This window comes from Oncorhynchus mykiss, chromosome 19 (assembly GCF_057628025.1).
Source record: "Oncorhynchus mykiss isolate SJ-2025 chromosome 19, ASM5762802v1, whole genome shotgun sequence".
NCBI classification, from domain to species: domain Eukaryota; kingdom Metazoa; phylum Chordata; class Actinopteri; order Salmoniformes; family Salmonidae; genus Oncorhynchus; species Oncorhynchus mykiss.
The window spans coordinates 37,621,665-37,765,843 of NC_143040.1; the positions used below are offsets into that span (position 1 = coordinate 37,621,665).

Consider the following 144,179-nt stretch of genomic DNA (forward strand, 5'->3'; position numbering starts at 1 on the left):
GCCTTTTTTCCCACCTATGTTGTGGGATCTTGTTGTTATTTGTTGCGGTTGAGCCCTACAAGGCTGTACGTGTCATTGGTTTTCTCTTTCTTGGTTTTCCTGGTTAGCATTAAAGAATATGATTAACCTACCTCACGCTGCATCTTGGTCCACTTCTTCAGATGAGCTTTACATACTCATTCAAGGGTTTTTCTTTATTTTACTATTTTCTACATTCTAGATTAATAGTGAAGACATCAAAACTATGAAATAACATATATGGAATCATGTAGTAACCAAAAAAGTGTTAAACAAATCAAAATATATATTTTAGATTCTTCAAAGTAGCCACCTTTTGCCTTGATGACAGCTTTGCACACTCTTGGCATTCTCTCATCAGCTTCATGAGGTAGTCTCCTGGAATGCTTTTCCAACAGTCTTGAAGGAGTTCCCACATATGCGAGCACTTGTTTGCTGCTTTTCCAACACTCTGCAGTCCAACTCATCCCAAACCATGTCAATTGGGTTGAGGTTGGGTGATTGTGGAGGATAGGTCATCTGATGCAGCACTCATCACTCTGCTTCTTGGTCAAATAGCCCTTGCACAGCCTGGAGGTATGTTTTGGGTCATTGTCCTGTGACAGTCCCACTAAGAGCAAACCAGATGGTATGGCGTGTTCCTGTAGAATGCTGTGCTAGCCATGCTGGTTAAGTGACAGTGTCACCAGCAAAGCACCATAACACCTCCTCCTCCATGCTTGACGGTGGAAACCACACATTCGGAGATCATCCGTTCACCTACTCTGTGTCTCACAAAGGCACAGCCGTTAGAACCAAAAATCTCACATTTTGACTCTTTTTATTGGTGTCCTTTGGTAGTGGTTCCTTTGCAGAAATTCGAAGGCCTGATTTACGCAGTCTCCTCTGAACAGTTGATGTTTATGTGTCTGTTTATTGAACTGTGTGAAGCATTTATTTGGTCTGCAATCTGAGGTGCAGTTAATTGCCGATTTCTGAGACTGGTAACTCTAATGAACTTATCCTCTGCAGCAGAAGTAACTCTGGATCTTCCTTTCCTGTGGCAGTCCTCATGAGAACCCGTTTCATCATAGCTCTTGATGCTTTTGCAACTGCACTTGAAGAAACTTTCAAAGTTCTTGAAATGTTCCAGATTGACTGACCTTCATGTCTTAAAGTAATGATGGACTGTCATTTCTCTTTACTTTTTGAGCTGTTCTTGCCATAATATGGACTTGGTCTTTTACCAAATAGGGCTATCTTCTGTATACCACCCCTACCTTGTCACAACATAACCGATTGGGTCAAACGCATTATTAAGAAGGAAAGAAATTCCACAAATTAACTTTTAACAAGGCACACCTGTTAATTGAAATGCATTTCAGGTGACTACCTCATGAAGCTGGTTGAGAGAATGCCAAGAGTGTGCAAAGCTGTCGTCAAGGCTCAGGGTGGCTACTTTGAAGAATCTCAAATATAAAATATATTTTGATTTGTTTAACACTTTTTGGTCACTACATGATTCCATGTATGTTATTTCATAGTTTTAATGTCTTCACTATTATTCTACAATGTAGAAAATAGTACAAAATAAAGAAAAACCCTTGAATGAATAGGTGTGTCCAAACTTTTGACTGGTATTGTATATATTTTTTATGCTCTCTACTTGTCAGTGTTCCAAATGGGACATTATTTGTCTTTTTACCTAAACATGCAGGCACCATCAGATAGAATTCATAGCAATCAGTGCACTGGAATGACATTCACTCTCATGGGATGGGTGGCCAAAAATAACTAACTGAAAGCCACACCCCCAATAAGCCACAGATATGACCGCATTGAGGCATATGTCACTGTGATTCTATGGCTATATGCACCATGCCTCTGCTTCATTTATTCATTTAGCAAACAAGGCATCTCATAAATTATAATCCAGTGCCTTTATCGCAGTCAACACACCTATGTTTTAGCTTGAATTAGAGTTTAAAAATGTATCATATTCCCTCAGCCTCCTGGCAAAATATGTAGAATAGCACGAGATTAGCTGTAAAACTTCACATTTTAAGCTTTGTCCCATGGCTAAATGTGTATAATTGCAGGAAGTTAACTGTTTTCTTTGGCCCATACACGTTTCTACAGGCCCACCCACCAAATAATTTATGACTACACTACTGGTATCCTATTGCACAAATTGGATTTGTAACATATGAAATAGATCACATAGTACACAATTGGATGAAGTAGTACACTGGCTCAAGAGCCCATTTTCAAAACTAGTGGCTAAAATTTTACAAATGTTCGAGTGCATCTTTAATTAAAGGCTTCCCACATACAAACTAGGGGTGGATGAAATGTGTCAGTCAGCTGAGCTTAAGTCTAGGCACTAGTTTGGGGCTCTAACACAAGTCTTTAGGTCCACCGATACATAAGCATGATAATAGCTTCCCACATGCAAACTGGGTGGGGGGGGGGGGGGGGGGTGGACAGAAGGACATGATGATGAATGAGCTGTCTGATAGGTTGGCAGTGGTGAGGGAGCCCTCTGCTGAAGGGTGCCGTGTAAAAGAGCACATCACATAAAAGAAGGGCACACACAGCAGAATAACGACTGACAATTTCCCTGGCTCAGCCAAAAAAACATTGCGACGATGGATCACTGATCAATTACCAATCAGTCACACAAAAGGCAGCAACAGCACTGAACACAGCTTAGTCTTTCGTTCCTTTCATTAATAAAAACATCAGCCGTTTTTTAATTGCTGATTAAACACACAAAGACACAGTATGCCTACGACATGCTTTCTCCTGCGTGCATTTACAGTGTAACGCCTTCATACTGTGTAATCCTCAAATGCTGAACCTCTGAGCTGGCCATTCCAGTAAGGGTAATAGTATGTTATTATGTAATAGCATAATAATATTATGTAATAGTATATACTGTGGGAGATGAAGGAGGGTAGGGATCACACAGAACTATATGGTGGAAATAGAAATGTCAAACCTCAAAAGCTTCTATTCCTACTGCTGTTTCAACCCGCTATTCCTTCCTTCCCTCCACTATGTGAATTTTCATGTGTGCCACTCCCCTGGAGACACAACACTGGAAACAAACATCCATCCAAACAACCCAAAGCAATATGCTTCCCCCCTTCGTAAACAAACACAGAGCTGGAAATGAAATAACAGATTTGAATAAATACTTTGTCTGTAAATGCATGTTTTAGATCAGAGAGGGGTTGCGGTTGGAGGGTTAGAACACTGGGGATTGGGAGCTGGGGGGAACTCCCTAGAGAGAGACATAAGGATGTGCATCGCTGAGTGAAACAATATCCCCTTTAACAGTGAAAATGACATTCAGTGGAATCTGAGACAGGGCACATAGGCAGCCCCAGCCAGAGGGCATGTAGTCTGAGCCTGGGTAGCGGGGAGGGTAGTCTGGGGCTGAGGCAAGGGTATGAGTTTGGGGCAGAGGCTGAGACTGGGGTTGGAGCCTGGGCTTTGGCTAACTGGTTTTTTTTTAACGACTTGGAAGAGTCCTTCAGATGACGAGATACAGAGAGAAGAGGTTAGATAAAGCTCACTCCCCCTCCCCTTGTTCTTATCCATTAAAACAGATACATGCCCACTCACTCTCACTCAGAACGTTCAATCCTTGATAAGACTTTAGTGTTCGAGAATAGTGGTCATAGACTATATGTCTGTCTGTCTGTTGTCAGTCTCCCTGTCTGCTTAGGCCTACTGACTGACTCCTCTCCAACAGAGAATTTTCCAGCAATGTTCCAACAGAGAATTCACTCTGTTAGAGTTAAATTAACACCCAGTAGTGTAAAAACAACCCCAGTGTTGGTGTTAATAACCAGAGTTATTGTTTTACACTGTGGAGAGTAACACAGTCCCATCAAAACTACACCCATCATTACCATATTTCCCAGAATGCTATGCATGTACATTGATTGATTATCTTATGCTACACAAAGATAATAAATAACATTTTTCAAGATTAATAACATACATTTTTCTAAACAAATACAATCAGTTAGTTACATTTATTGCACGCGTCACTGAAATGGTTGTTCCGGTTTAAATGGTTGAGGTAGTCTCCTTTATCTGAGTTCCTAACCTTGGTAGTCATTCTGAATACAAGTTGTGGTTGAATAAAAACTCTGTCTGAATTCTAAAAGGAATTAGACATCACATTGCCAGCCAGCATAATGTGACTTGCAGGCCTGATGATGCCTGTAATTTGTAAACCAGGATTTTCCTAACACCATTCTGTTAGGGGGAAAACTAGGCCATCAAAGCAAGGCCTTATGATATATGTGATGTATTGTCATCAAGTAAAATTTGTAATGATAATATTCACCTAGGTAGTAATTTGGTGAAAGCCACAGGCTTTTAAAAGGCAAGAATTCAATAACTATCTCTCTGTCACTAACAAATACAGTCATGGGTGGTAACTCTGCAATTTACTCGAAAAGAAAAGGCACCATATGCAAATTAGTTCTAAAATAACACCCAAAATCACTTACTGTAACAGTGTTTTTGCATACCACTAGTAGGAGTTGACTCTAGATTAACACTAGCTTTGAATAGAAATTACACTGTGAGTATTACTTACCCAATAGTGTTAAATTTAAGTTGATTTCCTACACCACGAAGTGTTACAAAAACCCTCAAAATGGAACACTATAATCAGAGCACTCTGTAGAGTGGTACCATATGTTGTCTGAGATAGTGGCAGTGGTTTAGTAGCCTGGTCCTAGATATGTTTGTGCCGTATAGCCAACTACTAGGTCATTGGTTATAACTTACAGATCTGATCTTACAAACAGATCTGCGACAAGGCTCGTGCCGAGGTCTAAACTCTGAAGCAAGTAGCAGATCAGAGTGATTTTCTGATGCCTGTTGACCTGGATCTGTTTAGCCACTTCAGTCCCCTCCAGACCAAGCCCAGGCCAGGCACATTCTAGGCCCATAGACTGTATATAAATAGGCCTCACCGTAGCATTCCCTTCATCGATCCCATTTACACTGTCATTTTCCCCCTTTATTCCAGCCTCCATCCATCCCCTCATCCATTCCCTCCATCCCTTCATCCATTCCCTTCATCCACCTCATCCATTTCCTTCATCCCCTCGTCCCCTCATTCATTCCATCCTCTCATCAATTCCCTTCATCCCCTCATCCATTCCCTTCATCCCCTCATCCATTCCCTTCATCCCCTCATCCATTTCCTTCATCCCCTCATCCATTCCCTTCATCCCCTCATCCATTCTATCCTCTCATCCATTCCCTCCATCCCGTTATCCATTCCCTTCATCCCCTCATCCATTCTCTTCATCCCTTCATCCCGTCTTTCATTCCCTTCATCCCCTCATCCATTCTCTTCACCCCCTCATCCATTCCCTTCATCCCCTCATCCATTCCCTCCATCCCCTCATTCATTCTCTTCACCCGCTCATCCATTCCCTTCATCCCATCATCCATTCCCTTCATCACTTCATCCATTCCCTTCATCCCCTCATACATTCCCTTCACCCCCTCATACATTCCCTTCACCCCCTCATACATTCGCCCCCTCATACATTCCCTTCACCCCCTCATCCATTCCCTTCATCCCCTCATCCATTCCCTCCATCCCCTCATCCATTCTCTTCACCCGCTCATCCATTCCCTTCATCCCATCATCCATTCCCTTCATCACTTCATCCATTCCCTTCATCCCCTCATACATTCCCTTCACCCCCTCATACATTCCCTTCATCCCCTCATCCATTCTCTTCACACGCTCATCCATTCCCTTCATCACGTCATCCATTATTCCCTTCATCACTTCATCAATTCCCTTCACCCCCTCATACATTCCCTTCACCCCCTCATACATTCCCTTCACCCCCTCATCCATTCCCTTCACCCCCTCATCCATTCCCTTCACCCCCTCATCCATTCCCTTCACCCCCTCATCCATTCCCTTCATCCCCTCATCCATTCCCTCCATCCCCTCATCCATTCTCTTTACACTATACTTTCCCCCCTTTTTCTCTTGATCTCTCTTGCTATCTTTCACCATTTTCCTGCCTAACTCTCATGCTCAGTCGGTTCTCTTTCCCTATCACAGGCTGGGAGGCATCTCTTTCAGATCTCAAGTTATTACACTTTTTCTCAATCGCTTTAGCTCAATTCTCTAATGAGAATTAAAAAAATTCAAAACTATAGGTTCAAATCTCTGAACAATTAGTTTGTTGTTCACACCAGATTTGAATTTCTTATTAATTTAAACAACTTGCACGTGTTTTGGCACATGTCCAAAATAGTAAGTACAATTGTCTACAATTTGCACAATAACTACATGCACATGGCTGATCCAACTGATGAGTTGATTCTCAGTGTAATTATCATACTCTTCACAACTTCTAAACATTCTTTCATCGTGTGGGCCATCACATGCAAAATGATCCATTCAATGATCAGAATCAGTCAGACATACATACATACATACATGTATATTCCATCAATATCTATGACATGGAATGTTTGTGATGTCTGCTAAATTGGCAAATTACCTGCCAGGTGACATAGTTTAAAAATATATATATATTTGACCTTTATTTAACTAGGCAAGTCAGTTAAGAAAAAAATTCTTATTTTCAATGACGGCCTAGGAACAGTGGGTTAACTGCCTGTTCAGGGGCAGAACGACAGATTTGTACCTTGTCAGCTCGAGGATATGAACTTGCAATCTTTCGGTTACTAGGCCAACGCTCTAACCACTAGGAATCACAATCTTACCAATCACCAATCAAGTTTGGAAGCATATATATGGAGCTTGCCCACAGCACAATCACTGTCATTTTGAACATGGAGGGGCATCACAGCCCTGAACAGCAGCTACATGCTCGTGGAATAGAAGATCAGAAGATGTGTAAGAATGCGTGGTGGTGGTGGTGTTAGGGGAAGACATAATAGAGGAAGAGGTAGAAGACATGAAGGATGTAATCAGAGCCACAAATGTGGACCATATCATAAACCATGGTCTGACAATGGAAGAGGCTGGTCGGAGAGTACAGCCTAATGTAAAACAGGTCCACAGTGTCATCAATTGTGCAAACATTCGGTAGGGAAAACAGGTTAACATGTACTCGTTCTTTACTTTTGGTACAGCATTTCATTCACAACAATACAGCAACTATTGTAAAGGTAAATGCAAGTCTGAAAATCACATACTGTGAGCATGTACTGTAAGATATGTATGAGGAATATACAGTAATACAGCACATTTTGAATGCAATATATTATCTGTAACATGATCTATTTGTGAATTCTGCATGTCATATATAGGACTGCACAACGACCACATGCTGGTGGCAGAACAGCAGTATTCAGCCATCAGCAAGAACAAGACATTTGCAACATGGTCATAGCCAACAATTCCATCAGGCTAAGAGAGATTTTTATTTTTTTTATTTTTTATTTCACCTTTATTTATCTTGGCAAGTCAGTTAAGAAAAAAAATCTTATTTACAATGACGGCCTACCAAAAGGCAAAAGGCCTCCTGCGGGGACGGGGAACTGGGATTAAAATAAATAAATACAATATAAATATAGGACAAAACACACATCACAACAAAAGAGACAACGGAACACTACATAAAGAGAGACCTAAGACAACAACATAACATGGTAGCAACACAACATAACAACAACATGTTAGCAACACAACATGGTAGCAACACAACATGGTAGCAGCACAAAACATGGTACAAACATGATTGGGCACAGACAACAGCACAAAGACGGTAGAGACAACAATACATCACGCAAAGCAGCCACAACTGTCAGTAAGAGTGTCCATGATTGAGTCTTTGAATTAAGAGATTGAGATAGAACTGTCCAGTTTGAGTGTTTGTTGCAGCTCGTTCCAGTCGCCAGCTGCAGCGAACTGAGAAGAGGAGCCACCCAGGGATGTGTGTGCTTTGGGGACCTTTAACAGAATGTGACAGAGATTACATTTTTTTTAAATGACTATGAAACAATTCTACAAGGTGCCATTTGAGAGGAATAGTGACAGATTGAAGGAGCTGTGGTACCAGTATGTCTAGGTAAAACATTGGTGTGAACATGGTATATTGTAATGGGAGTTCTACTGTACTTCAATGATGCCTGTATATACTTCTTGAAGTTGTAGATACCCATAAGAGAAGAAAACATTTATTCTTTACTAAACTGTCTGATTCTAGAATAGACTATACAAAACTAACTTTATATTTTATTTCTGTGTTACTATATAGAGAATAATGGAGCTGGAAGGACATGAAATTACTCGCATTCTTGTTTTTGTGGAGAGGCTGGGTTCAATCTGTCCAAAGGCAGGAGATGTGGCCGCAATCTCATTGGACACCAAGCCACAATTGCCACACCAGGCCAACGTGGGGACAATATTACAATGTGTGCTGCCGTTTCTGAGAATGGTGTGAGCACACATATTCCACACATTGGGCCCTATAACACCCAACTTCTCCTGGCCTTCCTAAATACACTTTACAGAGACCTAATAACAGAACACGAAAGAGGTTTAGGACAGGTGCCGGAATCGCCCTTTACTCCGGAGCTGCCGGAGTCTCCCACTTGTCCGGTGCTGCCAGAATCTCCCGTCCATTCGAGACCCGTTGCTAGGGGCCCCAGTCCGAGGTGGTGGAAGAAGGTGAGGACCAATGCGCAGCCTGGTAAGTGTCCATCTTTTTAATAAAGTAAATGAACACTGAACAAAAACAATAAAGTGAACGACTGAAACAGTTCTGTCTGGTGCAGATACAAACACTCAACAGAAAACAATTACCCACAACTCAAGGGTGAAAACAGGCTACCTAAGTATGGTTCTCAATCAGGGACAACGATTGACAGCTGCCTCTGATCGAGAACCATACCAGGCCAAACACAGAAATCCCAAATCATAGAAAAAAGAACATAGACTGCCCACCCCAACTCACGCCCTGACCATACTAAAACAAAGATAAAACAAAGGAACTAAGGTCAGAACGTGATAGTGAGGAGGTACAATTTATTGTTTTTTACAGAACTACAGCACTTTTTTTTCCACTGTTGTGTTTTTTTGGGGGGCATGGATGTCTTTTTGTGGCAAATTCTCTGTTCACTATATATGACTTTACATGTAAGAAACATGTAAAGATGGACATGCAAATGTTAATTTTCTGTTTACATGTAACACATTGCTACAAACAATACATGTACTGTATGTACTGTACAAATGTGCATATGATTTTTCTGTGTGCTACAGTATTGTACAGTATTGACTTTTCCCAGTAAACTTTTCCCTACTATTGAAATAGGTACCTTAAATGCTCTGTGTTTACACAATAGCTTTCTGCTAGACAAAACTGACATTCTGGTATAGTACAGTAAGCAGTCAGTGTCAACAAAAGAGTAGAACAAAACTGAAATTTGGTCAAAAAATATCTAAACATTTTGGATCAGTAAGGCTCACACGATGATAAAAAAAAAGTGTAATTTTGGTGGCATTGGCCAATTTACTGACTCAATAACTAGGTTTTGAAGCATGAATTAAATGTTTCGGGTGAGTTACTACATTTTGCAGACATGCAATAGAGTTGTGATGTCCCATAAAACAGTTGTGACAATTGCACTTACAGTTTAGAGAATGTTAAGACTGTTTCAAAAAATGAACCAAAGTGATTGAGAAAAACTGTAAATCCCCTTCCCCTCAATTTCCCTTCTCTCTTTCTCCAACCCTCTTTTCTCCTTTCTGCTGATCGTCTTGTGCCGAGCCAGATTCTGTACTGCAGCTGAATGAGCCGAACATACACCTGGATGCAACCACAGCAAAGTGAGGGAATGACTAGTAATGAAGTCATGTCTTCTGTGGCACACACACAGTCACCTGCGCCAGTGAGACAGACACTCAGCAGCGAGACAGCCTGATGGTTGGAACAAGGAGGCTTTTAAAAATAGTGAGCTCAGAGATCAGATTAACTAGTGGTACTAATATTCTGGGAAACTCAGAGCTCTGAGAAATAGCTTCTGGAGAATGTGTGTTTGTGTGTGTGAGTGTCAGTTCTTGGGCTGGGACCTGCAGAATGTGACCCATGTGTACAATGTGTGTGTGTGTTTCCCTCTTCTCCCTATAACATGTTTTTCAGTGTGGAGTTTACATTGAACCGTCAAATGTCAAGGCACCGTCATGAAATAAATGATTATACTATATTAGCCCCCATCTCTCTCCATGGCCATTCAATCAGCCAGATAACTGATTTCAAATGTCAACGTCTGCCATTATCACGCACGCCCGTAGAAATTCCTACTCCTCTTCAGTGAAAGAGCGCATTGTGAATCAAACAAACACTGCCTACTCGCCGAGTTGGAAAAAAAAGGGGGGGGGAGGATAGGAGAAAGTGGGTGATTGAGTCAGTGGCTGAGCGCTCCCGTCCCACTCCGTAGACATCACCGTGCTCTACCGACTCCCGCCGGATCAGTGACTGACCGCGCGCTGGACCAAAGAAGTGAGGCGCGAGAGGCGGGGTTTATGCAAATGAGGCGCAGTGAGGAGACGCTCGAGCTTCAGTGAGGCACTTTGTGAACACCACTTCATATGATCTTTCGTCGATATAAAATCATCGCAACATGGCTTCAAAGTGCCCCAAGTGTGACAAGACTGTGTATTTTGGTAAGTTACTTGGATTTCCTGACTCTACTCTAGTTTGTGCACATGGTTCGTTGAGATTTATTCGCGAAATGACACCCGTGGGAAAGGATGCAAAGACCGTAACCTGCCACAGCTATGCTAGCCACGTTATTATGTAGGACATGTCCTTACCCAAAATCACGACATTTGTGTTTAGGCCTACAAGTTGGCACAGTTTGGCATTGTTTACAATAGCTAGCTAACGTTACTGTCATCATTACTAATTATCAAGGAGGACCAGCTTATCTAAGTAGTAGTAAGTCTCTGCTTTGTTGTCAAAAAATAACTAACGCTAGATAATATATCAAGTAAGTTAAATGACTGGATTTGTAAATGTACTATACTCAATAGATGATTTTCTAAATCCTACATGGTCCTTTAGTGTTCAGCCTGGCACGTTCCTGACAACAGTTTAGTGGACAAATCCTATGCAGTGTAAATACTGGAATGATAGTAGAGGATTGGACGTTAGTGTCAGAACATCCATTCAATCTCACAATAACATCCTTGCCAAAATATGGGACATTTGTATGTATGCATTAAAATGTTTTTTTATTTTGTTATCCTAAAATATTAGATGAATCGCTCAGTTGACACAGAACTAGGACATAGCAGTAGTACATTAGTTGTGCTTGGGATATATACGCCTATGGCAGCTTTGGAGGTTGCCGCTCAATCAGTGTCCTTGCTCACTCACTCAGTGCCAAGTGTGTGATAATGCCATATGCTGAAAATACTCAATATGAAGGGAGGCAGTGTAGCCTAATTTGGTGGTCAAGCTGTTTCAGATGTACCAAACCTGCTGTTCTGTCAACCATATGCCCAGTCTGGACCACAAAGATATCAAACAACTACTTTGGCAGTGTAGAACTGTGATTTAAACACACACACACACACACACACACACACACACAAGTTTGTCATGATTAAATCAATCACCTGATCGCCGTGTGTGTGCTTGTGTTTTGCTGTCATCATGGAAAAAACAGTTATTCCTGGCTAGTTCACATCCTATCTCTAACTACATCACACACACGCGCCATCTAGCACAGTGCTTGAAGTGGTCATGGGTTCCAAATCAATTAAGTGGACACGCCTGTTATATAATAACGTCAGTGCACATGGCAGCTGCTCCTCATCCTATGGGCCAATAGGGCTGTGACGGGCATGGCATTTTGGATGACAGTTATTGGTCTACCAAATAACCGTGGTTATCGCAATTACCATTCGGATAACTAAACCAAAACAATTTTAAAGAAAAAAATATATATTTTATAGACATTTTCTCTTCTCTTCCGCGCCTGACTGTATGTGCTGCTGCTGCAGGGAGGCATTTCCTAGGAAAGCAAAGACTGGTTTGCTAAAACACCTTTCTTGTTTCAGCAAGGTGCAACAAAGTTTCATCACGTTGTAGAGTCCATGTTACCTCAGAAATGGACTCAACAGCACAAACGCCCGGGCGTCCCGTCGTCAGTCAGTTGTGCGTTCCTCACAACAACAACAACAAAAAACGTTTTTTTTAAACGGTTATGACTGTTATTTTATTTTCATGACGGTCTTCATCCAAAACCGTCGGTTATACGGTAATTGTGCCAGCCACACTCCCTCAAGTCAGACAACTAGAAGCATACAGGTGTAGGATCTTCATTTGAGCCAGTTTGCTGGAAATGTTCATTATTATGTGAATTGTAATTAACGGTCATTTTTGTAGGGCTGATACATTTTTTGGGAAGCCTTTTTTAAACCTCAAATGCACTGGAACAGTGGTCACCAACTGGTCGTTCCCGATTGACTGGTCAATTTCCAAGGCATTCTTAGTCAATCGCCAAACATTTCTGTAAAAAAAAACAATGATAAAGCCTTGCTTTCCTTTTTGTTTTGTTTTTGTCTCGTGCTGTTGCCTGTAGGTGCATCCGATTCAGCTGTCCTGCGCGCCAGATTGGCAAAGTCTTCCCATTTTTATTCATTTCATGTGTCTGAGGGTACAAACTCTGCCTTCCCAGCAGGCCCGGAGAGCAAATCAAGTGCACTATAGGCCTACCGCTGGCCTATAGTGCCAGGCTTAAAAGAAAGCTACAGCAAAGTTTATACTGTGATATTTCAAACCTTTTAAAACCCATGACTAGAGAGACTGTCAACGAACACAGCAAAGTGCTGCTGTTTTTATGACTGAGTTCATGTTTAAGTTCTTACTCAACACTGTCAACATTTTTTATTCAACACTTTTCTAGGCTATTAAAATGTGCGTTCTTCCAACACTGCAGCAGTAATGAATGAGTAGGAAAGTGTAGCTATAGGCTTGCATTGTTATCATTAGAGGCTTGGGTCTTTATTAATATCGGGGAATATAGTTCGTAGGAGTAACAACATGAATTTGTGCATGAGACAGGAATAATGCGGTGCGACTTGAGTTTCGCCATCAGCTGGAAGACGGTGACCCTTTTTGGTCAGCGGAGGAAAGGGAGAACCGAGGGACGTTGAGAGGCGGACCCTCAGTCTGCTGCTCTCTCCCTCCCTCCTCTGAGACTGAACATCAGATGAATGCACCATCAGCCCAGTAAAGTATTTAAATGTATGCTCACTCAGCTGTGCCTCACAAGTAATACAACAGCGGATATATTACCGGTGTGATCACCTAGCTCAAATGTTTACATATAAAAAAATAAAAAATGCTCTGAACAACAATGCATTGGCAGCGCAATTCAAGCAAAGCCAATATGAGGTGCTAATATATTGGCCTTACTGCACAAACCTCATTGATACAGTACTGTTTTTAGTAGGTTAATGTTGCGTAGGCTTACATTTGTCTAAGTCATGTTAAAAAAATCTGAGCAGTACATCTCAGCTTGCATTTTGACTCAGAAAGTGATTTTGTCTTAGAAAAGGTTGGTGACCACTGCACTACAAACTTTAAATGTCCTGCATTGCAGGAAGGTCTTCTGTGAAAGTGTGATCAAATTAACATCTTACATCTGTACAGAAGGCAAATAAGATTTGAGATAAGCACCAAGTAATACATTAATACTGGCAATTTTCTAAACTTAGCAGTAATTGATTGCTCCGCATTTATTTATAATTTTTTTATGTAACACACACAAACAGGGAAACAGACAGACACACACAATGCGAGCACACAGGGGAAGGGAAACAGCCTATTGAAGTTATTTTTACTGGGACTGCGTGTGGTGGGGTGAAGTGTTCACATCACAGTTGGGTGGAGTGCTGCCTCCTACCTGGAGCATGCAAGTTTATCTGAAGTGCAGAATGGGGTTGGTGCTGGGTTTATGTGAACAGCTGATGCTGCGGTTATGTGAACAGCTGATGCTGGGGTTATGTGAACAGCTGATGCTGGGGTTATGTGAACAGCTGGGGCTATGTGAACAGTTTATGTTTTTTATTTATTTAAACTTTATTTAACTAGGCAAGTCAGTTAAGAACAAATTCTTATTTACAATGACGGCCTAGGAACAATGGGTTAACTGCCTTGTTCAGGGGGAAAACAATAGATTTCTACCTTGTCAGCTCGGGGATTCGATCTAGCAACCTTTCAGTTACTGACCCAACACTCTAGGCTACCTGCCACCCCATGTAGGGGATATGTGAACACAACAGTTGATTCTGGGGATACAGTAGCTGTAACTGACAGCAGTCAGTCAGTGACTAGCCTTGCTTCAGAAGTCAGAATGGGAGAGTGGGTGAGTGAGTGAGTAACTAACTATAGCAGGGATGGGCAATGGGGGTGGGGGCCACAACAAATCTGAACTCACCATGAGGGTCTGCAGTGGCTTGCGGGTCTGTGTACCCATATCCATACTCACACATGCAGTCAGCCGGCCCCCCACCTTGCGAGCAGAACATTTTAGTGGCCCCCTTTTTGACAGCGGAAAGAAGAGATCTTTTCATGCAATTATACTCATTTTGAGAACATGTTGCAGTTGCAGTTTCAAATCAAGTTTGCTGCAATTCCACACATTTTGCCATGGGGCAGAGATTTAAAAAATATATATATATCTAATTCCCTGCAATTCTGCTAATTTTGCCAAAGGGTGGAGAGAAATGTTGGCCCATGATTATTACAAGTTTAGATAGTCTAGCCAGCTAACTTACCTATTTAAAAAAAAAATGTTTGCTGACATGGGCTAATTGAGTGACTGTCAATTAACTGCTGATGCAAAACAACATTTATAAATTGAATAGTTGACGCTGTGGCTAGTCAGAACAGTCAGTGATGAGACTTGTGTGGTTTTGTCTGCATCATAAGTGATTATTGGAGATTATACAACGGGTGGGTCTAATCCTGAATGCTGATTGGTTAAAACTGCATTCCAGCCTGTGTCTATTCCACAAGGTACCACCGGATAAATCTATGACATTAAAATGCCTCTTTACTCTGTTCCATCTAACTGTGCAATCCACTGTCTCATCAGCCCAGCCAGGCAAGTTATAAACTTGATCTCCACTTTAAAAATCATCTAGACATGATCTCAATTTTCTTTTAGACTAACATTTAGTTTTCAACAGCAGAGATTTTTATAAACCTTGCAGTCTGTCTCTGACATTTGCAACATTGTTTCAATATTCAAATTCGATCTCCAGCTGTCCCATAGTAATGAACACACAATAACCCATAAAGACAAAGCGAACACAGGTTTTTAGAAAATTTATAAAAACAGAAATACCTTATTTACATAAGTATTCAGACCCTTTGCTATGAGACTTGAGCTCAGGTGCATCCTGTTTCCTTTGATCCATCCTTGAGATGTTTCTACAACTTGATTGGAGACCAGCTGTGGTAAATTCAATTAATTGGACATGACACCTGTCTGTATAAGGTCCCACAGTTGACAGTGCATGTCAGAGCAAAAACCAAGCCATGAGGTAGAAGGAATTGTCCATAGAGCTCCGAGAGGCACAGATTGTGTTGATGTACAGATCTGGGGAAGGGTACCAAAACATTTCTGTAACATTGAAGGTCCCCAAGAACACAGTGGAACCACCAAGACTCTTCCTAGGGCAGAAGGGCCTTGGTCAGGGAGGTGACCAACAACCCGATGGTCACTCTGACAGAGCTCTAGAGTTCCTCTGTGGAGATGGGAGAACCTTCCAGAAGGATAACCATCTCTGCAGCACTCCACCAATCAGGCGTTTATGGTAGAGTGGCCAGACGGAAGCCACTCCTCAATAAAAGGCACATGACAACCCGCTTGGAGTTTGCTTAAAGGCACCTAAATAGTCTCGGGACCATGAGAAACAAGATTCTCTGGTCTGATGAAACCAAGATTGAAGTCTTTGGCCTGAATGCCAAGTGTCAAGTCTTGAGGAAACCTAGCACCATCTCCATGGTGAAGCAAGGTGGTGGCAGCATTATGCTGTGGGGATGTTTTTCAGTGGCAGGGACTGGGAGACTAGTCAGGATCGAGGCAAAGATGAACAGAGCAAAGGACAGAGATCCTTGATTAGAACTTGCTCCAGAGCACTCGGGACCTCAGACTGGGGGCGACGGTTCACCTTCCAACAGGACAACAACCCTAAGCACACTGCCAAGACAACGCAGGAGTGGCTTCGGAATGTCCTTGAGTTGCCCAGCCAGAGGCCGAACTTGAACCCGATCGAACATCCCTGGAGATACCTGAAAATAGTTGTGCAGAAACACTCCCTAGCCAACCTGACAGAGCTTGGGAGGATCTGCTGTCATGTACTGTCATGTTGTGTCTTGTCTCTGTCCTTTCCCTTCATCCTGTCTCCCTCTGCTGGTCGTTGTTAGGTTACCTTTTCTCCTCCTCTTTCCCCCAGCTGTGCCTTGTCTCCTCCTAACCACCTCGTCACCCCTTTTCCCACCTGTTCCCTTTTTCCCTCTGATTAGGTCCCTATATCTCTCTCTGTTCCTGCTCCTGTCCTTGTCGGATTCTTGTTTGTTGTGTTTCATGCCTGAGCCAGACTATCGTCATGTTTGCTGTAACCTTGTCCTGTCCTGTCGGAATCTGCCGGTCCATCTGAGCCTACCTATGTTTGGTTATTAAAGAAGCTCTGTTTAAGTTAGTTCGCTTTTGGGTCCTCATTCACTCACCGTAACAGAAGAATCCGACCAAGAATGGACCCAGCGACTTCGGATCCTCTCCACTCAGCCGTCGGGATCCAGGGAGCGATGCTAGGCAGACACGAGCAGGAAGTGTCTGCTGCTCGACATGCCGTTGAGACCCTGGCCACCCAAGTCTCCAACCTCACAGAACAGGTTCACCATCTCCGCCTCGATCCACCGGCCACTTTCAGGGCTTTCGAATCTCCGGAGCCCAGAATCAATAACCCGCCGTGTTACTCTGGGGAGCCCACTGAATGCCGCTCGTTCCTCACCCCGTGTGATATTGTGTTTTCTCTCCAGCCCAACACTTACTCCAGGAGCACTGCTCGTGTCGCCTACGTCATATCTCTCCTTATTGGACGGGCTCGTGAGTGGGGCACGGCAATCTGGGAGGCAAGGGCTGAGTGTACTAACCAGTATCAGGACTTTAAGGAGGAGATGATACGGGTTTTTGATCGATCTGTTTTTGGGGAGGAGGCTTCCAGGGCCCTGTCTTCCCTATGTCAAGGCAATCGATCCATAACAGACTACTCTATTGAGTTTCGCACTCTTGCTGTCTCCAGTGGCTGGAACGAGCCGGCCTTGCTCGCTCGTCTTCTGGAGGGTCTCCGCGCAGAGGTAAAGGATGAGATTCTCTCCCGGGAGGTTCCTTCCAGCGTCGATTCCTTGTTTGAACTCGCTTTTCGCATTGAGCGACGGGTTGATCTTCGTCACCGAGCTCGTGGAAAGGAGCTCGCGCTCTCCGTCGCCCCCCTCTCCGCATCACTACCATCTTCCTCTGCCGGCTCGGGTGCTGAGCCCATGCAGCTGGGAGGTATCCGCATCTCGACTAAGGAGAGGGAACGGAGAATCACCAACCGCCTCTGTCTCTATTGCGGTTCCGCTGGTCATTTTGTCACTTCATGTCTAGTAAAGGGCCAGAGCTCGTCAGTAAGCGGAGGGCTACTGGTGAGCGCTACTACTCCTGTCTCTCCTTCAAGATCCTGCACTACCTTGTCGGTCCATCTACGCTGGACCGGTTCGTCAGCTTCCTGCAGTGCCTTAATAGACTCTGGGGCGGAGGGCTGTTTTATGGACGAGACCTGGGCTCGGGAACATGACATTCCTCTCAGACAGTTAAAGGAGCCCACGGCCTTGTTCGCCCTGGATGGTAGTCCTCTCCCCAGGATTCAGCGTGAGACGCTACCTTTAACCCTCACTGTTTCTGGTAATCATAGTGAAACCATTTCTTTTTTAATTTTTCGTTCACCTTTTACACCTGTTGTTTTGGGCCATCCCTGGCTAGTTTGTCATAATCCTTCCATTAATTGGTCTAGTAATTCTATCCTCTCCTGGAACGTCTCTTGTCATGTGAAATGTTTAATGTCTGCTATCCCTCCTGTTTCCTCTGTCTCTTCTTCACAGGAGGAGCCTGGTGATTTGACAGGGGTGCCGGAGGAATATCACGATCTGCGCACGGTGTTCAGTCGGTCCAGGGCCACCTCTCTTCCTCCACACCGGTCGTATGATTGTAGTATTGATCTCCTTCCGGGAACCACCCCCCCCCCGGGGTAGACTATACTCTCTGTCGGCTCCCGAACGTAAGGCTCTCGAAGATTATTTGTCTGTAGCTCTTGACGCCGGTACCATAGTCCCCTCCTCCTCTCCCGCCGGAGCGGGGTTTTTTTTTGTCAAGAAGAAGGACGGGTCTCTGCGCCCCTGCATAGATTATCGAGGGCTGAATGACATAACAGTGAAGAATCGTTATCCGCTTCCTCTTATGTCTTCAGCCTTCGAGATCCTGCAGGGAGCCAGGTTTTTCACTAAGTTGGACCTTCGTAACGCTTACCATCTCGTGCGCATCAGGGAGGGGGACGAGTGGAAGACGGCGTTTAACACTCCGTTAGGGCACTTTGAATACCGGGTTCTTCCTTTCGGCCTCGCTAACGCTCCAGCTGTCTTTCAGGCATTAGTCAATGATGTCCTGAGAGACATGCTGAACATCTTTGTTTTCGTTTACCTTGACGATATCCTGATTTTTTCACCGTCACTCCAGATTCATGTTCAGCACGTTCGACGTGTCCTCCAGCGCCTTTTAGAGAATTGTCTTTTTGTGAAGGCTGAGAAGTGCACTTTTCATGCCTCCTCCGTCACATTTCTCGGTTCTGTTATTTCCGCTGAAGGCATTAAGATGGATCCCGCTAAGGTCCAAGCTGTCATTGATTGGCCCGTCCCTAAGTCACGCGTCGAGCTGCAGCGCTTTCTCGGCTTCGCGAACTTCTATCGTCGTTTCATCCGTAATTTCGGTCAGGTGGCAGCTCCTCTCACAGCCCTTACTTCTGTCAAGACGTGCTTTAAGTGGTCCGTTTCCGCCCAGGGAGCTTTTGATCTCCTCAAGAATCGTTTTACATCCGCTCCTATCCTTGTTACACCTGACGTCTCTAGACAGTTCGTTGTCGAGGTTGACGCGTCAGAGGTGGGCGTGGGAGCCATTCTTTCTCAGCGCTCCCTCTCTGACGACAAGGTCCACCCATGCGCGTATTTTTCTCATCGCCTGTCGCCGTCGGAACGTAACTATGATGTGGGTAACCGCGAACTGCTCGCCATCCGGTTAGCCCTAGGCGAATGGCGACAGTGGTTGGAGGGGGCGACCGTTCCTTTTGTCGTTTGGACTGACCATAGGAACCTTGAGTACATCCGTTCTGCCAAACGACTTAATGCGCGTCAGGCGCGTTGGGCGCTGTTTTTCGCTCGTTTCGAGTTCGTGATTTCTTATCGTCCGGGCTCTAAGAACACCAAGCCTGATGCTTTGTCTCGTCTCTTCAGTTCTTCAGTAGCCTCCACTGACCCCGAGGGGATTCTCCCTGAGGGGCGTGTTGTCGGGTTGACTGTCTGGGGAATTGAGAGGCAGGTAAAACAAGCGCTCACTCACACTCCGTCGCCGCGCGCTTGTCCTAGGAACCTTCTTTTCGTTCCCGTTCCTACTCGTCTGGCCGTTCTTCAGTGGGCTCACTCTGCCAAGTTAGCCGGCCACCCTGGCGTTCGGGGTACGCTTGCTTCCATTCGCCAGCGTTTTTGGTGGCCCACCCGGGAGCATGACACGCGTCGTTTCGTGGCTGCTTGTTCGGTCTGCGCGCAGACTAAGTCCGGTAACTCTCCTCCTGCCGGCCGTCTCAGGCCGCTTCCTATTCCCTCTCGACCGTGGTCTCACATCGCCTTAGATTTTGTCACCGGACTGCCTTCGTCAGCGGGGAAGACTGTTATTCTTACGGTTGTCGATAGGTTCTCTAAGGCGGCTCATTTCATTCCCCTTGCTAAGCTTCCTTCTGCTAAAGAGACGGCACAAATCATCATCGAGAATGTTTTCAGAATTCATGGCCTTCCGTCAGACGTCGTTTCGGACAGAGGTCCGCAATTCACGTCTCAATTTTGGAGGGAGTTTTGCCGTTTGATTGGGGCTTCCGTCAGTCTCTCTTCCGGCTTTCACCCCCAGTCTAACGGTCAAGCAGAACGGGCCAATCAGACTATTGGTCGCATCTTACGCAGTCTTTCTTTTCGTAACCCTGCGTCTTGGTCAGAACAGCTCCCCTGGGCAGAATACGCCCACAACTCGCTTCCTTCGTCTGCGACCGGGCTATCTCCTTTTCAGAGTAGCCTCGGGTACCAGCCTCCGCTGTTCTCATCTCAGTTCGCCGAGTCCAGCGTCCCCTCCGCTCAGGCTTTTGTCCAACGTTGCGAGCGCACCTGGAAGAGGGTCAGGTCTGCACTTTGCCGTTATAGGACGCAGACTGTGAGGGCTGCTAATAAGCGTAGAACTAAGAGTCCTAGATATTGTCGCGGTCAGAGAGTTTGGCTCTCCACTCAGAACCTTCCCCTTAAGACGGCTTCTCGCAAGTTGACCCCGCGGTTCATTGGTCCGTTCCGTATTTCTCGGGTCATTAATCCTGTCGCAGTTCGACTTCTTCTTCCGCGATACCTTCGTCGCGTCCACCCGGTCTTCCATGTCTCTTGTATTAAGCCCGTTCTTCGCGCCCCCGCTCGTCTTCCCCCCCCCCCCCCATCCTTGTCGAGGGCGCACCCATCTACAGGGTCCGCAGGATTTTGGACATGCGTCCTCGGGGCCGTGGTCACCAGTACCTCGTAGATTGGGAGGGGTACGGTCCTGAGGAGAGGAGTTGGGTTCCCTCTCGGGACGTGCTGGACCGTGCGCTGATCGAGGATTTCCTCCGTTGCCGCCAGGTTTCCTCCTCGAGTGCGCCAGGAGGCGCTCGGTGAGTGGGGGGGTACTGTCATGTACTGTCATGTTGTGTCTTGTCTCTGTCCTTTCCCTTCATCCTGTCTCCCTCTGCTGGTCGTTGTTAGGTTACCTTTTCTCCTCCTCTTTCCCCCAGCTGTGCCTTGTCTCCTCCTAACCACCTCGTCACCCCTTTTCCCACCTGTTCCCTTTTTCCCTCTGATTAGGTCCCTATATCTCTCTCTGTTCCTGCTCCTGTCCTTGTCGGATTCTTGTTTGTTGTGTTTCATGCCTGAGCCAGACTATCGTCATGTTTGCTGTAACCTTGTCCTGTCCTGTCGGAATCTGCCGGTCTATCTGAGCCTACCTATGTTTGGTTATTAAAGAAGCTCTGTTTAAGTTAGTTCGCTTTTGGGTCCTCATTCACTCACCGTAACATCTGCAGAGAAGAATGGGAGAAACTCAAATACAGGTGTGCCAATCTTGTAGTGTCATACCAAAGAAGACTCAAGGCTGTAATTGCTGCCAAAGGTGCTTTAACAAAGTACTGAGTAAAGGGTCTGAATACTTATGTAATGGTGATATTTCAGTTTTTTATTTGTAATACATTTGCTAAAATTTCTAAAAAACAATTTTTGCTTTGTCATTATGGGCTATTGTGTATAGATTGATGAGGGGAAAAAACGATTGAATCCATTTTAGAATAAGGCTGTAAAATAACAAAATGTGAAAAAAATCAAGGGATGTGAATACTTTCCAAAGGCACTGTACAAAGAAATGTAAATTGAAAAAGGGTAAAATGAAATTAATTACAACTAGTTTGTTGTCTTTCTTGCTGCAGTTTGAGGTGATTGTGTTAGCTGTGTTGTTGGCTACCTCCTGAACAACAGTGTCCTGATGACTGAGCACATTCTCAATGCCAGGTGAAATCGCACCTCATTAGCTCATTGTCATGGATGTATCCAAATAAATGCCACTAGAAAACAGCTTTAACAAATTCAAATGTGGCTACGTTGCTGTTATTCTGGCTGCACTTTTTGACATGACTGTAAGTTAGTCGTAAGAACATTGCCAGCCAGTATGGCAATTGACAATTTAGAATGAACGACTGGGTCGCGTCCATAGATACAGGACAAAAAGACTGAACATCTGGGTCGCGTCTCTGGCAACCAAACCGATAGAACGAACGACCAGCCAGCTTGGGTAGCAACCCTAGATTTGTGTCGGGACTGTATTTTGTGGAAGGATGAAATAGTATGAATAAATTAATCAAAATATGAAAATATTTTAATCATTGTTTAAATATTTTGGTAACCAATTGTATAAAAATGATAATGCTCTCGAAGCCAGTGTTTGGAGGATATAGTGGCATCCTCCTAACAACACCCATGCCACTATATCCTCCAAACACCAGCTTCTCTGGCATTATCACTTAAGTGAGTAAGTGATGCAGTCTAGTCTGGGCGAGGCAGTTGGAACATCAGGTGGACTTCACAAAGGAATTCTAGAATGCAACTGTGTAGAACGAGCTGGACTTGCTGCCTTGTTACAATACCACCTAGACAACTCTCTTTAACCACCTTACCTGACTCACTTTAGCTGGAAGCGATTGCTGCTACTGAATGTGCTGCATGGATTCAAGCAGCATGGTGGTTGACATGCGCTTTATCGATTAGGCCTACTATGCACCTTGCGTCCTACTATGGAGAATGGCTATGCCAAAGAAAAATATAAAATCCATTTGGAAAAGGATCATCTTAGCTCAAGCATTTCTACATTGAATTCTATGTTTGCCCGTATATATTTGGCGTTGCCATCTGTAGAAAAGGACCCGCCTTGCCTTGCCCAACCTCGTTCTCCAGTAATTGGCATTGCCCAATATTGGAACAGCGGGCACTTTATCTATACCTATTTCTTTCTTTCATTCTTTTTTAAATTCTCTCTCTTTCTTGATACTATATACTGTCGTTTTAAACCCTTGGTGGTAAGCCACTGTCTGGAATGGAAACTTTTGCTTCGAAAGGAAGTGTTTTATTATTTTCCATTTGTTCTTTATTGGGCTGCTGTTAGCAGATGGTGACATTTAGTCGCCAGTAACTTAATACACATGTTGACTGTGTCAGTGGCATTTTAAAGCCTTTACAATCATCTTATTTCAAATGTATTTTTGGTGTTAAATCTCTGCTTAGCTTGTGTCTCTACTTATTCATAGTGTTTCTATCCCATGAAGAGAATCGGTACCAGATTAAAGAATCAAGAGTATAAAGTAGGGTGTTGTTTAGCCTATATTTAGGATTCTCACGAATTTAAGCTAACTTAATGAAATCCAAATACATCCATAATAAAACCTTAGCCCAAGTGTAGGCAGAGAAAGAGTGCAGAATGTCCCTTGGGTTAGCCTAGGTCAGGATGACTGCTTCTTCACTCGTTGCCGAGAACTCTTAACTCCCAGAGTGCATGGTGCACATCTGTCAGAAGAGAGTTCTAGTGTTCCAACTGCTGCAGCTCTACCGATGTAAAACTGTATTGGAAATGCACAGGGACTATTGATTGACGTGACTAGGACAGAGACCCACAGGGAATTGTGTGTGTGTTTGTGAGTGCGTGCATGGTGGCACGGCTCAGTAAACCAAACGTGGACCTGAAATAGGCTAAGTGGGCCAATATAATGGCAGGCAGCATCACTTGTGCACAGCATGATAAGTGAAAAACTAGGAAGTGAATGATGCTGTGCTGCCATGACTCTATTCTATGTTAAATCTCTCTCTCTCCATCCCGTAACAATGTGCATATTGCTAAAGCATATAATTCCACACACACAATTCCCTGTGGGTCTCTGTCCTTAAGTGATTCATTTACAATATTAACATAATTTAAATAATTATCATCAAGATTGTCAATGGGACAATCAGGAACAACAATAATCAAGGGTAAAAAAAAATCCATACAATGGACAAAAGCAATGGCATAGAGGACATGTGCAGGTTGGTTGTTCTGTCAGACACTGTCCCTTCTTTTATGGCAGGCTGCAATGTAGTGCGCTGCCAACCCACAGCTCTATGCGTCATCCACCAACAGGACGGGTAGCCTATCCTCATCAGAGAGGTCTTTGAGCCTCTCTCTCTATCCCTCTACATCTCTTTATCCCTCTCTTTAAAAAAAAAAATCATACTCTTTCTCTTTCTAAACCCAGGCCTTAAATTCCTCTCCTGAATCTAAATGAGGGGGCAGGGGGAGCGAGGCGGGATGGGGCGAGTGGAGGGGAGTTGATTGACATGGCTTGGTCTTTATTTAAAGCGAGTCTCAAAGTGCCTCTTGCATTATAATGAGTAGCAACACCTCTATTCACACAAGGCTCTTTCTGTCTTTTTCTGTGTATAGTAGCTACATGCATTTGTCCTTTCAGGTTGCTAGAATACCTTAGTCCTCCTCTTAGGCAGGCTCTCAGGGCAGAAGAGAAGGATACCCTATTTCCCACACCGTAGGCTACACACTCATACACACACTGACAGACACACACTGAAACACACACACCATACACACACAATCTGCTCTTTCTCCCTGTTCATGGTGGAGTACCCTGTTTACCACTTGGCTGCCCCTGGGGCTGACTGAATGCTCCACATTAGGCCTAGGCTACGTTATGTAATGTAATTTCTTGATTCGGTGCCTCATGTGGCATTGGGTTGCATAATAACCCTCAGAGCCCCTGTGAAACTATAGCTGGTCAAGGAAGGGCCCTGTTGTCTATCTGTATGCCTCTTCCAGTCACAGTTTGATCCTCTAACAGAGATAACACTATTGCGTCCCAATGGCACCCAATTCCCTATGTATGCACTACTTTTGACCACTGCACATAGGGAAGTAGTGCACTGTATAGGGTGCCATTTGGGACGGACTATGCTGTGCCCTTAAAATGTTGGCTCCCGAGTGGCGCAGCGGTCTAAGGCACTGCACCTCAGTGCTAGAGGCGTCACTACAGACACCCTGGTTCAAAACCAAGCTGTATCACAACCGGCCGTGATTGGGAGTCCCATAGGGCGGAGCACAATTTGTCCTGGTTTGGTCGGTGTAGGCCGTCATTGTAAATAAGAATTTGTTCTTAACTGACTTGCCTTGTTAAATAAAGGTTCAATAAAGCAGACGGTCGGTGCCTTTCTCAGTTCTTAATAATCAAAATGTGTCAGTCACAGACGGGTGCATGGGACTCAAGCAGAAAAATTTGATTATACTCCGTTAATCTCCAAAGGGAAATCTCTTTGGGATACTAACATGCATAGTAGAAAACCAAAATATAGAATAAATACCTTTTACAGTGCACACTGATACTCTCTAAACTCTATGGTTCCTTAGGATATGATCCTTAAATAGAACGGATGTTTAGGCCTAATTTGTTTTTTAAATTATTGTTATTATTATTATATATCTACACTACCGTTTAAAAGTTTGGGGTTACTTCGAAATGTCCTTGTTTTTGAAAGAAAAGCTATTTTTTTGTCAAAGAAAGTAAAAGTGCAATATGTGCTATGTAAAAAAGCTAGCGTTTCAGTTCCTTGCTCAGAACATATGAAAGCTGGTGGTTCCTTTTAACATGAGTCTTCAATATTCCCAGGTAAGAAGTTTTAGGTTGTAGTTATTATAGGAATTATAGGACTATTTCCCTCCATACCATTTGTATTTCATTAACCTTTGACTATTGGCTGTTCTTATTGGCACTTTAGTATTGCCAGTGTAACAGTATAGCTTCTGTCCCTCTCCTTGCTCCTCCCTGGGCTCGAACCAGCAACACAGCGACAACAGCCACCATCGAAGCAGCATTACCCATGCAGAGTAAGGGAAACAACCACCCCAAGGCTCAGAGCGAGTGAAGTTTGAAACGCTATTAGTGCGCGCCAACTAGCTAGCCATTTCACTTCGGTTACACCAGCCTCATCTCGGGAGTTGATAGGCTTAAAGTCATAAACAGCGCAATGCTTGACACTCAAGCAATGCTTGACACTCTGGCAAAACGCACGAAAGTGCTGTTTGAATGAATGTTAACGCGCCTGCTTCTGCCTACCACCGTTCAGTCAGATACTTAGATACTTGTATGCTTGTAGGCTCAGTCAGATTATATGCAATGCAGGACACGCTAGATAACATCTAGGAATATCATCAACCATGTGTAGTTAACTAGTGATTATGATTGATTGTTTTTTATAAGATAAGTTTAATGCTAGCTAGCAACTTACCTTGGCTTACTGCATTCACGTAACAGGCAGTCAGTCTCCTTGTGGAGTGCAACGAGAGAGGCAGGTCGTTATTGCGTTGGACTAGTTAACTGTAAGGTTGCAAGTTTGGATCCCCCGAGCTGACAAGGTGAAAATCTGTCGTTCTGCCCCTGAACGAGGCAGTTAACCCACCGTTCCTAGGCCGTCATTGAAAATAAGAATGTGTTCTTCACTGACTTGCCTAGTTAAATAAAGGTATACATTTTTTTTTTTTTAAATCGGCAAATCGTCGCCCAAAAATACCGATTTCCGATTGTTATGAAAACTTGAAATCGGCCCTAATTAATTGGCCATTCCGATTAATCGGTCAACCTCTAGTCTCAGCGTCAGCTGTGAAGAGTCGACTCCGGGATGCTGGCCTTCTAGGCAGAGTTCCTCTGTCCAGTGTCTGTGTTCTTTTGTCCATCTTTATCTTTTCTTTTTATTGGCCAGTCTGAGATATGGCTTTTTCTTTGCAACTCTGCCTAGAAGGCCAGCATCCCGGCGGCAGGTAGCCTTGTGATTTAGAGCATTGGACTAGTAGCCACAAGGTTACAAGATCGAATCCCCGAGCTGACAAGGTAAACATCTGTCGTTCTGCCCCTGAACAAGGCAGTTAACCCACTGTTCCTAGGCCGTCATTGAAAATAAGAATTTGTTCTTAACTGACTTGCCTAAATTAAGGTAAAATCAAATCCCAGAGTCACCTCTTCACTTCTTTAACCAGCACAACAGTTTTCAGCTGTGCTAACATAATTGCAAAAGGATTCTCTAATGATCAATTAGCCTTTTATAATGACACATTTGAATTAGCTAACACACCGTACCATTGGTACATAGGAGTGAGGGTTGCTGATAATGGGCCTCTGTACGCCTATGTAGATATTCCATTCAAAATCTACATTAATAATGTCTACACTGTATTTCTGATCAATTTGATGTTATTTTAATGGACCAAAAAAATTGCTTTTCTTTCAAAAACAAGGACATTTTCTAAGTGAACCCAAACTTTTGAACGGTAGTGTATATTTTTTTATATTAAGACATACAATCTGACTGCAGTGAAGCCGCTCTAATTTGGTTTTGGTCTAGGTGCAGAAAATCATTCATTTACACCCCCCCTACCCCTTTTATCTTCCTTAGCCAATTCAGCTGAACACTACCAACTTGTGTAGTGAACTCAACGTGTCTGAGAGACCCTTTTATTTAAGCACTTACTGTGCTCGCTCTGTGACTCTGTGAAGGTGATGTGAATTACAAATAGCATTTGGTTCCACAAGTAAACAGCGGCCAGACCACAGGTGCAAAGTAACCTGCATACAGTACAATAGGCATCCCAAATGGCACCCTATTCCCTAAATAGCACACTACTATTATCCAGAGCCCTATGGGCCCTGATTAAAAGTGGTGCACTATGTAGGAAACAGGGTGCCATTTGGGACACATGCTACATCATTAGTAATCATTAGCAGTAAGTCACACAGTCCTGTACTAGAGGCATTTCAGCCTAGTACTTCTCTGAGAGCTATGTTGACCTACATGTAGCCTAGACTCTCCAGTTCAGAACACAATGTCCTGGCTGGTTAGTGGTTGCAGATGAGTTGGAGCTGAGGGTGAGAGGCTGTGTCTTCCATATTTAACCCAACCCCTCGGAATCAAAGAGGAGCGGAGGGCTGTCTTAATCGACATCCACATTATCGGCGCCTGGAGAACAGCGGGTTAACTGCCTTGCTCATGGGCAGAACGGCAGATTTTTACATTGTCAGCTCGTGGATACGATCCAGCAACCTATCAGTTACTGGCCCAACGCTCCTACCCGCCAGGCTACCTGCCGCCCCGAAAGGTGAACAAAGCAAGGCAGAGAGGCTATGAAAATGGTGCTTTCCTCTTGACCAGTACAGACTAGTGTTGCACGGTACCACAGTAATATCACGGTACCAAAACATCATGATACTTATGATACCAACATCTTCGAATACCGTAGTACCGTTTCATATGATACTACCACATTTTTCAGCCCTACAGATCGAAAGAAACCGCTGGCGCCTGTTAGAGAATGTTGATATACTCAGTTTGGTTTATACATTCAGTTGAATTGAAACAACAGCCACTAGTCTCTTGTATGCATGGGTCCACTTCACTATCTACTTCACTTCCATGCCCACATCACATGTGGCATCTGTAATCAGCCAGCCCCATCCCCTACCAGCCCACTCTCACAGCTTCTCTCTGTCCACTCTTCATGTACATCTATTCCTCCCATCAGTGTAAAAAAAAATAGAATTTAGCAGGGATGGCGAACAGGGATGCAGACAGACCCTGATGAGTCTTCTGTTGTACATGAGTTGTACATTTGTTACATTGGAACAGCACAGGGCAAAGCAAGCCGTGTTGATACATTGTATCATTTCATCGCCTGTTATAACCAAGATCACAGGCCCAGAGTAGACTTTGCAAGTTGACTGACATGCAGCCTCTGTTTGTCAGAGAGGGAATATGGAGCACCGTTTCGCAACGGACATGTTTACAGCTTTACAGCAAAGAAAACGGCTCGTCTCTAGTGGAAGCGGTAAAAACAATATGACCCATATTACCAGAGATGTCTTTTTTTACTTTCTATCGGGATTCGCACACATTTGATATAATTTCACAAACCATGTCGCGGGCCATTTTAAAATAATCGTGTGTCACAAATTTTTGGTTTGATAACAAACAACGTTGTTCAGTCATGTCACCTAGCTAGCTAACAACCTGGTAATGTAACTTGACAGTAGGTTTAGGCTAATTTGATTGGCACAGGAAGAAAGGAAAAGAGTCTGCTACTCGTGAGATGTGCTTCAAAGGTAGGATTCATATAGGCCTAATGTAAGCCTAAACTGTATCACAAATCAATTTCTTTCTGGTGCTCCTTAAATTTTGTTTGTGGCCTAACGTATTAAATGTTGGGAGCAGTGTTTGTGGGAATCCCTACTGTTAACTAGTGTCCGGCGAAGGGGCGTACATCTCGGCTTGCCTGAAGACATTTTTTGGTGTGCACGAACAGCCAATAAAACCCTTGCCGAGGATCAAAACGAAAAACGTCACAAAATGTCATCATAATATATGCATCAACTGTTCTAAAATGTTGCGGATGGCAAGCATATTGATTTCTGTGCGTAAAAATGAGCACGGGACCAGAGTGATTTTTATTGGGATGGGACAGGAAACTTCCCGGGTTCTAGAACTGTTGCAGGATCAGGATATTTAGGGACAAAATTGGACAGGACAAGACGGGAAGAATGAATTTTCACTCCCGTGTCAACCTGAATATGATCCTATGTAGTAGCAGCACATCACGTAATTATGAACAAACAAAACACGTAATTGAATCACAGACTTGACCCACTAATGAAAGGTCATCCCCATCACCCTCATGATGTGGTAGTTAACAAGGTCAACACTGTTGATGATGTGTCAAGTCCTAAAAGACAGCTACCCTGTTAAAAACAATGGTAATGTTTTACATGTAGGTATAGCCAGTGGGCAGTGTGAGTTCTGATGACAGCTGAACAAAACATATTTTGCTTATACTGCTGAGAAGCAGACAGAGGTCAGAAAGCGATTGATATGCCTGATACTGTACCTGTCCTGTCCTGTATAAGCAGCTTAGCTGTGCTTTGAGCTCCTGTGGTGAGCTAAGCTCTCCTCTTCAGTCTGTGGTTCCTTTGATCTCCTCTGTATAATAAATATGGTCTTATCTTTTATCTGGCTGAAATATGTGAAATAACTTTTGTGACGCTATCCCTTACGCTCTGTTGGCAACCTGGTTTAACCCTAGGATGGAGGTGTGCTTGTGTTAACCCCCTGTTGGCAACCTGGTTTAACCCTAGGATGGAGGTGTGCTTGTGTTAACCCTTTGTTAGTAGCCTGGTTTAACCCTAGGATGGAGGTTATGGAGGTGTGCTTGTGTTAACCCCCTGTTGGCAACCTGGTTTAACCCTAGGATGGAGGGGATGGAGGTGTGGTTGTGTTTAACCCCCTGTTGGCAGCCTGGTTTAACCCTAGGATGGAGGTGTGGTTGTGTTTAACCCCCTGTTGGCAGCCTGGTTTAACCCTAGGATGGAGGTGTGCTTGTGTTAACCCCTCCTATGTTACCTCATCCTTTTGACTCAGGACGACTACGTCTGGATGAGCCATTTTTGTAACAAAGCAAACCTACAGTTGACAATGTTCACAGTGTGGGTAAAACTTGACTGTAAGGGGCTGTAAGATGCATGTGAGGCCACAGCAACTGTTCACAGAACTGTTCTATCATAGACACACATCATTCACAACCTTCTCTCCCAGGGAACATGGGAGTCATAAGGATGGATCTAATAGAATCAGCGTTGAGGAAAATTTGTTTCTGAAAACATGCCAAGCCCGATATGAGATTAGCCATGTGATAGACTATATCTCAAAGGGGAAGTGCTGTTTCTACGCTGCTATCAGTGATACAGGTTTAGCAGAAAGTCATCTCTGTGATTCGGTTACGTATTTTGTTTGTTCAAAATGATGTGATGTGCTGCTACTTAGGATCATGTTAGGCAGGGAAGCCATTAGGTCTACTGTGAGCGTTATTCTTTGGACAGTTAAGTTCTCTAGCCATAGTGGGGTCTCTGTCTGTCTCTGTGTCTGTGTTTCTGTGTGTGCGTGCGTGCGAGCAAGCCCAGGCGCTTATGGTCTGTGAAAACAGGGAGTGTAATTACGCCAGACATTAGCGGTGTGGGGAAATTATAAGAGGGAACTAGTAATTTAGCAAGGAGGTCTACAGGGGGAAGGCTTCTAATGGGCAAGTGTCCCAAACGGCTTAATTACAGCAGTTTAATTATCAACAACGAGCCAGAAGCACCCAAACACCATAACTCTCACACGTGACCCACACACAAACACAGCACACACACATTCAATGGTTTTTCTTTATTGTACTATTTTCTACATTGTAGAATAATAAACTAAATAACACATATCATGTAGTAACCAAAACAGTGTTCAAATCACAATATATTTAAGATTCTTCAAATGGCCACCCTTTACCTTGATGACAGCTTTGCAAACTCTTGGCATTCTCACCACCAGCTTCACCTGAAATGCTTTTCCAACCATCTTGAAGGAGTTCCCACATATACCAAGCACTTGTTGGCTGCTTTTCCTTCACTCTGCGGTCCGACTCATCCCAAACCATCTCAATTTGGTTAAGGTCAGGGGATTGTGGAGGCCAGGTCATCTGATGGAGCACTCCATCACTCTCCTCTTTGGTAAAATAGCCCTGTCCTGTTGAAAAACAAATTATAGTTCCACTAAGCCCAAACCAGATGGGATGGCGTATCGCTGCAGAAGGGTGTGGTAGCCATGCTGTTTAAGTGTGCCTTGAATTTTTTTTTTTTATTAGACAGTGTCACCAGCAAAGCAACATCACACCTCCTCCTCCATGCTTTACGCTGGGAAATACACATGCAGAGATCATCCGTGTCTCACAAAGACACGGCGGTCGGAACCAAAAATCTCAAATTTAGACTCGAGGCCAAAGGACACATTTCCACCGGTCTAATGTCCATTACTCGTGTATCTTGGCCCAAGCAAGTCTCTTATTTTTATTGGTGTCCTTTAGTAGTGTTTTTTTCTGCAGCAATTCAACCATGAAGGCCTGATTTACGCAGTCTCCTTTGATCAGTTGATGTTGAGATGTGTCTGTTACTTAAACTTTGTGAAGCATTTATTTGGGCTGCGATTTCTGAGGCTGGTAACTCTAATGAACTTTTCATCTGCAGCAGAGGTAACTCTGGGTCTTCCTTTCCAGTGGCGGTCCTCATGAGAGCCAGTTTCATCATAGCGCTTGATGGTTTTTGCGACTGCACTTGAAGAAACTTTCAAAATTCTTGACATTTTTTGTATTGACTGACCTTCATGTTTTAAAGTAATGTTTTAAAGTTTTAAAGCTGTCGTTTCTCTTTGCTTATTTGAGCTGTTCTTGCCATAATATGGACTTGGTCTTTTACCAAATAGGCCTATCCTCTGTATACACCCCATACCTTGTCACAACACAACTGATTAGCTAAAAACGCATTAAAAAGGAAAGAAATTCCACAAATGAACTTTTAAGAAGGCACACCTGTTAATTGAAATGCATGTGGAGAGAATGCCAAGAGTGTGCAAAGCTGTCATCAAGGCAAAGGGTGGCTATTTGAAGAATCTCAAATATAAAATATATTTTGATTGAACACTTTTTTTGGTTACTACATGATTCCATGTGTGTTATTTCATAGTTTTGATGTCTTCACTATTATTGTACAATGTAGAAAATAGTACAAAATAAAGAAACACCCTTGAATGAGTAGGTGTTCTAAAACTTTTGACCGTTAGTGTATGCAATACGCATGCTGCACCCACACATCTCTGTGGCTGTTAAACAAAGTCTGAGAAGTCATCACAGACAAATAATCACTAGACTACTCCGCCTTGGACAACACTGACACAACTACCAGCATGCAACAGTACTGCCACAGGAACGGAAAGGAATGTCCAGTGGGACAGTGTTGCTACCTCGTACCTCTTATCATACTATAACTGGAGTAAAATTGTACTGAAATCCACTCAGAAGGAAGACAACATAATGACTTCTGCCCTCACATATCTGATAGCGTTTACCTCACACAACTTTTACCATTTAACGACTGGTTAGATAGAAGCAATCTATGAAGGATTGTATGAGTGTGTGTGTATGTATGTGTGTGTATGTGTTGCAATTTAGGTGTCATTTATGTAGGCCTACAGTAGCTGCCTTATATTGATAAAGCCTAACATAGGGCCCTTTACATGGTTTGCCTGATTCCATTTAGTTTTTTCTCAAATACTGTTTTCTCTGTTTCATTTTTCCAGGTTCCCGATAACAAAATGATGATAATGGTTTTCGCTCTCAAAATCACACTTTTTAAATATAAAAGCATGTTCTAAGTCCACAACAATGCTTAAACCACATCAGGAGACTTTTGAGGTCTGGGAAAAATAGAAGAAATGTGGCTTTTGAGGTGTAGTTAGGCTACCCTTTAATCCAAGTTCGCACCAGCAAGAGACCATTGTTTGGTTAGCGATGTTTTTGTGGCGCTCATGTGATTGCATAGTTTGCAAAGCAAATGGCCACTGAATTGATGCATATAATCATGATATCATTCTGCCAGGTAGACACAGGTTACTTTGTAGTTCACATTTAATTGAGAAGGTTTTTGGGAAAGCTTTTCCATCTCTGCTAGCAGAAGGTTGTCATTAGCATCATCGCTAACTGCTGTACAAAGTGTAGACATGCGCCTGCATCACATACAACACACAGAGACAGGTGCATTCCTGTGCCGTTTCTGGAAGTTTGCAGAAAACATGAATCACTGAAGCATATTGTTCATGTTTTATGATTAACTCGAGCAAATTAATGCGTTTTCTAATACTTTCAATACACTTAGGACATCAACTAAGTTCAATACATTTTTGAATATTGTTAAATTCCGTTTTAATGTCTGGATTCCGTGACTTTGTTCGGGTTCTCCACAACGTGGATTTTATAGGGTCTTACTAATATTCCTGTCAAAAGTTATTAACCTCTATAACATAGACTTCAATATACTTGTAATAGTCAGATTTGGGGTAAAATCTATTTAAATTCAGTCAATTCCAGAAGTAAACTGACATTTCTATTTCAATTCAAATTTTCCTCATTAAAAAGCAATTGAATTGGAATTGACCCCAACCCTGAATACAGTATATAAATTGTGTTTTTCATTGCATGTAAAGTATTTACATGTGTACTGTAGGTTAAATATTTCAAAATTACGGTTGGTTGGACTAATTTCTACATCAGCTGTCATGTGGACCCATCTGTTCTTCAGCCCCTCAACACTGTAAGCCCCCCCCTCTCTCCTCCATTTCCCTTTCCTGTCCCATCCCCCCATCCATCCCTTCTCCTCTCCCCTATCCACTCCAGCTGAGTACACACAGGCATTTGTAGTCTACTCCGTTGTAACTATTGCAACGCTCCTTTGATAATGGCATGTCCCATTAACCAACATGCACCTGACTCCTGAGGGGCCTATAGGGGCAGTGATAACAGAGAGAGAGAGTTTGTTTGTGTGTGAGACAGAGACAAAGGGCACAAACATACAGCAAAACAAACAACCATCCTCCCACCTCCTCCCCTCTCCAGCAGCAGACAGGAAGGAACAACATTCAGCCTGTGTTCCCCCTCTGCATCCTCTCTCCATTCTGCTCTTTTTCAATTGAATACACACAACACCCCAAGGCCAAATGGCCTTTGCTGTGGTTAAGACAATGGCTATTCAACATTCACACAATCCCATGGCAAAGGTTGGCATTCTACATCTACATCCACTAACATCATTCACCGGACCCTGGCTTTGAATGTGGTTTGATTTGTGAGGTAGCAGTTACATTCAACACTAGGGTCAAAGTCACTCTCAGACACTTGGTTTCTTGTTGCACATACATTAGAACATATTTTCAGCATCCAGCTCTTTAAAATCTGAATTCCAAATCTAACCTAGGACCACAGCCATTATGGTGATACTGTAGCTGTCTATCTTTATTTAATGCTTTCTGATTGGCTGGGTGGACATGTGGTATATACAGCAGTTGGCTTCAACCCCTCTCATCTTCTCAGATCTACAGAAGTGGCTAGAGAGTAAAGGGTTAATTTGGTATTCAGCATTAGATGTGTCCCTCTGTGGGGTGTGATTGGTACAGCCTCTGGGACACATGTGTTTGGGTCAGCTCCTGCTCCCTCAGGCTGGCTGATGCAACACCAGTGAAACTATAGCCCAACTTCCCTTCAATTCCCTGGCTCTGGAGGTCGTCTGTCGCCTCAGTCAAGGCGAGGTTTCCTCTCTCGCTCTCTCCCGCTCTCTCTCTCCGTCTGTCTTTATCCTTGTCAGCGTCCCTCCCTGAATTTAACAACCTTGTGAATTGGGCTTGCTGACGTAAATGTTCTCTCTGCAGCCTGGAGAAAAGTGGATAAGTTAAAATACTGGCATCCCGTCTGTCTGTATTAGTGTTGTCACGATACCAACATTTTACTTACAATACCATGTCAAGTATCACGGTGGGGAAAAAATCTGTGATCTGGTGTCCTGTTCGCCCCGTCCCCCGGACACTTGTTCCCATTTTCTAAATGTACTGCTCATGTAAATGTCTGTCACTGAAATTCACACTTCTACTCAATACAACGCATTGAATTTAACGTCACACTGTTCAGTGTACAATAGAATACTGCATAGAATGGCTGATTTGCTCATATTTGCTAAGGCCTACCTGTAGCCGATGTGAGCAAGACCTTTAAACAGGTCAACATTCACAAGGCCGCAGGGCCAGACGGATTACCAGGAAGGTGTACTCAGAGCATGCGCGGACCAACTGGCAAGTGTCATCACTGACATTTTCAACCTGTCCCTGACCGAGTCTGTAATACCTACATGTTTCAGGCAGACCACCATAGTCCCTGTGCCCAAGAAAGCGAAGGTAACCGGCCTGAATGACTACCCACGTCGAATGACTACCCATGGCTACTCACGTCGGTAGCCATGAAGTGCTTTGAAAGCCTGGTCATGGCTCACATCAACACCATCATCCCGGAAACCCTAGACCCACTCCAATTCGAATACCGCCCCAACAGATCCATGGATGATGCAATCTCAATCGCACTCCACACTGACCTTTCCCACCTGGACAAAAGGTACACCTATGTGAGAATGTTGTTCATTGACTACAGCTCAGAGTTTAACACCATAGTGCCCACAAAGCTCATCACTAAGCTAAGGACCCTGGGACTAAACACCTCCTTCAGCAACTGAATCCTGGACTTCCTGACGAGCCGCCCCCAAGTGGTAAGGTTAGGCAACAACACATCTGCCACGCTGATCCTCAACACCGGGGCCCCTCAGGGGTGCATGCTTAATCCCCTCCTGTACTCCCTGTTCACCCACAACACCATTATTAAGTTTGCTGACGACACAACAGTGGTAGGCCTGACCACTGACAACTATGTAACAGCCTATAGGGAGGAGATCAGAGACAACAACCTCTCCCTCAACGTGAGTATGACAAAGGAGCTGATTGTGCACTACAGGAAAAGGAGGGAAGAGCACACCCCCATTCACATTGACAGGCTGTAGTGGAGCGTATCGAGAGTTTCAAGTTTCTTGGTGTCCACATCATCAAAAGACTATCATGGTCCAAACATACCAAAGATGCCTTTTTTTCCCCTCAGGAGACTGAAAAGATTTGGCATGGGTCCCGAGATCATCAAAAAGTTCTACAGATGCACCATCGTGAGCATCCAGACCGGTTGCATCACCGTCTGGTATGGCAACTGCTTGGCATCCGACTAAGGCGCTACAGAGGGTAGTGCGTACAGCTCAGTACATCACTGGGGCCTATGCTTCCTGCCATCCAGGACAAAATACTAAGCTGTGTCAGAAATTGTCAAAGACTCCAGTCATGCAAGTCATAGACTGTCCGCACGGCAAGCGGTACTGGAGCGCAAAGTCTAGATCTAAAAGGCTCCTTAAAGGCTTTTACCCCTAAACCATAAGACTGCTGAACAGTTAATCAAATGGCCACCCGGACTATTTGCATGGACCCCCCCTTATTTTCTTGTGTAATTTAATGTATATATATATTTTTTTTACTTTAGTTTATTTTGGAAATATTTTCTTAACTCTATTTTAATTAAACTGCATTGTTGGCTAAGGGATTGTAAGTAAGCATTTCACGGTAAGGTGAACCGGTAACCTGTTGTATTCAGCACATGTGACAAATCAAATTTGATTTGGCTGGAGGAATGGGAGGAAGGAATATACACTAATAAAGGGAACACTAAAATAACACATCCTAGATCTGAATGAATGAAATATTCGTATTAAATACTTTTTTCTTTACATAGTTGAATGTGCTGACAACAAAATCACACAAAAATGATCAATGGAAATCAAAATTTACCAACCCATGGAGGTCTGGATTTGGAGTCACACTCAAAATTAAAGTGGAATACCACACTACTTAAAACAAGTCAAACTGAGGCTCAGTAGTGTGTGTGGCCTCCGCGTGCCTGTATGACCTCCCTACAACGCCTGGGTATACTCCTGATGAGGTGGCGGATGGTCTCCTGAGGGATCTCCTCCCAAACCTGGACTAAAGCATCCGCCAACTCCTGGACAGTCTGTGGTGCAACGTGGCGTTGGTGGATGGAGCGAGACATGATGTCCCAGATGTGCTCAATTGGATTCAGGCCTGGAGAACGGGCGGGCCAGTCCATAGCATCAATGCCTTCCTCTTGCAGGAACTGCTGACACACTCCAGCCACATGAGGTCTAGCATTGTCTTGCATTAGGAGGAACCCAGGAGGAACCCAGGGCCAACCGCACCAGCATATGGTCTCACAAGGGGTCTGAGGATCTCATCTCAGTACCTAATGGCAGTCAGGCTACCTCTGGCGAGCACATGGAGGGCTGTGCGGCCCCCCAAAGAAATGCCACCCCACACCATGACTGACCCACCGCCAAACCTGTCATGCTGGAGGATGTTGCAGGCAGCAGAATGTTCTCCACGGCGTCTCCAGACTCTGTCACGTCTGTCACATGTGCTCAGTGTGAACCTGCTTTCATCTGTGAAGAGCACAGGGCGCCAGTGACGAATTTGCCAATCATGGTGTTCTCTGGCAAATGCCAAATGTCCTGCACGGTGTTGGGGTGTAAGCACAACCCCCACCTGTGGACGTCGGGCCCTCATACCACCCTCATGGAGTCTGTTTCTGACCGTTTGAGCAGACACATGCACATTTGTGGCCTGCTGGAGGTCATTTTACAGGGCTCTGGCAGTGCTCCTCCTGCTCCTCCTTGCACAAAGGCGGAGGTAGCGGTCCTGCTGCTGGGTTGTTGCCCTCCTACGGCCTCCTCCACGTCTCCTGATGTACTGGCCTGTCTCCTGGTAGCGCCTCCATGCTCTGGAAACTACGCTGACAGACACAGCAAACCTTCTTGCCACAGCTCGCATTGATGAGCCATCCTGGATGAGATGCACTACCTGAGCCACTTGTGTGGGTTGTAGACTCCGTCTCATGCTACCACTAGAGTGAAAGCACCGCCAGCATTCAAAAGTGACCAAAACATCAGCCAGGAAGCATAGGAACTGAGAAGTGGTCTGTGGTCCCCACCTGCAGAACCACTCCTTTATTGGGGGATGTCTTGCTAATTGCCTATAATTTCCACCTGTTGTCTATTCCATTTGGACAGCAGGATGTGAAATTTATTGTCAATCAGTGTTGCTTCCTATGTGGACAGTTTGATTTCACAGAAGTGTGATTGACTTGGAGTTACATTTTGTTGTTTAAGTAAGTGTTCCCTTTATTTTTTTGAGCAGTGTACATGCATAATGATCTGCATGTCATTGTGTCAGTAAGGGAAAACACTGCATGAAACCTTCTACTCTTCAGTTAAAACACACACACACACTCTCCTTCCTTTCCTCACACACTCTGTCTCCCTCTCTCATACTAAACACACATTAATTTGTTGTCATTCAACAAACTACGACTCGTTTTCATGCACATTTTTTCAAATACTGCACCAAACATTTTAGTTAGATGTAAAATTGCGTGACTAAGATCTCCTCTGCAAAAAATGTAAACTCAAGAAATCTGTCATTAATTTTAGCTGAATTAATGAATTCTGACTATTTTGAAGTGTATACAAGCTACGGCATCTTAAGATGGACAAACAGTACTGTTGCTGCTTTTTCTCATTTTTCAAGCGAAGATCTGTAATGGGAGTATGCGAGCACACTCGTTCGGTTCGGCTAGGCGATGCATGCGGAAGCCTTTAGCTGCTTCTCTGTCTGTCCCCGCTCTGCTGCAGCATCGCATTAGAGGACACTAGGGGTGTACCGATGTCGGCATACTCATATTCGTAATCGTATCCGTTTTATCACACTTGATACTTGTAATCGGATTTACTCATGATCAGAAAACCCGTAAGTGTGCTTTAAATGCCGGTAAAGACTATTTCTCAAGTGTGCAGGACACATGGCTTTCGACCTTTGTCTCTCCCGAGCCCGTACGGGAGTTGTAGCGATGAGACAAGATAGTAACTACTAACAATTGGATACTACGAAATTGGGGAGAAAAAAGGGGTAAAATTCCCCCCCCCAAAAAAAGAATAATTAAAAAAATAAACTATATACATTTGTAATTTTATCTTCTAATGATCTGTCACTCGGTAAACATGCTTGGGCCAGAATAAATAAAAATAGCAAGCAAGCTAGGGCTTGGATCATGACGTAACAACAGACGTTGTCAGCAATGGAATATTTAAACGGACAAGATAGGCCTACTCAACAACACCAGGTAGACCACGAAAACAGCCATATGGCCTCAGCAAAGTTGACAGCAAACTAGATTGAACAACAATGACTAGCTACGGATTCTGATTCATACACAATGTTTGGAGAAGGGCAGACTTGTGCCTTGAGATGAGTGACTGTGAGTGAGTGAAACAGCCATGCATGTGTCTGTCTGTGGAAGTGAGAGCAGAGGAAGAGTGGCTTGTTCTAATCCAATCGCTGCAGCAAGCTCAACCGATTACACCGCCCGCTTCAATACAGACAGACGAACTAGCCAATGGCTGTTTAGAGCTTCACACTGTTTGAGTGAAAGAGAAGCATGCTGGCAGCTGATTTGATTTTCTTTTACTGATGTCGTATTCGGAAAATTCTCCATATCCGTTATGATACTCGTTTTGTCCGAGTACTCGGCACACCAAGACTGTCCTCAGGGCAAGCCTGGTTGTAGGTTGATAATGTTTGCGTTGCATCTGGGACAATATTAGCATTTTACCCTAACCCTTTTCCTAACCTTAACATAATTATCCTAACCTCCCACGTTAATTATCCTAACCTGCTTCGAAAAGTCACTTCTGCTAGTCAAAATCGGCAGATTTGCCCTGAGAACAGTCTTGGTTTCCACTAATGCGATACAGCTGCTTTGTGTGTGAGAAGCCATAGCAACTGCTCCATTTGGCTGCTGCTCAGCGCTCATGAGACAGTTGCCTATACACAGCAGATAACAACCACATTAAGAGATTTTGGCAATGAAGGCAGCCCTTGTACTTTTCTAGAGTCTGATGAACTCATGGATATGGACATGTGTAATTGTGTACGCCTCTGCGTGCATCTGAGGTAAAGTCGTGACTGGCTACAACTGGAGCGAGTCAAGAGAGTGAACCGAAGAAAGGGGAGGGGAAAATGGCTATTTATTTTGTAAAGATTTTAATAAGGTATACTATATTAGGCCTACACAGTTTTTTTTGTATGAAATGCTCTACACATTACATATTTATAACCCCCCACCCCTTCCCCCCTCAAAAAAAGCTCATAACTATTCCTGTACTGCCCAATCCTGTAGACTGTCTATCCTGTCCTGTACAGCACTTGACTATAGAACTTCACGGAATCCCGCAGGAATGAGAGTCAGCCGTTACTGGGTGTTATTATTCAGAGTTACAGTTGCATTCAAATATATTGTAGGGCCCTATAGTTTTTGCGAAAAACTAAATGCAATCAGGTGAAAAAAGAACCGATTTTTATAGGGTCAAAATATTGGCACCCTTGCACTTTTCTTAAATAATTCCCTATTTCTTCTCAAATAAGTTAAAATTCAAAAAAACATTTGGTCCCCACACCTTATTGGATTTTTAACATTGCAGAACCAATTTTAATTTTGTTGACTTAAGTTTAAACAATTTTTTAGAAAATAAAGACATGGCATGGACAAAACTATTGGCACCCGGAGCTAGTACTTTTTTGCACAGCCTTTGGCCAAGATAACTTTAGACAAACTCTTCTTGTAGCCATCAATGTGCTTGCTGCATCTTTCTACTCACTGGCCACTCCAGAACAGTCCAGTGTTTCTTCTTGAACCATTCCTAGGTGTTTTTTGATGTGTTTGGGATTGTTATCCTGCTGGAAGACCCACAACCTTCATTGGAGACCTGGTGTTTGGACACTTGGTTGAACATCAGACCCCAAAACACCTCATAATCTGCTGATTTCATGATGTCTTGCACACGTGCAAGGTCCCCAGTGCCAGAGGCAGCAAAGAAATGCCACAGAATTCAAAGAACATAACACCCTCACTACAATCAAACATGGGGGAGGTTGGATAATGCTGTGGGGTTGCTTTGCTGCCTCTGAAACTGGGGGGATTGAATGTGTGCAAGGCATCATGAAATCAGCTGATTATCAAGGTGTTATGGAGTGCAATGTTCAACCCAGTGTCTCTTTTGAAAGTTATGGGTCTTCCAGCAAGACAACAACCCCAAACACATCAAAAGCACCCTGGAATGGTTCAAGAAGAAACACTGGACTGTTCTGGAGTCGCCAGCGATGAGTCCAGATGTGAATCGCATCCAGAACCAATGGCAAGATCAGAATCATAATAATAAATAGCGCCTTTTAGCAGACGCTTTATCCAAATTGACTGTCATGCATGCATTCAATTTATGTATGGGTGATGCTGGGAATCGAACCCACTACTGTGGCTTTACACGCGCCATGCTCTACCAACTGAGCTACAAAGGACCAAAACAGTAGTTAGTGGAGGGTACCCCTCAAACATTGATGAATTAGAGCAGTTTGATGCTGAAAAGTGGGCAAAATTCAAGCTCATTGGTGGCTCCAAGAAGCGATTGTTGGCAGTTATCTTCGCCAAAGGGTATGCAACCAAAAAAAAAATGTCTTTGTTTTCTGAATTAAAATTGGAAACTTAAACTTACAAGAATAAAATTGTTTCTACAATGTTGAAAATCCAATTACAGGTTCTGGAGAACCAAAGTATATATAATTGTTTTCTATTTATTTGAGAAGAAATAGAGAATTATTTAAGAAATGTACAAGGGTGCCAATATTGTATGTTCTCTAGCCATAGTGGGAAAGGTTCACACTGTGTGTGTTTGTGCCTCCAGTCTCCCAGGCTGGATAATGGTATGCGTGTGTGTGGTATCGTATAGGGGGAGTGGTTATCTGGAGGATAGCCAGCGGATAGACAGCCGGACCATCCCCCTACACTGCAACACACACACACACACACACACACACACACACTATAACTCACACACTCATAACCCAGACACCCCTTTTAACAACTTCTCTCCTCTTACAATAATAACATCCATTTAAACTGAAGAGCTGTTTATTTGTTCAGTTTATCACCTAACCCTCATACAATGACAGAGGGCTGGCATACCCTTCTGTCCCTCTGCACGCACAACACGCACACACACAAACACACAATGACAGAGGACTGGCTGGCTGGCATTATAGCCTCTTCATGTCCCTCCTATCCCACTCATAAATTCTCTTTGGACACTGTCACTGTTTGGTCAGAAGTCATTGATTTAGAGGCTAATCTGTGATTTGGGGGAATTTCCCCTGACCCCTGTAACTATTATCACTGGTGATATGTTCAGGTTAGGCTGTGTTATGTTGTGTTTGTGGGAGGTCCACCTGTAGTTACTGTCTACATCCTCCTTTTGTTTTAGTGCAGTTGACAGTGAAACTGTCTTGGAGACAAAATGAACAGCCTCGTCGGAAGTCACTCGCTGAGCTGAGGGGGATCTGAAACAATCCTTCTGAAACAATCCTGCTCACTCCAGGTGGAGAAGCGAGGGAGGGAGAAATGGGGCGATAAGGGAGGTGTACTGTAGGAAGCGGCCTGACGTCCGGCTGATTGTGGCCTGCCATGATTAGAGAAGGTTTTTCCTGTAGTAAGTTAGCTGGTCCTGTAGGCCTCTTCTGGACCATTGTCTGAGGGAGGGAGAGGGAGGTGGGTATAATTGGAAACTTGGCTATAATTAGGACCACTCCTGTCTGGGGAAGTGTCTGGTCTGGGAGAGAGACTAAGACTGGTGAAAGGGGATAGAAACGGGGTGGATGAGAAGGAGTGGGGTTGGGGGGGCAGATCAGAGTGGGGGATGAGGGGGGGGGTATAGAGAGAGAGGAAGGGGGAGGAGAGGAGGGATATTAAGGGATCTGGGCTAGCTGTTGACACCCTGCTGTCCAGCTGTACTCGGCCTCGTGCATATGTCGTCTCTGTGTGATGATGACATTATTACAGCAGCGTTCTGTATAGTGCACTAGCAGCCTCAGACATTATCCTAATGCTCCTTTCTCTGAGCTCTGAGGAGGCAAGAGAAGAATTAGTGGAGTGAACAGAGAATCATTCTACTGTAAAGCAATGACCTACATTCTGTAAGGAAATTAAAGTTACAACCTTCTGAGAGATAAGGATGCGTAGTCATTGATTTCAGTGAAATGCCTCATTATTTAAGTGTATTTACACTCATGACGTCTTCTCGTCCTCTCTCTCATCTCTCTCTCTCTAGCTGAGAAGGTGTCATCTCTGGGGAAGGACTGGCATAAGTTCTGTCTGAAGTGTGGCCGCTGTAACAAAACCCTGAACGCAGGGGGACATGCTGAGGTGAGCGATAATCAATGATGTCTATGGGTCTATAGGCTCACAGGCATAGGATCAATCCCTATAGGTCCACGAGGTATAACCTAATCGGGAAAACCAAGTTTTATATTGACTGATTGACACACACAGACACTCACTCACACACTCACTCACACTACATCCAGATACGGTTGAAGTCAGAGGTTTACGTACGCCTTAGCTAAATACATTTAAACTCAGTTTTTCACAATACCTGACATTTAATCCTAGTAATAATTCCCTGTTTTCGGTCAGGTAGGATCACCACTTTATTTTAAGAATGAAGTGAAATGTCAGAATAATAGTAGAGAGAATGATTTATTTCAGCTTTTATTCAATTCACCACATTCCCAGTGGGTCACAAGTTTACATACACTCAATTAGTATTTGGTAGCAGTGCCTTTAAATTGTTTAACTTGGGTCAAATGTTTCAGGTAGCCTTCCAGAAGCTTCCCACAATAGGTTGGGTGAATTTTTACCCATTCCTCCTGACAGAGCTGGTGTAACTTAGTCAGGTTTGTAGACCTTGCTCGCACATGCTTTTTCAGTTCTGCCCACAAATTTTCTATAGGATTGAGGTCAGGTATTTGTGATGGCCACTCCAATACCTTGACTTTGTTGTCCTTAAGCCATTTTGCCACAACTTTGGAAGTATGCTTGGAGTCATTGTCCATTTGGAAGACCCATTTGCAACCAAGCTTTAACTTCCTGTGACTGATGTCTTGAGATGTTGCTTAAAACCAGTTGAAGCTAGGGGGGCGCTATTTCATTATTGGATAAAAAAACGTGCCCGTTTTAAGCGCAATATTTTGTCACAAAAAGATGCTCGACTATGCATGGAATTGCCAGCTTTGGAAAGAAAACACTCTGACGTTTTCAAAGCTGCAAAGATATTATCTTTGAGTGCCCCAGAACTGATCTTACAGGCGAAACCAAGATGCAACTTCAACCAGGAAATGAGCAGGATTTTTGAGGCTCTGTTTCCCGTTGTCTCCTTATATGGCTGTGAATATGCAGTGAACGAGCTTATGCGCTCTGCCGTTCCTCCAAGATGTCTGCAGCATTGTGATGTATTTGTAGGCATATCATTGGAAGATTGGCCATAAGAGACTACATTTGCCAGGGGCCCATCCGGTGTCCTTTGTCTACGTTGGTGCGTAACTCTCAGCGGCAAAAATTTTACCATGCGATACAGACAGCAAAGTATCGTTCCTGGAAGTGTGCATCATTGAAGAGATATGTGTGAAAAACACCTTGAGGATTGGTTCTAAACAACGTTTGCCATGTTTCAGTCGATATTATGGAGTTAATTTGGAAAAAAGTTCGGCGTTTGGATAACTGAATTTTCGGGTTTTTTTGGTAGTCAAACGTGACGCCCCAAACGGACCGATTTCTCCTGCACAAAAAATCTTTCAGGAAAAACTGAACATTGCTATCTAACTGAGAGTCTCCTCATTGAAAACATCCGAAGTTCTTCGAAGGTAAAAGATTTATTTGAATGTTTTTGCTGGTTTTTGTGAAAATGTTTCCTGCTGATGTTAATGCTAAATGCTACGCTAGTTATCAGTACTGTTACACAAATGCTAGTTTGCTATGCTTGAGAAGCATATTTTTGAAAAGCTGAGATGACAGTGTTGTTAACAAAAGGCTAAGCTTGAGAGTTAGTATATTCATTTCATTTCATTTGCGATTTTCATGAATAGTTAACGTTGCGTTATGGTATTGAGCTTGAGGCTATCATTACGCTACCGGATCCGGCATGGCTCAGCGCAAGAGGTTAAATATGTCCACATCATTTTCCTGCCTCATGATGCCATCTATTTTGTGAAGTGCACCAGTCTCTCCTGCAGCAAAGCGCCCCCACAACATGATGCTGCCACCCCCGTGATTCACAGTTGGGATGGTGTTCTTCGGCTTGCAAGCCCCCCCTTTTTCCTCCAAACATAACGATGGTCATTATGGTCAAACAGTTCTATTTTTGTTTCATCAGACCAGAGGATATTTCTCCAAACAGTACTATTTTTGTTCCCATGTGCAGTTGCAAACCGTAGTCTGGCTTTTTTATGGCGGTTTTGGAGCAGTGGCTTCTACCTTGCTGTGTGGCCTTTCAGGTTATATCTACCACACGGAACCCCACTAATCCTACCGACGGAAACGCATGAGATGGCTAATAACAGACCTCCATCCTATACTAGCTTGACAATATCTCTGTCATCATCACTCAATACCTAGGTTTACCTCCACTGTATTCACATCCTACCATACCTTTGTCTGTACATTATACCTTGAAGCTATTTTATCGCCCCCAGACACCCCCTTTTACTCTCTGTTCCAGACGTTCTAGACGACCAATTCTTATTGCTTTTAGCCGTACCCTTATCCTACTCCTCCTCTGTTCCTCTGGCGATGTAGAGGTGAATCCAGGCCCTGCAGTGCCTAGCCTTGGTTTCATGCATGTTAACATTAGAAGCCTCCTCCCTAAGTTTGTTCTATTCACTGCTTCAGCACACTCTGCCAACCCGGATGTTCTAGCTGTGTCTGAATCCTGGCTTAAGAAGACCACCAAAAATTCTGAAATTTTCATCCCAAACTACAACATTTTCAGACAAGATAGAACTACCAAAGGGGGCGGTGTTGCAATCTACTACAAAGATAGCCTGCAGAGTTCTGTCCTACTATCCAGGTCTGTACCCAAACAATTTGAACTTCTACTTTTAAAAATCCACCTCTCTAAAAACAAGTCTCTCACCGTTGCCGCCTGCTATAGACCACCCTCTGCCCCCAGCTGTGGTATGTGAACTGATTGCCCCCCATCTATCTTCAGAGCTCGTGCTGCTAGGTGACCTAAACTGGAACATGCTTAACACCCCAGCCATCCTACAATCTAAGCTTGATGCCCTCAATCTCACACAAATTATCAATGAACCTACCAGGTACCTCCCCAAAGCCTTAAACACAGACACCCTCATAGATATCATCCTAACCAACTTGCCCTCTAAATACACCTCTGCTGTCTTCAACCAAGATCTCAGCGATCACTGCCTCATTGCCTGCATCCGTAATGGGTCAGCGGTCAAACGACCTCCACTCATCACTGTCAAATGCTCCCTGAAACACTTCAGCGAGCAGGCCTTTCTAATCGACCTGGCCGGGGTATCCTGGAAGGATATTGATCTCATCCCGTTAGTAGAGGATGCCTGGGTATTTTTTTTAAATGCCTTCCTAACCATCTTAAATAAGCATGCCCCATTCAAGAAATTTAGAACCAGGAACAGATATGGCCCTTGGTTCTCACCAGACCTGAGTGCCCTTAACCAACACAAAAACATCCTATGGCGTTCTGCATTAGCATTGAACAGCCCACGTGATATGCAGCTGTTCAGGGAAGCTAGAAACCATTATACACAGGCAGTTAGAAAAGCCAAGGCTAGCTTTTTCAAGCAGAAATTTGCTTCCTGCAACACTAACTCAAAAAAGTTCTGGGACACTGTAAAGTCCACGGAGAATAAGAACACCTCCTCCCAGCTGCCCACTGCACTGAAGATAGGAAACACTGTCACCACTGATAAATCCACCATAATTGAGAATTTCAATAAGCATTTTTCTACGGCTGGCCATGCTTTCCACCTGGCTACTCCTAACCCGGTCAACAGCACTGCACCCCCCACAGCAACTCGCCCAAGCCTTCCCCATTTCTCCTTCTCCCAAATCCAGTCAGCTGATGTTCTGAAAGAGCTGCAAAATCTGGACCCCTACAAATCAGCTGGGCTAGACAATCTGGACTCTTTCTTTCTAAAATGATCTGCCGAAATTGTTGCCACCCCTATTACTAGCCTGTTCAACCTCTCTTTCGTGTCGTCTGAGATTCCCAAAGATTGGAAAGCAGCTGCGGTCATCCCCCTCTTCAAAGGGGGGGGACACTCTTGACCCAAACTGCTACAGACCTATATCTATCCTACCTTGCCTTTCTAAGGTCTTCGAAAGCCAAGTCAACAAACAGATTACCGACCATTTCGAATCTCACCATACCTTCTCTGCTGTGCAATCTGGTTTCAGAGCTGGTCATGGGTGCACCTCAGCCACGCTCAAGGTCCTAAACGATATCTTAACCGCCATCGATAAGAAACATTACTGTGCAGCTGTATTCATTGATCTGGCCAAGGCGTTCGACTCTGTCAATCACCACATCCTCATCGGCAGACTCGCCAGCCTTGGTTTCTCAAATGATTGCCTCGCCTGGTTCACCAACTACTTCTCTGATAGAGTTCAGTGTGTCAAATCGGAGGGTCTGCTGTCCGGACCTCTGGCAGTCTCTATGGGGGTGCCACAGGGTTCAATTCTTGGACCGACTCTCTTCTCTGTATACATCAATGATGTCGCTCTTGCTGCTGGTGAGTCTCTGATCCACCTCTACGCAGACAACACCATTCTGTATACTTCTGGCCCTTCTTTGGACACTGTGTTAACAACCCTCTAGGCAAGCTTCAATGCCATACAACTCTCCTTCCGTGGCCTCCAATTGCTCTTAAATACAAGTAAAACTAAATGCATGCTCTTCAACCGATTGCTGCCTGAACTTGCCCACCTGTCCAACATCACTACTCTGGACGGCTCTGACTTAGAATACGTGGACAACTACAAATACCTAGGTGTCTGGTTAGACTGTAAACTCTCCTTCCAGACCCACATCAAACATCTCCAATCCAAAGTTAAATCTAGAATAGGCTTCCTATTTCGCAACAAAGCATCCTTCACTCATGCTGCCAAACATACCCTTGTAAAACTGACCATCCTACCAATCCTCGACTTCGGCGATGTCATTTACAAAATAACCTCCAATAACCTACTCAACAAATTGGATGCAGTCTATCACAGTGCAATCCGTTTTGTCACCAAAGCCCCATATACTACCCACCATTGTGACCTGTACGCTCTCGTTGGCTGGCCCTCGTCGCCAAACCCACTGGCTCCATGTCATCTACAAGACCCTGCTAGGTAAAGTCCCCCCTTATCTCAGCTCGCTGGTCACCATAGCATCACCCACCTGTAGCACGCGCTCCAGCAGGTATATCTCTCTGGTCACCCCCATAACCAATTCTTTCTTTGGCCGCCTCTCCTTCCAGTTCTCTGCTGCCAATGACTGGAACGAACTGCAAAAATCTCTGAAACTGGAAACACTTATCTCCCTCACTAGCTTTAAGCACCAACTGTCAGAGCAGCTCACAGATTACTGAACCTGTACATAGCCCACCTATAATTTAGCCCAAACAACTACCTCTTTCCCTACTGTATTCATTTTATTTATTTATTTATTTATTTTGCTCCTTTGCACCCCATTATTTTTATTTCTACTTTGCACATTCTTCCACTGCAAATCTACCATTCCAGTGTTTTACTTGCTATATTGTATTTACTTTGCCACCTTGGCCTTTTTTTTGCCTTTACCTCCCTTATCTTACCTCATTTGCTCACATCGTATATAGGCTTGTTTATACTGTATTATTGACTGTATGTTTGTTTTACTCCATGTGTAACTCTGTGTCGTTGTATGTGTCAAACTGCTTTGCTTTATCTTGGCCAGGTCGCAATTGTAAATGAGAACTTGTTCTCAACTTGCCTACCTGGTTAAATAAAGGTAAAAAAAATAAGGACTCGTTTTACTTTGGATATAATACTTCTGTACCTGTTTCCTCCAGCATCTTTACAAGGTCCTTTGCTGTTGTTCTGGGATTGATTTGCACTTTTCGCATCAAAATACGTTCATCTCTAGGAGACAGAATGCGTCTCCTTCCTGAGCGGTATAATGGCTGTGTGGTTCCATGGTGTTTATGCTTGCGTACTATTGTTTGTACAGATGAACGTGGTACCTTCAGGCGTTTGGAAATTGCTCCCAAGGATGAACCAGACTTGTGGAGGTTTACAATTTTTTGGCTGATTTCTTTTGATTTTCCCATGATGTCAAGCAAAGAGGCACTGTGTTTGAAGGTAGGCCTTGAAATACATCCACAGGTACACCTCCAATTGACTCTAATTATGTTAATTAGCCTATCAGAAGCTTCTAAAGCCACCACATAATTTTCTGGAATTTTCCAAGCTGTTTAAAGGCACAGTCAACTTAGTGAATGTAAACATCTCACCCACTGGAATTGTGATGTGAAATAATCTGTCTGTAAACAATTGTTGGTAAAACTACTTGTCATGCATAGAGTAGATGTCCTAACCGACTTGCCAAACCTATTGTTTGTTACAAAGAAATTTGTGGAGTGGTTGAAAAACGAGTTTTAATGACTCCAACCTAAGTGTATGTGAACTTCCGACTTCAACTGTAGATGAGTAGCTCTCAAGATGACATTACCATCACCGTTCTATAGGCCTAGAGCTTAGCCTACAGCTGTACTCTGTAGATGTGCTGCCTGTGTCCTTGCTGAAGGTTAGCTGTGACTTCATGACCTAGCCAGCCAGCCCATAGAAATACCAGTACAATATATTATAAAACTGTTCTATTTCATTCAATGAGTCAGCCGTTCTATTTTCACCATGTCTGTGTTTTATAATGAATACAATATATCACCGCCAGTCCTCTCATATCTCCTCCATACACTCTTAGTATGACTCAGTATGACTCAGCACTGGTCCCTGGGCCTGGATCAGAACAGAAAGGAAGGAGAGGTGTACATGCAGCCTTTTACATGACCTAGCAGTCAACCATTCTATTTCCACCTTGTCTGTACATGAAGACTGAATATCCCCTTCAGTCATCCCTCAAATAAACTCAGCAAAAAAAGAAACGCCCTCTCACTTCCAACTGCGTTTATTTTCAGCAAACTTAACATGTGTAAATATTTGTATGAACATAACAAGATTCAACAACTGAGACATAAACTGAACAAGTTCCACAGACATGTGACTAACAGAAATTTAATAACGTGTCCCTGAACAAAGGTGGGGGGTCAAAAGTAACAGTCAGTATCTGGTGTGGCCACCATCTGCATTAAGTACTGCAGTGCATCTCCTCCTCATGGACTCGGGCAGTTGTTGTTGCCATCCTGTGCCTGTCTCACAGGTGTGATGTTCGGATGTACCAATCCTGTGCAGGTGTTGTTACACGTGGTCTGCCACTGCAAGGACGATCAGCTGTCCATCCTGTCTCCCTGTAGCGCTGTCTTAGGCGTCTCACAGTACGGACATTGCAATTTATTGCCCTGGCCACATCTGCAGTCCTCATGCCTCCTTGCAGTATGCCTATGGCACGTTCACGCAGATGAGCAGGGACCCTGGGCATCTTTCTCTTGGTGTTTTTCAGAGTCAGTAGAAAGGCCTCTTTAGTGTTCTACGTTTTCATAACTGTGACCATAATTGCCTACCGTCTGTAAGCTGTTAGTGTCTTAACGACCGTTCCACAGGTGCATGTTCATTTAATTGTTTATGGTTCATTGAACAAGCATGGGAAACGGTGTTTAAACCCTTTACAATGAAGATCTGTGAAGTTATTTGGATTTTTACGAATTATCTTTGAAAGACAGGGTCCTGAAAATAGGACGTTTCTTTTTTTGCTGAGTTTATAATGGCGCCGGAGGGGATGGGTGCCGTTTTATGGGCTCCTTAACAACTGTGCTATTTTGTTATTTTTTTCTCATGGTTTGTAACTTATTTTTTATTTTTTACATAAAGTTGATGCTACCGTCTCTTATGACCGAAAAGAGCTTCTGGACATCAGAACAGCGATTACTGACCTCAAACTGGACGAAGATATGTTCTTTAATGAGTCCTACGCAAAGAATATACTGCTTTCCGGAGACCAGGCCCAAATCCCTGCCATTCACGTGAAGAAAAGGCGGAGATACAGAGGGAGAAGGTCGGTTCTATTGGCCAACGTGCAATCACTGGAAAACAAACTGGATGATCTATGATCGAGACTGGCCTACCAACGGGACATTAAACACTATAATATCTTATGTTTCACTGAGTCGCGGCTGAATGACGACACAGATAATATAGAGCTGGCTGGGTTTTCCGTGCATCGGCAGGACAGAGCAGCTATGTCTGGTAAGGCGAAGGAAGGGTATGGTGTGTGTCTATTTGTCAATAACTGCTGGTGTGCGATGTCTCATATAAAGTAAGGATTGCTCGCCTGAGGTAGAGTGCCTTATCATAAGCTGTACACCGCATTATTTACCAAGAGAGTTGTCATCTACAGTTGAAGTCGGAAGTTTACATACACCTTTGCCAAATACATTTAAACTCAGTTTTTCATGATTCCTGACATTCAATCCTAGTAAAAATTCCCTGTCTTAGATCAGTTAGGATCACCACTTTATTTTAAGAATGTGAAATAATTTATTTTGATAACTGGGTCACTATATGGTCAACCAATCACTATATTAAACATATACGCCCCTAACACAGATACTCCTGCCTTCATGTCAAAAATTATAACCCTGTTCAATGAGCATTGTGTCTCCTTTGGCGTGGTGGCCGGAGATTTTAATTGTACCCTTAACCCAACCCTAGACAAATCATCTCAAGTCCCCACCACAAATCCTAGATCTGCAAAGATGTTGAACTCTCTTACTAAAGAGATGGGACTGATAGATATCTGGAGAGAGAATAATAGCTAATCTATGGACTATACATACTACTCTAATGTCCATAACACCTACTCCCGTATAGATTACATTTTTATCCCAAAGAGTTTCATAAATTCAGCCACATGTACAATCGGACCCATAGCACTTTCAGATCACGCCTTTGTCCACCTCTGCTTTGACCTCTGCAAAAACATCCCGAGGTCAAAGAGCTGGAAATTCAACACCTCCATGCTATCAAATGACGAGTTCCATACATTGGTAACTACATGGATAGACAACTACACACAAGACAATAAAGACTCTCCTGTTTCTCCGGCCACAATGTGGGACGCTGCTAAAGCCACACTAAGAGGTAATCTAATTGCATATGCTTCCTCTAAGAAAAAAGCAATGGAAGCACACAGGCTAGATCTTGAGAGGGAGCTGGAATGCTGTGAAAAAATACATAAACAATCCCTAGACAGCACCTCCTGGAGTCATCTTAAAGCAGCCAAAGCCAAACTGAATTTGGACTACACTCGGGAGATAAAAAAAAAAGTTTTCTTTACAAAACAGAAATACCATGAGTATAGCAATAGGCCCAGTAGATTGCTTGCTTACCAATTAAAAAAGGAGCAGTCAGAGCGTACAATCATGGCTATCCGAACAGCAGAGGACGAGGTCACATATGACCCAAAAAATATCAATTTAACTTTTCATGATTTTTACTGCAAACTATATACCTCTGAGAGAAAACACACAGAGGCAGAACTCCACTCTTTCCTAGAGGGAATCTCGCTACCTAAACTATCAGAGACCGACCAGGAAGATCTCAACTCCCCCTTCACTCCTGAGGAGATCCTGGAGGCAATTACCTCCATGCCACCTAATAAGTCCCCAGGCCCAGATGGATTCCCCAGAGAGTTCTATAAAGCTTTTTGGCCCCAGCTCAGCCCTATCTTCATGCCAATGCTGGAGGATTTTTGCAAAAACGGAGTTCTCCCAGACTCAATGCACACAGCTCGCATTACAGTGTTGCTAAAAAAGGACAAGGACCCCCTATCCTGCTCGTCCTTCCGGCCCATAAGCTTGTTGGATTTCGACTATAAAATAATTACCAAATTGCTCGCCAAAAGACTAAACACTCTTCTTCCCAAAATAATAAAAGCGGACCAAACTGGATTTATTAGAGACAGATACTCTTCTGATAACATTCGCCGTCTTTTTGATATTATTGATCAAGTAAACGCACAAAAGACCCCTGTCCTGCTGGCTTCACTGGATGCTGAGAAGGCGTTTGACAGGATGGAGTGGAGCTTTCTGTTTTCAGTCTTAGAAAAGTTCAATATGGGCCCACATTTTATTAAATGGATCAAATCACTATACTCTCATCCAAATGCCATGGTGACTACTAATGGACTGAACTCTGACAGATTCCCTCTGGAACGGGGCACAAGACAAGGGTGCTCGCTGTCCCCGCTGCTCTACTTGTTGGGGGCGGAGCCTCTGGCAGAGATGATAAGGAGCAATCCAAGTATTATGGGTGTTTCTGCAGGCGGCCTGCAGCACAAGATTTTGCTCTACATATCCAACCCTGAGAAATCCCTCCCTCTCATTTTAGACACAATTGCTCAGTATGGCAAGTTTTCAGGTTATAAGATTAATTTTAACAAATCCACTGTCTGCCCTCTCAATATTACACTCACCAGCTCTATGAAGACACTTTGTCCTTTCCAATGGAAAACACACGGGTTTCAATACCTCGGGATCTTCATAACACCAGATCTGAATAGCCTTTTTAAGGAAAATTACCTTCCACTCCTGGATCGAATCAAGAACGATCTCCAAACCTGGATCTCCCTCCCAATTAGCTTAGTAGGAAGAATTAATGTAATCCGTATGAACGTCCTCCCTAGACTAAACTACTTATTTCAGATGCTCCCATGCTATCTCCCAGTTTCCTTCTTCAAAACAACTAACCAAAGCATCACCAAATTTATATGGGGCAATAAAAAACCTAGGATCAAGTTTTCCACTTTATCAAAACCTGAATCTAAAGGTGGTCTTGCCCTTCCCTCCCTTCAACTGTACTACTGGTCTGCCCAAATCCGCAACATGCTAACATGGATCACAAACAGACAAGAGTCAACGTGGATTCAGATAGAAGCCCAATCCTGTGGTTCATTGCCCTTAAGCTCAATTATATTCATTAATAACTTTAGTGAAGTGGGCAACATAGCCAAGACCTTTGCAACATAGCCATACCTTGACTTTGTTGTCCTTAAGCCATTTTGCCACAACTTTGGAAGTATGCTTGGGGTCATTGTCCATTTGGAAGACCCATTTGCAACCAAGCTTTAACTTCCTGACTGATGTCCTGAGATGTTGCTTCAATATATCCATATAATTTTCCATTCTCATGATGCTCATGGACTACATGAAAAGGAAGGCCGATCAGACCCCCATTAACATCGACGGGGCAGTAGTGGAGTGGGTTGAGAGTTTCAAGTTCCTTGGTGTTCACATCACCCACAAACTACCACGGTCCAAACATACCAAGACAGTCGTGAAGAGGACACCTTTTCCCCCTCAGGAGACTGAAAACATTTGGCATGGGTCCCCAGATCCTCAAAAAGTTATACAGCTGCCCATCGAGAGCATCACCGCCTGGTATGGCAACTGCTTGGCATCCGACTGTAAGGCAATACAGAGGGTAGTGAGTACAGCCCAATAAATCACTGGAGCCAAGCTTCCTGCCATCCAGGACTTATATATACTAGGCAGTGTCAGAAGAAGTCCCCAAAAAATGTCAAAGGACTTCAGTCACCCAAGTCATAGACTGTTCTCTCTGCTACAGCACGGCAAGCGGTACCGGAGCACCAAGTCTAGGTCCAAAAGGCTCCTTAACAGCTTCTACCCTCAAGCCATAAGACTGTTGAACAATTAATCAAATGGCCACCTGGACTATTTACTTTGACCCACCCCCCCACCCCATTTGTTTTTACATAGCTGCCTCTCATTGTTTATTACCTATGCATAGTCACTTTATTATCTCAAATTACCCCCACACATTGACTGGGTACCAGTACCCCCTGTATATAGCCTTGTTATTGTTATGTAATTTTATTGTGTTACTTTTTAATTAACACTTTCTTGAACTGCATTGTTGGTTAAGGGCTTGTAAGTAAGCATTTCACGGTAGTCGGCATATGTGACAGATAGCATTTGATTTGATATCGGTTATGTCAGTGTGAAACAGCCCTGTCCCTTGGTCTGGATCAGAACAGAACAGGAAGGAAAGAAAGATGTGAATTCTGCAGCTTTATATGACACAAAATCACACAAGCTATTCCCCACCCAGCTCAGACCAGACTAGCCAGTCGTCAGTAGATACTAGATGCAGTCCTAGCCTGGGTTGTTTAATCTCTCTCTCATCATTACATCATATAAATGTTCTTTCTCCATGTCCTCTCCACAATTTCCCTCCAGACTCCAGTAGATAAGCCTGGTCCCAGATCTGGTTGTACAATATACTGTTAATAGATCTGGGACCACGCAATAACCAACTCCAATACAGCACAAACAGATCTGGGACCAGGCTTTAACCAACTCCAATACAGCACAAACAGATCTGGGACCAGGCTTTAACCAACTCCAATACAGCACAAACAGATCTGGGACCAGACTACTAGTAGACGTTGGCAATACTGGCCTGGGTTGTTGTTGTCCGCCCTCCACTCCATGGACAGGCAGCAGATCAGACACACATGATTAGATGTACTCTAGTCCATCCTCTCCATTGACAGCACATCCCAAATCCAACCAGCAGCCTTAGGCTAGGCTACATTGCCATGGTGAGTGCATGGCTGTGGTCAGAAAAGTCTGTACCCCATCATCATGGAACTGAAGGGATGGTTCAGAGATGGAGTTAGTAGTGTACTATAAGAAAATACAAGGAATGTAGTCCGTGTGCTGTGAGGAGATCCCAGGCACAGTATAGCAGAGGTCAGGGTCTCTATAAGTGTCATGTACTGTCATGTTGTCTTGTCTCTGTCCTTTCCCTTCACCCTGTCTCCCTCTGCTGGTCGTGTTAGGTTACCTTTTCTCCCCCGCTTTCCCCCAGCTGTCCCTTGTCTCCTCTAACTACCCATTCACCCCGTTCCCCACCTGTTCCCTTTTTTCCCTCTGATTAGGTCCCAATATCTCTCTCTGTTTCTGCTCCTGTCCTTGTCGGATTCTTGTTTGTTTGTGTCATTCATGCCTGAACCAGACTGTCGTCATGTTTGCTGTAACCTTGTCCTGTCCTGTCGGAATCTGCCGGTCCATCTGAGCCTACCTATGTTTGGTAATTAAAGAAGCTCTGTTTAAGTTGATTCGCTTTTGGGTCCTCATTCACGCACCGTAACAGAAGAATCCGACCAAGAATGGACCCAGCGACTTCGGATCCTCTCCACTCAGCCGTCGAGATCCAGGGAGCGATGCTAGGCAGACACAAGCAGGAATTGTCTGCTGCTCGACATGCCGTTGAGACCCTGGCCACCCAAGTCTCCAACCTCACAGAACAGGTTCACCATCTCCGCCTCGATCCACCGGCCACTTCCAGGGCTTTCGAATCTCCGGAGCCCAGAATCAATAACCCGCCGTGTTACTCTGGGGAGCCCACTGAATGCCGCTCGTTCCTCACCCAGTGTGATATTGTGTTTTCTCTCCAGCCCAACACTTACTCCAGGAGCACTGCTCGTGTCGCCTACGTCATATCTCTCCTTATTGGACGGGCTCGTGAGTGGGGCACGGCAATCTGGGAGGCAAGGGCTGAGTGTACTAACCAGTATCAAGACTTTAAGGAGGAGATGATACGGGTTTTTGATCGATCTGTTTTTGGGGAGGAGGCTTCCAGGGCCCTGTCTTCCCTATGTCAAGGCAATCGATCCATAACAGACTACTCTATTGAGTTTCGCACTCTTGCTGTCTCCAGTGGCTGGAACGAGCCGGCCTTGCTCGCTCGTCTTCTGGAGGGTTTCCGCGCAGAGGTAAAGGATGAGATTCTCTCCCGGGAGGTTCCTTCCAGCGTGGATTCCTTGATTGAACTCGCTATTCGCATTGAGCGACGGGTTGATCTTCGTCACCGAGCTCGTGGAAAGGAGCTCGCGCTCTCCGTCGCCTCCCTCTCCGCATCACTACCATCTTCCTCTGCCGGCTCGGGTGCTGAGCCCATGCAGCTGGGAGGTATCCGCATCTCGACTGAGGAGAGGGAACGGAGAATCACCAACCGCCTCTGTCTCTATTGCGGTTCCGCTGGTCATTTTGTCACTTCATGTCCAGTAAAAGGCCAGAGCTCGTCAGTAAGCGGAGGGCTACTGGTGAGCGCTACTACTCCTGTCTCTCCTTCAAGATCCTGCACTACCTTGTCGGTCCATCTACGCTGGACCGGTTCGTCAGCTTCCTGCAGTGCCTTAATAGACTCTGGGGCGGAGGGCTGTTTTATGGACGAGACCTGGGCTCGGGAACATGACATTCCTCTCAGACAGTTAAAGGAGCCCACGGCCTTGTTCGCCCTGGATGGTAGTCCTCTCCCCAGGATTCAGCGTGAGACGCTACCTCTAACCCTCACTGTTTCTGGTAATCATAGTGAAACCATTTCTTTTTTAATTTTTCGTTCACCTTTTACACCTGTTGTTTTGGGCCATCCCTGGCTAGTTTGTCATAATCCTTCCATTAATTGGTCTAGTAATTCTATCCTCTCCTGGAACGTCTCTTGTCATGTGAAATGTTTAATGTCTGCTATCCCTCCTGTTTCCTCTGTCTCTTCTTCACAGGAGGAGCCTGGTGATTTGACAGGGGTGCCGGAGGAATATCACGATCTGCGCACGGTGTTCAGTCGGTCCAGGGCCACCTCTCTTCCTCCACACCGGTCGTATGATTGTAGTATTGATCTCCTTCCGGGAACCACCCCCCCCCGGGGTAGACTATACTCTCTGTCGGCTCCCGAACGTAAGGCTCTCGAGGATTATTTGTCTGTAGCTCTTGACGCCGGTACCATAGTCCCCTCCTCCTCTCCCGCCGGAGCGGGGTTTTTTTTTGTCAAGAAGAAGGACGGGTCTCTGCGCCCCTGCATAGATTATCGAGGGCTGAATGACATAACAGTGAAGAATCGTTATCCGCTTCCTCTTATGTCTTCAGCCTTCGAGATCCTGCAGGGAGCCAGGTTTTTCACTAAGTTGGACCTTCGTAACGCTTACCATCTCGTGCGCATCAGGGAGGGGGACGAGTGGAAGACGGCGTTTAACACTCCGTTAGGGCACTTTGAATACCGGGTTCTTCCTTTCGGCCTCGCTAACGCTCCAGCTGTCTTTCAGGCATTAGTCAATGATGTCCTGAGAGACATGCTGAACATCTTTGTTTTCGTTTACCTTGACGATATCCTGATTTTTTCACCGTCACTCCAGATTCATGTTCAGCACGTTCGACGTGTCCTCCAGCGCCTTTTAGAGAATTGTCTTTTTGTGAAGGCTGAGAAGTGCACTTTTCATGCCTCCTCCGTCACATTTCTCGGTTCTGTTATTTCCGCTGAAGGCATTAAGATGGATCCCGCTAAGGTCCAAGCTGTCATTGATTGGCCCGTCCCTAAGTCACGCGTCGAGCTGCAGCGCTTTCTCGGCTTCGCGAACTTCTATCGTCGTTTCATCCGTAATTTCGGTCAGGTGGCAGCTCCTCTCACAGCCCTTACTTCTGTCAAGACGTGCTTTAAGTGGTCCGTTTCCGCCCAGGGAGCTTTTGATCTCCTCAAGAATCGTTTTACATCCGCTCCTATCCTTGTTACACCTGACGTCTCTAGACAGTTCGTTGTCGAGGTTGACGCGTCAGAGGTGGGAGTGGGAGCCATCCTTTCTCAGCGCTCCCTCTCTGACGACAAGGTCCACCCATGCGCGTATTTTTCTCATCGCCTGTCGCCGTCGGAACGTAACTATGATGTGGGTAACCGCGAACTGCTCGCCATCCGGTTAGCCCTAGGCGAATGGCGACAGTGGTTGGAGGGGGCGACCGTTCCTTTTGTCGTTTGGACTGACCATAGGAACCTTGAGTACATCCGTTCTGCCAAACGACTTAATGCGCGTCAGGCGCGTTGGGCGCTGTTTTTCGCTCGTTTCGAGTTCGTGATTTCTTATCGTCCGGGCTCTAAGAACACCAAGCCTGATGCTTTGTCTCGTCTCTTCAGTTCTTCAGTAGCCTCCACTGACCCCGAGGGGATTCTCCCTGAGGGGCGTGTTGTCGGGTTGACTGTCTGGGGAATTGAGAGGCAGGTAAAGCAAGCACTCACTCAAACTCCGTCGCCGCGCGCTTGTCCTAGGAACCTTCTTTTCGTTCCCGTTCCTACTCGTCTGGCCGTTCTTCAGTGGGCTCACTCTGCCAAGTTAGCCGGCCACCCTGGCGTTCGGGGTACGCTTGCTTCCATTCGCCAGCGTTTCTGGTGGCCCACCCGGGAGCATGACACGCGTCGTTTCGTGGCTGCTTGTTCGGTCTGCGCGCAGACTAAGTCCGGTAACTCTCCTCCTGCCGGCCGTCTCAGGCCGCTTCCTATTCCCTCTCGACCGTGGTCTCACATCGCCTTAGATTTTGTCACCGGACTGCCTTCGTCAGCGGGGAAGACTGTTATTCTTACGGTTGTCGATAGGTTCTCTAAGGCGGCTCATTTCATTCCCCTTGCTAAGCTTCCTTCTGCTAAAGAGACGGCACAAATCATCATCGAGAATGTTTTCAGAATTCATGGCCTTCCGTCAGACGTCGTTTCGGACAGAGGTCCGCAATTCACGTCTCAATTTTGGAGGGAGTTTTGCCGTTTGATTGGGGCTTCCGTCAGTCTCTCTTCCGGCTTTCACCCCCAGTCTAACGGTCAAGCAGAACGGGCCAATCAGACTATTGGTCGCATCTTACGCAGTCTTTCTTTTCGCAACCCTGCGTCTTGGTCAGAACAGCTCCCCTGGGCAGAATACGCCCACAACTCGCTTCCTTCGTCTGCGACCGGGCTATCTCCTTTTCAGAGTAGCCTCGGGTACCAGCCTCCGTTGTTCTCATCTCAGTTCGCCGAGTCCAGCGTCCCCTCCGCTCAGGCTTTTGTCCAACGTTGCGAGCGCACCTGGAAGAGGGTCAGGTCTGCACTTTGCCGTTATAGGGCGCAGACTGTGAGAGCTGCTAATAAGCGTAGAACTAAGAGCCCTAGATATTGTCGCGGTCAGAGAGTTTGGCTCTCCACTCAGAACCTTCCCCTTAAGACGGCTTCTCGCAAGTTGACCCCGCGGTTCATTGGTCCATTCCGTATCTCTCAGGTCATTAATCCTGTCGCAGTGCGACTTCTTCTTCCGCGAGATCTTCGTCGCGTCCACCCGGTCTTCCATGTCTCCTGTGTTAAGCCCGTTCTTCGCGCCCCCGCTCGTCTTCCCCCCCCCCCCCCCATCCTTGTCGAGGGCGCACCTATCTACAGGGTCCGTAAAATCTTGGACATGCGTCCTCGGGGCCGTGGTCATCAGTACCTAGTTGACTGGGAGGGGTACGGTCCTGAGGAGAGGAGTTGGGTTCCCTCTCGGGACGTGCTGGACCGTGCGCTGATTGATGATTTCCTCCGTTGCCGCCAGGTTTCCTCCTCGAGTGCGCCAGGAGGCGCTCGGTGAGTGGGGGGGTACTGTCATGTACTGTCATGTTGTCTTGTCTCTGTCCTTTCCCTTCACCCTGTCTCCCTCTGCTGGTCGTGTTAGGTTACCTTTTCTCCCCCGCTTTCCCCCAGCTGTCCCTTGTCTCCTCTAACTACCCATTCACCCCGTTCCCCACCTGTTCCCTTTTTTCCCTCTGATTAGGTCCCAATATCTCTCTCTGTTTCTGCTCCTGTCCTTGTCGGATTCTTGTTTGTTTGTGTCATTCATGCCTGAACCAGACTGTCGTCATGTTTGCTGTAACCTTGTCCTGTCCTGTCGGAATCTGCCGGTCCATCTGAGCCTACCTATGTTTGGTAATTAAAGAAGCTCTGTTTAAGTTGATTCGCTTTTGGGTCCTCATTCACGCACCGTAACAATAAGCAGAGGACAGGGGAATAACGATGGGGGAGATGGCACCACTGCCCCCTGGGGCTCCATGGATGGCAGAGTCATAAGGTCATCAGCATACTTCCCATCCGAAACCGTAATGAACAGTTTGTGTATTTGTAATGACGACATATTGTAATGTTTTTGTTTGTTTTGGTCTTCTGTAAGGTTTTTTTCAGCTGTTCGTGCACACTGATACTTTTTTTCAAGGCAAGCTGAAGTTCAGAGCTGAAGTCTACGCCCCTTCGTTGGTCATTGGTCAACAGTAGTGATTCTTGCCATTTGAGAGACGACTTGATTTCACGCACATTTTTTCACTTGGGAAATACTGCAATAGCTTAGATTAATTCTGACTATTTTGTGGAATTGTATACTGGCTATGGCGCCTCAAGATGGACAAACAGGCTGTTGCATCTTTTTCTCTTTTTTTTAAGTGAAGGTCTTTTTTTTAAGGGAGTATGCGAGTTCGGCTAGCCACCAGCCAACTGAAGCATACAGAAGCCTTTAGCAAGCCTCCATAGGACACATTATGCACACACACACACACAGGCCAAGCCTTCATCCTGGCTCTATCCAAGGAGGAGGTCATAACTCTGTTACTACACACAGACAACCATGGGTCCTGATACAGGTATACAGTTGATAATGGGCCTGGGTCTTACCACGCAAAGGCCAAGGGAGCAGGATGAGCGGTGGTGGTGTGTGTGTCTGTGTGTGTGTGTGTGTGTCTCACGAGGAAGGGGGCTGTATGAGATCAGATTCGGAGTCAGGGAAAGACTAGGGCTGTGACGGTCATGGATTTTGGATGGCGTTAGTTGGCCAGCCAAATGATTGCAGTCACCGTAATAACCGTTCGGATAGCGAAAAAAGAAACACGGTAATTTTCTCCTCTCCTCCACTCCTGACTGCATGTGCTGCCATAGAAATAGAATGAATAGAACTGGTGTCTCAATTCATGTCAATGATGGCATAATGGGTGGACTGGCGGCCATTGCGATTCTATTAATAGGAGCAAAGCAGGAAGCAAAAGGAGGAAGTAAAAGCAGGAAGTGTACCCATGGTGGTTTGTTGATTCAACTCAACTGACATGACTTAAAATACATTCCATTGCATGAGGCGCATCAGTTAACATGGGGCCTTTTTTTAACTAGGCAAGTCAGTTAAGAACAAATTCTTATTTACAATGGCGGCCTACCCTGGCCAAACCCGGACGATGCTGGGCCAATTGTGCGCTGCCCTATGGGACTCCCAATCACGACCGGTTGTGATACAGCCTGGAATTGAACCAGGGTCTGTAGTTATGCCTCTAGCATTGAGATGCAGTGCTTTAGACCGCTGTGCCACTCGGGAGCCCTTATTCAGCACGGTCAATAATTTGATCAGCACTTTTATAAGCCATAAAGTGTGCATTCTCCCTATTTCCAGTCACACTTCAACCAGCACTGCAGCTGCAATTAATGGGTGTAGCAAAGTGTTTCCATAAGTTTGCGTTGTTATTAAAAGCGGCTTGTCTTTTATAATATAGAGGAATATTTCACTTTCTCTGGTCATAGAAGTTGTCACGCCCTGGCCTTAGTTATCTTTGTTTTCTGTATTATTTTGGTTAGGTCAGGGTGTGACATGGGGGATTTATGTGTTTTTGTCTGGTCTAGGGCTTTTGTATGTTTATGGGGTGTTTTCAGGTCTAGGTGATTATGTAAGTCTATGGTTGCCTAGATTGGTTCTCAATTAGAGGCAGGTGTTTATCGTTGTCTCTGATTGGGAGCCATATTTAGGCAGCCATGTTCTTTGGGTATTTTGTGGGTGGTTGTCTTCTGTCTTTGTGTCTATGCACCAGATAGGACTGTTTCCTTTTTTTTTCCTATTTGTTGTTTTGTATTTTGTAGTGTTCACGTTTATTGTCCTTATTAAACATGTTGAACACTAACCACGCTGCATTTTGGTCCTCCTCTCCTTCAACGGAAGAAAACCGTTACAGAACCACCCACCACAATAGGACCAAGCGGCGTGGTAACAGGCAGCAGCAGGAGAGGCAGCAGCAGCAGCAGTAGCAGGAGAGGCAGCACTATTTAGAGAAATGGACTTGAGAGGCGATCCTAGACGGGAAAGGACCCTGGGCACAGCCAGGAGATTATCGCCGCCCCAAAGAAGAGCTGGAGGCAGCGAAGGCGGAGAGGCGCTGGTATGAGGAGGCAACACGGCGGCGCGGATGGAAGCCCGAGAGACAGCCCCAAAAATGTATTGGGGGGGGGGGGACAGGGAGAGTGTGGCAGAGTTAGGAGTCAGACCTGAGCCAACTCCCCCTGTTTACCATGAGGAGCCAAGGATGGAATCAGAGCAGTCGGCGAAGTTGAGGTGTACGTCTGAGAGTGTGGAGGAGTTATTGGACAAATTGGAGGAGAGTGAATGGAGGGGAGATTATGAGACATTCGAGGAGTTGTTGATAAAATTGGAGGAGAGTGAAGAGAGAGAGCTGTCGGTTTGGCGCAGTATTACACGGAACTCGTCCTGAGGTGCGCGCTAGCCGTCTGGTTAAGACTGTGCCAGCCTCACGCACCAGGCCTCCTAGCCTCCCTAGCCCTGCACGTCCTGTGCCAGCTCAGCTCTACAGTGCTCCTAGCCGTGCTACCCGTGGCGGGCGTTGTACTGGTCAGGCACCGTGTTATGCGGTGGAAAGCACGGTGTCCCCAGTACGCGTGCTTAGCCCGGTGCGCTACATCCCAGCTCCCCACATCTGCCGGGCTAGGGTGAAGATCCAGCCAGGGTGGATGGTGCCAGCCCTGCTCTCAAGATCTCCAGTACGCCTTCACGGTCCCGTCCATCCAGTGCCACCTACACACACCAGCCCTCCGGTGGCAGCCCCCCGCACCAGGCTTTCTCTCCGTCCTTTGTCTACAGGTGCTCCCGCCTGTCCAGAGCTGCTAGAGTCTCCCGGGGGGTACTGTCATGCCCTGGCCTTAGTTATCTTTGTTTTCTGTATTATTTTGGTTAGGTCAGGGTGTGACATGGGGGATTTATGTGTTTTGTCTGGTCTAGGGGTTTTGTATGTTTATGGGGTGTTCCCTGGTCTAGGTGATTATGTAAGTCTATGGTTGCCTAGATTGGTTCTCAATTAGAGGCAAGTGTTTATCGTTGTCTCTGATTGGGAGCCATATTTAGGCAGCCATGTTCTTTGGGTATTTTGTGGGTGGTTGGATGTGGATGTGGGAAAATTGGAAAGGCGAATGTCTCCTCGTTTTTGTGTCTGGGAAGTGAGTGGGCTAGGCTCTGGGCTCTGGACTGGGATAGTTGATCCATATTTAGGGTACTCATACTGCAGTGAATTATAACCACACACTGGGCTGGGTAATCCATCTTTCAGGTCCTACTGGTCCTGCTGTAGGGAAATACAACCAGAACTGTGAGGGGACCAGAGCTGTCTAGTGGACACAATGAAGCCCTGTGTGCTGGACGTTCCCTCCTGACAAACTCATCAGTGCCTATTAGTCAGAAAGAGAGAGACTAATATTACCAGAACTTTTACTGTATAGGCCCCATAGATGTTACAACCCCTGCGGATCTGTGTCTGTCTAACACACACACATTGTGTCTGTCTGTCTGTTTCTAGCTCCTGTTACAGCGCTACATGTACTTCCTGTCATGGGTAATACATTATAGATAGTTGAGAAGAGAAACAGGCTGTTTTCTACTCTGGGTTTCTGAGTAGAATAAGATGCCACGTGGGTGTGAAGGGATTGTGCGACTAAAGCAGTTTGTTCCCACAGTCGGCATTGGCACGTGGCCTTGTGCTGTGGCGTTGGTACCATAGCCTGCTTCATCCACCTCTGCCTGTCAACTTTGGCTGTATCTCAATTCATCCTCTCTCTTCCCGTCCTACTCACTGTATTAGAGGAGACCTTTTTTGACCTTTTTCTCCAATCCATTTTGTCGAGGCGGCAAGGAGAGAAATTGAGGAATGGCGGAAAGATTAGTTAGGAAAGAGCTCTGGACTGGATGTCTTCTCTCTGGCCCAGGCCCTGATCCCTCTGCTGCCTGTCCATGCTGTTACATCAAATCAAAATCAAATCAAATGTATTTATATAGCCCTTCGTACATCAGCTGATATCTCAAAGTGCTGTACAGAAACCCAGCCTAAAACCCCAAACAGCAAGCAATGCAGGTGTAGAAGCACGGTGGCTAGGAAAAACTCCCTAGAAAGGCCAAAACCTAGGAAGAAACCTAGAGAGGAACCAGGCTATGTGGGGTGGCCAGTCCTCTTCTGGCTGTGCCGGGTGGAGATTATAACAGAACATGGCCAAGATGTTCAAATGTTCATAAATGACCAGCATGGTTGAATAATAGTAAGGCAGAACAGTTGAAACTGGAGCAGCAGCACGGTCGGGTGGACTGGGGACAGCAAGGAGTCATCATGTCAGGTAGTCCTGGGGCATGGTCCTAGGGCTCAGGTCCTCCGAGAGAGAGAAAGAAAGCGAGAAGGAGAGAATTAGAGAACGCACACTTAGATTCACACAGGACACCGAATAGGACAGGAGAAGTACTCCAGATATAACAAACTGACCCTAGCCCCCCCGACACATAAACTACTGCAGCATAAATACTGGAGGCTGAGACAGGAGGGGTCAGGAGACACTGTGGCCCCATCCGAGGACACCCCCGGACAGGGCCAAACAGGAAGGATATAACCCCACCCACTTTGCCAAAGCACAGCCCAAACACCACTAGAGGGATATCTTCAACTACCAACTTACCATCCTGAGACAAGGCTGAGTATAGCCCACAAAGACCTGCCACGGCACAACCCAAGGGGGGGGGGGGCAACCCAGACAGGATGACCACATCAGTGAATCAACCCACTCAGGTGACGCACCCCCTCCAGGGACGGCATGAGAGAGCCCCAGTAAGCCAGTGACTCAGCCCCTGTAATAGGGTTAGAGGCAGAGAATCCCAGTGGAAAGAGGGGAACCGGCCAGGCAGAGACAGCAAGGGCGGTTCGTTGCTCCAGAGCCTTTCCGTTCACCTTCCCACTCCTGGGCCAGACTACACTCAATCATATGACCCACTGAAGAGATGAGTCTTCAGTAAAGACTTAAAGGTTGAGACCGAGTTTGCGTCTCTGACATGGGTAGGCAGACCGTTCCATAAAAATGGAGCTCTATAGGAGAAAGCCCTGCCTCCAGCTGTTTGCTTAGAAATTCTAGGGACAATTAGGGGGCCTGCGTCTTGTGACCGTAGCGTACGTGTAGGTATGTACGGCAGGACCAAATCAGAGAGATAGGTAGGAGCAAGCCCATGTAATGCTTTGTAGGTTAGCAGTAAAACCTTGAAATCAGCCCTTGCTTTGACAGGAAGCCAGTGTAGAGAGGCTAGCACTGGAGTAATATGATCAATTTTTTTGGTTCTAGTCAGGATTCTAGCAGCCGTATTTAGCACTAACTGAAGTTTATTTAGTGCTTTATCCGGGTAGCCGGAAAGTAGAGCATTGCAGTAGTCTAACCTAGAAGTGACAAAAGCATGGATTAATTTTTCTGCATCATTTTTGGACAGAAAGTTTCTGATTTTTGCAATGTTACGTAGATGGAAAAAAGCTGTCCTTGAAATGGTTCTTGATATGTTCTTCAAAAGAGAGATCAGGGTCCAGAGTAACGCCGAGGTCCTTCACAGTTTTATTTGTGACGACTGTACAACCATTAAGATTAATTGTCAGATTCAACAGAAGATCTCTTTGTTTCTTGGGACCTAGAACAAGCATCTCTGTTTTGTCCGAGTTTAAAAGTAGAAAGTTTGCAGCCATCCACTTCCTTATGTCTGAAACACATGCTTCTAGCAAGGGCAATTTTGGGGCTTCACCATGTTTCATTGAAATGTACAGCTGTGTGTCATCCGCATAGCAGTGAAAGTTAACATTATGTTTTCGAATAACATCCCCAAGAGGTAAAATATATAGTGAAAACAATAGTGGTCCTAAAACGGAACCTTGAGGAACACCGACATTTACAGTTGATTTGTCAGAGGACAGACCATTCACAGAGACAAACTGATATCTTTCCGACAGATAAGATCTAAACCAGGCCAGAACTTGTCCGTGTTGACCAATTTGGGTTTCCAATCTCTCCAAAAGAATGTGGTGATCGGTGGTATCAAAAGCAGCACTAAGGTCTAGGAGCACGAGGACAGATGCAGAGCCTCGGTCCGATGCCATTAAAATGTAATTTACCACCTTCACAAGTGCCGTCTCAGTGCTATGATGGGTTCTAAAACCAGACTGACGCATTTCGTATACATTGTTTGTCTTCAGGAAGGCTGCGCAACAGCCTTTTCAAAAATTTTTGAGAGGAATGGAAGATTCGATATAGGCCGATAGTTTTTTATATTTTCTGGGTCAAAGTTTGGCTTTTTCAAGAGATGTTTTATTACTGCCACTTTTAGTGAGTTTGGTACACATCCGGTGGACAGAGAGCTGTTTGTTATGTTCAACCTAGGAGGGCCAAGCACAGGAAGCAGCTATTTCAGTAGTTTAGTTGGAATAGGGTCCAGTATGCAGCTTGAAGGTTTAGAGGCCATGACCATGACCATTTGATATGACCACTGACAACTATTACATGACCACCATCATCCCAGCATGCATTAGGAGGGACATAGGGTCCTAACAGACCCATCTCTAAGCCTTCGACTGACCTCTGTCATCCTACAAGGCCCATACTCGCTCACCTATCCTGGGTAGGGTTGCAAAAATCTGGTAGCTTTCACCATTTTTTGGGGGGGGGGGGGGGGGGGGGATCCTGTTTAGAACTCCTGGAATCATGAGGGAATAAACAGGAAATCCGGAATCCTCCAACCAGGATTTCTGGGAAGCCTGGGAATTTGGGGAAAGTTACCAGCATTTTGCAACCCTAATACTGGGTCATGTTCAGTACGTTTCCGAATGATTTCCACCTACTGAATAGGACCCTGATGTGAGGTGTTTGATTAATCAACAGTACTGGTCTCCTGTTTACAACCACAACTGATACCTGGGCTGGAACATTGTGACACATTAGAAAATGGAGATCAAGCCAGACTGACTTTCTTTCTCCCTTTCTCTTTCTCAGGAGGCTGTGGTGGTTTTTTTATTCTCTGTCTCTCTCCTACACACACGCACACACAATCCAATAACCTTTTTTTCCAAAGATGCATGAGTCTGGCTAGAAGATGGAAATTGCCAAACTATGATTGTCAGTCATGTGAGGTTTGGGCTTATAAATGCCATTTACTCACCGTCAGTCATTCTTCTTCTCTTTATTCCCTGTCTACAGCATGATGGGAAGCCCTTCTGCCACAAACCATGCTATGCTGCCCTCTTTGGACCAAAAGGTGAAGTACATCTTACTATTGTCATAAGGCATACATTAGATCAGGATGGCAATTCCATGGTGACAGAATGATGCTCAAATGTTTCACTTTAAAGTGTATGTCATACCAAAAACAATGTTTGCAAAGTTTAACAAACTATACAACTCTATGCACAAGGACAACTTTTAACAATTTCAACTGAAAACTTGAAGAACAGTGCGGACGCAAAGTTTGGTAACAGAATGACGGCACAAACAACGCAAACCGCCATTCTGTTACCAAACTTTGCATCTGCACTGTTTTTCAAGTTTTCAGTTGAAATTGTTAAAAGTTGTCCATTCTTGTTCTGAGAAATGAAGGATATTTCATGTGAGAAATTGCCAAGAAACTGAAGATCTCGTACAACGCTTTGTAATACTCCCTTCACAGAACAGCGCAAACTGTCTCTAACCAGAATAGAAAAAGGAGTGGGAGGCCCCAGTGCACAACTGAGCAAGAGGACAAGTATATTAGAGTGTCTAGTTTCAGAAACAGACGCCTTACAAGTCCTCAACTGGCAGCTTCATTAAATAGTACCCGCAAAGCACCAGTCTCAATGTCAACAGTGAAGAGGCAACTCCGGGATGCTGGCCGTCTAGGCAGTTGCAAAGAAAAAGCCATATCTCGGACTGGCCAATAAAATGAAAAGATTAAGATGGGCAAAATAACACAGACACTGGACAGAGGAAGATTGGAAAAATGTGTTATGGACAGACAAATCTAAGTTTGAGGTGTTCGGATCACAAAGAAGAACATTCGTGAGACGCAGAAAAAATGAAAAGACGCTGGAAGAGTGCTTGACGCCAAATGTCAAGCATGGTGGAGGCAATGTGATGGTCTGGGGGTGCTTTGGTGGTGGTAAAGTTGGAGATTTGTACAGGGTAAAAGGGATCTTGAAGAAGGAAGGCTATCACTCCATTTTGCAACGCCATACCATACCCTGCGGAAGGCACTTAATTGGAACCAATTTCCTCCTACAACAGGACAATGACCCAAAGCACAGCTCCAAACTATGCAATAACTATTTAGGGAAGAAGCAGTCAGCTGGTATTCTGTCTATAATGGAGTGGCCAGCAGTCACCCGATCTCAACCCTATTGAGCTGTTGTGGGAGCAGCCTGACCTTTATGGTACCTAAGAAGTGCCTATCAAGCCAATCCAACTTGTGGGAGGTGCTTCAGGAAACTTGGGGTGAAATCTCTTCAGATTACCTCAACAAATTGACAACTAAAATGCCAAAGGTCTGCAAGGCTGTAATTGCTGGCTGTAAATGACTACCTCATGAAGCTGGTTGAGAGAATGCCAAGCGTGTGTAAAGCTGTCATCAAGGCAAAGGGTGCCTACTTTGAAGAACCTCAAATATAAATAATATTTTGATTTGTTTATCACTTTTTTGGTTACTACATGATTCTATCTGTATTTTTTTCATAGTTTTGATGTCTTCACTATTATTTTACCATTTATAAAATAGTACAAAATAAAGAAAAACCCTTGAATTAGTAGGTGTGTCCAAACTGGTCTGAATCTTACCTCTGACTTCTCTCTACCCTATGACCACTGAAGGTGTGAACATTGGCGGAGCAGGGTCCTATGTGTATGAAGCCCCCGTCAGCAATAACCTAGCCTCTACTGACTTGAACGCCCCCCCCAAGCCTGCTGAGGAGAAGAAAGTGTTTGCACCCAGGGCACCTGTCAAAGGTACATGCTAGTGTGTGTGTGTGCCCAATCTTTCGCGCATGCATGTGTATGTGTCCACATACAGTGCCTTGCGAAAGTATTCGGCCCCCTTGAACTTTGCGACCTTTTGCCACATTTCAGGCTTCAAACATAAAGATATAAAACTGTATTTTTTTGTGAAGAATCAACAACAAGTGGGACATAATCATGAAGTGGAACGACATTTATTGGATATTTCAAACTTTTTTAACAAATCAAAAACTGAAAAATTGGGCGTGCAAAATTATTTAGCCCCCTTAAGTTAATACTTTGTAGCGCCACCTTTTGCTGCGATTACAGCTGTAAGTCGCTTGGGGTATGTCTCTATCAGTTTTGCACATCGAGAGACTGAAATTTTTTCCCATTCCTCCTTGCAAAACAGCTCGAGCTCAGTGAGGTTGGATGGAGAGCATTTGTGAACAGCAGGTTTCAGTTCTTTCCACAGATTCTCGATTGGATTCAGGTCTGGACTTTGACTTGGCCATTCTAACACCTGGATATGTTTATTTTTGAACCATTCCATTGTAGATTTTGCTTTATGTTTTGGATCATTGTCTTGTTGGAAGACAAATCTCCATCCCAGTCTCAGGTCTTTTGCAGACTCCATCAGGTTTTCTTCCAGAATGGTCCTGTATTTGGCTCCATCCATCTTCCCATCAATTTTAACCATCTTCCCTGTCCCTGCTGAAGAAAAGCAGGCCCAAACCATGATGCTGCCACCACCATGTTTGACAGTGGGGATGGTGTGTTCAGGGTGATGAGCTGTGTTGCTTTTACACCAAACATAACGTTTTGCATTGTTGCCAAAAAGTTAAATTTTGGTTTCATCTGACCAGAGCACCTTCTTCCACATGTTTGGTGTGTCTCCCAGGTGGCTTGTGGCAAACTTTAAACAACACTTTTTATGGATATCTTTAAGAAATGGCTTTCTTCTTGCCACTCTTCCATAAAGGCCAGATTTGTGCAATATACGACTGATTGTTGTCCTATGGACAGAGTCTCCCACCTCAGCTGTAGATCTCTGCAGTTCATCCAGAGTGATCATGTGCCTCTTGGCTGCATCTCTGATCAGTCTTCTCCTTGTATGAGCTGAAAGTTTAGAGGGACGGCCAGGTCTTGGTAGATTTGCAGTGGTCTGATACTCCTTCCATTTCAATATCATCGCTTGCACAGTGCTCCTTGGGATGTTTAACGCTTGGGAAATCTTTTTGTATCCAAATCCGGCTTTAAACTTCTTCACAACAGTATCTCGGACCTGCCTGGTGTGTTCCTTGTTCTTCATGATGCTCTCTGCGCTTTTAACGGACCTCTGAGACTATCACAGTGCAGGTGCATTTATACGGAGACTTGATTACACACAGGTGGATTGTATTTATCATCATTAGTCATTTAGGTCAACATTGGATCATTCAGAGATCCTCACTGAACTTCTGGAGAGAGTTTGCTGCACTGAAAGTAAAGGGGCTGAATAATTTTGCACGCCCAATTTTTCAGTTTTTGATTTGTTAAAAAAGTTTGAAATATCCAATAAATGTCGTTCCACTTCATGATTGTGTCCCACTTGTTGTTGATTCTTCACAAAAAAATACAGTTTTATATCTTTATGTTTGAAGCCTGAAATGTGGTAAAAGGTCGCAAAGTTCAAGGGGGCCGAATACTTTCGCAAGGCACTGTATGTAACTGAAGACATGGGAAAAGTTGTGAAATAGTGAAAGTAGCTGCCTACAGATCTGAGTTTGATAGAAAGGGGAAGTAGACTTGGTCTTCCTGCTGACTCAGTGATGAGACCTACTATACAGGCCAGGCTCACACCAGGGATTGTCCCAGTGGACTTTCTCAAGCTGTTCACACTGCATTTTCCCACAGTTGCAGACCAGAGGCTATACTAGTGTGTGTGTGTGTGTGTGTGTGTGTGTGTGTGTGTGTGTGTGTGTGTGTGTGTGTGTGTGTAGCTATCTGCTGGTGAACTCTCTTTCTGACTCTTCTGTTTCTTTACAGCTTCCAGCATCACCACCTTCTCTGGTGAGGCCAACCTGTGTCCCAGGTGCAGCAAGAAGGTCTACTTTGGTAAGTAGCCATGGCAGACTACCAGGCTCAGAATAAACTGTTAGGTGTTAGATTACAACTGGACCTGTCGTGCAGTTGCCATGGTGACGTGTCCTCCTGTGTGTCTTTTCCTTTTGAATGACATTTGAGCATTTCCGACACACCTGCCGCTGAGGTCATTGACTTCTAAGTTATTGTGTGTGTGTATGGCAGCTGAGAAGGTGACGTCCCTGGGGAAGGACTGGCATCGGCCCTGTCTCCGCTGTGAGAGGTGCAGCAAGACCCTGGCCGCCGGCAGCCACGCAGAGGTAGGAGAGATGAGGGGAGGGAGAAAGGGATGAGGAGGGGTGTGAAAGAGGCAGGAAATTTAAACAGGAAGGGGCCAGCTGCAAAAAAACAATCAATGTTCAAGGGAGTCCGTCTGAGCAAGGCACAACACAGAATCACTGAACTACGAATCATCTTGGATCTTAAATAACTGCTCATTATGTTATCAAGATTAGGGAGTCTACACAGCACCTTGCTCAAGCCGGCACCTGAATGGCATAAATGCGTCATAATTAGGATGTTCTGAATGAATACATGGTATGATTGCACATTTTCATACAGTGTCTTTTGTGTTATAACAGCATAATGGCCAGCCATACTGCCACAAGCCATGCTATGCTTGTCTCTTTGGACCCAAAGGTAGGTGCTTGTCTTTACTCAACCACTAGGCGGTACTGTTGTCCATAAAAATTAGCTATACTTTAACAATAGCCTATGCTGGGTGTTATAGCTGTTAAAAGAAACTACTTATATTGCACTTCCTACATAAAAGTGACACAAAACCAAAATAAAATAAGTGATTTGTTATACTGTAACACATTCTCAGCATTTGATACTGATGCCTGTTTGTCTGTGATGTTCTTGTGTCTCCAGGAGTGAACACTGGAGGTGTTGGCAGCTACATCTATGAGAAGGAGGTCAGCACAGAGACCCAGCCCTGAGCTACTGCAGTCTGTCCTGTCCCCAGCCTCAACCTAAGCTCTCCAATACTAATACCTCAATCCAACACAGTATTATTAACACTAGGCTTTAGCCCCTATAGCTCCTTCTATAAGCAGCCCTGAGAGACCCAAGGCCTCTCTTCCAGCTCCTCCCATTTAACCCCTGACCCCAAATATTTCACCACCTGGCCCAGCCCACCTCAACCTCCTAGCACTGCAGTCCTCTAATATACACTAATATATATACATATACACTGACCAAAAGTATGTGGACACCTGTTTGTCGATTCCAAAATCATGGGCATTAATATGGAGTTGGTCCCTTCTTTGCTGCCACAGCAGCCCCCACTCTTCTGGGAAGGCTTTCCACTAGAAGTTGGAACATTGCTGCAGGGACTTGCTTCCATTCAGCCACAAAAGTATTAGTGAGGTCGGGCACTGATGTTGGGCGATTAGGCCTGGCTCGCAGTCTGTGTTCCAATTCATCCCAAAGGTGTTTGATGGGGTCAGGACTCTGTGCAGGCCAGTCAAGTTCTTTTACACCGACCTCGACAAACCATTTCTGTACGGACCTCGCTTTGTGCACGGGGGCATTGTCATGCTGAAACAGGCAAGGGCCTTCCCCAAACTGTTGCCTCAATGTTGGAAGCACAGAATTGTATGCAATGAATGTTATAGTATGCTGTAGCGTTAAGATTTCCCTTCACTGAAACTAAGGGGCCTAGCCCGAATCATCAAAAACATTGGGGCAGGTAGCTTTCTCCTGGCATTCGTCCGTTGGGACTGCAAGATGGTGAAGCATGATTCATCACTCCAGAAAACGCGTTTCCACTGCTCCAGAGCCCAATGGCGGCGAGCTTTACACCACTCCAGCTGATGCTTGGCATTGCACATGGTGATTTTAGGCTTGTGTGCAGCTGCTCTGCCATGGAAACCCATTTCATGAAGCTCCTGATGAACAGTTATTGTGCTGACGTTGCTTCCAGAGGCAGTTTGGAACTCAGTAGTGAGTGTTGAAAATGAGGACAGACTATTTTTACACACTTCAGCTTTCGGCGGTCCTGTTCTGTGAACTTGTGTGACCTACCGCTTGTTGCTCCTCAACGTTTCCACTTTACAATAACAGCACTTACAGTTGACTGGGGCAGCTCTAGCAGGGCAGAAATGTGACGATTTGACTTGTAGGAAAGGTGGCATCCTATGACGGTGCCACGTTGAAAGTCACTGAGGTCTCCAATATTTGTCTATGGAGAGTGCATGGCTGTGTGCTCGATTGTATACACCGTTCAGCAATGGGTGTGGCTGAAATAGCCACATCCACTAATTTGAAGGCGTGTCCACATACTTTTGTATATATAGTGTAGCTTGACACTTCCCAAACACTTTATTAAATTATATTTTATTTACGCTTCAAAAAGAAAAAATAATTTATGGAACACAATTTAGCCCTGAGTGGGTTCTTCATATTACTGTATGGAGCTAACATTCTCTCTCCCCACTGAAACATAAGTTCTTCACCTTTTATGAGTTCATGATTAGTTTATGTCATGTTTATGTATATTTACGAGCGTGGATATAAGCACATTATAACCCCATATACAATGTTACTTTAAGAACTGCAATAAAACATTTTTTTACTTCCCTTTTATTTAACTTTAAGTACCCTTAACGCGGCCTTTGAGGGGGAGTTTAGAGAGGAGACCAGGTGAAATAGGTCATATGATCCCTGTCTGTAACATAACAAATCTATTTCCTCAGAGTAGTGATACATGGTGTTTTTAGGGGTGTTGCGTTGTCATGGTAACATGCTGACAGGCATGCAGGTGTACCTGGGAGAGAGGGAGTAGTCTGGCGGCAGGTGCAGGTGGTGCTGTTTCAGGACAGGAGCACCACTTTAAATCCCTCCTGCTAGATTTATGGGTTAAGACCTAGATTTATACAGTTTTGGCCGCAGACTACATTCCTGATCAAATGGATGATATAAAAAAAAGTTTAAGTTCCAGAAATAGTCTGGATCATTTTAAAAGATGGTATTTTAGGGTTGTGGGTCAATAAGGGTAGCCAGGTTCATGATCTGTTTGTACTGTTTTGCCTATGGTCATTGCACGTCAATGGATACCATAGTATCCACACAGCACATACACATCTGGAACCAGGCTATTTTGAGGATCCTGTTACTGGGTTGACATGGTACAGTAGATTGTTTATGCACAGTACTGCATTGGGTTCCAGACATGGAAATCATTTTAAATTGGGTTTGAAATAAACAGGATGTGTTTATTCATTTGTTAAGAATAAGAAGACTATACCAGTAAAATTGCATAAGGAAAGTGCATTGTACTATGGCTATGGGACAAATGAATGAAGGAAGGAAAAGAAGCTGGGGCAACATAAACTTGTAGGATATAGAGTGATGACCATCGATCGGTAAGCTGTACAATTCGATATGGTTAGAATGTTACTGTAGTAAGAACCCCTTGATGTATTTCTACCTGAGATTTCTATGAGCTAACTGAAGTATTATACCTTAGTAGGAGGTAGCCAATAGAAACACAGGTGCATCTGAAATGGCACCCTGTTCCCTGTTTAGTGCACTAATTTTGAACAGGGCTCCCGTCAAAAGGATTTCACTATGTAGGGAATAGGATGCCATTTTGGGACGAACACAGAGTAACTGAAACACTGCAGACAAAGCATTATGTTAGAATGTGCTTTAGTATTATATATATATATATAAAATAGGACTGTTGTAATGATTTGATTATAATGATCTGTTATGAACTGTTTTGTGTAGTAAGGCTTGATTAAAACACATCAGGAGTCACTGTTTGTAGAGAAATAAAATGGCTGCACTTCAGTCCTGCTGCTTCCGTCTTTTTAATCCCTTAATTAAACTTTCTATGTATACTGTTGATCTGATCTCCTGTGGTTTGTGTGTGTGTGTGGGGGGGGGGGTTATCCCAGAGCGTATAAATATACTGTACATCTTTACATTTACAGTGCCTTCAGAATGTATTCATACCCCTTGATTTATGCCACAAGTTGTTGTGTTACAGCCTCAATTCAAAATGAATTAAATATGTATTTTTTTCTTCCATCTCCACACAATACCCCATAACGACAAAGTGAAAACATGTTTTTAGAAATGTATTGAAGATGAAATACATAATGTCATTTACATAAGTATTCACACCGCTGAGTCAGTACTTTGTAGAAGGACCTTTGGCGGCGATAACAGTTTTGATTAATCTTGGGCATGTCTGTATCAGCTTTGCACATCTGGATTTGGGGATTTTCTCCCATTCTTCCTTGCAGATTTTCTCAAGCGCTGTTAAGTTAGATGGGGAGTGGTGAACGGCTATCTTTGTCTTTTCACAGATTTTCAATGGGATACAAGTCTAGGCTTTGGCGGTGCCAATCAATGACTTTCACAATCTTGTTCTGAAGCAATTCCAGCGTTGTTTTGGCTATGTGGTTGGGGTCATTGTCCTGTTGGAATGTAAATCTTCGCCCCAGTCTAAGGTCGTTTGCCCTCTGAAGCAGGTTCTCTTCAGGGATTTGCCTGTATTTTGGCTCCATTGTTCCCTCTATCCTTACCAGTCTCCCAGTCCCTGCCACTGAAAAGCCTCCCCATAACATGTTGCTGCCACCCCCATGCTTCACGGTAGGGATGGTGTTAGACGGGTGATGAGCTGTGCCTGGTGATAGCGCTTTGCATTCAAGCCAAAGAGTTACATTTTTGTCTCATCAGGCCACAATTTTTCATGTCCCTTTTTGCAAACTGCAAGTGTGTTACGTCCTCGTATATTACCAAGGTGATCTCTCCTTACAATAAACACATGTCACGGTGGTTCGCTACGCTGTGCCATGAGATCATCTGCCGTTCGTTTTAAAGTGAACTATTGCATGCTAGGCTGGGCAGAGTCAAATATTTCAAGGAACACACAGAGACATGCGTGCGTGCGCACACCTTCACACATAAACACACAACTGGGTATGAATGGAAAACAATCAGGGGTTAGAGTGATTACTTATTAATAGTTGCTAGTGCCCTGCCCACACCGTGTATGGAGAAAAGGTACACATACACACACAGTCAATACAACAGAACAGACCATGTAACTCATGATAACCTTTGACCAACCCCACCCTGTAGTATGAGCTGAGATCAACTCTTCATAAACCTATGAACAATCAGGCCAAACCTGCTTCTTCATAATACATACCATTGGGATTTATTTGGACCTTATTCTGCTCTGGTTGTGTGGGATGTTTGTTGTGTGAATGTCACAATACACACACACACACACACACAACATTACTTCCATTACCCCAGGAATCAGCTTCTGTCTGTCAACAAAGGCTTGGATGCTATGGGCATGTTATGCATGTGTAGTGGGGCAGTGGAGGCTGCTGAGGGGAGGACGGCTCATAATAGTGGCCGGAACGGAGCAAATGGAATGGTATTGAACACCTGGAAACCACGTGTTTGATGTATTTTATTCCATCCCGCATATTCCACTCCAGCCATTACCACAAGCCTGTCCTCCCCAATTAAGGTGCAACCAACCTCCTGTGTGATGGTATGAACAGTAATTATGTTTACTGCGTGCTACTGCCTGCTATTGTTTGTAAGGTTTACTGACTTCTTTAGTATGCGTGGGCTGGTTCTGATGATTTACAGTCATAATGCCTTTAAGTTAAAAACACACACCCCCACACACACACACACACACACACACAGTACCTCAGGTAGCAGTCCCTCAAGATGTACCCAGGCCCAGACCTAGCTCCTTGTGTGAAGGCAGGGGACTCCACCAAGCTCCCCTCAGGGCAGTGGACTCCCCCCAGCTCCCCTCAGGGCAGTGGACTCCCCCTAGCTCCCCCCAGGGCAGTGGACTCCCCCCAGCTCCCCTCGGGGCAGTGGACTCCCCCCAGCTTCCCTCAGGGCTGTGGACTCCCCCCAGCTTCCCTCAGGGCAGTGGACTCCCCCCAGCTTCCCTCAGGGCAGTGGACTCCCCCCAGCTCCCCCCAGGGCAGTGGACTCCCCCCAGCTCCCCTCAGGGCAGTGGACTCCCCCCAGCTCCCCCCAGGGCTGTGGACTCCCCCCAGCTTCCCTCAGGGCAGTGGACTCCCCCCAGCTTCCCTCAGGGCAGTGGACTCCCCCCAGCTCCCCCCAGGGCAGTGGACTCCCCCCAGCTCCCCTTAGGGCAGTGGACTCCCCCCAGCTCCCCCCAGGACAGTGGACTTCCCCCAGCTCCCCTCAGGGCAGTGGACTCCCCCCAGCTCCACTCAAAGCAGGGGAGGTCCAGGTGTCTGTCCACATGGTCTAAACTGTACAGTATGTGAGGTTTGGACATCTGGTCCAGAACAAGTAGTTACATTCCTACTTTACAACATAATGCCATTCATTGCACAGTAGAGAGGGATGTGAATGTGTTTAATTGTGATTATGTTCATTTGCTAGTCCCAGGTTTAATTGCTCACTAATACGGAGGTCCTCATTAAAACCCACTGGAGGATAGGAGCAAGAATGAAGCAGGCCTGGGTTCAAAGGGTATTTGTTCTCTTTCAAATATTTTGAGTGTTTGATTGAGCGTGCCTGAGTGGCAAGCGGACAGGGTTTACCCCTTGGGATTCATCTGTTGAGTCTGTTGTGTCAGGCAAAATCAAAATCAACCGCAGCTAAAGCATTCGAATAAAACAAATCCTATTTGACCCCCAGTCTGGAGTGTAACTTGTATCACTTGTGTCAGCCAGGCTTTAGTCTGGTGAGGACAGGAAGTCTTACAGCCAACCAGGCTCATCATACCGCTGCTACCTGGGGCCAGAGCCTTTCTCCCTGGACCATCTGATGAATGATTCAGAGTGTGGAGAAGTTAAAGAGTGCTGCTGGCTGCCTGGCAGAGTGCTTATGGCAGCTGAGACCTCCCCTCTATACTTCATCCTTATGAGCAAATTGCAACAGGCCCTATTTATACACATCTGCTGAAGTGTGTTGTACACCTTCCAGATGCATCCAGCAGCCATAATCATCCCAAGGTCTGCCCTGTCACTGGATGGAGGGATAGGAAGGAAGCAAGAGAGAGGGATGGGAGGATGGAGGGAAATGAGGGATGAGAGGGGTGGGAATGCATCCATGCATATTCAATTGTTGAAACCAGATCCAGATTTGACTGTAACTGCCATTGCTCATTCATCCCTGAATTGCTAGAGCACACACACACACACACACACACACACACACACACACACACACACACACACACACACACACACACACACACACACACACACACACACACACACACACACACACACACACACACACACATCCTTCCAACACGGGCCTGTAGGATGCACAGTAAATGATTATGGACCTCTGTTGTAGACAGTCAGCCTCTTTACACAATTGATACGTTAAAGAGGGGACTGGTTCATGCTTCATGGTTTACAAAAAGCACTCCCTGAGTTGCCATTCCTCAAGACAAGAGTCCATATTTGGCACGTTCTGGAGTTACACACTCAATTCTTTATTGTGTAGCGTGTTCCGAACGGGTTCCGGAGGTGGTGTAGTCAGTGTTTTTGTTCTCGGAGTGAGAAACATGGGACTTAGCAACTCTCACGCAAGAGCGTTCATGTGCAGTTTAGTCCAGCTGGAGAGAGAGAATTATTATTCCTCCTACAGACCATTATTGCAGTTTTAAGTCCAAGTGAACATGGTAGCTGCTAACACCTGGTATTGCAATCGTTCAATGTATCTGTTCCATAAGCTGTCACTGCAATTTCATACTGTACAGAGGGAAAATTATCATTCAGTATATATTTCTGTTCTCCCAGCCAATCCTTGGACAAACGGACAAAATTATACATAATGACTCAATTATGGTGCCCAAAGTGCAAATATGTCTGTCTGTGAAGTGGAAAAAGTAGAAATAAAAATGGAGTCAGTACTGTAATGAGTCTTCATTTCTCCACTTCGGGAATTGGCTTAAGAAAGTGAAAAAGCCTATGGTTGCTTTGCATCTACTTTATACCGCGAGATCACAGTAGCACTTCAGTTACCAGATGCGCTAGAGAGCCTGGAAACTCTGAGCAACACATGAACCATGTTAAAACAACTCAAACAATAAAAAAAAGGGCACTTTGAAATAAAAAACAATCTTATAGAGAGACGCCTACACACCGATGTTGAGTTGAAACGTGCTGGGCAACGGGGTATTTGCGTGGGTACGTGCGTCCGTCAGGCGTGCATGCCTGCGTGTGTGTGTTACAGAGCTTTTAGAATTGGCCGGGCCCACTTCTTTTAAATTAATCCCATGACTCAGTGACTCTGAGTGCGTCTGATAACGTCTTAAAGAATTCGTCCTTTCCATTAGTATTGTGTTTTACTGATGGAAACTGGAGAAATATCCTGCCATAAAACAGTGAAGTTGAAGCCTCTGAGTCTCCGCCTGCCTGCGCTTGTAATCTTGCTGAGTTGTAGAGTTGCTCTTTCTTTCTTATTGAACAGTTCTGAGCCTGATGCCCTCTCACTAGTACAATGCCATAGCTTGGGAGTCCTAAAGCAGTAGGCTTCTTATCAATTGACCCAAACAGATGTGAGTTGTCCCATACCTCATTCTGCAGACAATAGGAACGCCTCATATGAGATCTCCACTCCAATGCACTACGCATTTCTTCATATTATCCAACATAAGTAGGGGCTACAGCCCTCGAACTCAAATCTGGGCCTTTGAAGCCAGTTCCACTGCTTTTTCCATTCGTCACCTCTAATCAGGGACTGATTTGGACCTGGGAAACCAGGTGGGTACAATGAATTATCAGGTAGAACAGAGAAGTAGCAGTAGTCCTGACCTCTTGGGTAAGATTTGACTATGAGTAGGGTAAGTGTCAAGACACTACATTATTCTAGCTTTCCCCATTGAAGGTTTTTCTTACTATCTTTCCATCATGTATCACACCTTTGCTATTAGACGACTACGGATTCACGTTGAGACAGCAGTTTCTTGTTATTACTCTGACTTGCATCCTGAGTCACTGTGCACAGACCAGACTCACCACAGGAACTAATCTGACTCCAGACTACAAAAACGGCACCCTCTCTTTATAGTGCACTATTTGTTTGACTTGGGCCCATAGGGCTCTCGTCAAAAGTAGTGCACTAAGTAGGGTATAGGGTGCCATTTGGGACACCGTTTCTGACTTTAGAGCACAAGCACACTGGAGGTTTCACTTCCAAAGTATAAAAAAACGAGAAGGGTTACATGACTACCGTGGTGGCAGTTAGCAGTCTGTCCTCCCTGCGTTGAAAGCTTATTGCCATGAAGAGAGAGAGAGAGAGAGAGAGAGAGAGAGAGAGAGAGAGAGAGAGAGAGAGAGAGAGAGAGAGAGAGAGAGAGAGAGAGAGAGAGAGAGAGAGAGAGAGAGAGAGCAAAAGCAAAAGAGAGACAGAGACAGAGACAGAGCGAGAATGCAACATTCTGCTTCGAAAAGTACAGACCCTGTTCTCCCCCATTCGTCCAAAATTATTTGGAAAAAACAATTTGGTCTTTTGTCATTCTGTGGAACTTTACGAGTTGTTTTGACGTGGTTGGCACGGAGAGAAGTATGTTAAAATATTCCAACCACAACTGAAGTAAATTTGTATATTTTATCTGAGTGAGCATGTGCATGGAATTTGTATATTCAGCTTCTATTTTCATTGTGGTTACCAGTTAGGGGAAGATTAGGGATAAGAGAAGGGATGGGAGAGACATGCACCATTTCACAGATGTTGTTACTGATCACCCCTCCTCCCCCACCCCTCCTTTTCGCTCCTCCCCCTTCCTCTCTGTGACCAGTTGGGCATGCCTAGCTGTCTGTGGTATGGCTTAGTGGAGAGTGACACTGAAGGTCTTTGTTCAAGAGGAGAGGGTGAGAGCAAGGGAGAGAGGGAGAGGAGAGAGAGAGAGGGGGGGGAGGAGAGAGAGAGAGAGAGGGGGAGAGGAGAGAGAGAGAGAGAGAGAGAGAGAGAGAGAGAGAGAGAGAGAGAGAGAGGAGAGAGAGAGAGGGGGAGAGGAGAGAGAGAGAGAGAGAGAGAGAGAGAGAGAGAGAGAGAGGCAGAGACAGAGAGAGTTCCGCGCCGGCCGGTTGTCGGGTGTCTGTTGGGTCTTGTTTGTGTCTGTTACTGTGGTAACAGCGGTGGGTCAGTCGGTCCTGTGACAGCGGATGGGAGGGAGGGAGGTTAGTGAGGCGGCTGCCAGCCAGCTGCTGGGTGATGGAGGGCGAACGGGCGGCTGGCCGTAACCGTGGAGTTGAGGGTGTTTCCTCGGAACAGGGTGTGGCAGCAGAGGCTACAAAGGCCACGAGGAAGTATCTGGCTTTCCCTTCTGGCCATGGGACAGATTGGGATAAATCCCAGACCCACCCTTCCGCTCCCTTTAAGACTCTGGTCCAGCCAGACCTCTCATCCTCCCTCTCTCCCTCCATCCTCCCTTCAGTACTTTGGTCCAGCTGTTTAGTGGACAGGGTGGGTGTGAGAAAGAGCAGAGGGCTGCGTCCCATGAATCATGTCTCTATGAGTGGATGGGCCTGGCCAATGGAAGTGGATAGGGACTTATTCAGAAGGATAATGTCAGAATGTTTGTATCATGGAAGTGGATAGGGGTGTTCTTTTCCCAAGGATAAGGTCATAATGTTTATATCACATTCCTATCACTTAATGTCAACGATAATTGCCTGGCCCACGGGTGTAGACAGGGACTTTTATCTATTAGTAACACTTCATGTCATAAACTAATTATGTTCCTCTCTTTTACTGTCATTAGCTAAATGTTAACAATCGCCGCGTTGTGACATGGCAAAGGGTGTGAATCAAAGTAGAGTGCCCATACATTTACTGCAATGTTGAACGATTTCTATTCCTGCTCTCGTCCATAATCCTGTGTCCACAACCTAGTCCAATTTGATTACTGACTGAGTTAGTGTTCAGTGCCAACTGCCAAGGCATGTGGACACTGACAATATAAGGGACAATTATCTATGGTTGGCCTGATGCCGATGTGATGTGTTCTGCTATTTTCCTTTTTTCCTCTTTCATACTTGGAACATGGTTGTCACGACTTCGGCGGAGGTCAGCTCCTCTCCTTGTTTGGGCGGCGTCCGGCGGTCGGACGTCACCGGCTTTCTTAGTCCTCGCCGATCCATGTTTCCTTTTTGATTTGTCTTGATTACGCACACCTGATTTCTATTCCCTTACTATGTTCCTTATTTAACCTCTCGTCTACCTTTCTGTTTGGTCCGTGATTGTTTTGTGTTACCGTGTGTGTTGGAGGGTTCTCTTTTACGTGATGTTTCCTTGTTGGAGATATTCCGTTTTTTTTATTTTTTATTAATATTTTGAGTAAAGACTTTTGTGTTTTTCCTCAAACCTGTGTCCTGCGCCTGACTCCGACAACGAACCCAGCACTTTGTCACAACGGTGGACATGTCCATTGCTCTGTATGTAACTACCAAGTGTCATAATGGGTGAGCGCCTAATTGAGACAGGAGAAATGTTATATACTATAAGTATACTGAAACCTTGGGCGTGTTCCTCTGCCCAGGTGTCGCTGATGCCTGCCAAATCATACAATGCCTGGATAGGTATTTTACGTATCACCTAACCACAGCATATGTTATAGCAATCTGTCAGTCGACGACACCGTCTATGATGTGGCACACAAACCGTTGGTTGACGCATGCCACGTCGGAGCGGGGGGGAACGCAACCCTTGTCAAGTACAAGACCACGAGAAATGAATGAATTAGGAGAGAGTAAAACATTTTGAAAAAGAGTGTTTAATCAGAATTTAAGAACAAGTAAAGGAACAGAGAGGTTCTCGTATACCCCTCCGATCCACTAGTGGGAATAGAGAGCGTCTCTGCTGTGCATTAAGGCTGATTCCTCTAGACAACACAAAGACAGAAAATAACACAAAATGGTGGTTCCCGAAAAGGAACTTCTTTGGTTGTTTGTTTTGGTTTAGTATGGTATGGAGGACGTTGTAGAATGCAGAGTTGCCTTCTTCTTGGTGTGGTTGGAGAACCTGCAAAGAAAGGAGACAATGTTATGTTTTGTATTTTGTTCAATAAAACAACAATCTCTAATGTTTGTAGCATTTGTAAGGCTAAGGTTGGCGGTGAAGGTGAATGTATTGTCTGCATGTATTTGTTTTGTTTCTATATTAAAGGTCTATTTGAATGGGAGTGATATCATTGGGGTGGGTCTATCTTTGGAATGAGTACACTGGCCTGTACCTGAGTGGCTCTACTTTGTGAATGTGTGGCTTTCAGCTCCTCCACGTCCAAAACCTGTTTGAGAGAGAGAGAGAGAGAGAGACAGAGACAGAGACAGAGAGAGAGAGAGAGAGACAGAGACAGAGACAGAGAGAGAGAGAGAGAGAGAGAGACAGAGAGAGACAGAGAGAGAGACAGAGAGAGACAGAGAGAGACAGAGAGAGACAGAGAGAGACAGAGAGAGACAAAGAGAGACAGAGACAGAGAGAGAGAGAGAGAGAGACAGAGAGAGACAGAGAGAGACAGAGACAGAGAGAGAGAGACAGAGAGAGACAGAGACAGAGACAGAGAGAGACAGAGAGAGAGACAGAGAGAGACAGAGAGAGACAGAGAGAGAGAGAGAGAGAGACAGAGACAGAGAGAGACAGACAGCGACAGAGAGAGAGACACAGAGAGAGAGAGAGAGAGAGAGAGACAGAGAGAGAGAGAGACAGAGAGAGAGAGAGACAGAGAGAGAGAGTGTGTGTGTATTGGCTCAGGAGACTGTATACTGTATGTCGGCCAAACATTTTGCGATTAAGTTTCAGGAGGAAATGGGAGCAGCAGAACCACAACAATGGAAACTCCAGTGGTCTCTGACCCCATTCCACAGCAGCCCTTCTAGAGCCACCACGTGGAACCGACAAGACCAGGCGATATGACCTCGGCTCTGACTGCTGCTGTTCCTATTCCGACGGACAATTCCAACTATTTATCTCATTATGTGTCGAGGAGCTAGCGTACTTTTTTAAAGCGAACGAGCGTGTTTGAGCAGATAGTTGGTAGGTTACCCATATCCAATGAGATAAATAGATAAGATGTTAGCATGATGACCACAATGTTATTTGTGGAAGCCTGAACCTCACCGAGGTGGGTATTGTAAAGGTTACAATGAGCTCATTCAGTCACAGGTTCATGTAAGGAGGACAATGATCCTGGACTTTCCATACAGGATATAAGCGCCTGTATATCGGGCGATGTACGTACGCCGTGGCTCCAATGTCACTGAGCTCCACTTATCAATTGTTATCTTGTTCCATGTATTCTGAGCCCACAACATAGAAACACCCTAGGTAATATGGGTTATGGTAATATAATTATGATATCTTTACTGAGATAGATTGTTAAGGCACCTTGCACCAAGGGCCATTACAGCCAGGAATGAAGAAGAACTCACCTTTAGGCCCGAATAGTGCAGAGTAGCAGGGGTTGTTACAATAAGGCTTGCCATCGTGCTACAGCGAGAGAGAGAGAGAGAGAGAGAGAGAGAGAGAGAGAGGGTACAAGTTGTATTAGTACCAGGCTGATTAAAAATAACGTATTTTTGATTGTATCCAGACTTTCTACACAATCTGTGTGATAGGTCAAAAATTCTTATGAAAGATTTATGGACCAGAATGTGGGCTTAAAGACATGCTCCGGAATGACTACTAATACTTTTAAAACCTCCCGTTTTAGGCTGAATGTGTCAATGTGTCGTTCATTACAGGCATAATCAAATTCCTAGTGTGAAAGCGACTGTTTTTCCTCCATTTTCCCCCATGTGGGCCAGACCCCTAGCAATTTGAGTTCTAGCCAATGAGCTTTAGCCCCTCGCAATTTGAGTGACAGTTAGCAAGACACACACACAGTAGAACGAGAGCGAGGGCAATGGCGTGGTGCAGATATCGCCACATATGTGACATAGTACCCATTTTTCAGAGACCACTTTTGGCTCGTGAGTGCAACTTTCAGAACTACTGGCCAAAAAGATAGAAAAGTACCGGGGAATCTCTTTAATGGTACTTTATGAGAAATATGATCTGTGATAAAGCAAACAAACATACATATATTTTTTATTCCCAATATCATTATTTTCATTGAAATATTTGTCAGCTAATAATCCAGTGTGAGAGGCATGTGTGTGTGTGTGTGTCGTCTGACCTCTGCGTGTGATCCGGCCGACAGCGTTTTGCTGCACTTCTCACACTTCAGACAGGGCCTGTGCCAGTCCTTCCCCAGTGATGTCACTCTCTCCGCTGTGAGACAAAGAGATAAACAGACACGTTTAGCTAATGGGCACGGCCCACTCACAACGACATGCATCCTCCCACATCGCACAGAGTGCCACCGTTACACACAGAGAGGGGCATTGGGGTCTGCAGAGGGTATGGATACTGTATGTGACTTGCAGGGCCATACTGGGGCTGCATTGCAGAGGAACTGTGAGCTCCATGGTCAAACGCTACAGGTCTTGCCTAGGACCAGCACAGTGTTAATTTCCCTACCCACACACACAGATAACGCGTTACTCACAAGAACATTAGGAGGGTGTGGTGGTTGGCTGAGCCTCTGAGAGAGAGAGAGAGAGAGAGAGAGAGAGAGAGACAGAGACAGAGAGAGAGAGGGGAGACTCCCAATGGAATTTGCACTCCCTTCCCTCTTTCCCCTCCTTTTGGCATCATAAAAACCTGATAAAGAGAGTCTTTATATCCGGGCTGAACTGTGAGGAACGATTTGCAACAAACAGCCATCATGGCTGGCGATGGTCATTAAACAGGGAGGGAAGCCATAGTCATGTGTTTCAGGAGTTTTATGAGAAGAGGTGTTCAAGCTTGGAGGGCTGTGTCTGCTGAGACCTATCCCATGATGCAACGTGAGAGAGAGCCAAATAATAATTTACTGTGTCTGATGGGAGCCAAACGCTGCTCAGTTCATGATACTGAACACACACACACACCAAACGCACGTACGCACACACATACATGCATGAGCGCACATACGCACGCGCACACACACACACACGCTCCATGCCAAACAAGAGGCCAACTCCCAAGCATTACGGACAGGAGGTGCACAGGGTACAAAACCGCGCTCGTGAAGTTTTGTCATAAATAAACCTGAGAAAAAGACAACACGCCGGAGAATAACTTTATGAGTACCATCTGTGGATACGAATGGACCTGAGGGTCGTGCTAAAGTCTTACTCAAGAAAAGATTTAAAGCAAATGTTTCAGCAATGAATGGCAGATCCATCATGGGAGCTCTTGCTTCACCTTTGGAATGACTGTAAGTTATTCTGAAGGTCTCTACGTATTTGCAGAATTGCATTTGACTACAGTGTATTACTGAGTTCATGCACAGTAGGCCTACGAATCATTGGGTATTACGGAGGAAGAATTATGGAGGAAGAAACATAATAATAGGACCTGATTACACCACACTGAAACCAGGAAGACAGAGAACTAACCTAACCCAGTCAACTAGAATCAGTCAGTCAGTCAGAAGAGTCAGTCAGTCAGTGCAGTCAGTCAGGGAGTCTTACAGCATTCCAGCTGGCTCTGTAGAGGATGGGTGGAACACTCTGGGCCAACACTAATTACTGTACTTTACTTCCAATAACAAGGCATGGGGATCAGGAAACCGAGAAGGGACGTCCCGCTTCACTACGCTGGGCCAGACTATAATAGTGCTGCTGGGTCTTAGGTTGAGTTACAGTGTCAGAGGGTAACATAAGGAAAGCTGTTGGGTTTAACAGACCTTACTCCCACAGTGGCCGACACATGAACAAGGTCTATTCTGATGAAACGAGCAACATTCCTTCACTTCTGTTCTGACCACTGGCTATGACTAGTCAGGTCATTCCTAAGGCATCAGAGAGCTGTTGTCCGTCCGTCTGTCTGTGGGTGTGTGAATAAAGTGCATGCTGGTGTAATTGTCACTGGGGTGGGACTGACTGGGGTGTGTGTGTGTGTGTGGGAGAGAGACAGATGAGTTGATCTGCTGTCTGCATCAATTTGCTCATCACTGTGGAGCAATAATATGAATGGACTTCATCCAACACACACACACACACACACACACACACACACACACACACGCCCAGATGAGGAAGCATTCGACACATCATTCACCACATCCAACCCTCCAAAGAATGATGGACGGAAAAGTTCCCGCAGCCCTGTTTATCATCCTGTAAAAGATGAACTAATATGACACCCGGTTGGGACACGTGTCAGGAAGCGAAGCACTTCTGTTTTCCCTCTTCCTGGTACATCGCCTCTCATTTTTCATTATTACTTCCACACGTTCTATGGCTGAAGCGAATTCAGGGTGCACCTACATTAAACCTACACCTACAGCAGGCTATCACTTATAAAGACTGTGAAGGAAACGCTTCAGAGGTGCTGATGATGTAAACAAATCGTACATTCCCCATGCGTATCTAATCATTCGTTATTCTATGTCCTGACTGAGACAATGCAGTCCTTTGAGAAGCACTGTTCCACCCGAAACTGAACACTGGCACTGGATTGGTTCCGTTAGGATGACATCCGTTTTGGTTCCTGGGTAATTCTCTGCAGACTGTGACGGCCGGAGCCCCTCTTTAGCTCTTAAAGCTCAGACACACCGGTAGGATTGTCAAACGTTTTCCCGACGACAGTACGAGTTAGAACTTCTGAACAGAGTGTTGGCAGTCAGTTTAGTTTGTGTTCACACAGCAAAGACCTTGGAAGCCGTCGGCCACTCAGCCTTGTTAAAATACTCCAAACCAGAAAGTGGCAGTAGCGTTGTTTGGCAATGCATGTCTGTGCATATTGCTTATGGTCTAGTTTCCAAGCTATCTGCGCTAATGTTGCTATTTTGTAGAAAGCCCTTCTTTGATCCTAGCCAGATGGCCACATCTAGATAAGAACCTAGCAAGATGATCAAGAAACAAATAAATTCACTCTCCATAATCCCATACTGCCAGTGCCAGCCCATAGCCACGTGTTTTGCTAACTAGCGCACGTTTGCATATTTTTAGCTAGCACAACATAGCTAGCTAGCTAAGTACACCGCACTAACTTGGCAGCTAACACAGGCAGCTGTTTCATGGAAACTAGCTATTTTAATTATAATGTCAATACAAGCTACAGTGGTAAGCTAGCTTGGAGGAAGTATCTAGTGTTGTGTGCATTGCGTCTGTGCACTTAGCTAGCTATCATCCCATAGCCCACATTGCATATGAAGTGTGAGTATGGAGAAAATGCCCTATTTTTAAAAATGTTCTGTTGGCTGCCCCACGTGGGGGTTCGTGCTCTCTGATTGGTTCTCTGATTGGCTCAAAGTCATTGGCCACTGACAAGCATTTCGTAGGTTCGTCGCTACCAGGTTGGCACGCAGCAGATACTGCATTTGTTCTAGCAAGAGAAGGAATGGCCTCCCACTGTGATAAGTACCTATAGGCAGTCTATTGGCAATGATATTCTCATGTGTTTCATGCTTCACTCTCTCTCTCCTCTCTCTCTCCATCTTTCTCTCTCTCTCTCTGTCTCTCTGTCTCTCTCCCTTTGTCTCTGTCTCTCGTTCCAGGGATGGTGGATAGGTTTGATTGTTTTCCGCTCTCCCTCCCTCCCTCCTCCCTCCTCCTTTCTCTGGAAGCAGATGTACTTTCCCTCCATCAGTCCCTGACTCTGGCAGCAGTAGCATGATTGCTTCCATCTGAGAGCTCAGCTACCACTGGGAGAGAGGGATGGGGTAGAGGAGAGGTGGGGGCTCTGGAGAGTTGAGATCGGGTGGGTAGAGAGAGGCAGTGAATAGGAAATAGGCCTGGTCGGGTAGTAAAACAGGGCTACAGTGGAACAGATCGTGAATGGTTCCGCCTTGATGATGGAGAGTCGCTGCACAAGCATTCCCAAGCATGACAGTATACTGTAGCTTCTACATTGAGCACAGCTATACAACTGATATGACAGAGAGAACTTTTTGAAACAACTATTTCAAAGACGTATTTATGAAAGAGAAAACTGATAGCACTCACTCGAGGTTTAAGAAAACATAGCTTAGCTTCAATGCCCTTTTGCCCTGAGACATTTTAATTCATGGCTGGAAAGAGACACAAAGCTGTTTTTTCACTGGGGCTTTTTCAGCAATACATGAACAAACGATTGAAACAAATCGGTTTGCTTGTTTTGGCCGAGGGGGAAAGTTAATCTGCAGGAAAAAAGGAAAGTGTGGCTCCCCAGCCAGCAGCGTCAATTCATCTGACTGACAGGGCAACCTTACTGTAGAGAGAAAGAGAGCGAGAGAGAGAGGGAGAGAGAGAGAGAGAGTATAGAGAGGAGAGAAGAGAGAAATAGAGAGAAGATACGAGAAGAAAGAGAGAGAGAGAGCGAGAGTAAGAAAGAGAGAGAGAGAGAGCGAAAGAGAGCCCGAGCGAGAGAGCGGCTTTGTGGCTTTGCACTGTGTCTCATGGCTTTGTGTGTCTCCAGAGATGACTAAGTCTAAGAGTTCAACTACTGGAGATGAAGGACATGTGCTAAATGGATCAAGACATACATCAAATGGCCATGTCCTTTTTCTTCCTTCTTTCCCCCCAGATGAACCAATCAGTCCTGCTGCCTCCATGGACCTCTCCAGACAGAGGCCAACCGGATGAAAGCGAGGACATTTCTTTCTTCCTCTTCCAACTTAAAAAAGTACAAAAGCAAACCTGATCTTATATTCCATTAAAGGTCTGAGAGATGTATTAGGGTGTCCTAATGCCGGTTGTAGTCTTTTATCCCTGTCTTATCCCTTCTCTCCCTCTCTTCCCTAATGCAATAAGTGCTGTCTGCTGATCCACTGACTTGGCAGGACCTGCAGTACCACTCCTAGTCTGATAGCAAAATGTTGTCACCATGGGACATCTCTAGAGTTTACTTTTATTCCGAGGGAAAAATACTATGTGTAGTGGATTTTAGTAGGATTGTCTTCCTCTTTCGGGAAGGGCAATGCCATTGCAGTCCTTAACCATTTAGGCCTAGTCAACTACATTTACTAGAATTGCTATTAACTTGTTATTAAAAATTTGTAGCAAAAATATTTTTCGGGTGGATGCATGCATAATTCATAACAGGAATTTGCTCAAGTGATGCGTTCATCATCGCTCTTACAATCTCTCAATAGCTTTTAGAAAGCAGCAGAAAAGACAGTAAACGAAAAACTATATCCAATTGTCTGCAAGACACATATGGGAAACGTGACACGCAAGCGGGCATGTTGAGTAAACTAATTGCAAAACAAATGAATAATAATCTGGATCGACACAATAAAGATGTCTTACCGAAGTAAACTTCCTTCGTGCATTTTGGGCACTTGGGCATGTTTGCAGGTTAAAGTGTTGGTCTCCGGGAGTGAAATAAGTATCCTAATGTTCACGGCAGTATTACAGCAGCAGCCCACCTGTCCGTTCTAAACCACGCCTCGTTGTGAAGTGCAGATGTGCGCGCCTTCCTATTTATACCGAGAAGGAAATACGTTCGGTGGAAAGGAATAGAGGGTGAGGCTTTGACAGCGTGTGCGTGTGCGTGTGTGTGTGTGTGTGTGTGTGTTTGTGTCTGTATCTGTGTCTGTGCGTGCGTGCGCTTGAGAGAGAGAGAAAGAGAAAGAGATAGAGAGACGTAAAATACGAAAATTATGCCAGGGGAAATAACATTTCTTCATGTGATTTGGAGTTGAGCGTGCCCCTAAGATCAAGTCAGGGAATCATTGTAGCAACCTTTTTTGTGCACTTTTTATTTTGGCTAGTTCGAGTTTTATTCTCCCCTTTATGTGCATACACAGCAAATTGGCAAGTGCAGATGTTTCAGTGTAATTTATAGTGTTGATTCAGGAGTTACAGTCACTCTGTTAAAGTGAAATTAACACACAGAGATTTAAAAGAACCTCAGTGTTGGTGTTAATAACCAGAGTTATTGTTTTACACTGTGGAGAGTAAAACAGTCCCATCAAAACTACACCTATCATTACCATATTTCCCAGCATGCTATGCACTGAGATCTTTTTGAAGCTTGTACTTACTATTTGTTTTTGTTTTTTTGCTTGTATATTGATTGATTGATTGATTACTGTTATGCTACACAAAGATAAAATTCAACTAAACCAATTAGTTAGTTAGATTTATTGCATCTGTTACTGAAATGTTTTTTCCGGTTTAAATGGTTGTGGTAGTCATTCTGAGTGTAGGTTGAGTGTGAATAAAAATTCTAACTTAATAAACCATGCTGATCTCGCGAGTTTACACTATGTCCCATAGAGCAGCGCACAATTGGCCCAGTGTCGTTCGGGTTAGGGGAGAGTTTGGCCGGGGTAGGCCGTCATTGTAAAATAAGAATTTGTTCTTAATTGACTTGCCTAGTTAAAAAAAGGTTAAATAATTAATTTTTTTACATAAAATGTAAGTTTGCGAGATCTGGATTCGTGCCAGGCTAATCCTAACGCTAGCTGGATTCCAAAAGGAATTAGACATCACTTTGCCAGCCTGAGGTGGCCTATAATAAATTAACCAGCATTTTCCTAACCACACTGTTAGGGTAAAACTAGGTCAAAGCAAGGCAGTTAACCCAGTGTTCCTAGGCCATCATTGAAAATAAGAACTTAACTGACTTGCCTAGTTAAATAAATGTCAAATAAAAGGCCTTATGATATAATGTCATAAAGTTAAAGTTTTAGCCATAACTTTTACCTGGGTGCTCATTTGGTGAAAGCCACAGACATTTAAAAGGAAATAATTCAACACCTATCTCTCTGTCACTAACAAATACAGTCATGGGTGCTAACTCTACAATTCACTCAAAAAGAAAAGGCACCATGGAAAATATGTCAATTTGGCTTATAGTGAGTGTAACAACACCCCAAATCACTTACTGTAACAGTGTTTTTGCATAACACTAATAGGAGTTAACTCTATATTAGCACTAGTGTTGAATAGAAATAACACTGTGAGTATTAATTACCCCGTAGTTTTACACGTGAGGAACAATGGCAAGTGTAATGCAGTGTTAATGTTTTACATTACGCAGTGTTACATTAACACAAAAAATGTAACATTATAATCAGAGTACTTTTTACACTCTGTAGAGTGGGACCATATGTTTTCGGAGGTAGTGTGGAAATTAACTCTTTAAGTGTTGATTTAACACTGTAAAATGTACTGTTTGAGCTACATATTCTAAATAATTGAATTGAATTTCAATAAATCTCAGTTATTAAAGTTTTTTTTATCACATTGGTACTATTTTCAGTAGAATGTGGTAACATTTCACAACTCTTACAACAAAACTGAAAACAGATCATCAAAACTTTCAGCACATTTTAAATTGACTAAGTACAACACACAAAATCACACTGTAACTTTTTCACCAAACCTTATCACTGTTTCATCTAGATTAGTGGTCCCCAAACTGTTTATAGTCCTGTTCCACTTCAAACATTCACCCTCCAGCTGGGTACCCCCTCTAGCACCAGGGCCAGGGTCAGACTTCACTCTCAAATGTTCTTTTTTGCCATCATTGTAAGTCTGCCACACACACTACACAATACATGTATGTTGTAATAGAGTTATGCAGAGTTCTACTCATCCTTTCAAGCACACCCTTCTCATTAACCTGTGGTGAGGTATTCATCATTTTTGATGAACAAATAAGGTTTTCTATGTAAGATGGCTAAATAAAGAGCAAAATTATTGATTATTTGATTATTTGTGCCCTGGTCCGATAAGAGCTCTGTCACTTCCCATTCACCTCTTCATTGTTGACATTGAGACTTGTGTTTTGCAAGTACTATTTAATGAAGCTGCCAGTTGAGGACTTGTGAGGCATCTGTTTCTCAAACTAGACACTGTAATGTACTTGTCCTCTTGCTCAGTTGTGCACCGGGGACTCCCACTCCTCTTTACATTCTGGTTAGAGCCAGTTTGCGCTGGTCTGTGAAGGGAGTAATACACAGCGTTGTACGAGCTCTTCAGTTTCCAGCTACAATAGTCTTTTACAACATTGACAGTGTCTACACTGTATTTCTAATCAATTTGATGTTATTTTAATGGACAAAAAAATGACATTTGTCAGTGACCCCAAACTTTGGAACGGTGGTGTAAATATATTGCCTAATGTGAAAACTGTAATCTACTGTATTTATTTTAACAGGTAAGTTGACTGAGAACATGTTCTCATTTACAGCAAGAACCTGGGGAATAGTTACAGGGGAGAGGAGGGGGACGAATGAGCCAATTGTAAACTGGGGATGATTAGGTGATCGTGATGGTATGAGGGACAGATTGGGAATTTAGCCAGGACACCAGGGTTAACACCCCTACTCTTACGATAAGTGCCATGGGATCTTTAGTGACCACAAAGAGTCAAGACATCCAATCCAAAAGACAACACCCTACACAGGGCAATGTCCCCAATCACTGCCCTGGGGCATTAGGATATTATTTTAGACCAGAGGAAAGGGTGCTTCCTACTGGCCCCCCAACACCCCTTCCAGCAGGATCTGGTCTCCCATCCAGGACCAACCCTGCTTAACTTCAGAAGCAAACCAGCAGTGGAATGCAGGGTTGTATGCTGCTGGCAGTACTGTAGCGTATTACTTTCAACACTTCTAAAGGGCGATTTAAAACACGTATCTTTCATTGTTTGATATTGGATTAACTGGTAGTTAAAACGACAAAATTGAAAAGATATCATTATGTTGTGTTTTGGTGATTAAACCAATGTTCTCATTACATTTCACAATAAACGTATTTTGAATCAATGGTTGTGTGGTGAGAGATGTTTACAATCCAAATGAGTGCACAATGACAGGTTTGAATGAAAGGCTGGCTGCGTTACACGTGTGACCAGTTTAGAGTTTTGCACTAAGAGTTGTGAAAATGTACCACAAAACCTTTGAAAATAACACCAAAGCGATTAAAAAAATAAAATAAAATAAAAACTGTAACAACATGTTTGCAACATACATGATGGGCCATACTGTACTTAGCATGCTGATTCTCACTGAAGCCTATTCTGCTCACTAGGCGACACCCAGTTTCAAAGCTCAGTTTCTTTCCTGAGTGTGCAGGTGCTGATCTTTCAATTACAACCCACTCCCATGTCCACCTCATGCTGTAGCTACTGCGCTAGCGACTCGGTGATGATAGAAAATCAAACTGCCAAAAGTAATGTGAGGGAATATGAGGACAGGTTGTTTTGAGTGGAATATGTCCATCATGCTTTAAACGTACAATAATAACTTTATAATAAACATCTTTTTATAATGGAGAGAGGGAGAGACGAGAGTCACCTTCCAATGGATCGTTAACACATTTCCTGTCATTGGGACCTGTGTGCACTGCAACAACACACACACACACACACACACACACACACACACACACACACACACACACACACACACACACACACACACACACACAGGCTGCTGCCTACATACAGACTTGAAATCATTGGCCACTTTAATAAATGGATCACTAGTCACTTTAATAATGCCACTTTAATCATGTTTACATATCTTGCATTACTCATCTCATATGTACATACTGTATTTTATCCCATCTATTGCATCTTGCCTATGCCGCTCGGTCATCGCTCATCCATATATTTATATGTATAAGTCATGCTCTGTTCCACTAACTGTTCCACTAACTAATCTGACTATAGTTCCTCCTCGGAAAACATTGCATTATTAACAAGCCTTTAGAAAATACCTCATTTTGTTCTCACAGTTTTGGCAGCTTCATATCACATCACACCTTCCCAGAACAAAGGAGGTACTGAGGGAGGAGGGTGTGTGTGTGTGTTTGTGCGTGTGTGTGTGTTTGTGTGTGTGTGTGCAGCAGGAGATAGGGAAAGTGTTTGATTTATGATGAAATTTAATATTAATTTGCTTTTCTGACTGTATCTGAAAAGACTGAGTATGTGAATGACCCAGAGCAGGGAACTGATATGAGTGAAGGAAGGGATTGGAAGGGAGCTCAGCTTATTGCTTCTTTGTAATTTACTAATTGAAATATGATTCAACCCACTCCTCCTACTCCTACACGGCTACAGATGAATTACACACTCTAAAAAATGCTGGGTTGTTTGGATGACCCAACTGCTGGGTTGCAGTAATTGGGTCACTTAGTTGGGTTGTTTTCTTCAAATATAGAAAGGTTGAGTTGTTGATGCTGGGTTATTGATGCTGGGTTATTGAGATATGACATCAGAAGACCGTAAGCGTAGCTTAATAGGGACGTGGCGTTCAGATAGTTATTTTTGGCCACCCGTGAGAGTACATGTCAAGCTGATAAATTCTCAAGCCCAGGGAGGGCATTTAGATCATTATTATAGATTATGTTTATTAAAGATAAAACATGTTCAGCACGGAACAAAGTTGTGGAAAATTCACATACAAATATGTAATGTAGAACAAATATTCTGAAATTACTTTACATTTTTTACAAAAGAAAAGCTTGAAATTGGCATGGTCTAATTGACTCAACAACCAAACAACTTAATTAACCAGAAAATCTATAGTTATTTGGGGAGGTTTATTAAAGATAGCTGGCTAACTCATTGCTCCTACATTGTAGTATACCCCTCTGGTCTTGGGTTCGGCTGTAGTTGACCAACTACAGCCTAGTAACCATGCTTCCACCCATGTGATCATAGCTACTGTTTGTTGGTTACAGTCTCTGACAGACAGTGTAGGACAGTTTAGGAGCTGAGTTGACTTGTGACTGCAGTAATAACTGTGCGGTGTCGTCACAAATGTCTTCGGCAGAAACACAGGGAGTGTTTTGATTCTCAGCCCAGCATGTGAAAGATCAGCGTGTGAAGTCCAGCCCTGTCAGACTAACCCAGCCCTGTCAGTCTTGTACAATGATTAGAACATGTAGCACACCATGCCTAGGACCAGAGAACTAGACTTTAACCCTTTTGGAGCACTTTAGCCTTGACCATTGGATATTACTTTGTCGTAACCTATGCTTGTATTTTTAACTCATAGGCAACCGCTTCAAGCACAAACACTAGAATCTATGTAAAGGGGGCTTGTGTGTAATCACTATACAAACACCTACCAACGCATGCACATACACTCACACACCTTGTCAGTAGAGCGTGCCTCTGTGTACTCCTCCACTGTTGACTTCTTTCTAAAAGATAGCTAAGTCGCTGACCCTCCTTTTAATGAAGTCACCATGGCAACCAAACAATGAGCGAAACACACAGGAGTCATCATAGGTTCTGTAGAAAGATGAGGTGGCACCACAGGTTCAAAAGTGGTGTGAGAAAGTTCAAATGTGTCTTTTCTGGGGCCTGTAGTTTTTCCTGATCTCATGACCTGGTCAGTTAAAACTTTGGATGCTATTCGTAGGCTAATTACAAAACATTATTATTATAGACAGCTTCCTTTTTCATCTGTGCTATGACCATAGAGCTGGAGGTTTTCTTGTTGGGTCACGTGAATTGAAAACACTTCTGGTCTAACGTGAATCAAACCCTTTCAAACTACCACAAACCTTGTTATTATTCATTCTGAATCTGATATCAGAAGAGCCAGTGACAACAACGTCAATGGACAGCATACTCTGTAGTTTAGTGAACTACTATAGCAGTGTTGAGCGTTATGCAAAGAATGGTTACAATGTCTTTAAATACACATTTCACTCTGTACACACAATGTTTGGCAGTGGTTTTTGAAAAATTAACAAGAGACAGGTTTCAATGTAGAAAATGATTGACATTTTATGTCATAAAAACCTATTATTATCTGATTACAGTGATCTTCTGCAATTATTTATTCAGGGTTACATTTAACACTACACAGTAGAATTTGTAACAAGGCAGGGTTACATTTAACACTACACCGTAGAATTTGTAACAAGGCAGGGTTACATTTAACACTATACAGTAGAATTTGTAACAAGGCAGGGTTACATTTAACACTATACAGTAGAATTTGTAACAAGGAAGGGTTATATTTAACACAACACAGTAGAATTTGTAACAAGGCAGGGTTACATTTAACACAACACAGTATAATTTGTAACAAGGCAGGGTTACATTTAACACAACACAGTAGAATTTGTAACACGGCAGGCAGGGTTACATTTAACACTATAGAGTAGAATTTGTAACAAGGCAGGGTTACATTTAACACAACACAGTAGAATTTGTAACATGGCAGGGTTACATTTAACACTATACAGTAGAATTTGTAACAAGGCAGGGTTATATTTAACACTATACAGTAGAATTTGTAAAGTTTTTTTTATGTGTAAGTCATAAAACCACTAACCTTGTGTTGTTGTCCTCGTCTCCATCTGCCCACCAGAGGTTGCTTCCCTGGCTCTCACTGTAGGATTTGCCTGTAAAATCCATATATTCAATCATGAAATCAACGACTTTCAACATTTTCATGGAAAATAATGTTCTCCTTTTCATGAAGTAGCTTATATTGAATGTCACTCATTCTATTGCACTCTATTCTAACCAAACCTGCATTACCAGTCCATATAATCATGGGGGCACACTATCTACCTAGAGAGTTTTCATCTGTATTTTCCGTAGCTGTTTATATACCTGTCAGAGGCTGGTACTAAAACAGTATTGAATGAGCTGTATTCCTCCATAAGCAACAAGAAAACGCTCACTCAGAGGTGGCGCACCTAGGAGTAAAACTTAATCAGTTTTACAACATTTCTATCAGCATGTTAAATGTGCAACCAGAGGGAAAAGAACTCTGGACCACCTTTACTCCACACACAGATACGCATACAAATCTCTCCCTCGCCCTCCATTTGGAAAATCTGACCATAATTCTAAAATTATGGTCAGCAAAAATTAAAGCAGAAAGTGACTAGATCAATAAAAAAGTGGTCAGATGAAGCAGATGCTAAGCTACAGGACTGTTTTGCTAGCACAGACTGGAATATTTTCCGGGATTCCTCCAATGGCATTGAGGAGTACACCACATCTGTCATTGGCTTCATCAATAAGTGCATCGATGACGTGATCCCCACAGTAACTGTACGTGCATACCCAAACCAGAAGCCATAGATAACAGGCAACATCCGCAATGAGCTAAAGACTAGAGCTGCTGCTTTCATGGAGCGGGACTCTAACCCGGAAGCTTATAAGAAATCCCCACTCTGGCCTCAGACAAACCATCAAACAGGCAAAGCGTCAACACAGGACTAAGATTGAATCGTACTACACCGGCTCTGACGCTCGTCAGATGTGGCAGGGCTTGCAAACCATTACAGACTACAAAGGGAAGCACAGCTGAGAGCTGCCCAGTGACACAAGCCTACCAAGCGAGCTAAACTACTTCTATGCTCGCTTCGAGCACTGAAACATGCATGAGATCATCAGCTGTTCCGGAAGACTGTGTGATCACGCTCTCCACAGCCGATGTGAGGAAGACCTTTAAACAGGTCAACATTCACAAGGCCACAGGGCCAGATGGATTACCAGGACGTGTACTGCGAGCATGTGCTGAACAACTGGCAAGTGTCTTCACTGACATTTTCAACCTGTACCTGACTGAATCTGTAATACGAACATGTTTCAAGCAGACCACCATAGTCCCTGTGCCCAATAACATTAAGGTAACCTGCCTGAATTACTACCGACCCGTAGCACTCACATCTGTAGCCGTGAAGTGCTTTGAAAGGCTGGTCATGGCTCACATCAACACAAATTATCTCAGAAACCCTAGACCCACTCCAATTTGCATACCGCCCCAACAGATCCACAGATGATGCAATCTCCATTGCACTTCACACTGCTCTTTCTCACCTGGATAACACAAACACCTATGTGAGAATGCTATTCATTGACTACAGCTCAGCGTTCAACACCATAGTGCCCTTAAAGCTCATCAATAAACTAAGGACATTGGGTCTAAACACCTCCCTCTGCAACTGGATCCTGGACTTCCTGACGGGCTGCCCCCAGGTGGTAAGGGTAGGTAACAACACATCCGTCACGCTGATCCTCAACACAGGGGCCCCTCAGGGGTGTGTGCTCAGTCCCCCCCCTGTACTCCCTGTACACTCATGACTGCACGGCCATCATTAAGTTTGCCGATGACACAACAGTCACCCACAACGACAGTCGTGAAGAGGGCATGACAAAACCTATTCCCCCTCAGGAGACTGAAAATATTTGGCATGGGTCCTCAGATCCTCAAGCGGTTCTACAGCTGCACCATCAAGAGCATCCTGACGGGTTGCGTCACTGTCTGGTATGTAAACTGCTCGGCCTCCAACCGCAAGGCACTACAGAGGGTTGTGCGAACGGCCCAGTACATCACTGGGGCCAAGCTTCCTGCCATCCAGGACCTCTATACCAGGTGATCTCAGAGGAAGGCCCTACAAATTGTCAGACTCCAGCCACCCTAGTGATACTGTTCTCTCTACTACCACACGGCAAGCTGTACCGGAGCGTCAAGTCTAGGGGGCTTCTAAACAGCTTCTACCCCCAAGCCATAAGACTCCTGAACAGCTTATCAAATGGCTACCCAGACTATTTGCATTGCATTTCAAAAATAAAAAAAATTCTATATTCATAACAGATTTCACAACACACTAAGTGTGTGCCCTCAGGTCCCTAATCCACTACCACATATCTACAACACAAAATCCATGTGTATGTGTGTGTATAGTGCGTAGGTTATCATGTGTGTGTATGCATGTGTCTGTGCCTATGTTTGTGTTGCTTCACAGTCCCCTCTGCTCCATAAGGTGTATTTTTATACTGCGTGCATCAGTTACTGCGTGCATCAGATATGTGGAATAAAGTTCCGTGTAGTCATGACTCAATTTTGTACTGTGCGCCTCCCATATTCTGTTCTGGACTTGGGGACTGCGAAGAGACCTCTGGCGGCATGTCTTGTAGGGCATGCATGGGTGTCTGAGCTGTGTGCTATTTGTTCAGGCAGTTTGGTGCTTTCAACATGTCAATACCTCTCACAAATACAAGTAGTGATGAAGTCAATCTCTCCTCCACTTTGAGCAAGGATAAATTGACATTAATATTATTATGTTATTATGCTCTATGTGTACATCCAAGGGCCAGCTGTGCTGCTCTGTTCTGAGCCAATTGCAATTTTCCTAATTCCATCTGTGTGTCACCTGACCACACGACTGAACAGTAGTCCTGGTGCAATGAAACTAGAGCCTGTAGGACCTGCCTTGTTGATAGTGCTGTTAAGAAGGTAGAGTAGTGCGTTATTATGGACAGACTTCTCCCCATCTTATTAATATGTTTGTCACACCCTGATCTGATTCACCTGTCTTTGTGCTTGTTTCAAACTCCCCTCCAGGTGTCGCCCATCTTCCCCATTATCCCCAGTGTATTTATACCTGTGTTCTCTGTTTGTCTGTTGCCAGTTTGTTTTGTTCGTTGGCTCTTCTCAAGACCACCTCCAGGTATCGATGACAAGCGGACCGTCACCGGACCCCAGCTCCCCGGTATTGTCTCAGGCAGAGGGTATGGCTGTCCACCAAAGATCTGCCCCTCTGGGTGGAGTCCCGCAAACTTTCCCCCCGGTTTACCGGCCCTTTCCGGTAAACCGGTAAATCCTAGATACATTCCACTTGTCATGTATCTAGGATTAAACCTATGTCTCACAGCTATGTCTCACAGCTCTAGGCCCATCCCTCTTCCCCGTCTCATCGATGGCCAACCGGCGTACACGGTCAAGCATCCCTTGAAGGCTTGACCTCGGGGCAGGGGATTCCAGTACCTGGTTGACTGGGAGGGTTATGGCCCGAAGGAGAGGTGCTGGGTCTGGGCTAGGGACATCCTGGACCCAGGCCTCATCGCTGAGTTCCAACGCCGGCACCCGGTCAACCAGGTATGTGACCAGGTAGGACGCCAGGTGGCGCCCCTAGAGGGGGTACTGTCACACCCTGATCTGTTTCACCTGTCTTTGTGCTTGTCTCCACCCCCTCCAGGTGTCATGCATCTTCCCCATTATCCCCAGTGTATTTATACATGTGTTCTCTGTTTGTCTGTTGCCAGTTGATTTTGTTCGTCAAGCCTACCAGCGCTTTTCCCCTGACCCTGAGCCTGCCTGCCGTTCTGTACCTTATGGACTCTGATCTGGATTTACTGACCTCTGCCTGCCCTTGACCTGTCGTTTTGCCTGCCCCCTGTTCTAGTAATACACTTTTGTTACTTCGACACTGTCTGGGTCTGGCCCCTGAAATCTGATAATGTCTTGACCATGACAGTTTACAATGCAGGATTACTCCAAGCAGTTTAGTCACCTCAACTTGCTAAATTTCCACATTACTTACTACAAGCGTTAGTTTGAGGTTAAGGGTTTAGTAAATTATTTGTTCCAAATACAATGCTTTTAGTTTTTGAAATATTTAGGACTAACTTATTTCTTGCCACCCATTCTGAAACGAACTGTAGCTCTTTGTTAAGTGTTGCAGTCATTTCAGTTGCTATAGTTGCTGACATGTATAGTGTTGAGTCATCCGCATACATAGACACACTGGCCGTAACTCATACTTTTTTCCAGTAGCAGACTATGATCAATAATGTCAAAAGTTGCACTGAAGTATAACAAAACAGCCACCCACAATTCCTTATCATCAATTTCTGTCAGCCAATCATCAGTCATTTCTGTACGGGCTGTGTTTGTTGAATGTCCTTCTTTATAAGCGTGCTGAAAGTCTGACAATTCATTTACTGTAAAATAGCATTTTTTCTGATCAAACACAATTATTTCCAAACTTTACTAAGGGTTGGTAACAGGCTAATTGGTCGGCTATTTGAGCCAGTAAAGGGAGCTTTACTATTCTTAGGTAGTGGAATGACTTTTGCTGCCCTCCAGGCCTGAGGGCACACACTTTCTAGTAGGCTTCAATTGAAGATGTGGCAATATCGTCCGCGATTATCCTCAGTAATTTTCCTTCCAAGTGGTCAGACCCCAGTGGCTTGTCTTTGTTGATCTTTTATCTTCCACATTCACTTTACGGAATTCAAAATCAAAGTGCTTGTCTTTCATATTTTGGTCAGATATACTTGGATGTGTAGTGTTAGTGTTTGTTGCTGGCATGTCATGCCTAAGTTTGCTAATCTTTCCAATGGAAAAATCATTAAAGTAGTTGGCAATATTAGTCGGTTTTGTGATGAATGAGACGACATCTGACTCAATGAATGATGGAGCTTAGTTTGCCTTTTTTCCCAAAATGTAATTGAAGGTGCTCCAAAGCTTTTAACTATCATTCTTTATGTCATTTCTCTTTGTTTCATAGTGTAGTTCTTTCTTCTTTTTTATTCAGTTTAGTCACATGCTTTCTCAATTTGCAGTATGTTTGCCAATCGGTTGTGCAGCCAGACTTATTTCCCATTCCTTTTGCTTCATCCCTCAACCCTACCATTTTTCAATTCCTAATCAACCCATATGGATTTAACAGTTTTTACAGTTATTTTCTTAATGGTTGCATGCTTATTAGTAACTGGGATAAGCAATTTCATAAATGTGTCAAGTGCAGCGTCTGTTTGCTCCTCATTACACACCACGGACCAACAAATATTCTTTACATCAAGAACATAGGAATCGCTACAAAACTTATTGCACTGGTTATAGTTTGAAGCTTTTTCTTGAGTGGGCAGCTTGATGAAAGCCAGTCAATATTTATTTCACCCAGAAAATATTCCACTCTGTTGGTATCAAATACATTATCAAGCATTTCACACGTTATCCAGATACTGACTGTTGGCACTTGGTGGTCTATAGCATCTTCCCACAAGAATGGGCTTTAGGTGAGGCAGATGAACCTGTAGCCATATTACTTCAACAGTATTTAACATGAGATCCTCTCTAAGCTTTACAGGAATGTGGTTCTGAATATAGACCGCAACACCGCCCCCATTGGCATTTCTGTACTTTCAATAGATTGCTACCACTGTATCATCAAAGGTATTATCTAAGTGAGTTTCAGTGGGGCAAAAAAGTATTTAGTCAGCCACCAATTGTGCAAGTTCTCCCACTTAAAAAGATGAGAGAGGCCTGTCATTTTCATCACAGGAACACTTCAACTATGACAGACAAAATGAGAAAAAAAAATCCAGAAAATCACATTGTAGGATTTGTAATACATTTATTTGCAAATTATGGTGGAAAATAAGTATTTGGTCAATAACAAAAGTTTATCTTAATACTTTGTTATATACCCTTTGTTGGCAATGACAGAGGTCAAACGTTTTCTGTAAGTCTTCACAAGGTTTTTACACACTGTTGCTGGTATTTTGGCCCATTCCTCCATGCAGATCTCCTCTAGAGCAGTGATGTTTTGGGGCTGTTGCTGGGCAACACAGACTTTCAACTCCCTCCAAAGATCTTCTATGTGGTTGAGATATGGAGACTGGCTAGGCCACTCCAGGACCTTGAAATGCTTCTTACAAAGCCACTCCTTCGTTGCCCGGGTGGTGTGTTTGGGATCATTGTCATGCTGAAAGACCCAGCCACGTTTCATCTTCAATGCCCTTGCTGATGGAAGGAGGTTTTCACTCAAAATCTCACGATACATGGCCCCATTCCTTCTTTCCTTTACACAGATCAGTTGTCCTGGTCCCTTTGCAGAAAAACAGCCCCAAAGCATGATGTTTCCACCCCCATGCTTCACAGTAGATATGGTGTTCTTTGGATGCAACTCAGCGTTCTTTGTCCTCCAAACGCGACGAGTTGAGTTTTTACCAAAAAGTTATATTTTGGTTTCATCTGACCATATGACATTCTCCCAATCTTCTTCTGGATCATCCAAATGCTCTCTAGCAAACTTCAGACGGGCCTGGACATGTACTGGCTTAAGCAGGGGGACACGTCTGGCACTGCAGGATTTGAGTCCCTGGCCTAGTGTGTTACTGATGGTATACTTTGTTACTTTGGTCCCAGCTCTCTGCAGGTCATTCACTAGGTCCCCCCGTGTGGTTCTGGGATTTTTGCTCACCATTCTTGTGATCATTTTGACCCCACGGGGTGAGATCTTGTGTGAAGCCCCAGATTGAGGGAGATTATCAGTGGTCTTGTATGTCTTCCATTTTCTAATAATTGCTCCCACAGTTGATTTCTTCAAACCAAGCTGCTTACCCATTGCAGATTCAGTCTTCCCAGCCTGGTGCAGGTCTACAATTTGGTTTCTGGTGTCCTTTGACAGCTCTTTGGTCTTGGCTATAGTGGAGTTTGGAGTGTGACTGTTTGAGGTTGTGGACAGGTGTCTTTTATACTGATAACAAGTTCAAACAGGTGCCATTAATACAGGTAACGAGTGGAGGACAGAGGAGCCTCTCAAAGAAGAAGTTACAGGTCTGTGAGAGCCAGAAATCTTACTTGTTTGTAGGTGACCAAATACTTATTTTCCACCATAATTTGCAAATAAATTCATAAAAAATCCTACAATGTGATTTTTTCTCATTTTGTCTGTCATAGTTGAAGTGTACCTATAATGAAAATGACAGGCCTCTCTCATCTTTTTAAGTGGGAGAACTTGCACAATTGGTGGCTGACTAAATACTTTTTTGCCCCACTGTAGTTAGAATATGAATGTAATCTGTTATTAATGTCATGAACCTTGTTTCTTAATAAGATATATTAATGTGGGTTATTTTGAGCATTTTTCTATGTTCCTTGCTTGTTTTCCATTGCTTTACTGGGAAGCTTAGTAGAAGTACATATTCTTGACACAAACCTGCGCAACTGGCACCTACCACCATACCCTGTTCAAAGACACTTAAATATTTTCACCCTCCGAATGGCACACGTAAACAATCCATGTCTTAATTGTCTCAAGGCCTGAAGATCCTTCTTTAACCTGTCTCCTCCCCTTCATCAATAAGGGATCATAGCTTTCACCTGGTTTCACCTGGTCAGTCTATGTTGATTGATATGACTTGAGTTGTCTCTGTTATTAGTACAAACTTCCTGGTATGGGATTTCAAACCATGAATAAATTATCAGACTGCCAATCAGCTGCCACCTGTGTCTTCCCTGTGTCTTCCCTCAGAAGTGCACTTGGAGATAGAGGTAGGTGAAGTCTCAGTGACTGATGGAAATAGTTAGAATAGGTAGACAATATGATTGTCTAGGATGTATTACCCGGCATTACAATGAACTTTATATCATGGAAACTACATCATATATACATTAAAATAGATTTTGTCTGAGATAGACAAGTCTGAGAGCGCTTGCTATGAGGTACCTTACGTCACTTCATTAGGGGTCTGAGGAAATTCACCTCAGAGAGAATGCTCTCAATTGGCCTACTTACAGGGGGGGCAATGTTATTGAAGGGTCCCACTTGAAACATCTAGGTATAAATTAGACTCGAGGCCAACTGTTAACTTTGTGGCCTGTCATATATAGACTACATTGTTTCAAGATGGCAACCGATAATTCTGGTAAGGTTGTTTGACTTCAAAAAGCTCATCATAACATGCACAAACGTCATATTTCGTCAAAGTCATCCACGCATCATGAATAACTGAATGTAACCTTCTGTCATCGTTGTCCTTTTACAGGTCCATGAGGTGCTGTCGGTTCTCGACTTCAACCTGGGCAAACATCCCACCAAAAAGAGTGAAGTTACTAGGAAAGAGGTGGAAAGGAGAATTGAGTGCCCACAACAGTTCCCTTTAAATACTGTCCAGCATTACATTAGACAGGGAACAACAAAAGACAAAATCAACAACACACAGTGTTCTTTTCAGCACTGTGTGAGGGTATGGAAGGACATATGGTTGGTTTCCCGGACACAGACTAAGTCTAGTCCTAGACTAAAAAGTATTTTTGGGGGCAAAGATGCTGCATTTAGCTTGCTTTTTGGTCCAGGACTAGACTTGTGTGTGTCCGGGAAACCATCCATTCATGTATCATGATACATCTCGAAGAAGGCATAGTGAAATGTAAATACAAAATGTAATCTAGATAGAAACATGAGACTAAAGGAGCTTAAAACGATGAATTATGATATTGTGTAATGATGCATACTGTAGTACAGCGTGTGTGTGTGTGTGTGTGTGTGTGTGTGTGTGTGTGTGTGTGTGTGTGTGTGTGTGTGTGTGTGTGTGTGTGTGTGTGTGTGTGTGTGTGTGTGTGTGTGTGTGTGTGTGTGCGTGTGTGTGTGTGTGTGTGTCCCATGTGATGTTCTAAGGCTTTCGAGGGGCACTGAGACGCTGTCCGCAAGATTCCTCAACCTGAGTCATGTGTCAGATAACAACGCTGCTTCTGCAGGGAATGTCCCTCAAAGGCTGTTTGAGCTAAATACCACAAGGTAACTTCACAACTGTCCGTCATGAATTTAAAAGGAATGTAGTGGTGTAAGGAATATGGTGGGAACTTTCTGTTCCCACTTTAGACAAAGTACAACTTATAAAGGCTTTATATAGCACACATACAAGTTACTACATAAATGCTTCGTGGTGTATAAATATACATAGCGCATTATGTCACATTTGGAAATTTACCCCACAGTGGGAATGGTTATGTCACCCTTTATACACCAATTAAAGAGTATGCATATGCTTATGGATCATTTGTGAATGATCTATTTAGTGCTTAGGAAGCCTTTATATATGCTGTATAAATGTTTTGTACTTCGTATAATGTAGGATTTAAATGTATATGCTTGCGCCATTCCAATGCTTTTGAATGGAGGAGGTGGAGTGAACGAATGGACACTTCTCGGTGAAGGTCGAGAATCAGAAGGATTAGAACACAACCAATGAGCCTCTTGCCTTTCAGGAAAATCATCACAGTTAGTTGACAGCATGCCAGACCACTGCAAACCGTTTGGCATGGTCACCCATGGAGTTGGAGCAGACATCCTGCAGACTGTGCCATCGACACAGAAATGGAGATGTTGGAAACAAAACAAGATGTTCAAGAAGATCAATTACAGCATTTGGACAGTACTTTATTCCATTTTATAATGATATATTTGTTCAAATTAGTATAGTGCTTTTGGAGATATGATTTTTTAAATTTTTTTTATTAAATACGTCTGATTGATTTGACTCCCTTTGTCTCCTATTCACGAGGCAAGGACCAAACATTGATATAGGTTTACGATAGGGCAGAACTGGCTATCAGATATAAAACAGATTATGCCGTGCCCTGTCGTAGGATAATTATGCAGTTATAGATAGAATTATGGTCGACTGATCATATGCAAACATAATAAATTACCAGGAGTAGGGATGGATTTCACCAGAATGTCACCTTGTTGAACATCAAGGTGTTTTAAATGAAAGTTTGCTTGATGCAATCTGACACCACAAATTAAGTTCCCACTGGGAAAACAAAGTTAGTCATGCCATGCTAGGTTTCGCTACGATGTGTTTTCAACAGCTTTAACTTGACTATCGAATCCATGTGTCACGCGAGCGCTACAACAGGACTGTGCTATTTATCTCCGCCACAGGCTATTGACTTATGTACAAGACACATTCTTATAGTTCTTCCATGCTGGCAACACTTCTGTCCTCTGTTTCCCCACATGTAGAGGGACCAAGTGGGAGTGAGGTCAGTGAAGATGAGGAAGGTAAAAGCAGGGGCAGGAGGAGTTGGCAGAGTACTGTACAGAAGACAGATTATCACACAACAATTTTAGAGATTTATCTAGAAACCAGAATTTAAACTATAATAAACAAGAGTACCAGAAGCCATAGAGGCTAGCGACAAGACAAATTGGCAGGTGTTTGACCCACCAAGGTCACTGATTGATGTGGCTTTTGATAAACTCTGCTCCACGACTCCTTTTGATAGTGCTCTCTCTTAATTTGTTTCAAAAGAGAGACTTGTCAAGTAATTCATTCTAGAAGAAAATAACAAATGCAGCATATCATTTCACTACTCTACCTTGCCCACATCCTTTACCTTATAAACCACCTCTACCACGCCACCTTATAAACCACCTCTACCACGCCACAATCATATTTTTCCTCAAAGTCAAATTTGGGGTTAGTGGGGCCCCTCAACTCAACAGCATTGTGTGTGTGTGTGTGTGTGCTTGACTTCCACACGTTTTCCTGGCGGCTCAGACTTTGATGCAGTGCTTGACTCTGAAATAGGTGCCAGTACTCATTTTGGGTGCCGGTACTGTTTACATTTAGGTGCAAGAACGCCGCAATACTCTGACAAACTCAAACAGTAGAACATTTGAGGTGGCGGTACTCAGTACTCAACTCCTGTCTAAGTCAAGGACTGCGTTTGATCAATGACTTTGCTTTGTCCTGTACAGTAGCATAGGGCTGTTTGACACTGGTCATTTCTTATACTTTATGGAAAGCCTGACCTTATGAAGTTATTGAAGCTCTGTGTTGTGAATAGTCTCCCTTGTGGTTGGGATGAGTCTGGGATGACTGTCTTCTGTTCTGTTGGCTGTCTGGCGTCTGAAATTGTCTCAGACCAGACGATGCCCCCCAACCCCTACCCCTCAGTGCCCGCAGCAGCAGCTCAATCAGTCAGCTAATCTCTCCCAGGCCAGCCTAGCCAGATCTCCATGCCAACCAGGAGGCCCGGGTCGGGGCCATGCCTCACCGCTCTACTCTGCCTGCCCTGGGATCTGCTCTGTTGGGTCGGCTGGGGCCGGAGATGTGTCTAGTTTGAGAAACAGACACCTCACAACGTCACGCCCTGACCTTAGAGATCCTTTTTATTCTCTATGTTTGGCTAGGTCAGGGTGTGACTCAGGTGGGAAAGTCTATGTTTTCTATTTCTTTGTTTTTGGCCGTGTGTGGTTCCCAATCAGAGGCAGCTGTCTTTCATTGTCTCTGATTGGGGATCACATATAAGTTGTCATTTTCCTTTTGGGTTTTGTGGGATCTTGTTTTCTGTTTAGTGTCTGTACCTGACAGAACTGTGCGCTTTCGTTTTTGCGTTTGTTATTTTTGTTGGAGTGTTTTTGAATAAAGTATCACGAACACTTTCCACGCTGCGCTTTGGTCCACTCTTCCTTCTACCAACGAGAGCCGTTACAGAAGATCCCACCACCAAAGGACCAAGCAGCGTGGCCAGGAGGAGCAGGGTTCCTGGGTCCGGGAGAAAAGGGAGTGGAGGACATCATGGACCTGGGAGGAGGTAATGGCAGGGGACAAGACCCTGCCATGGAAGCAGGCGGAGGCAGCGAGTGAGGAACGGCAACGATACGAGGAGTTAAGAGATTGGCGGAGTCAGGGGAGATTGGGGGAGTCAGGGTTTAGACCTGAGCCAACTCCCCGTGCTTACCATGGGGAGCGTGTGACTGGTCAGGCACCGTGTTATGCGGTGATGCGCACAGTGTCTCCAGTGCGCATCCACAGCCCAGTGCGCTCTGTTCTAGATCCCGCAGTTGCCGTGCTAGAGTGGGCATTCAGCTAGGACTGATTGTGCCGGCTCAGCACTCCTGGTCTCTGGTGCATCTCTTCGGCCCAGGATATCCTGCGCCAGCTCTACGCACAGTATCCCCAGTTCGCCAGCACAACCCAGTGCGACCTGTTCCAGCTCCCCGCACTTGCCGTGCTACAGGGGGTATTCAGCCAGGACCCGTTGTGCTAGCTCTACGCTCCAGACCTCCAGTGTGCCTCCACGGCCCAGTATATCCTGCGCCGGCTCTACGCACTATGCCTCCAGTGCGCCTTCATAGCCCAGTGCATCCTGTGCCAGCTCTCCACACTCACCGAGCTAAAGTGGGTATCCAAACAGGACGCGTTGTGGCAGCTCCACGTACCAGGCTTCCAGTACGTCTCCTCAGTCCGGTGAGACCTGTTCCGGCTCCACGTACGAAGCCTCCAGGGATGATCCATGGCACGAAGCCTCCAGTGATGATCCATGGCACGAAGCCTCCAGTGATGATCCATGGCACGAAGCCTCCAGTGATGATCCATTGCACGAAGCCTCCAGTGTTGATCCGCGGTCCGGAGCCTCCAGCGATGGTCCCCAGTCCGGAGCCTCCCGGCGATGTCCGGAGGTCCCGGCGATGATCCCTGCACCAGAGACGCCACCACAGTGGGGGGAACCTCAGGGTACTGTCACGCCCTGACCTTAGAGATCCTTTTTATTCTCTATGTTTGGATAGGTCAGGGTGTGACTCGGGTGGGAAAGTCTATGTTTTCTATTTCTTTGTTTTTGGCCGTGTGTGTGGTTCCCAATCAGAGGCAGCTGTCTATCGTTGTCTCTGATTGGGGATCACACATAAATTGTCATTTTTCCTTTTGGGTTTTGTGGGATCTTGTTTTCTGTTTAGTGTCTGTACCTGACAGAACTGTGCTCTTTCGTTTTCGCGTTTGTTATTTTTGTTTGAGTGTTTTTGAATAAAGTATCACGAACACTTTCCACGCTGGGCTTTGGTCCACTCTTCCTTCTACCAACGAGAGCCGTTACACACAGGTCCTCAACTGGCAGCTTTGTTAAATAGTACCCTGCTCCAGATACTCGTCTGAAGAAGGCCAGAAGGCCAGGTATTAGTCTAAAGAAGTTCAGTTTTATTGCTTCTTTAATCAGGACAACAGTTTTCAGCTGTGCTAACATAATTGCAAAAGGGTTTTCTAATGATCAATTAGCCTTTTAAAATGATCAACTTGGATTAGCTAACACAACGTGCCATTGGAACACAGGAGGGATCGTTGCTGATAATGGGGCTCTGTACACCTATGTAGATATTCCATAAAAAATCAGCTGTTTCTAGCTACTATAGTCATTTTAATATTAACAATGTCTACACTGTATTTCTGATCAAGATTGCAAAATTGCTTTTCTTTCAAAAACAAGAACATTTATAAGTGGCCCCAAACTTTTGAACGGTAGTGTATATTTCCTGAGCTTTCTTACACAGTATCTCCTATATATAGGACAGACACTTCAAAACGTCTGGCTGTTGCGGATGGGTTATTAGTAATTGTGGGCGGGTGTGGGTGACAAACAGCTGTACTGCGCATCACTAGTGGGTGTGTTTATACAAATCTAAATATATTTACATACCCAGCCCTGATTGGCGGATCGGATCGTCTAGACTCAAGACAAGAGACTACCCCGCTTACCCTTCCAAAGTAGAAAGATACATATGCAAATAAAAGACGACTGGTCATAAGTCAGAATAATCGAGTGGTGCAGTGGTCTAAGGCACTGCATCTCAGTGCTAGAGGCGTCACTACAGACCCTGGTTCGTTTCCAGGCTGTATCACAACCGGACGTGATTGGGAGTCCCATAGGGCACAATTGGCCCAGCATCATCCGGGCTAGGGTTTGGCCAGGGTAGGCCGTCATTGTAAATAAGAATTTGTTCTTAACTGACTTGCCTAGTTAAATAACAAAACAAAGAAATTGTGATGTCATGCTTTTGGCCAAAAACTCCATCCCACCTGAACAAGCTGAAATTCCAGGAGTTAAAAATATAAATAATGTCACGACTTCCGCCGAAGTCGGTCCCTCTCCCTGTTCGGGCGGCGTTTGGCAGGCGACGTCACCGGTCTTCATGCCATCGCCGCTCCACCTTTCATTTTCCATTTGTTTTGTCTTGTTTTCCTGCACACCTGGACACTACGACTCCTCATAATTACTATGTGTATTTAGCCCTCTGTTCCCTCTGTCTGTGTGAGGTATTGTTTATTATCGAGGTTGACACGCTTCCGGCTGGTTAGTGCCAGGTTTTATGTATACCTGTGTTTTGTGGCATCCGGTACTTTGTTTGTGGTACTTTGTGCTGCCTTACTTGTTTTGGGCATTTGGTGTTGGTGATGCTGTTGCGTTCTGGACTTACTATTTGCCTCAATAAGGTGCTTTGTGTTCACTCATCTCTGCTCTCCTGCGCCTGACTTCCATGCACCAGCTACACCCACCGTTGACAAATAAGCTCTTACACTAAAATGGCATTATCATAATTTGAACAATTTCAGAATGTTATTTCACCCTCATAGTGTGGAAATATAATTTTAAAAAACAGGAAATCACATTTTTAACAGGACTGCCTCTTTAAGAATTTTCGGACGGCTTATTTTATTTGAACCGGACATTTCTGGAATCTTTTATTTGTGGGAGTAGCATAGCTCCCCAGAATGATGGATTGGGGTCCATCCGGTGAGGTGAGAGTGGAGAGAGAGACAAAATACAGGCTGTGATTACGAACATACAGGCTGTGATTAGTTCATCGGGACTGTTAGTAAAACAAGCCATGACATGTTCTAGGTCATTACTCCTGCAAATCTATCAGACAGAGGGAGAGATGGATGTTGGGATAGAGAGAAAGTGAGAGAGAAGTCCAGGACTGGGAGGAGAACATGTAGACAGGAAAAAGAGAGAGAGGGAGAAGGGGGAGGGAGGAGAGAGAGAGGGAGAGAAAGTGAGACCGAGAGTGTGGTATAGAGGACCACGATTGGAAAGAGATCATGCGGTAGACAGAATACAGGAGCATGGCCAGTAAATTGGGACTCAATCAATGTCCTTGTTTCTGTGATGCGCAAAGTCAGAGCCAGTCAGAACACGTGCGCGCACGCACACGTGCACACGCACACACGCACGCGCGCACACACACACACACACACACAAAGGAGAGGTACTGTATGGTCACCACCTTTGGCTGTCCTATCTCTTCTCTCCTTAATACTCCCATTACCTCATTATACTGATAACCCCCACGCTTTGACGTCATCAGCATGGGAAACAATGAGCCACTAGCAAAGCTTTGATGTGGTTGCTAGGCAGATTAATGTTCCCACCACATCATAGTTTGTCCATAAACACCAGTGCTGTCAGTCAACAGGTTATTGACACCGTTAATGAGCAGACAGAAAGTACCACACCCATGCTTCAAACGTTACAAACATCTTACATTGATGTATAATTGTCACATCAGTGGCAGCTGTGGTGGTAACTTGATAGCACGGAAGCAACTCCTTCTTATGGATATACTGTAGGACGTAAACACATATATCCTCAAAGAGTTTTCCCCCCAAAAGCCCTAAACGTCGCTCCTACTATTATCACGGACATGTTTACAAGATTTATGTCGAGATTTTGTATCATGTCATTTCATCTGAGGCGTAGCTAAGCTTTCTTTCATCCATCCATCCCCAGGCCAGATACAGTCTGTCTACACACGCTACAGGCATCATGAATTTAGGAGCAGATCCTGGTAACAAGTCGCAGGAGATCAACATGTTGGCTACTTCCTCGTTGTCATAGAGGCGGTGAACGAGTGGACGACTGCAGAGAAAACAACTTGTGTTGTTTGTGACTTTTTAACTCGGGGTGGTGTTTCTGTGTAGGTTGACAATTCTTTTGTTGGATGATTGTTCAGCTCACAGTGTCACCTAGAAAACATTCCAGCGCCTCTCTGTGTTTGACTTGGATAAGTGTCAAGAAGTGGCTTACAGTCAAAACAAATATACTCCACACACACACACGCACACGCACACACACACACACTCCAATACACTATGGGAAGAGGCACCGACATGGTGAAATGTCAAGAGTGTATTTGTCCTTGTCTGCACTGTTCTAGACACATTTGTGTGTGTAGAAAAAGGGGGGGGGGGGGGTCAGCTACAAATATAAGCGAGAACATAACAAGAACATTTCACAGAGGTTTCTCATACTAGAATAATAGGATAATCTCATGGAAGCCATTGAGATAGATCGGTTCAGAAAACAATTATCTAAACCCAAAACCCGCCTACCCTCAAACTGTTCTCATCAAGACCAATTTCCAGCCGGGCATGTTGTTGGCAGGAACACAACTATTTGTTAGAAAAAAAAGAAGAAAAAAAAACAATCAACAGGATAAAAACAACGGTTTCCTCGACAACGTGTCATTATTTATCAGGGTTGTGTGTCCTGCGCCATGGTTACAAGAAGCTTAATCAAAACAGGATATGAAACGGGGATGTGCGTTTGATGATCGTCTATAGTAGTTTCCGGTTCTCTCTGGGTAGAGTGAGACTTGAAGCATTAGGTTCACCCTTATCAACGAAATGCAATAGTTTATCAGCGACATAAAATCTCTCAATCAAAGTTAAAATGAGGTTCCAAAGGAGATTGAAGATATGACAGATGAATCCGAACGTGTGTGAATTGTCAATGACTTGGTCATCCAGATACACGACCCGCACTTTGCCTGAATCAAAGTGGGCTTCACGGCGTAAAAGCAGTATTGTTTCAGGGTGACTATGAAAAGGTAAGGCATATTTTGGAAAATAAAACCTAGTCCAGAAGCATCTATATGTCATCACCATCTGGTCTCAGTGCTCCAGTAGTCTTCCTCCATCTCCCCCAGCGCTCTCACTGTGTTGTCATATTTACCGCTCCGATATGATTCACTTCATGATTTTTCACGGTACAAAACAGAACTTCTCCAATATTTGTTACCTGTTTGGGACAGAAACCTCATATATCACTTTGGCACTGTTTTCTATATATTGTTACAGCAGCTATAGGTATTAATTTTATCCGCAGATGTGTGTGTACTCTGTGTGTGTACGTGCATGTGTAGGTGCGTGTGTCCTGCTCAGACTGGCTCTGGCTCGTCCCTTCTTGTTGACAGGACATGCCCTCTGTGTGATCTTATGCTGAGAACACATCAGAGACATGACAACATGATGCGCTGAAGACAGACACCTTCGAATGCACAAATAGGTCCACTAATACAGGACTAGTAAAGGCTCAGTGCACTCTTTTTGTGAAAAATTGTGAAAAAATATTAACTACACTACCGGTCAAATGTTTTAGAACACCTACTCATTCAAGGGATTTTCTTTATTTTTAGTATTTTTTACAAAAAATAGTGAAGACACCAATACTGTGAAATAACCAAAAAAACAAAAAAGTGTTAACCAAATCAAAATATTTTTTATATTTGAGATTCTTCAAATAGCCACCCTTTGCCTTGATGACAGCTTTGCACACTCTTGGCATTCTCTCAACCAGCTTCAAGAGGTAGTCACCTGGAATGCATTTCAATTAACAGGTGTGCCTTCTTAAAAGTTAATTTGTAGAATTTCTTTCCTTCTTAATGCATTTGAGCCAATCAGTTGTGTTGTGACAAGGTACAGAAGATAGCCCTATTTGGTAGAATACCAAGTCCAAATTATGGCAAGAACAGATAAAATTAGCAAAGAGAAACAACAGTCCATCATTAATTTAAGACATGAAGGTCAGTCAATCCGGAAAATATTCAGATTTTTCAGGGCGTGCTGCAGCACCCCTACTTACCCCGGCTATGCAGCTGGGTGTTTTATTATTAAATGAAAGGCTCCAATTATCTACAGTCATACAATAGCCTTTTGATATAAAAGTAATGTATATACAGTGCCTTGCGAAAGTATTCGGCCCCCTTGAACTTTGCGACCTTTTGCCACATTTCAGGCTTCAAACATAAAGATATAAAACTGTATTTTTTTGTGAAGAATCAACAACAAGTGGGACACAGTCATGAAGTGGAACGACATTTATTGGATATTTCAAACTTTTTTAACAAATCAAAAACTGAAAAATTGGGCGTGCAAAATTATTTCCTGGAGTGGCCTAGCCAGTCTCCAGATCTCAACCCCAAAGAAAATCTTCGGAGGGAGTTGAAAGTCCGTGTTGCCCAATAACAGCCCCAAAACATCACTGCACTAGAGGAGATCTGCATGGAGGAATGGGCCAAAATACCAGCAACAGTGTGTGAAAACCTTGTGAAGTTTGACCTCTGTCATTGCCAACAAAGGGTATATAACAAAGTATTGAGATAACATTTTGTTACTTATTTTCCACCATAATTTGCAAATAAATTCATTAAAAATCCTACAATGTGATTTTCTGGATTTTTTTTCTCATTTTGTCTGTCATAGTTGAAGTGTACCTATGATGAAAATTACAGGCCTCTCTCATCTTTTTAAGTGGGAGAACTTGCACAATTGGTGGCTGACTAAATACTTTTTTGCCCCACTGTATCCTACCAACTTTATTGATACCCTAGATCCCTGGATGTCTCTGGTGACAGATCCGGTGATTTGTGTGAATGATCTGTCAAAAAAATTAAGGATGAAAGAGAAAGAGAGAGAAATAATATGCATTTGTCGAAATGTTGCTTCGATATTTATGCTTTGTTTTTATCTGGAGTGGATTTCCTCAGACTAGCAAGAAATGAAAAAGATACAATTCATTCTTTGTGCTTTTGCCTGTATGAAATTAATGTACTTCATCCAGTTAATGTAAATCTACTCCCCTCTCCTTGGCCCCAAAAGATCCAAACATGCAGTGTAAATAGAAACCCGGGGTACGGTGTTGATCCATACACCAAAAGCCTAGTCATACCAGCTACACAGGCTCTACCAGTTACACAGGCTGTACCTACTGAGCTACACAGACTCTACCTACTGAGCTACAGGGGCTCTACCAGCGACACAGGCTCTACCTACTGAGCCACAGGGGCTCTACCAGCAACACAGGCTCTACCTACTGAGCTACACAGACTCTACCTACTGAGCCACAGGGGCTCTACCAGCGACACAGGCTCTACCTACTGAGCCACAGGGGCTCTACCAGCAACACAGACTCTACCTACTGAGCTACACAGGCTCTACCTACTGAGCCACAGGGGCTCTACCAGTTACACAGGCTGTACCTACTGAGCTACACAGACTCTACCTACTGAGCTACAGGGGCTCTACCAGCGACACAGGCTCTACCTACTGAGCCACAGGGGCTCTACCAGCAACACAGGCTCTACCTACTGAGCTACACAGACTCTACCTACTGAGCTACAGGGGCTCTACCAGCGACACAGGCTCTACCTACTGAGCCACAGGGGCTCTACCAGCAACACAGGCTCTATCTACTGAGCTACACAGGCTCTACCTACTGAGCCACAGGGGCTCTACCAGCGACACAGGCTCTACCTACTGAGCTACACAGACTCTACCTACTGAGCTACAGGGGCTCTACCAGCGACACAGGCTCTACCTACTGAGCCACAGGGGCTCTACCAGTTACACAGGCTGTACCTACTGAGCTACACAGACTCTACCTACTGAGCTACAGGGGCTCTACCAGCGACACAGGCTCTACCTACTGAGCCACAGGGGCTCTACCAGCAACACAGGCTCTACCTACTGAGCTACACAGACTCTACCTACTGAGCCACAGGGGCTCTACCAGCGACACAGGCTCTACCTACTGAGCCACAGGGGCTCTACCAGCAACACAGGCTCTATCTACTGAGCTACACAGGCTCTACCTACTGAGCCACAGGGGCTCTACCAGCGACACAGGCTCTACCTACTGAGCTACACAGACTCTACCTACTGAGCTACAGGGGCTCTACCAGCGACACAGGCTCTACCTACTGAGCCACAGGGGCTCTACCAGCAACACAGGCTCTACCTACTGAGCTACACAGACTCTACCTACTGAGCTACACAGGCTCTACCTACTGAGCCACAGGGGCTCTACCAGCGACACAGGCTCTACCTACTAAGCTACACAGACTCTACCAGCTACACAGGCTCTACCTACTGAGCCACAGGGGCTCTACCAGCAACACAGGCTCTACCTACTGAGCTACACAGACTCTACCTACTGAGCTACACAGGCTCTACCTACTGAGCCACAGGGGCTCTACCAGCGACACAGGCTCTACCTACTAAGCTACACAGACTCTACCAGCTACACAGGCTCTATCGACTGAGCTACAGGGGCTCTACCAGGTACACAGGCTCTATCTACTGAGCTACAGGGGCTCTACCAGCTACCCAGGCTCTACCTACTGAGCTACAGAGGCTCTACCAGGCACACAGGCTCTATCTACTGAGCTACAGGGGCTCTACCAGCTACACAGGCTCTACCTACTGAGCTACAGAGGCTCTACCAGGTACACATGCTCTATCTACTGAGCTACAGGGGCTCTACCAGCTACACAGGCTCTACCTACTGAGCTACAGAGGCTCTACCAGGTACACAGGCTCTATCTGCTGAGTTACATGGGACTCTTGACAGTCCTGAAGGTTTCTGTTGTGGGTGTGTAAAAAGTCATGCCTACCGCCTGGCTTCTGTCAGTTCTGGAAACTCTCTGCCATGCGTATGGTCCCACTCAGTTCCCAGCAACCTACTCTGGGTAGCCTACAAAGACAGGAAGGAAAACTCAGCATTGAATGTACAACTCTAAATAGTCCTGATAAGTTGTGAACTTTGAGTAGACATTAGTTTGGAGCCTGTAAGATGTGTTATGGTATATATACAATATATGTACTCTCAGGAAGGAGGGAAGGAGGGGTTATGTGATTTTGATTAAGGATTAAGGGGTCTCCATTATGGTTTAGTGCACCATAAGGAGGTCTAATCAGTAATCACACACACATGGACTTGCAGACCTACAGTACATCAGAACGTTCTCCATGACAAAACCCCACTCTTGAGAAGGTCTTCCACTCCTCCACTTTAACGGGCAATTTTACATTACACAGTGGTTTCCTTTTGATGCTTTTAAAAGCTTCATGCTTGGTTTGAATCTCAACTGAAATTGTATTTAAACTCGGAACAATGTAGCCTACTGTACGTATGTAAGTACGTACAGTATGTAAGTAATCATAGAAGCTATACCAGAGCTTTGAACGGCAACATTTCCATCCCTTCGTATAACCACATAAATACCCTTTCAGATCAATCCCTGTACCCATACTTCACAAACTGCAGGAAATGACATGTCTGCGCTATTTTGTCATAAATCCTGCATAGAACAAGTTAGTCCAGTACATCAGTTCCACGATTCATTGCACAACAGCAGCCTCTGATTAACATAGTGTAGGATTTATTTAGAATAATTATTATTGGACTCTGTTATTTTCTATGAAACATCAACTGGATAGTATTCCTCTCATGACTGCACAGCCAGGCACGACTCCAACACCGTTATTAAGTTTGCCGATGACACAACAGTGTCTGATCACCGACAACGATGAGATGAGCCTATAGGGAGGAGATCAGATACCTGGCCGTGTGGTGCCAGAACAACAACCTCTCCCTCAACGTGATCAAGACAAAGGAGATGATTGTGGACTACAGGAAAAGGAGGACCGGGCACGCCCCCGTTCTCATCGGCGGGGCTGTAGTGGAGCAGGTTGAGAGCTTCAAGTTCCTTGATGTCCACATCACCAACAAACTAACATGGTCCAAACACACCAAGACAGTTGTGAAGAGGGCACGACAAAGCCTATTTCCCCTCGGGAGACTGAAAGGATTTAGCATTGGTCCTCAGATCCTCAAAAGGTTCTACAGCTGCACCATCGAGAGCATCCTGATGGGTTACATCACTGCCTGGTATGGCAACTGCTCTGCCTCCGACCTCAAGGCACTACAGAGGGCAGTGCGTACGGCCCAGTACATCACTGGGGCCAAGCTTCTTGCCATCCAGGACCTCTATACCAGGCGGTGTCAGAGGAAGGCCCTAAAAATGGTCAAAGACTCCAGCCACCCTAGTCATGGACTGTTCTCTCTGCTACCGCACGGCAAGTGGTACCGGAGAGCCAAGTCTAGGTCCAAGAGGCTTCTAAATAGCTTCTACCCCCAAGCCATAAGACTCCTGAACATCTAATCAAATGGCTGCCCAGACTATTTGCATTGCCCCCCCCCCCCCCCCCCCCCCCCCCTCTTTTACACTGGTGCTCCTCTCTGTTAATTATCTATGCATGGTCACATAGTCACTTTAATATCTCTACCTACATGTACATATTACCTCAATTACCTCAACTAACCGGTGTCCCTGCACATTGACTGTACTGGTACCCCCTGTATAGAGCCTCGCTATTGTTATTTTACTGCTGCTGTTTAATTATTTGTTACTTTTATTTTGTTACATGTTTTTTAAACTTTTATTACACACATATATATATATATATATATATATATATATACATATATACATATATATACATACATATATATATGTACATATGTATATATACATATATACATATACATATATATACATTTTATTTTTGTACATGTTTTTAAAACTTTTTACACATATATATATATATATTATTTTACTGTTATTATTATTGTTGGTTAGGGCTTGTAAGTAAGCATTTCACTGTAAGGTCTACTACACCTGTTGTATTCGGCGCATGTGACAAATACAATTTGATTTGATTGACTTTGTATTGATTCATGTTCAGTGATTGTGGAATTCGTTTATATTACGGCAGCGTCCAATGGCTTTGATTCTAATAGGTTCTGATGGAAGAACAGACCAGAGGGAAGCTTGAAGCACAGGATGCATTATAGTCTGGTAGAGCAGCTGTGGCCACTGTTACTCCCATTAACCAATCTCCTCCATCAAGTCAGATGGCGTGAGGAATGAATGTTAAGATATGCTTTGTTGAATTCCCTCCGCTCCTTCTGAAAGCTTTAGTGGAGTCGTTTGATCTCTCTAGTAGCTGATTGTTCCCAACTTCCCTCTCACACAATCTGGTGCTTGGACCATTTGTGGGAAATGAATGGGAACAAATTAATAAAATGGACTGGTATGTGGAAAATACTGTGCTGTAGTATGCAACAGGAGAGTTGTGTGAGGCAGTGGGGAAAAAAAGAACCAAAATCGGTCTCGTGTATTTATGCCCTCAAAGAAGCAGTGTTTCTGGAGAAGTCATCAGTCAGGAGTCTCTCTTCGCTCCACAAAACCTGTGAACGGCAGAGACCCAAGCTGACCCAACATCAAATGGATGTCTGGTCACAGACTCATACCGTGGATCTCTCTTCTGAACGGGTTCTGTCGGACAGGCCATCCTTATGTCATCTATGATATACAGTAGAAGAAGAAAAAGGGTATATCTACTGTTGCTGCACAGATCAAAGGGGGTTCATTTTGAATGAATAACAGAGTGGGTTTTATACTGAGCTGACCTCCATGGCCAGGTATCCCTTGTGAGGCAATCTGGATTAAAGGTTCAATAATAATTAGAGGATGCTGACAGTACTCTGGGCTCAGTCTAGAAGGTCTAGCGGAGCTTTGGAGTCTCGTGAAACGTGATTCCTCCTAGTTGTGGAGTCTGTGCTGATCGTAAATCTGACTGTGAGCATTTTGTTCACTGCTTTCTTTCTCCCACCAACGTTGCTAGAACTCTGGTGGTTGCATTTGTGGTCTACTGTTTACGATGGCTGTTGTTCTTTATAAAACCGGGCCATTAAGTATGGCAGAACTCTGGAAAGCACCAGTAAATCACTAGGGAGGTAGGCCAGGATTACAGATTCAGTAATGAAAAACACACCTTGGATAAATACGGTAACTCACTACTTTGCCAGAATGACCATATTTACTCCAATCGGATATTTACTCTGTCATTAGGCCTTCAGAGGTTTAGCAGTTAGGCCAGCTATTAAGCTGATACTCCACAGAGCTGACCACCATGGTGTAGTTCACCCCCGGCCAGTGATGGGTGGTGGTTACAGTGTTTCCCCTGTACTTTCCCCTCTCTGCACTCCATTCCAACTGTATGAAGATATCTTCATCTCATTTGCAGAAATGTTTGAACAACTCTCTCTGATGTGGTGGTTCTGTCCGTCCCAGAAGCCTGCCGTCTGAGTTCTGGAATGTTTCCTCATGGCAGTGCTAATGGGTGGGACAAGGAACAGAGTCTATCCAGAAGGTTCGAGAAAATTGAAGTGCATTTATGAGTACGACTGAGAGAAAAAGCAAATAGTGTAGACTTTGACGAACCTGGCAGGCCTAGAAATGGATTGATTGCATACGGCATGTTTGTTTCTTCCCTGCTAAAATATACATGTTCAGTTTGACGCAGAAACAAATCTGCAGTGTATTAAATGTCCAGAATCATGTGGAGCTCAGATGATTATTGTTCATGAATAAAACCACCACAGAGCCTTGCAAGATGTTGCTTTAGCCAAGTTGTATTTTTGGTACGGTTGTATTTTTGGTACAGTTAGGTTGCACGTATGCTTTATTTCTCTCCAGATCATTGAATAACAAACTCATCTGAACTACCATTTTTAAAATCTACCTGAGGAAAGATTATTTTTTACCCCAAAAAAACATCCCACTGGGCACACACTGGTTTAATCAACATTGCTATCAGGAATCAAGGTAAGACCCAAGTGCAGACTGTGTGAAGTAACAATGTTTATTGTAACCACAGGGGCAGGCAAACGACAGGTCAAGGCAGGTAGGGGTCGATAATCCAGAGCAGAGGACAAGGTACAGGATGGCAGGCAGGTAGAGGTTGGTGATCCAGAAGTGGAGCAAAGGTACAGGACGGCAGGCAGGTTCAGGTCGGTAATCCAGAAGTGGAGCAAAGGTACAGGACGGCAGGCAGGTTCAGGTAGAGGTCAGTGATCCAGAAGTGGAGCAAAGGTACAGGACGGCAGGAAGGTTCAGGTAGAGGTCAGTGATCCAGAAGTGGAGCAAAGGTACAGGACGGCAGGCAGGTTCAGGTAGAGGTCAGTGATCCAGAAGTGGAGCAAAGATCCAGGAACGGCAGGCAGGTAGAGGTCGGTAGTCCAGAAGTGGAGCAAAGGTACAGGACGGCAGGCAGGTTCAGGTCGGTATTCCAGAAGTGGAGCAAAGGTACAGGACGGCAGGCAGGTTCAGGTAGAGGTCGGTGATCCAGAAGCGGAGCAAAGGTACAGGACGGCAGGCAGGTTCAGGTAGAGGTCGGTAATCCAGAAGTGGAGCAAAGGTACAGGACGGCAGGCAGGTTCAGGTAGAGGTCGGTGATCCAGAAGTGGAGCAAAGGTACAGGACGGCAGACAGGTTCAGGTAGAGGTTGGTGAGCCAGAAGTGGAGCAAAGGTACAGGACAGCAGGCAGGTTCAGGTCGGTAATCCAGAAGTGGAGCAAAGGTACAGGACGGCAGGCAGGTTAAGGTAGAGGTCGGTGATCCAGAAGTGGAGCAAAGGTCCAGGAACGGCAGGCAGGCTCAGGCAAAGTGGTCAGGTGGGCGGGTACAGGGTCAGGACAGGCAAGGGCCAAAAACCAGGAGGTCGAGAGAAAGCGAGACTGTGGAAACCAAGGCGCAGCGACAAACCACTAGTTGACTTGAACAAACAAGACAAACTGGCACAGACAGACAGAAAACACAGGTATAAATACCCAGGGGATAAGTGGGGAAGATGGGCGACACCTGGAGTGGGTGGAGACAAGCACAAGGACAGGTGAAACAGATCAAGGCGTGACAGTTGCTTCCACGTCGTTTCAATTAAATTACGTTGAACCAACATGGACTAGATGTTGAATTGACGTTGTGCCCAGTGGTATTCTACTCTGTTGGAAGGACCCAAGAGGGCTGTTACTGTGGTTTCCTCTGATACAATCCTGCCTCAGCCAATCAACTAGAGTTTCTTTTGGTTGGGGATTTTAAAACCACATATCTGACAACCAAAACCCCTGTCAATTCCTGCCTGCTCTGCTCCAGTCCAGTGACTAACATGGCAACCCATAATCAAGTGCTAATCACATGTTGTTATCTCAATGAGAGGTCGGGATTTCCAGTCATTTGGGGATCCAGTTCCATTAGTGTTCCTGTAAAGCAGAGCTTCAAACAATCTAATCGGATCTCTATAATATCCTCCCAAACTGATTTAAAACAAGCCCAGAGCCTTGTTGAGATCCAAAATATAATCACAAAGGCCATTAGAGAATCAAGTCAACTTCCTCTCTAACATCTCAAAGGGGGACATGGGGCTTTATTTTTTAAGACACTCTCTGTCTGTATGATATAAAAAGTATAAAAAGAACTGGAATGCACTGAGTCTGAGATCCTTGGTGCATCTCCATAGCAACCATCTCCCCCTCCAAAACACAAACAAACTCCTTGATTTTCTCTCCAGATGAAAAAAAGAGGGAGGGAGGGGGAGAGAGAACAGAGAACATTTTTTTTACCAAGTAATAGCTGTGGAGGGGCTCCTGCGGTGGTTCTGCAGTTGGAACGCTTCCAAACCGCTGAAGAATTCAGTAAAATAATATATTTAGCTGCAGCTGTGAACTGAACTGGGCTGGCATGCTAGAATTGCATTTCGGTTGTGCCCTGCTTTTTCCGCCTTTTGACAGTCTGGCGTATGTAACTGTATTGTACTGTGCTGATACTGTATGGTGACTGAGCGGTTAGAAAGCCGTAGATGTCAAAAAGCAACAGGCCATTGACTGAATAGAAAACTACACGAGAAAGAAATGTGCCTACTCTCAATCTCAAGAATTATGTTAGCTCTCCTTTTTACCACAAGTGTCAGGAGAGACTGGACACTTTGTGATGAACTTGAACGATTGTCTAATTGACACCTGTTCCTCCTATTTTGCTCATCATCTACTTACCCTCCACACTTTTTCAATCCATTCATTTTCTTCTCCTTCTCCATGATCGTCCTCCTACTAACTGCCTCCAGCACTTTGCTCCTCCGCTACCTTCGCCCCCGGTTTTCCATCCCAGTTTGGCAGCTGGGACACTGGGGCCATTGTGTGAGGATGACGGGCCTTCTCTTCCCTGGTTCCCCAGGCTGGATGCACAACTACAACAGAATGGAATGGGTTGTCAGTGACATCACTGGGTTGTGGTCCTGGATATGAAACCAATGGTCGGTAGCTCCATCCCGGAACTAGGCATTATTTATCTAAATGTTTATTTTAACATTATAATATGTTTTTATAAACTGGGTGGTTCGAGCCCTGAGTGCTGATTGGCTGACAGTCGTGGTATGTCAGACCGTACACCACGGGAATGTCAAAACACTTATTTTTACTGCTCTAATTATGTTGGTAAACAATTTACAGTAGCAATAAGGCCCCTCGGGGGTTTCTGATTTATGGCCAATATACCACGGCTAAGGGCTGTGTCCAGGCACTCCGTGTTGTGCCGTGCGTAAGAACAACCCTTGGCCGTGGTATATTGGCCATATATCACACCCCCTCGAGCCTTACTGCTTAAATATAAATGCCTAGTTCAGTTCCATATCCAGGGCCACCACCCGGTGATGTCATTCACAACCCATTCCAAAATGTATATTAAAAATGTTTGTTTGAACATTGTAATAGAAATGTTAATAGATGCCTAGTTGCGGGACAAAGCTAAGTGGTCAGTTGAATTCAGAACTAACTAACTAGCATGGACTATCAAGCTGGCTAGCTAATGGGGAGGCTACGGGGTAACCATTTGGAAGCTTTATTGTTAAATTAAAGGCCCAAAAATGTGGGGAAACATTAACATGCAGCATTTCATCAGATACATTTAGCCCCAACCGTATAAACCATCAGTTCTGACAAACCATCATTATTATGACATCGGCTCAGTTGGCTCCTCCCCTAGAAAGCTCCAGTCTAGTTTCGGGTTGGGGGGGGGGGGTGATTCTGGGTGCTTGGACTGCTTGTGGACAACAATGTGGCATCCTATTTCCTATTTAGTGCGCTACTTTTGACCAGAAGCTTAGTTCACTAAATAGAGTATACCGTGGCTTGCAAAAGTATTCAACCCCCCCCCCCGTGGTATTTTTCCTATTTTGTAGCATTACAACCTGGAATTAACATGGATTTTTGGGTGGTTTGTATCATTTGATTTGCACAACACGCCTACCACTTTGAAAATGCTAAATATTTTTCATTGTGAAACAAACAAGAAATAAGACAGAAAAAGAGAACTTGAGCGTGCGTAACTATTCCCCCCCCCCACTTTGAAAATGCTAAATATTTTTCATTGTGAAACAAACAAGAAATAAGACAGAAAAAGAGAACTTGAGCGTGCGTAACTATTCCCCCCCCCCCCCCCCCCCCCCCCCCCGAAAGTCAATACTTTGTAGAGCCACCTTTTTGCGGCAAGTCTCTTGGGGTATGTCTCTATAAGCTTGGCACATCAAGCCACTGGGATTTTTGCCCATTCTTCAAGGCAAAACTGCTCCAGCTCCTTCAAGTTGGATGGGTTCCACTGGTGTAGAGCAATCTTTAAGTCATACCACAGATTCTCAATTGGATTGAGGTCTGGGCTTTGACAAGGCCATTCCAAGACATTTAAATGTTTCCCCTTAAACCACTTAAGTGTTGCTTTAGCAGTATGCTTAGGGTCATTGTCTTGCTGGAAGGTGAACCGTCCCAGTCTCATATCTCTGGAAGACTGAAACAGGTTTCCCTCAGAATTTCCCTGTATTTAGCGGCATCCATCATTCCTTCAATTCTGAACCAGTTTCCCAGTCCCTACCAATGAAAAACATCCCCACATTATGATGCTGCCACCACCATGCATCACTGTGGGAATGGTGTTCTCGGGGTGATTAGAGGTGTTGGGTTTGCGCCAGACATAGCATTTTCCTTGATGGCCAAAAATCTCAATTTAGTCTCATCTGACCAGAGTACCTCCTTCCATATGTTTGGGGAGTCTCCCACATGCCTTTTGGCGAACACCAAACGTGTTTGATTATTTTTGTCTTAAAGCAATTACTTTTTTCTGGACATTCTTCTGTAAAGCCCAGCTCTGTGGAGTGTACGGCTTAAAGTGGTCCTATGGACAGATACTCCAATCGCCGCTGTTGTGAACAGTGGGTGTAGCTGGTGCATGGAAGTCAAGTGCAGGAGAGCAGAGATGAGTGAACACAAAGCACTTTACTGAGGCCAGAACGCAACAGCATCACCAACACCAAATGCCCAAAACAAGTAAGGCAGCACAAGTACCACAAACAAAGTACCGGATGCCACAAAACACCGGTATACATAAAACCTGGCGCTAACCAGCCGGAAGCGTGTCAACCTCGATAATAAACAATACCTCACACAGACATAGAGGGAACAGAGGGCTAAATACACATAGTAATTATGAGGAGACGTAAACCCGGTGTGCAGGAAAACAAGACAAAACAAATGGAAAATGAAAGGTGGAGTGGCGATGGAATGAAGACCGGTGACGTTGACCGCCGAACGCTGCCCGAACAAGGAGAGGGACCGACTTCGGCGGAAGTCGTGACAGCTGTGGAGCTTTGCAGCTCCTTCAGGGTTATCTTTGGGCTCTTTGTTGCCTCTTTGATTAATGCCCTCCTTGCCTGGTCCATAGGTTTTGGTGGGCTTCCCTCACTTGGCAGGTTTGTTGTGGTGCCATAGTCTTCCATTTTTTAATAATGGATTTAATGGTGCTCCGTGGGATGTTCAAAGTTTCTGATATTTTTTTATAACCCAAACCTGATCTATAACCCAACCCACAACTTTGTCCCTGACCTGTTTGGAGAGCTCCTTGGTCTTCATGGTGCTGCTTGCTTGGTGGTGCCTCTTGCTTAGTGGTGTTGTAGACTATAGGGCCTTTCATAACACGTGTATATATACTGAGATCATGTGACAAATCATGTGACACTTAGATTGCACACAGGTGGACTTTATTTAAATAATTATGTGACTTCTGAAGTTAATTGGTTGCACCAGATCTTCTTTAGAGACTACATAGCAAAGGCGGTGAATACATCACTTTTCAGTTTTGAATTTGTTTACATTTTTCATTTCACTTCACCAATTTGGACTTATTTTGTGTATGTCCTTTACATGAAATCCAAATAAAAATCCATTTAAATTACAGGTTGTAATGCAACAAAATAGGGGGGTGAATACTTTTGCAAGGCACTGTACGATGCCATTTGGGATGCAGCCAGGGCCTCGGTGGAACTGATCTGGTAACAGCAGCAAAGGGGATATATCACCCCATACCACTTGGCATCATCTGACATCTCAGTACAGTAGGAACCCTAGCTATTCTATCTTACCTGGTGACCGGACTAGCTTTCCGGCAAAGGTGAAATGATTTAATCATTCCTCTTGTACATATTTCAGCAAATTCGGGTCCAAACCCTGTGACGAGGTCGCTAGGTGTTGGGTTAAGGTCACTACAATACATTGAGATAAGCAGAGCAGAGGGTAGCAAATCACCTTGCATGTCAAAACCTACTTATGCCTAATCTTTAACTTAGAAGTGTGCATACAAACAGAGTGTGTAACTTAGAACAGTGTAGGCGGATAATATATCATATATACCAGTGACGCAGTGCACACATGAGAAACCATGTTTGAGTTTCTTTTTATTTGAGTCTGTACATTTTGTGTACAGTATTGGCATTTCTGTCTCGGGCCTCGGACATGTTTATGTACATAGTGTTAATGTAATTGTATTATTGTTTAATGGTTAGGTGTACATGTCATCATAGGGAATTACAACACAGTCAGAACATGAGGGGTAAGCCATAAAAAACAGCAACAAAACAGGAAAGGCAGTGACAAAAGAGGGAAAGGACTCGGGACAGACAGACGTGATGAGGGGCAGGCGGTGAGGTCACAGCACATGATCAGCTAGCCAGCTGTTTCCTGATGTCTGAGAGGTGCTATAGTACACTGAGATTGTATGGATATCATAAAACCCAATGACTAATCGTTTGAATAGCACATTTACAGCTTAGAGCGTGTGTGTGTGTGTGTGTGTGTGTGTGTGTGTGTGTGTGTGTGTGTGTGTGTGTGTGTGTGTGTGTGTGTGTGTGTGTGTGTGTGTGTGTGTGTGGACGTGTTTAACTATACTTGTGTAAACCAACAACAATTTGACCAACTGGGGATAGTTTGCTAGTCCCCACATGGTCAAATGCTATTTCTCGGGGGTTTAGTGTTTATGTTAGAATTAGGGTTAGGTTTAAGAGGGTTTCTGTTTATGCTGGTATCAAACTTTTGGTTGCACGGGCCTATTGCAACTTTCTACCCTGTTTCTTTTCTATGTTGTCCATCAGACCGGTCTGGAGAGGGTGAGAGAACATGAAAGGCCCAGAGCTCCGAGGGGTCACCCATCACAGTTCAACAACAGAAGGAACACAATTGTTGATAAAGTGCTGGGGGGTAAACAAGTTTAATTTTAGAAAACATTTTATATGATAAAATCATAACAAAACATTCAATCTGGATCAATAAATGAATAGATAAATAACTAAGTACATCATTGGAAATCACACCAAGGGATGGAGTGATCAAGTGGTACAAAGACGAGTGCTATGTTGAAAGTGCTTGACATAATACAATTAAATATAAAAAAGACAAAACCAGATTGAGCATAGAAACAACACATTTTTGGTTGAATTTCCTCCTCGTGTCGGTGGCTCCTCCAGCTCTCTTAATTAGGCCCTCACTAACTCCCACTGTCAGTGTGTAACGTCTGTGTCCAACCCACACTCCCAAACGTCCCCGGAACACAGCCCACTTTCCAGCTCACTCTCCAGATCCCAATCACCGGAATTCTAATCACCTGTTCACACACCTGCATGTCATCCTCCCACACTATTTACTTCAGTTCCTTGCACCCCATCACTGTGAGCTATTGTTTGTTTTGAGACACACCTTTTTGGAGCGCTGGTTGTTCCCTGTCCGTCTCTCCTCTCGTGTATGATAGTTGTTGCCTGCCTCACTCACGACGGCTTTTGTCTATTCCCTGCCTGTACTGTTGCCATTTTTGGACCTACCGCGTATGACCTTCTGCCTGGCCCTGGACCCAGCTACCTGCCTCCTCCTCCTATGGTGCGTTTCATCAAACCCCTGCTGCGCTCTGCGCTTGAAACCAGCTCTCCGTCTCCCCTCGTGTTCGATACACAATGCTTTATCCTACTCTTTACCGTTCATACCAAGTGGAGCCATGGTCTTAAGGTTTGCTATTCACCTGGATTCAGCTGCTCTTCTCTGGTCTGTGGTCGAGGAGGCTTTCATCTCTAGACCGGTGATGCTGAGGGAGGTTGTAGGGTGGTTTTGGAAATGTTTTACCAGGTGTGTTTTAATGTTGTTGTTTTTTTCAATTTTGTGGAGGTGCAGTTGAAGGCATGTCAAGACTGTGACTGGTTTCTCCTATATAAATGTTGTAGCATAATGTGCATGTTATGGCATGGACAATTTTGGTGCTCTGAATGGTCATGAGTTGAGGGATAGGACTGGAGGTTTGTGCATGAATGTGTGGAAGTTGTTGATAGTACTGTGATTCAATAGGTGGTTTAGGAGTGGGTTTGTTGGCACAATTTACATAGACTAAGAGATCTCTTAGGTTGTTTTTTTTCTTCAGAATGCTGATATAGGTCTAAATCCCTGGAGGGGGGGAAATGTAGGTTGTGTTTGGGTGAATGCGGAATGAAGGAGTCTGTTTGTCTGAGAAGGTTCTGATGATGGGTATAATCTGGGATTCTGTATCTGTTGGGGGGGGGGGGGGTAAGAACAGGGGGTCTGGGAAAGGTCTGAGGGTGGAGGACAGGGATAGGATTGGGGGGGGGGGGGGAGATAGGGATAGGGATACGGACCCAGAATCTGGAAAGGGTTAAAAATAGGTGTGGGCTGTTCGCCCAGGTCAGGAGTCAGTGCCTGGTCCAGAGTTCTGCAGGGAAAGTTAGGTAAGGTTAGTAAGGTTAGGGTTAGGGGGGGATCAAGCATTCTGTTCTGGGTGAGGCCTGCCAGTGTGTTAGGGTTAGAGGGGGATCAAGCATTCTGTTCGTGGTGAGGCCTGCCAGTGTGTTAGGGTTAGAGGGGGATCAAGCATTCTGTTCGTGGTGAGGCCTGCCAGTGTGTGTGCGCCTTTATGTACCCCAGTGACAGCTTTGAGTATCCCCTTAGGGTTACAGTTAGGTTTTTGGGTTAGAAGTTAAGGAAAATATGATTTTTTTTATTGGGACTGAATCGTATCTCCCCACAAGGTTAGCTGAGCAAGACTGTGTGTAGTTGCTTTTCATCTCTTTAGCTAGTCCCTGTAGTATAGGCAGAAAGGAAACAACTCCCGCTGTGGAACATGGCCACTTCCAACGAGGACATAAAGAGCAGAGCACAGGAAAGGCCTGGTGTTGGTGTTGGAGAAGAAACCAAAGGGAACTGCTAAGCTACTGCTGGAGCGTTTCACTAACTAATCTATCATGTAAATCCCTGCCTGGACTGGACTGTGTAGATCAGGGGCCAACTGTGTACACCAGGGGCCCAGGGCCGACGCAGCACTTATCCCTGTGTGTTCCCCACTGGCCCCCGCCGGCCCGGCTGTCAACTTTCATCACAGCGCAGACACACAATGGGTGTGAGAACATGATAAAACAGCTGGTTCCTATGAGATATGCCCATTCATAGTATAAATCCCCACATACTCCCATCCATAACTACTGTACTAAAAGTGTATATAATCTTATTTTATCGTGTTGGTCTGGCCACCTTATTGGGCCAACAGGGAGAGAGGGACATAGTAAACTGTGGTAAAGGAGAGGAGGTGGTGGGAGGATTGGATCCTGGCCTTGACAGTGGCAGGGTGCCATGGTTTCGAGTCGCTCTCATCAATTCGAAACGTTAGTGCGCCTGCCAAGCCGGTGCCGATCTGAGACATCATGTGATTATGTAGGGGGGTGGTGGGGGGTTGTCAGTGGGTCCAAGAAGGGTTGAAGGATTGTGCTGGGCCAGGGAATATGTCTGGGCCCTCAGGGTAGCAATGGAGCTCTGGGTTCCATTTGGACCTCCTCTTTCATCATTGCATCATTACAACATTAACTCTGAACACACAGGTTTTTACTTGATTGTCCAATGGCTCTCTTGAGCTAGGGCTGAGTAGGGAGGGGAGAGGGGGGAAGAGGAGCCATCTATGTGAAGCTGATCCATCTGGGATACAAGAAACATCTGTTTCTATGCCTGAACTTTTAAATAAGGCTCTGGGTAGTAGAGACAATCCGATAGGAGGACATAAACAAGCCAAATCAATAGGAATGCAATTGGAGTCAGAACATCTTTGGGTCAGGTTCACATCTGCTTACTAAGATGTTGCAACTGGAGAGAGACATCGAGGTGGAGGGAGAAAGGGAGGGAAAGACACTGACATAGAATTATCGTTAAGAATAATGGGATGACACAGATGGGGGAGGATGAGGAGAATAATGATGACGATGGTAACAACAGAAACACTGATGATAACCTTAATGCCGCCAGTATGGTCAGCATTAGAAAGCCTCTATAATCACCACAGATCAGTGAAACCAAAGGGAGCAGGAATCTCATTACCTTTACTGCCAGCTAGGCGCCTCACCAAGTCATTCTGATGTTTTAACTGTGTGTGTGCACTCGCAATGGTTTAACTGGCTGAGAAAAACACTGTGACTTTGGCAGACAGTCACCAGAAATCAAACCAATTGCAAATAGAATTTGGAGATAATTGAATCTAACATGGGGAAGTCCACTGGAGGCTGTGGCTCTGGACAGGATCTGTGTCCGGACCGGCTGCCACAGAGGGTCTGGGTCAACCACTCACTGACTGTTGTCATAGTGAGAAAATAACTCCAGAATCCCTCACTCACTGAGTGAGCTGTCTGAATATCTGAGTTCACATCTTAAAAACATTAAAACAATTGTTATTTGAGTGCAAACTCAAGACAAATGTTGAGTTAAAAAAAAAAAGATGAATACTGTGTACTAGATGATGTTGCGAGTCCTGTGCTATAGTGTACGTATGAAGTTGACGCTGCATGCAAAGTTAAAGGCAGGGCAAGGAGGGAATGTGGGGTTAAAGTGGCTCAATGGTCCTTTGAGACTACTGGGATGTGTCCCAAGTAGCACCCATTCCATAGTGCACTACTTTTGACCAGATTCCTATGGGCCCTGGTCAAAAGTAGTCCACTACAAAGGGAAAAGGGTGCCATTTGGGATGCAGACCTGGAGTCATGGTTCCATTTTAGTGACCCATCCAGTCCCTCAAATCCCATAAGCCCAGGCTCTAGGCACATTACTGAGGGTTTGGGACCAGCCCATCTGGTAGATGAGTTGAATCTATGCTACTTTAAGTAGACATTTCTATTTAGGAGGTTACTGTAGATGATGGTGGAAATATCATTTGGCAATGTCAGTCAAAACCTCAATGGTCAAGGAGCAATGGTCAAGGAAAAAATGAAGACTGAAAAGGGAAATACAGTGGCTTGTGAAATGCTTAAAGTGGTCTTATGGACAGATACTCCAATCTCCGCTGTGGAGCTTTGCAGCTCCTTCAAAGTTATCTTTGGGCTCTTTGTTGCCTCTGATTAATGCCCTCCTTGCCTGGTCTGTAGGTTTTCGTGGGCAGCCCTCTCTTGGCAGGTTTGTTGTGGTGCCATATTCTTCAATTTTTTAATAATGGATTTAATGGTGCTCCGTGGGATTTTTGTTCAAAGTTTCTGATATTTTTTTTATAACCCAACCCTGATCTGTACTTCTCCATAACTTTGTCCCTGACCTGTTTGGAGAGCTCCTTGGTCTTCATAGTGTCGCTTGCTTGGTGGTGTTGCAGACTCTGGGCCCTTTCAGAACAGGTGTATATATACTGCGATCATGTGACAGATCATGTGACACTTAGATTTCACACAAGTGGACTTTATTTAAATAATTATGTGACTTCTGAAGGTAATTGTTTGCACCAGATCTTATTTAGGGGCTTCTTAGCAAAGGGAGTGAATACATATGTACCCACCACTTTTCAGTTTTCAATCCGGTAAAATTTTTTGAAACAAGTTTTTTACAATTTATTTCACTTCACAAATTTGGACTATTTTGTGTATGTCCATTACATGAAATCCAAATAGAAATTACAGGTTGTAATGTAACAAAATAGGAAAAATGCAGAGGGGGGTGAATACTTTTGCAAGGCACTGTATGTGTCTCTCTGTTGAAAGAATAGTCTTTAAAGATCCTACAGAGGACGTTTCATGACTCTTTGGCAGGTTGTTTGGTGTTTGTGTGCACGTTATTTGATGGTTGTGTTGTCTCTGTCTCTTTGAGAGTGTATACACTGCCCAGACCCTCTGGAGCAGGGGAAGGTTGTCTGTAGGTTATATGAAAGTTTTTTGAGAGTTGTATGAAGGTTGTGCGGTAGTTGTGTTGACCCAATGTCTCTTTGTGAGGGCACACACTGTCCAGAGCCTGTGGAGCAGTGAGAGAGATCTTGGAGCAGAGCCTCCACGGACCCCTGTCGTTATTCCTAATGTTGCCTTAATTTAAACAGACCTGTTTCCTTTGGCTAACCCCATCACAGGGCCTGCAGCTCTCCCAGCTAGCACATTTGGCACTGACATTGTGGGAACGTATGTTTTTGGTTTCACATTGGCTGTGGGAATGAAGCCATATGTTTCCTGACCTGTAAAATGTAACTTTTTTTTAAAAACGTTCTGAGAACATAAGTAAAACATTTCACCAGTTCTGGGAACCTTCATTTTTAGATTGTAGGGAGGTTCTGAGAACGTTTTACTCTGGTTCCTTGAAAGTTTTATTCATGCTCTGAGAACGGAAATTACAATTTGGAAATGTATGAATAACTTCCTTAAAACTTTCACAATGTTTCAATAACACTGCTAGCTTATTTTTGGTAAACTTTTTTTAAACTCTCAGCACATGTAACCGTATAGCTTCCGTCCCTCTCCTCGCCCCTACCTGGGCTCGAACCAGCCAGCATCGAAGCATCATTACCTATCGCTCCACAAAAGCCGCGGCCCTTGCAGAGCAAAGGGAACAACTACTTCAAGGTCTCAGAGCGAGTGACGTCACTGATTGAAACGCTATTAGCGCGCACCCTGCTAACTAGCTAGCCATTTCACATCGGTTACACACACAGATGGAACACATGGAAATTCACTTCCTTCGGCATTAATCATGCTAACGCATGTATTTTTCATTGTGACACAGCATCAGTGAGATTCAAACCTATAATCCTGTATTCACTAGCCATGGAATTAGTCTACTGTACCACCAGGATGGAGCTAGCATGCCATGGCTTTTTTTACGCATACAAAGCTGTCCATTTTAGTCTAGTCAAACTGGTGCTGAGCGATTAGTGCTTTTTGAGGTTGGTTCGACTTCAGTTCGATTCGACATTTCAACATTATTTTTTATTTTTTTATGCACTAAACTATTTAGAATATTGGCCTGTTGGAATCTACATTTTACACTCGAGTCATTTAGCAGATGGCCTTATCCAGAATGACTTTCAGTTAGTGCATTCATCTCAAGATAGCTAGATGGGACAACCACATTTCACAGGCATGGTACTTTAGGTACACTTTTACTCAAAAAAGTAGTCATCAGCAAAGCCAGAGCCAGAAAGGGAAGGAGGGAGGGGGGGGGAGAGAGAAGTCAAGTACAAGTGTTGGTTCAGGATATTTATATGTATTTAAGATACTCTTTGAAGAGGTGCATTCGGAAGATGGGCAGGGACTCTTCTGTTCTAGCTTCATGGAGAAGCTGGTTCCACCATTGGGGTGACAGGACAGAGAAGAGAGAAGTTCCTCTTGCTGCTCCTCCGTAGGCAAGCGCCATGGTCTCGTATTGGATGTGAGCTTAGACTGGAAGCCAGTGGAGTGTACGGAGGAGCGGGGTGACATGGGAGAACTTGGGAAGGTTGAAAACCTGGCGGGCTGCAGCGTTCTGGATAACTTGATGATGGGTTTGATGATACAAGCAAGGAGTCCAGTCAACAGTGAGTTGACAGTAGTCCAGACGGGAGATGACATTTGCCTGGATTTGGACCTGCACCGCTTCCTGCGTGAGGAAGGGTCGTACTCTACGAATGTTGTAGAGCATGAACCTGCAGGAGCGAGTCACTGCTTTGATGTTTGCAGAGAACGACAGTGTTGTCCAGGGTCAAGCCAAGGTTCTTTGCACTCTGGAAGGACAACACTGTGGAGATGTCAACAGTAAATGAGAGGTCTTGAGTGGACAGGCCTTCTCCGGGAGGAAGAGCAGCTCCGTCTTGTCGAGGTTGAGCTTGAGGTGGTGGGCCAACATCCAAGCTGAGATATCTGCCAGGCACGCAGAGATGCGTGTCGCCACCTGGGTGTCAGAAGGGGGGGAAGAAAGAAAAGTAGTTGAGTGTCATACGCATAGCAATGATAGAAGAGACCATGTGAGGATATGACAGAGCCTAGTGACTTGTGTATAAGAGAGAAGAGGGCCTAGAACTGAGCCCTGGGGGATACCAGTAGTGAGAGCATGTGGTGCAGACACAGATCCTCTCCAAGTCACCTGGTAGGACCGGCCTGCCAGGTAGGATGCGATCTAAGACTGTGCAGAGCCTGAGACGCCCAGCCCTGAGAGAGTGGAAAGGAGGATGATGGTTCATGATGTCAAAGGCAGTGGATAGATCTAGGAGGATGAGAACAGAGGAGAGAGAGAGTCAGCTTTGGCTGAGGAGGAGGAGAGGAGAGCAGAGGAGAGCAGTCTCGGTTGTGTGACTCGTCTTGAAGCCAGACTGGTTAGGGTGAAGAAGATCGTTCTGCGAGAGATAACAAGAGAGTTGATCAGAGACAGCATGCTCAAGTGTTTTGGAAAGAAAAGAAAAGGAGGGATACAGGTCTATCGTTTTTGACGTCAGATGAGTCGGTTGTTTGTTTCTTGTATGGAGCGACTCAGGCCTTTTTGAAGTCAGAAAGGATGGATGAGTTGATGAGGAATGGGAGAAGGTGTCCAGAGATGGTCTGGAGAACGGAGGAGGGGAAGGGGGTCGAACGGAAAGGTTGTCTGGCGGCCAGACCTCACGAGTCAGGTTTTCATCTGGAGACAGGGGAGAAAGAGGTCAAGGCAAAGTGTAGTTCTGTGTGAGTGGAACCAGTGGACTCAATAGGCTGAGTGAATGGCAACACTGCTATCTTTTGGTTATCACTATGGCAACAGCCTCCAGGAACATAAAAAAAACAATATTTACAATGAAAAAAGTATTATTTACAATGACGGCCTACCCGGGCCAAACCCTCCCTTAACCCAGACAATTTTGTGCGGCCCGGTCGTAATACAGACCGGGATCAAACCTGGGTCTGTAGTGACTCCTCTAGCACTGCGATGCCGTGCCTTAGACCGCTATGCCACTCAGGATGATTTATCTCTAGAGAAACTGCAATGTGCGTATTGAGCTCACAGAAGAAGAAAGAAAACGAAATGGAATTCAAATAATTCAACAGATGTTGGTCAATTACTTGTTTAATAACCAGAATGTTGGTTAATCACCTAGCACTAATTTAAACAGACCCCATGTCAAAGGAAACAAGCACACATTAAGATCAGGTGTGGTCAATTAGTGGGTGTGGCATTTGAACACACCTGAACACAATTAACAAGATAGAGGACAGAGATAGGTTCGTTGATGTTGGAAACAGAATGTATGTTTTTAAACCATTACATTAAATAGAACCATGAAAACTGTATGCTGAAGTATTGAAGTATTGAAATATAGTATTGAATTCCCACAGAGGAACAATATTTCTTAATGTTCTCTGAACGTTCTGAGAACATTCCCAACCTCCAACCATTTGGAGAACGTTTCTTGAACATTAGCAAAACTGAAATGTAACCAAGTTTGAACTTTTCGGAAACCTTCTGATAAAGTAATGAAATACCAAGAAAATAAAGTATTTTTGTCAAGTTCCTTAAAATGGGCTGAGAATGTTGCAAAGTCAAGCAACTGTCCAGCACCATTCCCAGAAAGTTGTGGGAAGGTTGTATGCAAAGTAACCATAGGACAACCACGCTCTCACCAAGCTCTAAGAAACATGGTTCTCAGAATGTTATATGCAAGCTGGGTAGTGACTGTTTGCAGCCTGGTCAGTCTGTATAGCTTGTAGCAGAAGCAAGGGACTTCTGTTTAGTAACCAGGCAACCACATAGTTCCCTACGGTGTGGCTAGGGGCGGGGCCATCATGGTCCAGTCTGGTCAGACTGAGTGATGGAAGTGAAGGGCAATGTTTCCACAGGGTTGGGATCTGACCTAATATGGATTATAGAGGTCTACATATCCAACGATAGGACTGAACTCCAGTTTATATAGCCTACTGATAGAGCGAAACGCTTAATGAGGAGGCAGGCTAGTCTGTCCTAACTGGTTTCATTGTCATTGGTTGTAATAACATGGGGATGATGATGAGGGTAACGATGTTAATTATAATGGTGAGGAATGACATTCGTGATGATTTTGGTCAGCATATTCTTGATGACGTTGACGTGATGATTTGAGAATTGTTCACAGCGCACGTGACCTATTAGGTAGCTTGGTCTTGGTACTATATATAGGTGGTTAGAGCTCTACCTGTTTGATGGAGTGAAACTGTTACATATTTGTACACAGTAAGGTAAAGCTGAAACTGTACAGTAGGCGGTAGGCATTCCTCGAGCTGTCAAGTACTGTGTGTGTTATTCTCATCCTCCTATTGAGACAGCCTGGAGGCTTGGGAGGTCAGTCAGGTCTGCAGTACAGCCCTCTGCAATAGCTACATCGCTTCAGTTCTTCTCACACACACACACACCTGGCCTGGACTGCATGGAGGCGTTCCAAACGGCACCCTATTCCCTAGTGCACTACTGTTGACCAGGCTCTGGTCGAAAGAGGTGCGCTATATAGGGTGTAGGGTGTGATTTGGGACGTAAAGATTTACAAATGTGTCCTAACTCTCTGTCTCTCCCAAACCAGCAAACTCAAATCTAAATTATTATCTAGCATGCAGTTTTGCAGCGAACAATATATCGAAAATGATTATGATGATTATGCGGTTTACATTCAACCCTTTGTCAATAAGTTCATGTGAGCGTGGCTCTGATATTTATCGTTTCCAGATGGTGTCATACACTAATGTCTCATGTTGAAGGATGTTCTTCAACCCCACATCCCCTTAACTGCCACTCCTCCCTCCTTCAACACCTCCTCCTCTCTCTCTCTCTCCTCCCAGGTTTGTTACCCCATACAAACAAGATCAAGCAATGTCTCATGTTGAAGAATCATTGTCAGTTCAAACATAAATCATCCTTAACCCATCGTTCCTCTCTTCTCCCAGGACCCCATACATACACAGTGTGTGTGTGTGTGTGAGGAGACATCTGAGGCTCATATTGTTCTTGTTTCCCAGAATTCCATGCTGCTCGCTCCCGGTGCTTAACATAGTTGGCAGTTCCCTTCATCCTCCTAACTACACAGTATGGGCCTTTTTTTTTGAAGATGGCCAGACCAGGTGCATATTCTCTTCCAGATCCAACTCTGTTCTGTTCTTGTACTGAAGCTCTGTCCAGCTCCACTGCTCAAGCGTGTCCAACACTTTCACTGAAGAGAGAGAGTGAGAGAAAGGAGAGACGTCACAGAGTGAGAGGAAACATTTGAAGAGTGGAACAAAGACACCAGCAGAAAAGTACATTTATATATACAGTGCCTTGCGAAAGTATTCGGCCCCCTTGAACTTTGCGACCTTTTGCCACATTTCAGGCTTCAAACATAAAGATATAAAACTGTATTTTTTTGTGAAGAATCAACAACAAGTGGGACACAATCATGAAGTGGAACGACATTTATTGGATATTTCAAACTTTTTAACAAATCAAAAACTGAAAAATTGGGCGTGCAAAATTATTCAGCCCCCTTAAGTTAATACTTTGTAGCGCCACCTTTTGCTGCGATTACAGCTGTAAGTCGCTTGGGGTATGTCTCTATCAGTTTTGCACATCGAGAGACTGACATTTTTTCCCATTCCTCCTTGCAAAACAGCTTGAGCTCAGTGAGGTTGGATGGAGAGCATTTGTGAACAGCAGTTTTCAGTTCTTTCCACAGATTCTCGATTGGATTCAGGTCTGGACTTTGACTTGGCCATTCTAACACCTGGATATGTTTATTTTTGAACCATTCCATTGTAGATTTTGCTTTATGTTTTGGATCATTGTCTTGTTGGAAGACAAATCTCCATCCCAGTCTCAGGTCTTTTGCAGACTCCATCAGGTTTTCTTCCAGAATGGTCCTGTATTTGGCTCCATCCATCTTCCCATCAATTTTAACCATCTTCCCTGTCTCTGCTGAAGAAAAGCAGGCCCAAACCATGATGCTGCCACCACCATGTTTGACAGTGGGGATGATCAGCTGTGTTGCTTTTACGCCAAACATAACATTTTGCATTGTTGCCAAAAAGTTCAATTTTGGTTTCATCTGACCAGAGTTCTTCCACATGTTTGGTGTGTCTCCCAGGTGGCTTGTGGCAAACTTTAAACAACACTTTTTATGGATATCTTTAAGAAATGGCTTTCTTCTTGCCACTCTTCCATAAAGGCCAGATTTGTGCAATATACGACTGATTGTTGTCCTATGGACAGAGTCTCCCACCTCAGCTGTAGATCTCTGCAGTTCATCCAGAGTGATCATGGGCCTCTTGGCTGCATCTCTGATCAGTCTTCTCCTTGTATGAGCTGAAAGTTTAGAGGGACGGCCAGGTCTTGGTAGATTTGCAGTGGTCTGATACTCCTTCCATTTCAATATTATCGCTTGCATAGTGTTCCTTGGGATGTTTAAAGCTTGGGAAATCTTTTTGTATCCAAATCCGGCTTTAAACTTCTTCACAACAGTATCTCGGACCTGCCTGGTGTGTTCCTTGTTCTTCATGATGCTCTCTGCGCTTTTAACGGACCTCTGAGACTATCACAGTGCAGGTGCATTTATACGGAGACTTGATTACACACAGGTGGATTGTATTTATCATCATTAGTCATTTAGGTCAACATTGGATCATTCAGAGATCCTCACTGAACTTCTGGAGAGAGTTTGCTGCACTGAAAGTAAAGGGGCTGAATAATTTTGCACGCCCAATTTTTCGGTTTTTGATTTGTTAAAAAAGTTTGAAATATCCAATAAATGTCGTTCCACTTCATGATTGTGTCCCACTTGTTGTTGATTCTTCACAAAAAAATAGTTTTATATCTTTATGTTTGAAGCCTGAAATGTGGCAAAAGGTCGCAAAGTTCAAGGGGGCCGAATACTTTCGCAAGGCACTGTAAATATTTTTAAAAATATCTAACCGTACTATCAAACATCCACACCCAGTTCCATCCAAACCAACTCTACATCCAGACCCCAAACACCAGTTTGGAGGTTCCACCAAAACAGCCACATCCGGCAAGTGTGACTCACACAGCCACATGAGAAGCAGTCTTACTCTGTATAGATGTCTTACTTGTAGCTTACTTACTTACTTACATTACAGAGAGTAAATCCAGTATTGTACACTATAAATCCAGTATTGTACACTATAAATCCAGTATTGTACACTATTCGAGCTCAATGTTATGTGGAATAAAGGCACTGTATTTATAAAGAAAATAAAAGCCAAATGAACAGATGTCAAACAATGGTTCCATCTTGTGCTTGGCCCATGTAAAGGCACGTTAGATTCCTGCTCCAATACTGCCACGTCGTGGATCTCAGTAAAACAACTACCCTCAGGCACAGTGTAAGGTGAAGTTGCCCCTAGAAAATGATCCAGTTTAGCATTTTACAAACTAAATGGTTAAGGTTTAGGAAGATGATCCTAGATCTGCACCTAGGGGGAAACTTCACCCTGGAGCCAGAAACACACTGGGGTTATGTTCATTAGGTACAACATGAAGAATAATGGAATGAAACGGCAAATAACCTGGTCCAATTACAAAAAAAATACTTTTTTTTTTTCTGTTGCAAAACATTTGAAAACAACCCTGATCACATGTTATGGTAAAAACATGCACGTTTTGAAAATGACCAACACACTTATTCCATCAGTATTGCACAATTTTAATAAAACAGTGCTTTCCCATATTTATTTATTTATTTTTAAAACACAGGTGGTAAAAATCTAATTGAAACAAATAAATGACATTTAATTTGACATCATTAGTGTGAAATGAGCCCCATATGAAAATAGCATTGAAAGTTTGCATTCATAGAATTTAAATGTATAGATATATATTAGCTAAATAAAACCTTTACATTTTTTTCTATTCCCTTCCCTAATTCGATGAAAGCGAATAAGGTTTACAGCTACTTAGCATTTGTGGCGTGCCCTCAATTCCATTCTTGATTCTGTTTAACGGTATTAAAACATTTTTTTCAAAACAAACAACGCCTCATGACAATCTCTGGGGAAGTAAAACTAATAAGAAAAAAGGTAAAGGAGATATAAATTAAGATGACAAAAGTGAAAAGTCAGGATTAAACCTTTTTTCCACAAATGGCTGAATTTCAGAAGGATATTTGACCAAAAAGCAGCACATTTGCAAGAAGCCATCCACACACACACACACACGAACATTCCCAACAGACAGACACACAGTGCATAGTACGCAGGTAGGTTTAACCTTAGCAAGGTAATTGGAGCAGCTACTCTCCGCTCCCCACTCTACTTAACAAGAAAATGTTCTGCCTGCTCATTTGTTGCCATGGCGACAGATCGAGCCAGGTCTGGGAATAGAGATATGAGATATAGTGCTTGGCAGAAAGAGATAGATCGATAGAGACAGACTGTTATGGGAAGCCCTTTTTTATTTTATTTTAATAGGCCAGACAATAGGAGTCGTCTCCATAGAAATAGAATGACCAGAGCAGACCTTCCCATTCAATTCAACATCATGTTTCCCCCTCTCTATCCTCCTGGTGTAATGATATGGTTGACAGAGGGTTAACTGCCTATAAAGCTACTAAGGACCAATTTGGAGAGGGCACAAAGAGGGGCATTCTGGGTACAGGATGGGGGGGGGGGGGGGGGGGAGGGCATCAGGGATCACGTTGTTGTTCTATTGCACATTCTATTTACATTTACTTTTCTTCTCCGACTTCTTT

General features: G+C 44.4%; 3 protein-coding genes across 7 annotated transcripts in view; 1 reads left to right on the plus strand and 2 right to left on the minus strand.

The window, feature by feature from the left end:
• The first annotated feature begins 10,402 nt into the window (after positions 1 to 10,402).
• Positions 10,403 to 76,431, plus strand: crip2 (cysteine rich protein 2). Its single transcript, XM_021573862.3, has 8 exons — positions 10,403 to 10,696; positions 43,706 to 43,800; positions 68,749 to 68,806; positions 70,387 to 70,521; positions 72,538 to 72,606; positions 72,799 to 72,893; positions 73,215 to 73,272; positions 73,507 to 76,431. The coding sequence occupies exons 1-8, from the start codon at positions 10,654 to 10,656 to the stop codon at positions 73,572 to 73,574; spliced, it is 621 nt and encodes a 206-aa protein (XP_021429537.1). The 5' UTR covers positions 10,403 to 10,653; the 3' UTR covers positions 73,575 to 76,431.
• A 7,947-nt stretch (positions 76,432 to 84,378) lies between these two features.
• On the minus strand, positions 84,379 to 92,084 carry crip1 (cysteine rich protein 1). Its single transcript, XM_036954597.2, has 5 exons — positions 91,938 to 92,084; positions 86,795 to 86,889; positions 86,049 to 86,106; positions 84,854 to 84,907; positions 84,379 to 84,642 (listed from the first exon to the last, which is right to left on the minus strand). The coding sequence occupies exons 1-4, from the start codon at positions 91,975 to 91,977 to the stop codon at positions 84,864 to 84,866; spliced, it is 237 nt and encodes a 78-aa protein (XP_036810492.1). The 5' UTR covers positions 91,978 to 92,084; the 3' UTR covers positions 84,379 to 84,642; positions 84,854 to 84,863.
• A 51,030-nt stretch (positions 92,085 to 143,114) lies between these two features.
• mideasb (mitotic deacetylase associated SANT domain protein b) overlaps positions 143,115 to 144,179 on the minus strand; it is a 31,497-nt gene continuing 30,432 nt past the window's right edge. For all 5 annotated transcript variants that reach the window (XM_090210945.1, XM_090210943.1, XM_036954601.2 and 2 more), the window contains exon 13: positions 143,115 to 144,179. This exon is cut by the window's right edge and continues 1,591 nt beyond it. The gene's annotated coding sequence lies outside the window, so the exon portion shown is untranslated.

Coding starts and splice junctions, on each gene's coding strand:
- crip2 (XM_021573862.3), top strand. CDS start 10,654: ATGGCTTCAAAGTGCCCCAAGTGTGACAAGACTGTGTATTTTG. Junction 10,697..43,705: donor TGACAAGACTGTGTATTTTG/GTAAGTTACTTG, acceptor CTCTCTCTCTAG/CTGAGAAGGTGTCATCTCTG. Junction 68,807..70,386: donor TGCCCTCTTTGGACCAAAAG/GTGAAGTACATC, acceptor TGACCACTGAAG/GTGTGAACATTGGCGGAGCA.
- crip1 (XM_036954597.2), bottom strand. CDS start 91,977: ATGCCCAAGTGCCCAAAATGCACGAAGGAAGTTTACTTCG. Junction 86,890..91,937: donor CACGAAGGAAGTTTACTTCG/GTAAGACATCTT, acceptor TTTGTCTCACAG/CGGAGAGAGTGACATCACTG. Junction 84,908..86,048: donor TGCACTATTCGGGCCTAAAG/GTGAGTTCTTCT, acceptor TCTCTCAAACAG/GTTTTGGACGTGGAGGAGCT.